This window comes from Gossypium arboreum, chromosome 8 (assembly GCF_025698485.1).
Source record: "Gossypium arboreum isolate Shixiya-1 chromosome 8, ASM2569848v2, whole genome shotgun sequence".
In the NCBI taxonomy this organism is placed as follows: Eukaryota; Viridiplantae; Streptophyta; class Magnoliopsida; order Malvales; family Malvaceae; genus Gossypium; species Gossypium arboreum.
In genome coordinates this window covers 141,316,852-141,422,840 of record NC_069077.1, presented here as the reverse complement: position 1 = coordinate 141,422,840, position 105,989 = coordinate 141,316,852, and the positions used below count along the sequence as shown (strand labels likewise).

General features: G+C 31.3%; 12 protein-coding genes and 1 long non-coding RNA gene across 20 annotated transcripts; 10 read left to right on the top strand and 3 right to left on the bottom strand.

Moving 5' to 3' along the window:
- The first annotated feature begins 5,351 nt into the window (after nt 1–5,351).
- Nucleotides 5,352–6,185, top strand: LOC108469273 (uncharacterized). The gene is made up of 2 exons (XR_001869069.2): nt 5,352–5,470; nt 5,562–6,185. It is a non-coding gene; the product is annotated as an uncharacterized LOC108469273 (long non-coding RNA).
- Nucleotides 6,186–30,328: 24,143 nt separating this feature from the next.
- LOC108468838 (probable CCR4-associated factor 1 homolog 11) lies at nt 30,329–31,494 on the top strand. Its single transcript, XM_017769699.2, has one exon. It carries the CDS (start codon nt 30,581–30,583, stop codon nt 31,421–31,423), a length of 843 nt encoding a protein of 280 aa, XP_017625188.1. The 5' UTR covers nt 30,329–30,580; the 3' UTR covers nt 31,424–31,494.
- Nucleotides 31,495–32,284: 790 nt separating this feature from the next.
- On the bottom strand, nt 32,285–45,274 carry LOC108469579 (serine/threonine-protein phosphatase BSL3). 2 transcript variants are annotated; one of them, XM_053017962.1, is made up of 22 exons: nt 44,857–45,250; nt 44,182–44,655; nt 42,839–42,899; nt 42,678–42,756; nt 42,469–42,548; nt 42,288–42,382; nt 42,094–42,193; nt 41,579–41,648; nt 37,616–37,717; nt 37,433–37,514; nt 36,660–36,839; nt 35,853–36,126; nt 35,514–35,754; nt 35,242–35,412; nt 34,623–34,861; nt 34,370–34,454; nt 34,165–34,263; nt 33,883–34,082; nt 33,714–33,789; nt 33,457–33,592; nt 33,222–33,361; nt 32,285–32,864 (listed from the first exon to the last, which is right to left on the bottom strand). In XM_053017962.1, the coding sequence occupies exons 2-22, from the start codon at nt 44,627–44,629 to the stop codon at nt 32,781–32,783; spliced, it is 3,042 nt and encodes a 1,013-aa protein (XP_052873922.1). In that variant the 5' UTR covers nt 44,630–44,655; nt 44,857–45,250; the 3' UTR covers nt 32,285–32,780. The 2 variants fall into 2 exon arrangements, with proteins under 2 accessions (XP_052873922.1, XP_052873921.1); XM_053017961.1 differs by having other exon boundaries at nt 44,182–45,274.
- Nucleotides 45,275–52,402: 7,128 nt separating this feature from the next.
- On the top strand, nt 52,403–58,651 carry LOC108469952 (outer envelope protein 61-like). Its single transcript, XM_017771085.2, has 12 exons — nt 52,403–52,500; nt 52,723–52,818; nt 53,351–53,581; nt 54,278–54,334; nt 54,559–54,687; nt 54,920–54,997; nt 55,122–55,192; nt 55,458–55,507; nt 55,603–55,801; nt 56,380–56,944; nt 57,404–57,547; nt 58,258–58,651. The coding sequence occupies exons 2-12, from the start codon at nt 52,735–52,737 to the stop codon at nt 58,402–58,404; spliced, it is 1,755 nt and encodes a 584-aa protein (XP_017626574.1). The 5' UTR covers nt 52,403–52,500; nt 52,723–52,734; the 3' UTR covers nt 58,405–58,651.
- A 2,205-nt stretch (nt 58,652–60,856) lies between these two features.
- On the top strand, nt 60,857–65,343 carry LOC108469798 (E3 ubiquitin-protein ligase RHF2A-like). Of its 2 annotated transcripts, none has more exons than XM_017770842.2 (9): nt 60,857–61,048; nt 61,525–61,656; nt 61,745–61,791; nt 62,489–62,551; nt 62,638–62,746; nt 62,834–63,231; nt 63,681–63,773; nt 63,875–64,185; nt 65,062–65,343. In XM_017770842.2, the coding sequence occupies exons 2-8, from the start codon at nt 61,528–61,530 to the stop codon at nt 64,182–64,184; spliced, it is 1,149 nt and encodes a 382-aa protein (XP_017626331.1). In that variant the 5' UTR covers nt 60,857–61,048; nt 61,525–61,527; the 3' UTR covers nt 64,185; nt 65,062–65,343. The 2 variants fall into 2 exon arrangements, with proteins under 2 accessions (XP_017626331.1, XP_052887672.1); XM_053031712.1 differs by having other exon boundaries at nt 61,036–61,126.
- A 201-nt stretch (nt 65,344–65,544) lies between these two features.
- On the bottom strand, nt 65,545–68,433 carry LOC108469799 (succinate dehydrogenase subunit 6, mitochondrial). Its single transcript, XM_017770843.2, has 3 exons — nt 68,102–68,433; nt 67,257–67,359; nt 65,545–65,933 (listed from the first exon to the last, which is right to left on the bottom strand). The coding sequence occupies exons 1-3, from the start codon at nt 68,285–68,287 to the stop codon at nt 65,785–65,787; spliced, it is 438 nt and encodes a 145-aa protein (XP_017626332.1). The 5' UTR covers nt 68,288–68,433; the 3' UTR covers nt 65,545–65,784.
- Nucleotides 68,434–70,750: 2,317 nt separating this feature from the next.
- On the top strand, nt 70,751–73,318 carry LOC108469889 (uncharacterized). Its single transcript, XM_017770991.2, has 2 exons — nt 70,751–70,934; nt 72,755–73,318. Exons 1-2 carry the CDS (start codon nt 70,838–70,840, stop codon nt 73,306–73,308), a joined length of 651 nt encoding a protein of 216 aa, XP_017626480.1. The 5' UTR covers nt 70,751–70,837; the 3' UTR covers nt 73,309–73,318.
- A 3,517-nt stretch (nt 73,319–76,835) lies between these two features.
- On the top strand, nt 76,836–81,019 carry LOC108469890 (calmodulin). Its single transcript, XM_017770992.2, has 3 exons — nt 76,836–77,050; nt 77,919–78,288; nt 80,791–81,019. The coding sequence occupies exons 1-3, from the start codon at nt 76,975–76,977 to the stop codon at nt 80,882–80,884; spliced, it is 540 nt and encodes a 179-aa protein (XP_017626481.2). The 5' UTR covers nt 76,836–76,974; the 3' UTR covers nt 80,885–81,019.
- Nucleotides 81,020–83,869: 2,850 nt separating this feature from the next.
- LOC108467800 (ERAD-associated E3 ubiquitin-protein ligase HRD1B-like) lies at nt 83,870–89,207 on the top strand. Of its 3 annotated transcripts, none has more exons than XM_017768581.2 (8): nt 83,870–84,043; nt 85,110–85,664; nt 85,878–86,054; nt 86,453–86,602; nt 86,704–86,912; nt 87,410–87,560; nt 87,885–88,158; nt 88,967–89,207. In XM_017768581.2, exons 2-8 carry the CDS (start codon nt 85,132–85,134, stop codon nt 89,090–89,092), a joined length of 1,620 nt encoding a protein of 539 aa, XP_017624070.1. In that variant the 5' UTR covers nt 83,870–84,043; nt 85,110–85,131; the 3' UTR covers nt 89,093–89,207. The 3 variants fall into 3 exon arrangements, with proteins under 3 accessions (XP_017624070.1, XP_052874127.1, XP_052874129.1); XM_053018167.1 differs by having other exon boundaries at nt 85,105–85,664; XM_053018169.1 differs by lacking the exon at nt 83,870–84,043 and having other exon boundaries at nt 85,330–85,431; nt 85,586–85,664.
- A 2,292-nt stretch (nt 89,208–91,499) lies between these two features.
- LOC108468580 (uncharacterized) lies at nt 91,500–93,062 on the top strand. The gene is made up of 3 exons (XM_017769463.2): nt 91,500–91,724; nt 91,857–91,984; nt 92,899–93,062. Exons 1-3 carry the CDS (start codon nt 91,642–91,644, stop codon nt 93,030–93,032), a joined length of 345 nt encoding a protein of 114 aa, XP_017624952.1. The 5' UTR covers nt 91,500–91,641; the 3' UTR covers nt 93,033–93,062.
- Nucleotides 93,063–95,045: 1,983 nt separating this feature from the next.
- On the top strand, nt 95,046–100,121 carry LOC108468581 (putative protein NRT1/ PTR FAMILY 2.2). Of its 2 annotated transcripts, XM_053018108.1 has the most exons (4): nt 95,046–95,421; nt 96,479–96,696; nt 98,949–99,487; nt 99,602–100,121. In XM_053018108.1, the coding sequence occupies exons 1-4, from the start codon at nt 95,319–95,321 to the stop codon at nt 99,621–99,623; spliced, it is 882 nt and encodes a 293-aa protein (XP_052874068.1). In that variant the 5' UTR covers nt 95,046–95,318; the 3' UTR covers nt 99,624–100,121. The 2 variants fall into 2 exon arrangements, with proteins under 2 accessions (XP_052874068.1, XP_017624953.2); XM_017769464.2 differs by having other exon boundaries at nt 95,054–95,421; nt 98,949–100,121.
- A 490-nt stretch (nt 100,122–100,611) lies between these two features.
- LOC128279362 (protein NRT1/ PTR FAMILY 2.6-like) lies at nt 100,612–101,424 on the top strand. Its single transcript, XM_053017931.1, has one exon. The coding sequence runs from the start codon at nt 100,612–100,614 to the stop codon at nt 101,422–101,424; it is 813 nt and encodes a 270-aa protein (XP_052873891.1).
- A 90-nt stretch (nt 101,425–101,514) lies between these two features.
- Nucleotides 101,515–105,654, bottom strand: LOC108470268 (uncharacterized). 3 transcript variants are annotated; one of them, XR_001869294.2, is made up of 7 exons: nt 105,465–105,654; nt 105,008–105,259; nt 103,600–103,743; nt 102,823–103,509; nt 102,307–102,523; nt 101,848–102,174; nt 101,515–101,681 (listed from the first exon to the last, which is right to left on the bottom strand). XR_001869294.2 is itself a non-coding variant. In XM_017771564.2 (6 exons), exons 1-6 carry the CDS (start codon nt 105,576–105,578, stop codon nt 102,017–102,019), a joined length of 1,572 nt encoding a protein of 523 aa, XP_017627053.1. In that variant the 5' UTR covers nt 105,579–105,654; the 3' UTR covers nt 101,515–102,016. The 3 variants fall into 3 exon arrangements, 2 of the variants coding, with proteins under 2 accessions (XP_017627053.1, XP_017627054.1); XM_017771564.2 differs by having other exon boundaries at nt 101,515–102,174; XM_017771565.2 differs by lacking the exon at nt 101,515–101,681 and having other exon boundaries at nt 102,037–102,174; nt 102,269–102,523.
- Between the last annotated feature and the right edge of the window lie 335 nt (nt 105,655–105,989).

The window sequence follows — 105,989 nt, the reverse complement described above, 5'->3', positions numbered from 1 at the left end:
CTTGAGGAAGAATAATAAAAGTAATCAACCAAGAAGTAACCAACCAAGAGTTATATACAAAGTAAACGAGTCTTCTAACATGCAACGTAAGTATGATATGTAGAGAATTTACAACTTCTAAAATAGATCACCAGAGTTCATAAAATTACAAAATGAACAAGTATAAAGATAATCATACACCATCAAAGGTGTCTAAATAGATATAATGTTTATACTAAACACAATTCTAATCATTCCTTTTTTTTTTCAGTAACGTTATAAGAAAGGCACTTTCCAAGTACTTTCATCAATGTGAACGGAACTAAAACTTGTGTACAATATATGTATAGTTTGGTGGATGAATTATTTAATGCATAGTTAATAACTAGTAGGACCCTATACATCAATTACGTATATACCCACAGTATCCATAAGTAGTTGTACTATAATAAAGACAAAATATGGGAAATTTTGTTTTTATCCTATATACATAGTAAAATATTTATAATATAAAAGGGTAAACTATACATATTGTCATTCAACTATTAAATATTTTTATTTTAGGCACTTAAAAATAAGAAATTTACAATTTAGGCACTCACGTTACATGGTTCGGTCATTTTGATCACTCTTGTTAAAATCACAAACGGCAAGCTGATGTGACAGTTAAATAAAGTGGTATAATAATAGATTTAGTCCTCCAATTTTACATATTATATCAATTTATTCATAATTTTTAAAAATGAACCCTCAAAATATACAAATGGACTCAATTTACATAATTATTTTCAAAAGTATAACAATAAATTTAAATTTAAATTAATATTAATATTAATATAAAATTGTAAACTTTTTATTTTGGATACCTAAAATAAAAATATTTTATAATTAGATAATTATCTGTGTAGTTTACCCTATAAAAAATAATGAAAAGAGTGAAGTAACTTAATATAAATGTGTGAAAATGTGGGTAAAAATGGGAGACTGGAAAAATATTATTAATATAACATTAATAATATATATTATTTATTTATAATTTGATTTTTATGTACTTTCACTATTGAATTAATATCAAACTCAATAAAACACTTAAAAAAGTTAGATATAAATAAATTTATATATTATATCTAATATTTTAAAGATATTATATTTTAATAATGAAATATTTATATAAAAAATTTTAAGATAATTTTATTTAAATGAATAATAATTATTAATATAACCTTAATTGAACTAAAATCCACCAAATATATAAATTGACTAATTGAGTTGGTGTATGAGTTAACTTGACACTAGTTTAGCTGAGAAATTACTAAAATACATTTACTTTAAAAGAGGTAATTAATATATTTATAAATATATTATTATCTTTTCATATTTTTATTCAATATTCAAATAAAACAACTGAAAAACATTATTTAGGGCCGATTGAATCTTAACTCGATTGGCATGAGTATTATGGTCAATACAGGCGTATATGGGTTTGAGTGTATTGAAGCGCATTAACCCACATCGTGATTATGATAAAATCTAATAATTTATTATAAATATAAAAATATTGGTAAGCCCAAATTATACTTCGAAATACACCAATACTAGTATCTATTGATACAGAGGAAAAACGTAAGTAGACAAGGGAGTAGGCAGTGTGGCCTTGCACCTCAATATTGTAAATTTATCTTTTTAGGTCCTTTAAAAAATATAAAATTATAAATAAATATAATGGTAATATTATACCTTGACCTTTCAAAATTTTCTTATTTAATTTTAACCTCTAAATAACTGCTGCGATCACCAATATGGTCCTCATAAATTTTATTAAATTGCAATAAATTATGAGATTTTTCAACATTTGTGGAAAGTTTTTGTGATAGCAATGTGTTGGGGTTAGAATTATTGCATCCAATTTTGATTTTGCTTCTATGAATTTCAATTCAAATCATATTCTGATTTTGTAATTTAAAACATGATTTTTTTTAATTGAAGAAGTTTCCTTCTTAATTATTTTTTTATTAATTTTTTTTCCTCATGGCAGTGTCACTAAAAAGTTGATTACTGCTCGCCTTTTTCTTTCTCCCATCAATTCTCTTTTTCTTTGTTCTTCTCATTTACTCATGTGCCTTCTCTCTTTTTAATTTGCCGATCTATTTTTTTGGGTAGATTTATTGTATTCACAAGTTCTCTTGAAAAGTGGATGACTCTTCATCGGCTTCTTAATTTATTTTTGTTTTGAGAGTATTTCAGAATAATAAATGATATCACAAGTTAATTTAGACCCGTGCAGTCTTAAGTGTTTTTTGTTTGTTTTTCTTTATTTAATAGGTCTTCACTTCTAGAAGCTTTTATCTACTCTTGTAGCATATTTTTTAGTCTTACTTATGCATGTAGTCTTGATTTTACAAGTGATTTTTAGGGACAATTTTATCACCGTCCTCTCTAGTTTGGTAGATATTCAACTTTTTGCCATTTTTCCCACCACTTTGGTAGAGACTTAGTTCTTTTGCTGATTTTTACCCACTGCTTTGAACCATCCAGCGATGAGTTTCTTATCATATTAAGTGCTTGCAATCACTTAAAATATATAGTGCTTGAGTTGTGACAAAACCAATTGTCAACATGCCATAATGTTCTATTAATACTAAGACTGGAGCATTTGTGTTGAAGGAGTTCCATAATATTCTATTAATGTTGAGACTGGAGCATTTGTGTTGATGGAGTTTATCCTTCATCGCATACGACAAATATTTGTTGTTTTTTATTCCAAGTTGTATGGTCCATTCATGAAATGAATTAATGAATTATCTTTAAAAAAAAGTATTAATTTTAGTTTTTCATAATATAATATGGAATTAATTATTTTATTATTAAATAAATGAAAATAATACTGAAAAATATTTTAAACTTTGAAATAATTGTTAAAGTGAACCAATCTTTAAAAACTAAATATTTCACATTAATGTAATAATTAAAAAAGGATAAATTATATTATTATTCACTAAATTATGGGTAAGTTTCCATTTTAGTCACTTAATTAAAAAAAGTTACACTTTGTTCTCTAAACTATTCAAAAATTTTCATTTAAGTGACTGAACTATTAAAATCAAAGCTATATCGATTTCTCTGTTCACACTACCTGCATCAACTGAAAGCTCGTTTTCCCTTCTCTTCTATAGTTCAACTTTTTTTTCCATGAAACAGTTTTGGACGTCATGTATTTGTGAACCAAAATTCAAACAATTATTTCTCTAATCACTAACACTAATCGTCAGATCAACTTGGATCTAAGATATGTTCTACTAGTCAATAGGTAATAATCCGCCATACTGATCACCGAATTTTTTAAGACAAAACTTAACAGCCCAATGACTAAAATAAAAAATTTTGTATAGTTAAGTGATTTAAATGACATTAATTGCACATCCACATTATGCGGGTCATAAACAGTGTATTACATGGAACACTATTAGTTATTACACAGGTTGATAGAAAATGCTTCATAGCAATTTTTAGTCTACAAAACTCTTAACTAACAAAAATAAATAAATATCAAAATTATACAAAAACTTTAATTTTATCGTGTAATGTCATACATAAAATTTGATTTTAAATGATTTTATACGTGAAAGTTTAATTGATTTAAATTTCACAGGTCACTAACAATATTGTCGAATTAATATCATTTTACGTTGATATATTACATACACAAACAATTATATTGATCCAATATGAAAATAATTGCATCTATTTATTTCTTTAAATATGTATAATTGAATCAAAATCAAAATTTTATGCTTACAAATGAATCACAATTCAAGTTTCAAGTGTATAATTACACCAAATTAAAATTCATATATCGATTACACATTAGACCAAAATTCATATATAAATTTGATATTTATCTCTTAAAATAAATAAATCTATTTATTTTTATGTTGGGTTAATATTATTATTTCATGAGATCCAAATTTATATATAACCATGCTTAAATGTGATATTTAAAAATATTTAAAATACATTTAAAAATATTAAATTTAAATACTTTTTTATTTAAACTAAAATCGGAATTAAAATAGTCAAATTATCAACTCCATTGCCATTATGTTAAGTTGGTTAAAGGAAAACATAATACAATTATTAATTTTTGGTTAAAATATTCTTCAAGCCCTTGTATTGTTCACACATTTGGACTCAATTCATCTACGTTTATTTTCAAGAATTTAGTCTCTATATTTAATATTTCAAAATTCAAATCTAATAGCTAACTCCGGCCAAATTCAATTGAATTCGTAGGTATGGCATTTTGAAATAAAAATAACTCAAATTATAGTCATGTAACAAAAAAAATGAAGTTTTAATGATTTTGAATTAACAAAAGAATTTTAACAATATAACAATTGACGAATATTTTAAATCCGAAAAATAAAGGGATAAATTTCTTAAAATAAAAATAAGGGACTAAATTCTAAATATACAAAGAGTACAAAGACTTAAGCATATTTTAACCTAAATTTTTAATGGGTTTTTTTTAAATTATGAATGTAATGATTTTTAAAAAGATAAAATGAATGATGAAAATAAAACCTATTAATGGGGATGACGAAAATAAGTTACAAATTCTGAATTGAATTTATCTTATATATGAACGTGCCAATTTATAGTAGGGACTTGAGACTTGAAAGTTTAAAACTTACAGTTTACACTTAAATATTGTGCTTTTTTTTGGGTACATAAACGTGGTAAATATTAAAGTCACCAAAAAGTTAAAATTTTAAAATAATTATTGTAAAATCATATTAGAAATTTTATTACACTTGTAAGTGTGTGGAAACCATAAATTTTTTTATATAAAATAAAACAATTACACATTAACCATCGTATCTAAATTTGGATGCAGAGTTCTCTCTTTGTAATTGATTTATTACCATTAAAGGAATATTCTAAAAAACATGTAGACCAACAAGAAATTGCTTCATCAAGCTGGCAAGAGTATGTGCAGTCGTATTAGCTTCCCTCGAGATATATTACATCTCTACCTTCTATTGTCTTCAACACAATTCAATAATTATTATAGCTAAATCTTTACTCAGTTGAACTTGAAATCTACCTTGAATAGATTCAATAGCAAAAACATAATATGTTTCTACGGTAATTATTTTTCTTTTTTACCTTCCATGCATATTGGAAATCATCATAAATAGTGCATAACTCAACTTACTCAATATTACATCTGTTTCTAAGGTGATTATTTTTCTTTTTTACCTTTCATGCATATTGAAGATCATCATAAATAGTGCATAACTCAACTTACTCAATATTACATCTCCCAATATTTCTTCCAACTCCTAAGTCCCCATATATATATATATATATATATATATATATATATATATATATATATGAACATATCTTCTTAGAAACATCTTATTATTATCTTATTTCCCACTTTATACACCTTGAAATTGGGTGCTTTGAAGGCTTGTTTTGCCCAAAGGTGAATTTATTTCTATTTATTATTTTCTCTCCGTTTTTTTTTTGTTTGTTTGTTTAATTTAATTATGATTGTTTCATCACCTATAAAAAAGAGGTTTGAAGCTCAACTCAACAAGTACAACACCAGCTAGAGGGTCACCAAGCATGTCAGTTTCTCCCCTGGAAATATCGCCAGAAAACTCATGCTTGTCTTCGGAACCCGGAGATGAAAAGGAGGAGGAGTTGGAGGAGGAGTCAGTGGTGACGATGCGGTACCGTCCTGAAGTAACGTCAATGCTGCTAGTGGGATGCCCTCGTTGTCTCATATATGTTATGTTATCCAAATTTGAACCTAAATGCCCTCAATGTAAGAGCACTGTCTTGCTTGATTTTCTTGATGAAGAGACTGCTAAATGGGCAAGCAATTGAATGAAGGCAACTCTCTAGGATTTTCGTTCTTTTTCCGGGAATACGGTACGGTAAGGGTTGCAGATATCGAAAGTCAAACTTATTGATTTTATGGAATGTGAAGTTAAGTATGATTACGTGAACTAATTGAAATAAATCCCGGATTCTAGGGCTTTTTTTTTTTTAAGTTTTATCTTAATCTTATATTTTTATTGGTCAAATTGTAGTTATAGTCCCTAGAGCTTTAATTCCATATAATTTAATTTCTGTACTTTATAACCTTATTAGTGTTTTTAATTAATTTAAGTACAACATATTTTCTTTAAAAATATATATTTACGAATAATGTTACTTGTTAATCATGTGATTTATTGAGTGTGATAAATTGAATATAAAAATAAATAAATATAAATAGTATATAGGGATAATGATAACTTTAGCTTCTAACGTTTACATTTTTTTTTCAATTTGACCCTTCTTCTTCTTTTTTTAGCTAAATTTGGTCATTACCCTTTTAAAAATAGTCAAATCACTTTTCTTTAAATTGAAATGTTGAGTAAAACAATTTTTTTTTAACAATGTTGGTCTAGTAAATCGCGTGGTAGTCCATGTATACTTCATGTTGACATGACATTATTTGTCTTATATGTCACATTAACAAATAATTCAAAATTTCATAAAATTTAAAAATTCATAAACTTTTTAAAAAATAGCATGGAGTACACGTGAATTGCCATGCGTACTATCATGTTTAAAATTTTAACATTTAAGTTAGTATTTTCATTAAAAAACAGTAATTCAACTCCTTTTGAAAAATTGATGTTCAAATTCACATCTTTTAAAAAGGTTGAGAGCGAAATTTAGCTTTTAAAAAAAAGAGAAAAAAAAAAGACAAATTGGACAAAAGATATAAATGTTAAGAATTACATTTATTGCCTAGTATATATAATTCGATTGTTTTACCGGCAAATTTTTGTTCCACTTGATAATATGGATGAAAGTTCCTAACATGTCCCTTTATTTTAGAGATTGATTCAAATTAGTCCCTATACTATTAAATGGATTAATATATTTCATGCAATAATAAGGCTAAATCTTAACAGAATGCCATCTATTCTGGAGATGAAGGCATGAAAAAATTTTAGGGTGACCAAAATGGAATGTTAAAATTTTGAAGGTCCAAAATAAAATTTTATCATTATATTAATGTATACTTTTATAATTGCTAGAGGAGTTTAAACACAATTCACCGTTTTTTGGGGGGTCAAGGCCACTACATACCCTCAATTGGATTCGCCTATGAGCTACTATTTAACAAAGTTAATATTTTTAAAACTTTTATGGTTTTACAAATGAATTTTTTGTTCGCAGTTGAATCGCAAATTAAAACTAATAATTTTATGTCATATTTTAATCAATGAATGTTAACTTTATTAAAATTTAGTGTTATTTGATGTTTTTATACAATGATTAAATTGATTCATTTGATTGTATATCTTTTAAACTAGTCCCTAGAATAAGGGACCTAATAAGTAATTTCACCGATAATATGAGTAATTTGATATGTCAAATTGTTGGTTGAACCTAATTAGATATATAGTAAAAATTAAATATAATATATATATATGAGATTTTAATTAAGATTTTAAAATTGAACTTTGAATGAGTAATTACAATTAATCCTTAGAACTTTTAACCATGCTTTGAAATTTGGATTCGAAAAATAAATCAATATTTTTCAACCTATTACTATATTATACTATATAATTGATACTATTTAATAATTAAGATAATATTTAATTATAAATATAAATAACATTAGGTTTAACCTATCATCGGTGCTCGAGTTTGATATTTTGTTCTAATAGGATATCTGTGTTCAATGTAGCATTTCTATTTGACAAAAGTTATATATTTTGGTGCTTGAAGGTACGATGTTAACTTTTTAATGTTTAATTTGAGTTTTAGTGTTGATTTAATGAACGTTAATTGCTAATACCATTATATTTGAATTTTTCATGATTTTGTTAATAGAATAAAATTAGTGTTAATTGTGAATTTGTGTAATTTTGCGTTTAATTTGTCAAATACAGTCCCACGAAAGTGTTGTAATTCGAGTTTTAGGATCGATTTGATGAAAGTTAATTGCTAATTTTATTAGGTAATTATGATTTTTTTATCAAATCAACTCTAAAACCCTAATTAGACACTAAAAACTAACATCGTTAACTCCAAGTACCAAAATGTATAATTTTTGTCAAATACAGGTACTACATTGGACCAAAACATAACACAAGTACCACATTAGAGAAAAAATACCAAATTATGTATTAAGCCATAATAGTATATAAAATCCTTAATTTTCTAAATAATGAAAATGAATCATCAAATTCAAATTCAAAATTATACGTAAACTTTGATCCCCTGTGCAATTTGATACATGAAAAATTTGATTTATTGTAATTATACACATGAAACTTTAATTGTAATTCATATATATATATATGAATTTTTATTTTAATTACATCAAATTATTTTTATATAAATGATGATATATCACTAATTGTGATAATAATTTATGAGGACATGATCAAATCAAATTTTATATATAAAATTACACATTAAATTAAAATTAATGTATAATTTTGAAATTAATCCCAAATAAAAATATTTAAAAGTTGACAAAGTTTATACTAGGAAAAGAACCAAAAAAACAGTCGTTTATCCATTTTATACAAAAGAATTTATGACGTACATACCTATTTCGGGCAACTTGTTTTCGAGGTTTGGGTCATTGTCTCGAGGGTTAGAAATCTAGTTACCATAACTATGCAATAGGCAACTTGTTAACCAATTGGAGATTCATTGTCTCGAGGGATAGAAATCTAGTTACCATCGATTTTGATGCACCCAATCCATGGTAAAGTAGTTGAACAACTTTAATGGGCATTTATTTTATGGTAAATACGAAAATTATATATGAATACATAAATTTATTTTTATATTAGATTAATATAATTATTTGTATATGTAATATATCAATGTAAAATGGTGCCGATTCGATAATGTTGTCAGTGATTTATGGAAATTGAATCAAATAAGAACTTCATGTATAAAATTGCACAAAATCAAAATTCAAGTATGATATTACATATTGGACCAAAGTTTGTATATAGTTTTAGTATTTATCCCTTTAATTTGATAATTTGTGTATTTATGTCATATTCATACATTTTATATTCATTTTATAGTGTTTTTAGATTCGTGGTTGTTTCCTTGAAACTGCATTGTGTCTTAACCATTGCACCCAACATTTGTTGATAAATATTTTACATGAGAAAATATACATTTTGGTATCTGAGTTTGGCTTTGGAATTCAAATTGGTACTTAAGATTATTTTTTTTGGTCCTATTAGGTACTTGAATTTGGCTTTAAGGTTTTTTCTGTTGCATAGGAATTGGAAGGTTCGTATCCGTCACATTGCTAGAGCTCATAACAAAGTTGCAGATTTTATGGCCAAACATGCTGCTATAGGATTCATAAGTATCCAAGTGTTCTCCATACCTCCTCAAGTTGTCTGGGGTTTAATTCAAAAGGATATTTTGGGCATTTGATTTTTTATTTTATTGGAATCGCCTAATATTATTCTTGTTTACCAAAAAAGAAAAATCGAATCAAACATACACATAACATAGGCAAATAACAAGTGCTTAATTGAAACAAAAAAAAACATTTAAAAATCAAATTGAATGATGATGCCAAATTAAATACTAAATTGAAGAAAAATCTAAGTTCTATTATATTTTAACTTTTTTAACACATTTAATATTTACTTCCTTATCAAGTATTGGGAAAAACATTTAGTATTTACATTTGATAATTTTTTCTTAATTTGGTCCCTAAATTTTATTTTGGTCCATATTAATTTCAATTAGAACTGTCAAACAATTTAGTCATTTTTTAAGAAATGATGATGTGTCGCTCTAATATATATATATATATAACGTAAAATTATATTTAAAAATTTTAAAATGCACCAATGAATATAAATAAATAGACATTTGAGTTCATCCACTTGTCTAAATTTATTTTAAATGTAGTCTTTTAAATCATTTTATAATTTCAAAAAGAATCCAAATTTTTTTCTCTTTTTAAAATTTTGATGGGATGAACCTTAACATGCAATTATCCACGTTCATTCAAACATGCATTTAACAACAAAAAACTATTACTAAAAATCACATCTAGAATGAATCTAGATAAATGGATATCTAGATTCAAAAAATTTGGATGGCCATTTATATAGATTCATTATGGATATGTATTTTAGTAAAATATTGTATAATTTTTATATTTTTACTAATTTTCTTAAAAAATAAGTGACGATGGATTATCACATCATCACTTTTTAATAGTGTTAAAATGATTAAATTATTTGATAAAATCCAAGTCTAAGTATTAATGTGAAAAAGATTTCAAGGACTAAATTATTGGAAGTCATGAAATGTAATACATTGGGCCCAGCCTCCTGTTTCCTTGAATTTGTTATTCCCAGCTAATGAAAATTCAATCATGTGCTATCCATACATATAATGTACCTACATACAATGTACAAAGTCTCACTTATACAAATACAAATATAAATGTGTGCCCAAAGCATAATGGTCAAAACGAACAAGAATAGAACAAAATTTTCACGTGATATATGTACAAGGTGAGATTGAAAACCCAAATATGTGCAATTATATAAGGTGGGGCTCGAACATAGATACTTAAGACTCAAAACCTCAATTTTAACAAATAATACCGACACTTCATTAGCTATATATTTAAAGGTTAAATCACTTTTTAGATCTTGAACTAAGCAACTATTTCCATAGTAAGGTCTGAACTTCTTTTTATTCAAATTAGACCGTAAATTTGACAGTTGTTTTAATTTTAGTGTCTGAACTTTTTATTGTCCAAGTTAATCCTTGATTTTTTCAATTTTAAGCCCCAAAATAAAAATAATTGTCAAATTTAAAGACTAACTTAAACAATAAAAGAATTAAAACCTTGATATAAAGACAGGTGACTAATTTAGGTGGAACGTTGTAAACTTAAGTGAAGGTGAAGGTGAGGTACGAACAGCAATGATGTAGCTTTTAGAATGACAAAACCATAAAAATGGATAAACTATAAAAATGTTACTTTTGTTTACTTTAGATTACATTTTAGTTATTTATGTTTGAAATGTTACGTTTTAGTCACTTATGTTATCGTTTTGTTACGAAGTGGTTACTCTACCATTAAACTTCATTACCCCCCTAACAGAAGTCATACGTGGCAATCTAAATGGGTTTTAAATTCCAATTTGGATATCCAGTTGCTGGGATGAAAATAAGTTTTGAATTAAATAAATTTAATCTGGACTGCCATGTAGAACCGCCGTTAGGGAGGTCACGGAGCTTAACGGTAGAGTGACTACTTCGTAACAAAACAATAATATAAATGAATAAAACGTAACATTTTAAACATAAGTGACTAAAATGTAATCTAAGGCAAACAAAAGTGGGCTATTTTTATAGTTTACCGTTGAAAATATAACTCCCGTTGCAGAGTGTTGTATATAATAATTATGAACACAGTCCACGGTACACATGACAGAACGTGGTATTTATTTTCTATTATTAAGAAAAACACCTAATATCGGATTCATGTATCAAATTAAATATTAAAATTAAACTCAAGTACTAAGTAATATATAACGTGAAAGTAATAGGCAGATCCCTCAAATGATCATATCAAATTAGTCCTTTTATTATTAAGGGTAAATTACTTAGTTGGTCACTCAATTTTTAGAATGCTTTAATTTTAATCACTCATCCGTTAAATCTCTATCAGTTGTTAACTATACATGCTACATCATCAAAATAAAAACACTTTATTTTATGTTTCCAAATGAAAATAAACTCAAATAATTCATCTTTAATAATTGTCTATGAAAAATATATTGTAACTATCTGGTTATTTTGTTAGTCATGCCAGTTTTTAATAGTATAAATGAATGAAAATTTTAACAGAAATGACTAATATACTCTTTGATCAAATATTTATCTATTTTTTTAGTAAATGGGACAACACAATCTACAATTGCAATATATGAATCTCCAATCCCGTCATGCATACATCATGTCTAGATTTTTGTCCATGCCATTCAATATATACATTTTACAATTTATAAAAACTAATCATTTTAAAATTCATAATTATTACTCTTCATATCATCACCAAAATTCCCTCCTCAATTCACTAGTCAACATAGGTCACGACAAAATTAACGTGCAGTACCTTGGTCCCCCCCTCTTTTGCTAGTTGTCTGCACACCCTTTTCTCCACCGCTGAAAATTCAATCCAGTTCATTGTGCTAATCTACAATGAGAGTGTATGTACATACGTAACTTAAGTGCAGGTGCTGACATTAGAACAAGAACAGCAGTGACGAATGGCGAACAACCTTTTGGCCTTTTGCATGTAATGACTATTGTAGTGTCGGTTAAAATGGTTAGGTTATAGCATTGAATGAAGAACAGCTTATATTCGAAGTATATCTCTTGTTGTATTTATATGGTTAAAATGTGCTATTAGTCAATGTATTTGTATAGAATCTAGATTTGATCTCTGTAAATGTTAAAATTCATCATCTTATTTTTATTTTCTTTTCAATTTAAAAATCCTAGCAGAATCATTATAGTTATTGGAAATTTCTGTGAAAATTTATCAATTTAACAAGTTTATTTTCTATTTATCATATGTTATATCATATGAAGACAGCCTAATCAAAATTCCAAGTTGACAAATTTTCACAAAAAATATTTATAATTTTAATGTTTAGAATGAGATTTTTTTAAAATGAAAAAGCTAGAAACTTAACGTTTAACTTTTTAAGCAAAGGGACTAAATCTTAATTTTCTTTTTCAAATTACAAAAGACTAATGGCATATTTTAACCTATTTATATAAGAGTAGACTATACCGGTAGTCACCTTACTATTACTTAATTTTTTTAGTCACTCAACTATTCGACTTTTTCTTTTCAATTATTTGATTTTTTTTCTTTTTTAGTCACGAGCCATTAAATTATTAATGAAAAGATAACTTGGCAGATTTTAAAATTGGCATAATAGCAACTTTAATTCTCAACATGTATACATTGTGTCAATTTAATCTTGATTCTGAAAAATGAACCCTCAATATTTACACATTGTGTAATTTGATCTCTCTTTTTTTTTTGCAGTTTTACTTTTTTTTGTAACATTGAGGGTTAATTTTAAAAGAATTAGAAAATATGAAGATTATTATCTCAAATTTTAGGGTATTTCCATTTTTGTTATGTTTTTTTTTATCAAATTTAGTTGATAGTGTAACAGCCTAATTTTCAGTAGTGCCGAAAAATGCGATTTTAGAACCTCATTTCTGTAAATCAGGTCTGTAACTATTGGATTGAAATATTTACGAAGTTGCTATAATAGAATATTAAAGTTTAGTTCTTCAATTTTTCCTATTAATTGCTTAATTAAGGTACAAGAGGTTAAATTGTAAAAGTTTTTATCACTATAAATTTTTAAATAGTTAAAGGTTCCAAATGGTAAATAAATTATTTTGTAGCATTCACTAGTGGAAATTGACGTCATCCAATAATTTTGGTTAATTAAGGTTAAGGTTAATTAATTAAACTAATTAATTAAGGATAATTAAGGTTTAATCTAACTATATAAGTTAACATAAGATAAAAATGTTATTTTCATTCATCTTCTACCTCTTGCCATGAGAAGAAGAAAGAAAACCCTTTTTGAAGTTCAAACTTTCAATCCCTAATTGGTGAGTTTAATTAAGTCATTTTCTTGTAATTTTTATGTTTTAATGTCATGAGAGCTTGATCTTGTTAGCTAGTCCATATACCAATTTACAAAACTATTAAAGTTTTTTAAAGTTTTCATTTTTATTTCTTGAAGAAATTGGTATTAAATTGATAGATTTTTAAGCTTAGGTGTGAAAAAGGACTAAATTGTAAATTTTAATTGTTAGTTTTGTTCATAAGGACTAAAGTGAATAATGTAAATTTGATGTGAATTTTCTATATTAATAGATAGTAGAGGGTCCCTAAAGGATGTATTTAAGACCGATTTTTAAAATCAAGGCTCAAAATTGAAAGATATAGTTATTTTATCTTAGGCACTAAATTGAATAAAATGTAAAACTTTAGGAGTATTGAAAAATAAAATTTCATATGTTCATTCATGTCATGGGATAGTGTATAAATGTTTGGTATTGATAAACTGAATGGAATAATTGTATAGATCGGGAATTGGATCAAACCGAAGATAATCGGAAAAAAGCAAAAATTGTAGATTAGCCCCTGAAGTTTCAACTTGTTTGTTATTTTTTCCAAGTAAGTTCATATGGAACTTATTGTTTTATCGATGTTATGTCGAATTGTGTTTATTTCATTTATATGTTTCGATTAAAGTGAAATTGGTGAAATTGACATGTTTGACTTTAATCAGATTAAATTGTAAATCATGAAAATATTGGCTATTACAAAATGGTACGAAGTACCAATATGAGTATTGAATATTTATAGGACTCGTATGAAATATGTAAAATTATACAAGGTTTGTAACGATACAAATACAACAATGATGCTCGTGTGAACTTAGTAAAAGATTAAGATACATATGGCATGTCATTAGAGTTATATATAACTGATCAGGGATTTACAAGATGATATGAGATCTAGCATTTGTTGTAGATTCTCGAGTTGTATGTATCATTGGTTTAGCCTGAACTGGTAACCTCAATATGATGTTAGCTTGTGTGAGCAACCTTGATCTTTGTCAGCTTGTGTGAGTAAAACATTCTCGTGTATCTAAACTTGTTTTACTAGAGTTCCCTCGGGCGAAATTTCAATCTAATGAAAGTAGAAACTTGAAATAATTTGGAAATGAACTACATATGCATTCAAAATTGAGATATGTTGTATGATTTCTTGCTTAATGTTCTTGATATGCAATTTGACTAACCTATATGGTTGTATATGATGATATGTGTCACATTGGGTTAGAAGAAATTGGGTTAGTGGACCAAGAGTTGTTATGTTGCGACTCTTAGTTAAAAGTTTGTAAACTTATTTCAAGAACGAGTTACTAGCTAAATGGTTAAGCGGAAGTAAGAAGTGAGTATAGTTGGCTTAGAGACTCGAATTTGATTCCATTCCATTGTAAAATACTGAAAATTTGATTAATTTGAATAATTGAAAGATATATCTCAATTATCTATAAGATATTATTAGCTTTTTAAACTGGTATTGCTGTTTTCTTTCTTTTCATTTTCTTTATTTTTTTATCCTTTCTTTTCTCTCCCTTGTCGTCCCTCTCCTCCTTTCCTCCTCCGCCTATGGCCGTAACAAACTTTTCTCCTCCATTGGTGGTGGTATCATCTTGTTTTTTTATTATCATTTTCTTCTCTTTTTGTTGCTTATCCTTCTTCATTTTTCTTCCCTTTTGGCTGTCATTTTTTAGCCCTTAAGCCATCCCCTTGCTATTATTAATTTCAGCACCATTGCTGCCCGTTTTATTGCTTTCCATTGGCGCACATTGCAGCCCCTTTGCTATTGATTTTTCCTCTTGTGTTGTCGTCCATAAAGACTTCACTTTGCATATGTTTTCCTTCTTCGATTTAATATTATTTTCCACCATTTATTCGAGCCTCTTTCTTACTATTTTTGTCACCGAAATCATTCTTTTGGTCATTTGTTTAACCCATTTATTGCCGCTCAAAATAACCCCCTTTCCTATCAACATTTGTGGTGTTGTCACCCCTTTAAATTATCACAAGGGGTTGTTGTTTTGCTTTTCATTTGTTACCCTTCATTGTTGTCTTTTTGTGCACTTTTTCCTTATTAAATAAACCCCTTTATTTTGTTAAATAGTACCATTCAATTTCATCTAGGAAAAGGAAAGCATAAGTGTCAATTTAGGCAAGATCTAGTATTGTTTCTTTCCCAATAATTTTTTTACTTTGATCAAATGCCTCTAAGGCTATGAGTGATTTTCAATTTTTGATTTATGTGTTATTTTGGTCTTAGGAACTAATCTAAACTCCTCATATCAACAGTGACCACGAAATCAATTCACATCTTCAATTAGTGGCAAAAAAGTGTAAATATACTTTCCGAATGTGGATCCGAATTATCATTAGTGATTCATTGGTTGGTCAAACCCTTTTAGGGATGCCTAAGGCTGGTTTTAACTAAGTTTTACGATGTTTAGGTGTAGATCCAATCTAGGTTTGTCAATGTCTAAGTTTTGGAGTTGTGAATTTACAGACTTGTACTTCGAACTTACGGATTAAGGTGTGGGATTTAACAAATAAAATCTGCACGATTAATTATTTAACGTTAATCAATTATGTTTAATATATTAATAATATATGTTCCAAAATGTAATTAAGTGATGATTGGGAAGTACTAAAATGCTTACTGATTCTGAATCTAAGGTAAGTGCTCTGATTCAAATTCTGTGATGTTCGATTTGTTCTATGATAATGAAATATGTTATGTTTTGACACTCATGTTTTGTGATATTATGGCATGATTTTGTTTCTTTTAGTCTAATCTCTTAATACCAGATAAATTTTTGAAATCGCTATATTTGATTGCATGTTATGAATGCACATTGTTCTGATTTTGTTTCTGTATGTCATATCACATAACATGAGGTTGGGACAATATTAAAAAGAGAAAGATTCTAGCAGCTCAATGATCTGCACTTTTTGGTGGTATATCCACAAATTCTGGCAGTATATTTGCAGCTCTGGTGGTTTGTCCACATATTTGACTGTTTTGGCAACTTGTTTGAACTATATGGTGGGTTGTCCACAATTTTGGTGTAACACCCCTCGCCCGTATCCCTCGCCGGAACAGGGTTCGAGGTGTTACCCGACTTAAACTCAGTCAATCACAAAAAAACCGTGCCGAAAAATTTCAATCAATTTAAAACTTTTCTTTTCACATGCAATCTGTCCCATATACGGGCTTACGAGGCCCAAAACATCACTAGCCAACATAGGCCAATTCACATGGCCAAAACACTTTATCAATACAAGCCAACACCTTTGGCTAAATTATAATATCACATACTCAACATTAAAACCCTATACATGCCATAGACTCAAAATACTAGGATTTACTTACACCAATAGCGTGAGCTCGACAATGTGATAATATCTCCAGCGAACTCCAACTCGAGCAAGTAACTGGAGCCAACAATCTATAAAACAGAGAAATGTAACAACGGAGTAAGCTTTCATAAACTTAGTAAGTTTTAAGAAATGCAAACAAATAAACGCAATTATACTTCGATTATTCAATTTCTCAAGAGGCCATATTCTAGGTATATTGCCATCTGGCCAAATACACACAAACACATAATGCACGTTCAGCATTTTTATCACACTTAATCTGAATTCATATAACATAATTAAATCAAATACTTTCACATACTTTCACACCCTGACCCGATGTATCATGCTCATAGATATAGTTATAACATTTATTCACGTATGTATCACATTACACACTTATGATTCATTGCAGATCAAACTCACATATTAGTACATAATGCGTACCTGGCCCACTTAACGTATTGAATGTATTCATTTGTCAATCTAACACGAGGTACCTTAGTCTTAGGCTTTTCTCAATTTACCGATATTTCGCCTGCTAGCCTCGAGGCCCGATATCATTTCACCGGCATTATGACCTGCTAGGCTCGAAAGCCTGAATAGTATCTCACCGACATTATAGCCTACTAGGCTCAAAGGCCCGAATAGTGTCTCACCGGCATAATAGCCTGCTAGGCTCAAAGGCTTGAATAGTGTCTCACCGGCATAATAGCCTGCTAGGCTCAAAGGCCCGAATATAATACCAGACTAGGCTCAGGGATTTATCCGGATATAATACCAAAGACGAAGCTCATGGATTTAACCCGGATATATTACCAGCACGAAGCCTGCGAGATTTAACCCGGATATATTTTCAGCACGAAGCCTGCGGGTCTTTAAGCCCGGATACACATCAAATATCATGCATATTTAATCATATATTAACACATCTCATTCAACATATCACATTAGTAGTCATTTGCTACATTCGGATATAAGCTCCATATGAACACCATCATTTACATTTCGGTTCAAAAGTCATACATAAATATCACATATCCATTTCACCATTCAAACTTAACCCATAGTGACCATTCGACTATAAGTCATATACATAAATTATTTATCGCACAACTTAATTCAAGTAGAACCAAAAGGTCACAATTCATCTAATATATACATATTGCTCACTGATTCGCACACAACCTTTCAAATTAGCAATTATAAGATGGTTCCGCACATAGCCCATCCTTATCGATAATTTACGATAGTTTTACCCTTACTCACATATATGACATAGACATTTTTACCTATGCTTCTCAATTAACATTCATGATTCAATTCCAATCAATTTAACATGCATAAGTACATATCGCATACCTGACCAACTTAATGTATTGAACGAAATCGTTTTTCGATTTAACACAAGGTCTCATAGTTGAACATAAACATGAAACCATTTCTTATATGTTCGATTCACATCAATCATCAAATTCATTTAATTCACATGCACTTAATTAGGTTGTTCGTACCTGAATAATTTACTTTACGGAACGAATCCACATATCGTATTAGCCCATAGTCTTATAACACCACACTTTTAATAGTTTACCTTATCGAAGTTCACATTTAATCACTTTAGTGCCAAGCCATATTCGGCTACCACAAAGGACTAACAATAATAATTTTATACACATCATGGTTTCCTTTGGATATTTAATAATCACAAATCGTGATATCTCTTCCAACACATATACGACATAGTTTATTCATTGTAACACTCATTTAGTGCATCAAATTTCCAAATCCAATTCAACTTAAGCATAATAGCCATAATCGGCTTATAGCCTTAAATCATTACATATTCGGCACATTAACTAAATAAAATTTACATTCTCTCTGCCATATTAATTTAACTCTTAGGCATATAAAAAGGAATCAAGCTTAAACACTTAAGAACTTAGCTTAAACACTTAAGAACTTACCTTGAATGTTGCCGAACGATTACAACGGCTATTCGATTACTTTCTTTTTTCCCTTATCCGAATTTGCCCCTCTATGCTCTTGAGCTTCAATTTTCCTCCCCCTAGTGACCGAATGCTCAAAGGTTTCCTCTCCTATTTGCTCTCTCAATTTCGGCTATGAAGAACAAAGATGGACAAACTTTTCCCTTCCATCATTTTGTTATTTTTAGTCTTTATTTTATGACATAAAATGACACCTATCAATTGGTACCATAACTTCATGTCTTAAATTATTATTATCTAATGCACATGTTGCTTCCCACCAACATCATGGTCGGCCACTACACATAAAATGGGGAGTTTGACATGCAAATCCTCTTATTTTGCACTACCATTTATTTGGCCACTACAAATTAGCCTATAGCATTTTCAAAAATTTTCACATAGGTCCTATTTCATAATTTCACTCACAAATGGCAAAATCAAAGCATGAAATTTTCACACATGCACTTTCACATGTAATAATCACAGAATATAACATTTAATTATTTTTGTGACTCGGTTTCGTGGTCCCAAAACCGCTTTCCGACTAGGGCCAAATTAGGGTTGTCACATTTGGTGTGATATTAGATGGATGATTTCTGGGTAACTCTTTTGTGGTGTGTAGCAGAGTTAGGTAGGAATGTTTTCTAAAAATTATGCATTGATTTCTAAAATTTTGCATTGACATTATCATGCATATCAAGATTCTATGAATTTAAACTACTTATACATTTTCTACTATATTTGGAAATTTGTGTTTTAAATTACAGATTGTTATAAGTCAAGCCAGATCATTTCAGAGCTCACACTATCCTCAGCTGGGTAGTCATTTGGTTATTTTTTAGTCAAAGGTTGTCGTATTTATATAGGTGGTCTAGAGTGTATATATTGATATACATCTAGTGGTAATTGGTACCGATGCAAACGGTGACAAATGACACGATAATGATGGTCATCCTGATCAAGAGGGTGCAAATTTTTGTGACTCCAATTTGGATAAGGTCTCGAATGATATTGACGATGAGGGCGCGGACGAGGGTGAAAATATACTCATCCCTTCTATCGGGAGCCCGAGTCATGGCATTGTCTTACACAATGACCTTAGGGCCCACATGTTGAGCATAGATCCTGCTGTGGCGCATGCATCCAAGTTCCCTGAGTACCTAGATATATAATACCTTCTCACTGGTTGGCAGCGATTCCGAATCGGAAGAGTTGTTTGTAGGCTAACAATTTTGGACAAGGAGGACGGTGTATTTTCCATCAAACGGCATAGCATGAAGGAGTCGGTGGACTACAAAGTCATTAAATCTACATCGACATTATATGTTTGGAAGTGTTAGAGGTCTGCAGAAGGGTGCAACTGGTGGTTACAAGTTGCATTTATCCAAAAGTCACAATTGCAGGAAATTCAAACATTTGAAGGGCTTCATACATGTGGTGCCTGACTCACTAACGGCACTAATTTAAAAAAATATTTTATAAAAATTTATCGGTGTCGCTTGACACACCGGCGACAACCATTAAAAAAATTCCCCTTGACAACCTGCTATCGCTGCCGCCTATCACATCAGTGACACCAATAAAAGAAATTATTTTTTCCTTTCTTTTCACTGACAGAATTTTTTTTAAAAAAAATCAAACAACTGCCACCTGACAGATTGGTAACACCCATTAAAAAAATATTTTTTTCTTAACCGTGAATACTCTTATTTCTTACGGATATTTCGAAACGAGTGTCGCCTAACACAATAACGACACCATTTTTTTAAACTAATGATTGGATCATAATTAGAGAAAAAAGGAGGTGGTGCCGAGATTGGTCATGCAACAACTTCTACTATAACAAAAGAGTTATTTTTGTACATAATTTTTTCTCTAAATTATTTTCGTAATTAATAAATATTTTTAAATTATTTATATAAAAGGACAAATATTTACTTTGCTAAAATTTCACAATATTTAAATCTTTTCAGTATTAGAAAATAATTTAATAAGTTTCCTATAAATTGCAGGTACTTTCGTGTGTACCATTCTTGTTACTGCTAACTTTCGTAAGTTTGACAAAGCCGAAGAGACACTACATAGGCAAATTTATTGCTAACAATAAAGTCTATATTTTAAGTGAAGTTGATGTATTTTTTATAAAACCAAATTTTTGGCCAATTTTTTTCTGAAAATAATTTTTATTAACTTTGGAAATAAAAAACTAATTTTTGAAATTTATTAATAAAACCAATTTAAAGTATGAAATGGATTGATTTATAACTTATAGGTGAAATCTTATAAATATGCATTTTCTTTTTGCATATTTATTTCTCTAATATAATTAATTATTTCTAATTTTACCTTTTAGAATATGTATTTTCAATTTAAATGAAACTTTTCTCTATTATTTCCATCAAATAGTCTTATATAGCTTAATTTTTAAACATGTTATGACCATATTTTTGTACAATTTTTTTTTGAAAAACAAAAACAAAAATTAGTATTTGTTAGGTGTATATTTTACATTATCAATATTTAAAAAATATAAACCACTTGAAATATTTGATAAAATTAACGAAAAATTTAGCCTTAGAACTGAAAATAAAGACCTCGAAAGTTAAGAAATTAAAAATGATTAAATTTTAGTAAAGGGATTAAATCTACTAAAATGCATAGTATAAGGACTTTTTATAAATTTAACCTGAAGCATATGCATGTTGGTGAGCTTGATAGCGTTTTCCGTAAAACACTCCGTCCGGCACCAAGAAGTTGGTGACGTGATGTATTTAAGGAAAACAAAATTATCAAAATCATGTCAAATCAAAGAAGTATATATCTCTTGTCTGAACATGGTAAAAAGGACTAAAACTATAATTTAACTAAAAAAATTACCGATATTAAAAATTGGGTCTAATTATGAATTTCATCCCTCTTAGAATTTAGTCCACACACTTTAAGAAAATTAAGAAGTCAGTCTAATTGTATGACACTATTAAACTTTGTTGTTAAATTGCTTACTTGGGAATTAGTAAATATCAGTAACTCAACAAATTATATGCAATAAATAAGCAAAATAAACGATTCAAGTTTATGTGTTTACAAAAAAAACTAAATTAATTAATTTCTTTTTTTTGTAAAATACAAGTGTTAATTTAAGCCTTCTTGGATAATATGTTTTGATATAATAAATTAAAGTTGTTTTTGAATAAAAGTTGAGCAATTTCATAAAAATTAAGTTGAAATGGTTTGAATTGAGTCAAACATTTTCAAATATGTTTTAACCATTTTCAAACAAGTTAGAAATGTTCCAAGACAAAAAGTATCGATACTTTTTGTCTAAGTATCGATATTTTACAAGATACCGATACCCATCTGGTAATCGATGCTAAATTGACATTCTGTCATTTTCAAACCCTGGTAGGTATCGATACTTTTCTTAAGGTGTCGATATTTTTTCTAATGTATCGATATTTCTACTCCAATGGTCACTAAAATCAACATTAATTACAAAAAAAATATCAATACCCTTTTAGTAGATATTGATACTCATTGCTGCAGGTGAAGTTATTGACCTGGTATTTCATCTCCAACGGCTATATTCACTTTTATAACAACCACAACGGTTGAAAATCAATTAGAGGGTATAAATATCATCTTGAAATCATCAAAAATTTTATTCTAATCATACATATATATATTAGAGGTATCAACATTTATGAGACAAATTAAGGTTTAAACATCATTATTAGATTTAGAATTTTTATAATTATATATGAAAACTTTTAAACAAAAAGCGCCAAGGCGATCCGTCAGAAAAATGACCGGCCAGGCCTATCCAACAAATGACTATTCCCTGCGCGTTCTTATAACTTTATTATTATCCGCCCAAACAGCCCGCCAATTATCCGAAATGAGTTAACATATTCAATTCACGCAATTATTTCTATTTCAAGCGTACTGATTATCTATGCCAACATTGGACAAGCATCTCAAAAGAGTAAAAATACACACACACACACACACACACACACACACGCACACACACACACACACACACACACACACACACACACATATATATATAATGTTCAATACATTAACCTTCGTTTCACATTCATTTTCACAAAATTAACCTTATATACATGCCACTTTACTCAACGTAAAGTTAAAATAATTCTACCGAACCAGAAGCTGGATAGTGTGAGTTGTGGATCAATCCACCTGCCAAGTTCCGCCAAATTTCTATAAGGAAAGGGAAAATTAAACGGAGTAAGAATTAAATATGCTTAGTAAGTTCATAAGTTTAAAAAATTAAACTCACTTCACAAAACATTCAGATATTTAAATATAGCTTAACTAAATTATTTATCCTACCAACACATTTCACATGTATTAGGTAATACATCACATTCAACATATAACGGATCTCAAACATTTAATCACTCAATTATACCTTACTTCAATTCATAAAAATCATTCAGTCAACACATTTATTTTCGAAACAATCAGCCTGATGACTCCACATGAACAGAAAGGAATACATGGGTAACCATCTGATAACACACCAGATTGCTCATAAGAGTTATTCCTATCAATAACATGACATATGCACATAGTGTAAAGCCTGTAGGCTAAGTATTCTCCCCCGATAACACGATAATTTTCTCATAAGAACTCTAATCGATAACACGCAAGAATCTCCGAAGAGATTAAATTGGAAATTCGCAATAAATGCAGGATTTCATAAAATTTCATTAAGCTTCCTTCATCTTCTTCCCATCACCCTTCTTCCCGTGCAGTGCGCAAATACCCCTATTGGCATACCAATTGTATCCTTTGTTCATTCGGGCTCCATAAACATAACAAAACTTTCTTTTTATTGATTAATACCTTTCTCACCTTATCAATACAAGTTTACTAGCATTTTATCATATACATTCTCAAACAAATCTTTCATAAATAAACATAACAATACCATATGAACTTACCTGGTACAATAACAAAAATTGAATGTCAATGATCAATCAGTGATCTTTCATTTTCCTCTATTATCTACTAGTTGACTTGGTTCTTGATCTATACATTAATACATTCAGTTTATCAATGATAACACTTCAGACTTCAACAGTTTTGAGACTAGGCATGTAGGTTAACTAGATCGAGAGACAAGGATCTCAAAAACATGAAACCCATGAAGAACAGGCTTTGAAAATACTTATATGTAAAGCGGACTAATAGAGAAACTTAGAGCTTTTCTTTCTTCTACAGAGAACAACATTTTGCGATGGAGGAAGACGAGAATGAAACTCTTTCTTTCCCTCCACTTCAACCTACAACACTTAACACATTAATTCTCATCGTTAAATGATAATTAACAAGTGTTTCCACTAAATATTGACACCATCGGCACTACTATGCAAAGTGTTTATTTACCACTTTAAACCTTGAACAATTTTTATTAAACTCATTAAACTAGCTTTTTCATTAATTCTTACGATTTAGTCCATGCACTTTCATATCTAAATTGCTGACCGGATTCACCAATTCAAACATCAGTAAAACACTACAACAGGCTGGTAAATATAAATAAATAATATTTACTGACTCCATCATCAGAATTGTGGTCCCTAAACTACTATTTCCGACACCATTGTTGATCGAGCTGTTACATGGGAAGTATTCCCACCTCTGCTAAAGGTCGGGAAGCTGGGGAGAAAACCATGGGCTCTAAAGATGGCTAGAAGATTAATAGAACTATAAAAGGGCCTGAAAGTTGATTTAAAGCACTAGAAAGCTCGTGGTTACCTCTTTTCGAATCATTGATGACGGCAACAGAACTCATCTCTTTCAAGTTGGACAAGCATGTTGGCAAGGGGTCGGTAAAGGTAGCCGAGGAGTAGTCTGATTGTGCAGATTCAGGCCAACAACAATTTTGTTTCTTTTCCCTTTATTTTCGCTATGAATCTTTCTATTATCTTGGAATTATCAAGGGTGTGTGAGTGCAAAATTCCCTTAATTTTTTTGTGAATACAGTATGGAATACAAACCGGATATTATCAGTCTACTTGAGCGAAAAGTTAATGGGGCTAAAACGGATGCTATTATTGCTAAGTTCGAATTGTAGTGTTCTCATCGTGTGGAGGCAATTGGTTTTTCTAGATGTACTTGGCTTGGCTGGAAGGAACCTATTAACGTTAAGTTGGTTGGAAACCATCCTCAATTTATTTTGGTTTAAATATGCTCTATTCTCCTTTCACAGCCAATTTTTATTGCTTTTTTATATGGTAGTCTAGATAGGCCAACAATGAAGCATCTCTGGAAATACTTGAGTCTAACTATTCCCTCGAGGTCTATTCCTTGAATGGCTATTAGGGATTTCAATGCTATACTATCGTCGAGTGAAAAAAAAGGAGGGCAAGTCTGTGGGAAGAGATGTTCGTTTTTTGGTGAGTTTGTGGATATGGCTAAGTTTCAAGATTTGGGATTTAGGGGCCCTCCTTTCACTTGGTAGCATGGTGGCCTTTTTAAGAGGTTGGATCGTGTGCTTAGGAATGATACTTGAGTGGATTCCTTTCCTAATTGTTTGGCGACCCATCTCCCAAAGATGAAATCTAATCACAGGCCTTTTTTCCTTACCCTAGGGCAAGAAATCACATCGCCTAGAGGTAGTCCCTTTCAGTCAACATGTAGGTCCTAGGGTCATTGTGTATGACAATTCCACGAGTCGGGTTCCCAAACGAAAAGGCATATACATTTTCATCATTCCCCGCACCTTTGTTGTTGATATCATCTGGGACCTTATCCAGATCGGGTTCACTAAAATCTTTACCTTCGTGATCAAAACGACCATCATTACTGGGTCCTTCTTAACCATCAGCATCAATACCAATCATCAATGAATGTATCTCTATACGAGAACCGGGATTAGGGTTGTTATACACAATCGGATAATTATGTGGATTCTCGGCCCATGTTGATCTCGCTCCATAATCGCACGATTCTGCCTATCCAACGTTCAGATCATAGTTAAACTCACCTATCGACAGACACTCGGAACCTCCGTACACGTGAACTCCATATTGTTAATTTATGAAGTGACATTTTGAACAAGCTCAACATCCACTAACTTAGTAAATAGCTCAACTAGTTTAGCGTTAACATTCCCAGTCGAGCAATAAAATGTGATTATAGTCTCCACGTCTTCATCATCTACAAGTTCCATCTTCATATATTTGCACGGATTTAACAAAACTGAAAATTTATAGAATAGTCTAGACATCCTCCTCCCACAACATCGAGCAAGTTTTTCACTAATATTTTGTTTCATATCATAGACTTTTACATTCTTATTAAACCTCATTCCTATTTGCTGGCGAGATTCAAATATACACCAACTGCTATTTGTAATCTTACCCCCTCAAAATGAACGTATACGAAGATTTGGTTATTTATCTTCAATACTAAATCTATGAAATTGAAATTGAAATAAAAAAAATATTAGCTCTTATTAAAAAAATATAGCAACAAAAATACTTTTTATCAAACAAATATTACTTGTACTAATTATCAAAATAAAATAAAATAAAATATAATTACATACAAATAATTACAAGCTAACCTTATAAATAGACCTGTGTATGGGTCAGGCCACTTGGCCCGAAAAGCAGGAGGGTTTGGGCAAAAAAATAAAGCTCGTTTAAAAAACGGGTTAGACCTCGGGTAAGGTATTTTTGGCTTGAGCTCAGCCCGAATTCGCAAAAGGACAAAAATATTTGTTGTTTTTTTACTGTTTTAATGCTATTTTATTGTTGTTTTCTCCCTATTTTGCTACCATTTCATTATTATGTTGCTACTATTTTGTTATATTTGTTTAGATGCTGTATAACACTTGTTTTATTGTTAATTTTTTTATTATTTTAAAGGCATTTACTTGTTAAGTTGCATCTATCTTAGTGTTATTTAAGTATACATGTTTTTTAAAATTTATTTTTAATTTGTTAAGAAATATTTATTTTAATGTTTTTAGTATTTTTTATGTATTATATATATTTAAAAATTATATAAAAATTAATATGGGCGGGTCGGGCTGAGCTCGGGTTTTAGCATTTTTATCCTGGTCAGACTTGGGCAAATTTTTAGGCCTATTTTTTGGCTCGATCCTAGAAAACGGGCCTAAAATTTTGGCTGGGCCCGGCCCATAACACCTCTACTTGTAAACTCAAACTTAATTTTTGAAGTCTAAAATAAAAAGCAAATATGTTGATATGTTGATTTCTAACCGCTTTGTTTTTCTTTCCCGATTTCTTAAACCAATTTTTTCTCTCTTGTATTGCTAAACAATTTTTTAGCTCTTTTTCTTTTTTTGTTCTCCTCTTCTACTAAACATAAATCTTTTTTTTTCTCTTCAACAGAAACAAATTTTTAGCTGGGGGAGAGAGGTTTATAAAGTGAGTGGCGTCGCTTGATATTGTCACGAGACCGGTTTTTTAAACTGGTGCAACCTAACATGTTAACGAGACCAAAATTATTTAACTTTTATATTATTTTGATAGAAAAGACATGCATTATCTTAGAAATCTCTTTCATTTTTCTTTTTTTTTTGAGGGTTGGGTTATTTTTATAAAGATTTAGAAGTTTCCTAACATCTTTTTACTTTTGTTCATGAGTTTCCTAAAAGGTATTTTATCAATGCCTTACCTTTGAAATGCAAACTAATTTAATATTTTATAAAAAAATTTAAACTTTATTCAAATTTTATTTATTTATTTATATTTTTATTAAGATATATAGTTTGAAAATCAACAAGAAAGAACAAGTCCAAGATAAACTGAATCAAATTAATTATTAGAAGAGTGAGCTTTTGAGTATTTATTAAGTAAATTAATACAATTTGGAGGTTGCTATTTATCCATAAATAAATAAAATAGTCTAATTTTAGTTTCGAACTTTGTATATAAAGAAAAAATTTATTTTATATTTATAAATTTAATTCAACTCATTTTTCGAATTTAATCTAGATACAATAAAACGATCGAATATTTGGATTTTTTTTTTACATTAATATCATTATAGATTCTTATAATATCGGCTCTTTTTTATATAATACCTAAAATTATTTATAATCTCTCTCTAACCCTTAAACAGGAGAATAATACGTTTGAGTGCACTCGAACTTACAACCTCCTACACTAACAACAGTGTCGATAACAATAGAGCTAAAATTTAATCGAATTTTTGGTTTTTTAAAATATTAAATAAAAGAGTTTTGCAAATTAATGGGCAAACCTCAGCTTCCAGCCATTTTCCATACTTTTGAAACTAACACTTATTTAATTATGTTATATTAGCTCAGTTTCCACGTGCTTTTCTAGCCGTCACGCCGACGTTATTTTATTCATGAATGCTAAAACCAATTTTATATTATTTTTATTATAAAATTTAGGGTAAATTACATTAGTAGTTACTAAATTTTTAATAAATTTTTGATTACCCAATAATAAAAAGTTATAAAATAATTATTTAACTATTTAATTTTATCTATTTTAGTCATTAACGGGCTAACAATGGCAGCTTTTAAAGTTAGTATAATAGTAACTTTTTAACCCTCGATATTTATGCATTGTGTCAATTTAGTCTTAATTCTAGAAAATTTAACTCTCAACGCATTGTGTAATTTAGGTTCTTTTGTAATTTTATTTTTCTTTATGACCCTTTCACCTAATAAGCTAAAAAAGATATTTATCATCTAATTTTGATTGAAAATATACAAAAAAACTAATATAATAATTTTTATATTTGCCCGTTCTTTTAAAATTAACCATTAATGTTACACAAAAAAGAGCAAAACCGTAAAAAAATAGAACAAATTATTATGTAAATGTTGAGGATCTACTTTTTTAGATTCAAGGCTAAATTGACATAATTTATAAATATTAGTAGTTAAAATTGTTATTATACCAATTTAAAAAATTGTCGCTATTAATCCACCGGTGACTAGAAATTGTTATAAAAGTTGTTATTATATTTTTTCCTAATATTTATTTTTTTTTTCTCTTGACTTCTTAACCTCTTCCACAGTGAGTGATTTTTTTTAGTAAACAAGTTCTGTTAGGTGCCACTGACCTATTTTGTGCAAAAGCAGTGGCGATGATAATAGTCCGCTATTCGTAAAAGGGTAGTGATACCAATTGTTGCAGTTTTTAGTGTTTTTCTTAGTTGTTTCTTTTAGTTTTATTTTCGAGAAATTTCAAATGAAGTTGAGTCAACCTTATATCTGTCGATTTAGTCTTACGGACTGATTTTATGCATCACCAATGTTGAAGAGTATTTTGGTTATCTTTAGTATTGTCATTGTTAACCAAACTTTATAGTTGGCGTAATTTTGATGATAACAAGACTATGATGTTATTATTAGTAGTTGATTATGTTGATGCGTCTTTAATAATTTTTTTATATTACCAATTTAATGGTTATTGTTGTGTATATCTCTCCTCCATTGGACTTTTCTAACGAATACGGTATGCAACTTTAAGAATGATGAGAATGGGTGGTTTTAAATGTTATTTTCGATTTGGTTTCTTTGATTCAATATTTTTCCTTATTTGTCCTTAACTATTGTTGTTTAATGAATTCCTTTATCACTCTAATTTGCTATCCCTACTAACTTTTACGTTGCCTTTGGATCACTATTTTTTAAAAAAAAGATTAAACTATTAGTGAGTTTACGTATTAGTCACTCTAAAATGATCACTGAATTGTTTGATATAGCCTTCTCAGTTTGCACCTCCTGCACCAATCGAAAACTCTTTCTCCTCTTCTCTTCTACAACTCAATTTTTATATTATAAAATAGTTTTAAACATCACAATTTATGAAGCAAAATCTAAACAACTCTCTTCTCCAATTTTCAACACTGATTGTCAGATCAACTTGAATCTAAGAAATATTCTTTTACTCATCAACAGATATTAACCCACCGTCCTGATCATCAAATCATCGCTTGAACCGTTTATAAATATTAACCCACAGTGCAGTGACTTAAACAAAAAATTTCAAATATTTCAATAATTATTTATAATATTTTAAAGTTAAATAACTAAAACCTAAGCCTTACACTAACCGGGTATTTATTAAAAATATATGTTGCCCACTTGACATTAAAAAACAAATTTGCTAATTAAAAAAGAAAAAGAAAATTTAAAACACGAGTCAATAAGGATTAAGATCAAGTCCCTATACGTTGTTTCTTTCCACTTGCCCTACTCTTTTAGTCAAAACGATAGAACCCCAAAACGCGTCGAAAATTGAAAAACCCCTCTGTGTTTTTTTTGCTTATGGCGGCAACCACACTCCAACTCTCTCTCTCTAACTTTCACCGCCTTCCAAGCAACATCTTCATATGCTTTCCATAGCTAAATATACGTATATATAACCAACACACCCTCACTCTCTTCAATCACCAAAAATCAATTTTAAAAATCAAAGAAAAAATCTCTTTTTTTTTTGTTGTAATTTCTTGGATTTTCCAATATGGGTTTTGAAGATTCAGATAGGGTATCGAAACCAGTAATGATAAGGGAAGTTTGGTCAGATAATTTGGAATCGGAGTTCGAGTTGATCAGCCAAGTGATCGACGAATACCCATTTATTTCAATGGATACTGAGTTCCCGGGTATAATTTTCCGGCCAAAAGTGGACCCCACAAGGCCGTACAACGGTCAGTTCCGACCGGCCGATCATTACAAGGTACTCAAATCTAACGTTGATGCTTTGAATTTGATCCAAATGGGTCTAACCCTCACCGATTCTTCGGGTAATCTGCCCGGATCCGAAAACGGAACCCGGTTCATCTGGGAATTCAATTTCCGTGATTTCGACGTGGAGCGAGATCCTCACGCGCCGGATTCCATCGAGCTTTTGAGGAGGCAAGGGATTGATTTTGACAAGAATAAGGAAATGGGGATCGACTCGCTTCGGTTCGCTGAGCTGATGATGTCGTCTGGACTCGTGTGTAATGACTCAGTGAGTTGGGTGACATTTCATAGCGCCTATGATTTTGGGTATTTGGTTAAGATCCTGACCCGACGAGATTTGCCCGAGAAATTAGACGAGTTTTTGACGATTCTTAAAGTGTTCTTCGGTGACCGAGTTTATGATTTGAAACACATGATGAAGTTTTGTAACAGCTTGCATGGTGGGTTGGACCGAGTTGCTCGGACTTTAGATGTGAACCGGGCGGTTGGGAAATGTCATCAAGCCGGGTCCGATTCTTTGCTGACGTGGCACGCGTTTCAGAAAATGAAAGACTTGTATTTTGTTAACGATGGACCGGAAAAGCATGCCGGAGTATTATTTGGATTAGAGGTTTATTAATTATTTTTTTTGTTAATTACAATGTAAAATTATTCGAAGTATAATTAATTCTATTCAATTTATTGATTTAATTGCAGTTCATTTATGAATTTCTTTTTTTCCTGTTTTAACAGATGTTTAGAAATTAGTAATTTATTTTAACTTACCACATTTAATTATAATATTTTATAAAAATTAAGAATTAACTTAATAAATATATTTCTTTCTAAAAGGAAAGTCTAGGTTTGCCCTTAAAAGCCAAACATTTAAAAATTATTCAAAATATCATAAATTATGGGAAATTTTAATTTATAGACCTTCTCATCATATTATTTATAATTCCTCTTAATTAAAACAAAACACATCATCTTTAATTTAAAATTTTAACTCAAATATGTATATGTTTTAAAGAAAATGATGGAACCATAAATAATATGATGCAAAAAGTTCATAAAATAATTTGCCAATTATGGGATTACAAAAATGTATGTAAATCCAAACAACCTGAGTGCACGGATCATATATATTTTTAGAAAAAAAAAAAACTCAAGTTTAAACTTTAAAAACGAAATCCAAAAACTGTTCAAAACAATGTTAGTTATGTGGTTTATGACAATGCAAGTCAAGGTCAAAACCATCCGAGTCCATGGACCGTACGTTTAGTCATGGTGAGCAAATCCGAGGCTCACTCTGGACATATCTACACCAGAAAAACAGGCTGCAAGGTGGTTCATTGTAACGAAACCAGAAAATTTTTTTGTAGACCAAAAGTAAATTATAAATGTTTGAAGGGATCAAAATGCAATTATACCAATGTACTAACTTATAATCTTATAATTTTCTAGTGACTTTAGAGTAATTGTACCATTTTTGGGGCTCATGTTAGGAGAAAAAGTTTCTTTTCACACAAATATTACATTGTACAAAAGCTGACATAAATGAAAATTACACCAAACAAAACCTCTCTTATGATACAAAGGACGCCCCACAATGATTTTTAAATATCATCACTCAAAAACATCATTACACCTAAAACAAGTATACATACATATTTATATTGTATATTGAAAATAAATGTAAATAATAATACTCAACATTGCCAACACATTTGAAGAAACCACCCAACTGCTTTTACCTGCCTGTGTCTCAATATACAGGGGGAGAAGAAGCCCAAAATCGAAAGTTCAGCCGCTCGTAACCAACATAAAACTACGGCGCAAGTAATCTGATTCCCGAACTAGCGTATTTCATATATGGAGAGACAGATTTGGGAATACCTGTATGTGGCTGTATGGTCTATACAGAACACCGAGATCATCTCCTCCAGGTGGTTGCATGAACCCAAATGAGTGCAAAGAAACAATTTGGGAAGGGTATACTACACCCAAGCGAGAGAGCCTCGATCATTTGTTACTTGGGGACGACCTCTAGTGGGTGTAGGAGGTCTGTTAGCATTCAGCTCCTGACTCGTAAAAAACAAAGATTAACATGAGTATTAGAAGCAATGCTTGTGATACAATTAGCAAGGTTTTCAGAACTGGACTGGTAGTCGAACTGGTCAGGCCACCAGTCCAGCCAGTTCAATTAAATAAATCATTAAAAATTCATAAAAAATAAAAATAAAAATTAAAAATCCAATTCAACCAGCTTAACAGGTTTTTTGCCCAGTTCAACTGGTCTGTACCAGTTCCTAGGTCAACCAGTCCAAAGCCCTTCTCCAGACCGGTACCCTGGCCAGTTTCTGGTCCAACCGGCCCATCCGGTCCGGTTCAAACAACCTTGACAATTAAACCTTGCCAACAAAGAGAGAGGGTGGCACCTGCATCCATGTATCCTCTATATGACGTTCCGATGATGCTTCTGGGGATGTCATTGCAGGGGGTAAAGGATGAATGAGTTTCGGAACTACCACTAGATCTCTACCCAAAACTAAGATTGCACCAGCATTATTAGCGGTACCTGAAAAAGGCAAGTGTGAAGCAGAATTTAAAGGTTTAAAATTGCCTATCGAACTGAAACAGGATATACATATTAAAGCAGGGTCAGGGACACACCACAATAATTAGTTGCTGAGAAAAGGGTGATTAAATGTCCCTGAGCAAAGCGCTCAAAGCCATCCATAACACACTCATGAGCTCGAACGATCAACTGAAGATCATTGTTATTGCAGAACTCCATGACACGATCAGGCTGCAAAACAGGAAAAACCATTTTCGTAAGATCAACCAGCCACAATTTATGGGTCAACTGCCCATGAAACATGCCGCTACAGAAGACTTCAAACGCTGCAGCTTCAAAGTAACACACTCACCCCGAAAGTAACCAACCCGGGACCTCGAGCGTTCGGTCGCAACCCTTCCACACTATCATTTTCTGTTGGATCGGACCTAGAATAGAAATGGCAGTAAAAGGTAATTGGTAAAACAAAGCAAAGAATCGTATATTTGATGACCAGAACAAAACAGAAACACGAATCAGACCATAATAAATCCATTAGAACAATCGAGCCTGCTTCCATTGTAATAGGACGCTGTAGATTCTCAATCTGCTCCACATGATTTATAGATCGACCAATGCCGCCATGCATACAAATGATTTTCTTTTCAATTAGAGCTGCCAGAGGAAGCCAATTGAATAAACGGTTTATGCGATGCCAAGCCCATATTCCATCTCTCTCACCCTGTTACATAGGCCAATCATATTTGTGAATAAATGTTATAGACAGAATGCAGAACAATTTTCTATCACATCTGAGAGAATACCATGCGCTCGATACACTCAATCCGGAAGCCAAAAAGTGCATTGATATCTGCAGCCTCATGATTCCCCCTAATTAAATGTACATTATTGGGATACTCAATCTGTAATGTAGAACAAAATAAAATGAAAATTTGATTCATAACAACTTCAATGGGAAATAAAAGTAAGCGCGAGAAGATTATCAAAGTATCAAAATTCTAAATTTACCTTCAAAGCAAGCAGAAGAGTAATGGTTTCCAAGCTGTGCTGGCCCCGGTCCACATAATCTCCTAAGAAGAGATAATCTATATATCTGATAGTATTTTATACAAAATCAGTATCAAGTAAATAAAATGTTGAGATTGAGAAGAAGATGCCAAAAAGCAGATTACACACAAGAAAACAGTAATTATAGATATTAAAAAAATGTTAGTTGAAACCCTTTGCCATGTTGTAGATGCACCACCAGCAAAATACTTACGCGATGTCTCCAGCTGTAGAAGGTGACCCATATTCGTCAAAAAGGCGCATAAGATCTCCAAACTGTCCATGTAGATCACCAAAAATCTTAATAGGAGCCTTTAGCTGTAAAACAGTTGGTTCAGCTGCAAATATTCTTTCAGCACTTTCACAAAGATCTGCTATTTCATTACAATCTAAGAAAAACTGTCTACGAACTGGAGGTTTCCAGCCACGGGGCTTCAAAAGGTGTGCAATAACCTGGCATAGACACCATTATGAATTAATGAATTAATTTTTTCAAGATTCTGAAATATCTAACAGGAGCATTGATGCAAAACCAATTCTTGGGAGGAACTTCTATCAGCCATAACTTCATCACCATCTCGGTGACCAATAAGAACTTTTACAACTAGACAATCCGTTGCTTTTCAAACTGCTTCCCCAAAAAAAAAAACACTTCATGAACTTAGGTTGCTGATTAAGAAGCTTAAGGTTGGTATTTTGAGGAGGAAGAAGGGGGGGGGGCAAAGGTCCTGCATTTACCATTCTAACTTTTCTTTTTTTTGCTTCAGATACATTCAATAATTATCCAAAAACACACATTGCTTTGTCATGCAAAAAGTTAGGGCTATTATTACCTTTTTTGGGACACTACTGATTGACATCTGCCTATCTAATAGTTTCCTTGCAGCAGTTGCATTTTCTGGAGTCCCATAGCTAACCCGTCTGCCTTCATTTTCAAATTGGTCAATAGAAAGCTGTCTGACCATTCCACCTAAAGCTCCACCAGTCTCAGCAGCTACAACAACCTGTTGACATAATGAAACATTTGACACACAGTTATAGGTAACAGAAATGCCAATTTTGACTTGAGAACAGTGTTGTGTAGATAAAAATTTCTGATACTAACAGCTCTATGGTGAAGCCGAACTCCAGGTGGAGCAACATCATTTGATCCAGAAGAATCAGGCATCTTAATCAAGGTAGATGTCGGTTTTCCACTAGGTGTAGCCTCCGCCCCTCGATCCCTATCAGGAAGTTCAACTTCTCCATTAACTTGCCGTGCCTTGGCAGCAGCCAGTGTGGCACTAATAGCCTCAGCTTCAGCAGCTGATGCTTCGACCAAATATTCAACACCTTTGCTCATTCTCCTACATCGTAAACCACATTGTAGCAGCTACTAGGATTGATTGATGAAGCTTAACCATTCAATAACCATATAACACAACAAACATAAGTGGTAGTTTACCGGGATCCTTGAACCATGACATTCTCAGTGCTTATGTCAGTATGCATATCCCCGTTTACAGGGGGAGCAACTGGATTTCCCAGCACAACTGCTCCGTCAGGAGCTGCTTCTGGCATTGTTTCCCTTGTTCTTTCATCAACAAATCCATACCTTCCAGCTAAACTCCCTGGATGCACATCAGTGGCTGCAGCTGCAGCAGCAGCATGCGAAGCTGCTGTCGTTGTCTCAGCAGCAGCTAGGTCTTCAGCAACAAGCAAGTCATCAAGCAACACCCCTACAGCATAAATACAAGATATTGTTACACTTAAGATTATCAAGTATCGATTCTCATGATTAGCACAAATACAACAGTGCCTTATCATTAGGCTTCCTCAAAAATGCGTTTGTTCCTTCTACCTTATCAATCTACACCACCAGCCAGAATAATTCACTAACTCAGAAAATAAAAGCAAATAAACTAGGAAGATCATAACTAGGAAGATCATTTTATAAAACAAATGAAGTGAGCCATCCTAAAGGACCAAGTCCAAATCCTATAATGCATCAATCAAATATCACAAATACAATAAGTAATCAGAGATATTAACGATTAAATTATGCATGGGGAAAAACATCTATATTTTTTCAAAATATAAACATCAATGAGCCTTAGTACTTCTAGATTAATCACATAATGAAGTTCTAAAGTGAAACTGTAATTACATATAACAATAAATAGTGGCATATGCATCTAATTGATAAGTAATAACCCTGTGCTCAGGCTAAAAAATTTGGTTATACATATAGTAGAATAAAAGGCTATCTTACCACCACGTAAACCACCATAAATAAATATCAAGTCACCAATAGCTGCAGCAGCATGTCTGCAACGCCTTGTCAACTCAACTGAAGCCTCTCCACCAGCAGCATCAGCACTGTATCTTCCTGTTCTTGGACTTGTAACAACAGATTTTGTATCACACCAAACTCCCGCAGCAGTATCCAACACTACCAACAAGGGAGACAAGTTAGGAAGTTGTAGATATCTATAGTGTTATCTTTGACAACAAATGGCTGAATGCTCAACGCAATGACAATATCAGTTAACATGAATAAACAAATGTAATGAAAAGTTCCTGCTTTTTTACAGAAATTTATACTGCTTGAGTTAAGGTAGTTGAACCATCAAGCAAAAGATGGGTCTTGCAACTTTCTGATAAAGATTATTCAGATAACAAACAACAATGATAATGTCGGTTTGTTACTGATAGATGGGGTATGTTAATGATTTCAGATGTAACTTATCACATGAGAGAGAGAGGAACAGCAAGAAAACTCCAAGTTACATGATTGGAGGATACTGAGATTGGAGAGTGGACAGACAGGTTTAAGAGCTAAGAAAAGTTGCTCCCTACTTTCTACACTAACACTGAGTCATTTTCACATCAAAAAGATTAATCCTTTTGGATAAATTCATAAATTTTGACCAGAAAACTACTTTACACCTAAATATTTTGCAAGCCCATGTTTGACAACAAGCAGCAACATCAAGTGATAAAGAAGTAAAGATACTGGGAAAAAGAAGAATAAAAAATAAGTACCTGCAACACTTGATGAGTCTTCAACCATGCGTCCACCACCAAGTGCCCCACCAGAAACATGGAGCCTTGCATTGACAAAGACCTAGAAACATATCATCTGCATATAATTCATCTAACTAAAGAAGGACTAGATCAATTAATTTATGGGAAAAGGGAAGTGGGCGAAAGAAAAGAAAATCTCACTGCTGCATGTTGATATCTAGGAGATGGTGAGACACCTGGAGCAATTGCCCATTCCCAACGACCATCCCTGTGTTTGGCAAGTCCATATGCACTTGCCAATGGCTGAGAATAGAAGCGAGAAGAAACCATGAAAAGAGAATCTAATGGTGCAAAAGGATATGAACATTTTTAAGAAGACACAATTTACGTGCATCTCAGCTCAAACTTTTAAAATTTCTTCATTGCTATTATTTTCACATTCTTCATGTTGGAATTCCTTAAATTAAGCAGATTTTCTACATTAGTGCTAGGAATTTCCTTGTACTATTAGCCATAATCAAATTACTAATTTTTAGGGATAGGCTAATTTCTAGAGATTATTTCCTTTTTTATTTTTCCTGCTATTCTTTAAAAGGCTGTATTCAGATTAGAAGTAATAAGAGAGAATCATTCTTATTTCAAGAATCATTCTTTAAAAGGCTGTATTCGTAGCTGGTCATCATCCTTCCGAGAACTCTGCTCTTATTTCAAGAGGCCCTCAATCTCAAAGGTTCAAAGATGGAATTGATTCTGGTTCAAAAAGGCCATGGTGTAGCCATTGTAATCAGGTTGGGCATACCAAGGAGAAATGCTTCAAACTCCATGGCTATCCTGAAGAAAAAAAACAGAAAGAAAACAAGGCAGCAATGATATCTACTACTGAAGAAGATGCTCAGATGTTAGGCTAACCAAAACTCAACTTGAGGCTCTTCATAAACTACTCGGGACTCCTACAGCCAGTGGGTCACTAGCTATTCAAGGTACTGCTTTAAATACTACACACGAACCTATCACAACTTCCTGGATACTAGACTCGGGTGCATCCGACCACATGACAGGTAATCTAAGTTTGTTTCACACCTATTTACCTTGTCATGATCACTCTCGGATTCGCATAGCTGATGGATCTTACTCGCCAGTGGATGGAATGGGGACAGTGAGACTTACTGAAAATTTTTCCCTTGATAAAGTTTTACATGTTCCAAATCTTTCCTGTAATTTACTCTCAATTACCAAGCTTACCAAGGATGAAAAAGTACTTGCTGAATTTTCTGCTTTCGGTTGTGTGGTTCAGGAACAGGAATCGGGGAAGATGATTGGCACTGCTAAAGTTAATGATGGCTTATATGTTTGGAACAAAAACAGTTCAAAAGAAGGGATGGCCTTATCTACATCAAAAGACGATTCTATCATGCTATGGGGGGTGAGTATTCGATCGAGTCGAGTCGAATCAAGTCAAAAATTTTCGAGTTAGTTGAGTTGACAAATCCTATTTTAGCAACCGAACTCAATTTGAAATTTTTTCGAATTGAATCGAATCGAGTCAAAAAATTTCTAGTCAAATCGAGTAGAGTTAACGAATCCTATTATTTATACTTAATGTTGTGTTTAGATGGATCAATTATTTAACTAGTAGATGAAGTACAAGATTATTTAAATACATGAACAATATAATGATTTAGTCTTTTAACTTAATGAGTAAACATTTATCAAAACGACGTAGTTTTGCCTTTTAACTTAATTATTTTGAATTTTAACTTTTAATAAAGTAAACATTTATCAAAACTACGTAGATTTGTCTTTTCTTATTAAGATTTTCGGATAACTCGAATTGTGTAATTCATATTCGAGTTAAACCGAAAAACTTAATTTTTTATTCGAGTTGATCCAAATAACTTGATTAACTCAAATAACTCGAACTATTTAATTCAAAATTTGAATTTTTTATCGAGTTTTTCGAATCGAATCGGATTTTGCTCACCCCTATATGGCATCGTAGACTAGGACACCCGAATTTCATGTACTTGAAGAAACTGTTTCCTCTACTATTTCTAAATAAGAAAATTAGTTCATTGAACTGTGAAGTTTGCCAACTGTCTAAACACACTTGTGTCCCTTATCCTTTGAAACCTTATGTTCAATCTCAACCTTTCTCTTTAATTCACAGCGATCTATGGGGAGCCAGTCGAGTAAAAACATCGCAGGGCTAGGTGGTTCATAACTTTCATTGATGACCGCACTAGAGTTTGTTGGGTCTATCTCCTTAAAGAAAATCCAAGTCTCTAGAGTCTTCAAAATTTTCATTCAATGATTCAACTCAGTTCAATTCAAATATTCACACCCTTAGAACTGATAATGGGAGAGAGTACTTTAATTCTATCCTAAGTCCTTATCTTTCGAGCAAGGAATCATACATCAAAGTTCTTGTCCGACACCCTCAACAAAACGGGGTTTCCGAGAGGAAAAACAGACACCTTGTAGCCGTGGCTCGTGCCCTTATGTTTACTATGGGTGTACCAAAGTATTTATGGGGAGAAGCTGTCCTCACTGCTTGTTATCTTATAAACCGACTCCCATCAAAGGTATTAAACTTTCAAACACCTTTACATACTTTTCAAAAAAAATTTCCCTTGTTTCGTGTTCCTAATCTCCCAACCAAAACATTTGGTTGCAAAGCATTTGTCCACAACCATCAACCTAACCGATCTAAACTTGATCCTAGAGCTCACACTTGTGTCTTTATTGGTTACTCACCTGCACAAAAGGGTACAAGTGCTACTCTCAACCTTACACGGATGTTTGTGTCCCTTGATGTTACTTTCTTCGAAAACGAGCCATATTTTTCAGCCTCTCATCTTCAGGGGGAGATACTTAGTGAAGATGAGACCTTAAGCAATCTTCTCATTATACCTCAAGACTCTATCAGCCCTACCACCACTACAAAACCTGCTGAAAATCCTACAGCCACTGTTATTCCTGTTTTGGAACCTGTTTTTCCTATCTCCACTGTTCAGCAACAAGAAACAAGGGTGATTAATCATACTACTGAAGAAAAACAGCCCACTCATTCTGAAAAACAAGAAGGAAAAACTCAGGGACTTCGTGTATACTCTCGGAGACATCAGCTGCCTGAGACCGAAACAGCAGTGCCTATGCCATCTTTACCCGAGGACTGTCCTGAGGAAGAAGTTTCACCTCCTTCATCTTCCATCCATCTTCACTCTCGGAGACATCAGCTGCCTGAGACCGAAACAGCAGTGCCTATGCCATCTTTACCCGAGGACTGTCCTGAGGAAGAAGTTTCACCTCCTTCATCTTCCATCCATCTTCCAATTGCAGTAAGAAAGGGCACTAGGAGCTGCACTCAACATCCCATTTCTCGGTTTGTATCCTATGGAAACTTGTCTAAATCCTACAATGCCTTTGTTTCTAATGTTGACTCTATAGAAACTCCAAAGAACATAGACAAGACTCCTATGGAACCCAACCTTAAATTAGGAACTGATAAGGATGGAGAAGAAGTAGACAGGGGAGATATCAACGGAGAAACATTTGGAAGCTGCCTACAGGATATTGAGATACTTAAAGGGACTCCTGGTAAGGGGTTGCATTTCAAGAAAAATGTTCAAGAAATTATGGGCAAGCTGGGTTTGATTCGCATCTACACTCCAGCTTGAGGGGGAGTGTTGGAATTCCTTAAATTAAGCAGATTTTCTACATTAGTGCTAGGAATTTCCTTGTACTATTAGCCATAATCAAATTACTAATTTTTAGGGATAGGCTAATTTCTAGAGATTATTTCCTTTTTTATTTTTCCTGCTATTCTTTAAAAGGCTGTATTCAGATTAGAAGTAATAAGAGAGAATCATTCTTCTTCCTAAAACTTGTTCACTTCACAATTCTTTAGAATGCCCCAGTCTCCCTACATACACAGATAAAATGTACATGCAAAAGTATGGACATTTATTCAGATTATTTTAACTTCTCCCCAACTGAACAAGGAAAAATTACCCAAAAGCACTAATAATTGACAAGATAAAACTACAGGATATGAAGCCTTCTGCCATATTGTTCAGGAAACTAAAAATTTTAAGGAAAAAGCAAACAAACTATGCACTTATTTACTAAATCTAGACACCACATAATGCGGACTTCAAAACTCACCACACTGTTCGCATCCCTCCCTCCACAGAGCAGAAGAAGACCATCTGAGCGTGCACTTGCAGTGGCATACCTAGTTAAACATAAATGGCCAACAAGGAATTAGCTTACAATCACCTTGCTAAACCATCATAATATATAAAAATATACAACAATAATCAAATAGGAAGCAAACTTGGCACCACCATTTCTGAAAGCATACGCAAGACTGAGCTTTAAGCCTTTAACATAAAATATCATGTAAAAACTATAAAACTCAATAAGCTATGACGGAAGAAATACAAATATATACATTAATAATCATCGCACCCAACCACATGGAGAGTGAAAGGTAGGCATATATTGGATCAAAAAGAAGACAGTAACTTTTGTTCATATCATGCATACTGCTCCTTCTAACAGACCAAAACTAAGAAAATAGAACAGACTGTCTGTGTAATCTAAGATTGGGGTTGACAGAAGAAAAGCAGTCAGTTCTACATGGATGCGTGCATTTGTGCGTGAGAGAGAGAGATTACATGCATGGAGGAGGGCCTTCCCCTTCAGGCTCCAATTTACGCCATTCATAAGGCTTGGCAGCAGTATCCAGGGCCCATACATCAGCCAAAGGTCGTTTTCCTAGAAATGATGCACCAAAAATTTTCAGCAAATAATTCATTAGAAAATTTTCTGATAATCTTGTAAATATAACAGAAACTGAACAGATACTTACCATCATTTCCACCAATCGCCATGAGAAACCTTTGTCCCACCAAAGCCATCACATGTCCATAGCGTGGCCCTGGCCCAGGGCCTTGAACAACAACCCTGAAATATCATTTAAAATTCATATTAATAGACCAATCTTAACAATATAAATAAGGTGAAAGCACAAGCATTGCTCAGGGTCAAACCTATGCCACCGTGGCCGTGGCTGTGTGAGGTCAAGAACGTGAAGATCCTCAGCAGACAAACCAGCTGGACCAATTCCACCCTGAGTTGAAAAGAATAAAGGAAAAAAGATCCATGTCATGAATGACTTACTGCAGGGGGAAGAAGTTCAACAAAATAATATGGTAAACAGAGAAAAGATATACTAAAAATTGTTGCGCGGCGTGCTAACCTGAATAACAACCATAGTTCCCACAGCAGTTGCCACATGCGCTGCCCTTGGTGTAGGTGGCTCCCCAAAGGGTGTGATCCTGTGAAATTAATAAGATGATAAGCCAAGAAGAATTTAGGGGAGGTAAAACAGCAGAAAGGAACCCTTAGTCTTAGGCTTACCTAGACCACTTATTAGTTAACACATCATAACAGTGCACATCAGCAGTGGCACCAGCTAGTCCTGCAAAAAAAAAAAAAACCACATGAACGTCATCCAACAACATAGACAAAGTTCGTAAGAATTAACTGGTTCAAAGGGGAGAGGGGGCAATAACAACAAGCCTTGAAATGCCATATGTTACAAACAGATTTCTAGAGGGTCCTAAAGAAAAAATCAAGCCAAAAAATGTCCTAGTTATGAATTATCACTTGAAACCAATCAAACGTTATTAAGTTTTACACCATAAACGTAAAACAAACAAAGAGACAATGAAAAATGAAACCCGATGTAATCAACTTCAAAACATGAAAGATGCTACCATAGCAAATGCCAATAGCTCATGACTATTTCAATTATAGAAGCATTAATCATAGCAGCAGAAAGACATAGGTTGCTTTTTAATCCAAGAAAACCTTTTTATTTTAAACTAGAACTGTAAGCTGAAAAAAGACATATCTCATATGGGTAGTTTCCACTTTACTACGAAACTAGGTCAGATTAAAAAATTCAATTCAAATTAGCAACATAAAGCATCTTTGAAGAGAACATTTGCTATTTATATCAATTGCACTTCTAGTTCTACCAGAAAAGCCTTCTCTGGAGTCACTGGAGTAAAAAAGGTTTCGGAAGAGGGTTCAAAACTCCAGAATAAACAACTGAATTTAGTAGCACCATAACAAATACTGAAACATCCAAAATTCAAGAAGACAGAAGTTACGTCACTTCTAGTCAGCCACTATGTAAGACAAAATGAAATTCATTTTGCTTGCACCAGGAGAAAAATAAAATCCGTTTTGAATTGAACAAAACCAAGTACACCTAAAGTTAATATGCCACCTCCAAAATTCAAGCTACAGCAGCAATAAAATTCAGTTAACTTAGTATTCAACAAAGAAGAACCTAAAAGACAATTATATTATTTCATCTCTTGTTCCAAAAAAGGTCTGCCTTCTACTTGCATTGGCACACCCTACCTCTTTAGAGTTTTCACTTTTCTAGAAATAACTGATTTACTCTTTAATGTAGTTGTTCCTTAACTAATCCAATTTAAAAAGAAGACAGGTATATACATTAATACAAACAGAAAAGATGCAATTAGGTTGGCCTTCCATTAAGCTATGGTTTCTCATCAAATATATGAACCTTTGAAGCTACAATTTCTGGATTTAAAGAATATGCATCTTAGATTCCCTAGGTTCTCGCACACATATATCAGCATCTATACCCAAAAAAATATTTGGATCTTAAATCACTTAAACGACAGTTAAGCAAAGATCAATTTGAAATGAAAGAAAATAAGTACTGATGCCAGCGCTTCCAGCTGATGATGGAGTCCCGGAAGCAGCAGAATTCCCTTCCAGTGCCGTAGCACCACCAAACAGAATCAACCTAGGCCCAATATAACCAGGCGTCCCTTCTTCCCCTACAGCTGCCACAGCCGTTAGGGTATGCCCACACCTAGGACCAGGGCCATCTTCTTTCTTCTCTATAATAGCATCCACCACTGAATAAGGAGGCGCACACCTCGGCCCCGCCACCGTCGTTTGAGCCTGTCCTTGACCATCAGATGCAGCTGGTACAGCCTGTTGTTGCGCCGGAGAAGACAGAGATCCACCAGGTCCTGACGTCGAATCCTGGTTCTCTAATTGCTGATTTTGCTGTTGTGGCTCCCTCTCCATCGGCGCCGTTAATTGCGACCCTCCACTGTGATTCTGACCAGTCTCCGGCACCATCGACGAGTCCACATCCATTTCCTTTAACGTTCCCTAATTAAGCCCTAAGTTCAAGAAATCGTAAACAAATTTATAAGCAGCTTATCTTTCCTTTTAACGCTAGTGCTCCTTCATTGATCATGCAAGCTTGAGCTCACTGCTTGACTTTTCTACTTAACCTACAGCGCCTTAATTGAATGGCAATGAAGTAGTTTACAAAAGCAATTGAAATTGAAAGCCGAAGAAGAAAAAAAAACAAGCCCTACTTCTTTGAATCTTCGCCAATAGCTTTCGCTGCCGGCTAAAAGAATCCCTAATTAGGGCAAATCGAGATCGGCTCGGCTAAAATCAAATCAAATTCGCATCTCCGATCAACATTTTCTAAAAACCCTAGCTCAGATCGTGAATTAACCACCTCCTAAGAAAATACGATAAAACTTTCCGGGGAAAATTTAATTTTCTTTTCCAAGAACAAAAAAAAAAGAAAGAGAAAAAAAAATAGGGGAAAATTCTCTTTTTTGTTCGTCTTTTTTCCCTTTCCCCTTTATCTCTCTCCCTGTAAATATTGAAGCCGTCAACGAATTAGAAAGGGAAATTTTAACGAAATGGAGACAGTCTCAATGCATTTAAGCAGCAAAATTTTAATAAAAATGAAAAAAATATTTTAAAAATCCTAAACTATTTCATTTTTATAAATAAATTTCTCTTTTATTATGGATAGATAAGTTTTTTAGTAATTTTATATTTTAGTTATTTAATTTTAAAAGTTATAACATCATCATTGAGCTATTTGAAATTTTTGTTTAATTTATTAAATTATTTAAATTTTTTATTTAAGTTAATAGAATTTTTTAAGTCCGGCTAGTGAGTTTGAAGCGGTAATTCAATTATTAGTACAGTAAATTAGTACCCATCGAGTAGAAGAACATATCTTAAATCCAAGTCAATCTAATGCTCAATGTCAGAGATCAAAAAAAAAAGTTATTTGAATATTAATTCGTAAATTTGTCATGTTCAAAGTTATTTTTATGAAATTAATTTTTTAAATAGTAGAAGAGAGGGGAAAAGAGGACTTTCAGTTGATTTAAAAAGTGCGAACAGCAAAGGTAATATAACTGTGATGTGAACAACCTATTGACTTAAATAAAAATTTTCGAATAGTTCCTTACAATTTTATAACTTTACGAAGTTGAGTGATAAATATGTAAATTTATTAATAGTTTAATGACCTTGAGTGTAGTTTACCCAAAAAATTATGATAGAAAAGCTTAATTCTTTTTAATTAAAAATTAAAAATAAAAATATTCATATTTTTTAAAACCATCAAAAAGATTTTTCTCATATTTTTAATAATTTTTAATTATATTTCACTTAACTATAAAAAATTTACTGTGATAATGACTTGTTTAGGCTCTCCTTATCCCAAGCTTAAGAAAGTGACCCTTTTACATTTAAAGTGGCACTAAGAAAAAGCGCGTGGGTCAATGATGTAAAATATTGCATTATCGTGTCAAAATAGGTTTAAATCCAAAATTCACCTTTAAACTATACCACTTTTTCATTTAGGTACTTAACTTTTTTTCAGGGTTAATATCTACAGAGGTGCTTGAACTTGACAACTTATACCTAGTTGGTATTTTTTTGGATCTAATTAGTTCCTAAGCTTGAAAACAGCAAGCCAACTTGGTGCTTCTTTTATCTACCTGAGTAACACTACAAACGTTGATGTGGCATTGATAGCCAATAGCATGATGAGATGTGACAACCTCACATTTTGACACATGATGAAAAATTAAAATATTTAAACTTTATAAAAAGTAATTTTGTCACGTGTCAAGATGTGAGGTTGCTACATGTCACCATGCTATTCGCCAATGCCATATCAGTGTATATTTTACAGTGTTAGTTAGGTATCTAAAAAAGAGTAACAATTTGACTTACCATTTCTAGTTTAGGTATCAGTTAAGTTTTAAAAAATTAGGTACCAAGTAAATATAAATTGTCAAGTTTCGGTACCTCTATATATATTAATATTTTTTTTTACATTTTTTATAATTTTTACTAATTACTAATGTGGCAATATGCCATGTTGACATCAATTAGTGTCAATTTTGTTAATAACATGAGCTAAATTGTGTAAGAAATGATAGTTTAAGTATTAAAATAGACAAAAAAAAATGTTTAGGTGTTAAAATGGAGAGATAAGTATAGCTCGGGAGCCAAAGTGAGCATTAAGCCAAAAATGAATGAAGAAGAAAAAAGAGGTTTATATGTGTAAAAATGAAAAATAGATGATTTAATATTATATACCAACCCCCTTGCATAACTTGTACTCGATTTATTATATGATTTAGGGCCTCTTTGGATGGACGGTGCTATTTTTGACACAATGCCTAAGATTAGGCATAGTCCTTTTCCAACCTATAAATAGGAGAATAATACGTTTTCAGTGCATCTGAACCCACATCTTTCTGTATTGGCAATAATGTCCAGCCAATCAAACTAAGACTCAATTGACATGGTTAACATAGTTAATTATAATGTAATTTGTAAAGTTTAGAGGCATTGATGGGTTGGACTTAAGCATGATACTAACACATTTTACACTTGTCTAAGTTCAGCTTGAGATATAGGCCTATAAATTTATCTAAACCTGTCTATATTTGTAAATGGCTAACTTAAGCTCATTTTAGGCTTGCTCATATGCTTTTTAATTTTTTCAAAAGTATTTATATTTTTAATTAATATTTAATATTTTTATATATTATTCATTTATTAAAATTTTATATATAGTAATCTTAACAATTTTTTAATATTTACATTATATATTACTGTAGATTTTATTTTTATACATTATAAATGAAATATTATATTATAAACATTGAAAATGAGTTAAATCGACTTAAAGTTTAAATATTTAAATTCAAGCTCGCCCATATTTTAAATAAGATTAATTTTTATCCAAGTCCATTTTTCGAGTCCTAATATTTTCGACAAACACTCTTAAATTTTGATTGGGCCTTTGGACTTAGACAGATAACCTAACACATGAATAAATCTAGTAATTTTTAAATTATTTGCTCTATAACATTTATACACATATAACATAATTTATGTAATTAAAATATGTATTGTAACCAGAACTGTGACATAATATGATATAATTAATCATATTGTAAATTTTTAACAATAATATATTTTTACTAATAATAATGTAATAATTAATAAGAAAATTAATATTTACTTGTCAAAACAAATATTGAAAGAATGATGAAAATAACACCCCACTGGATAACTACGTTTTAAAAGCATAGATGAGAGAATATTATTAGAATAATAGCTGAATGTGACTTTCTGAAGCTGAAGGATGTTGATAGAATAGAGATATATGCTAAATTTAAAATAAAATTAGGGATTTAGGTTATTTTTGTTAGGGAAATGGGTTGATTTTGGAGAGAAAAGGTAAAAACATGCCTGTAAGACATGTTTTTAGGTGATGTGGAGGAAAGAGGATGAAAATGCGTCCTACAGAGCACCGTTAGGTTGAAATTTTGAGAGATTAGGATAGAAAATTAAGAATAAAAATATTGAGATAATAGATGAATAAGATTGAATGAAAATTTTGAAAATGAATGGGATATATATAAGAAAAGATAGACATTGTTGGGTTGAAAAAAGTCACAGTTTGTATATATTAAAACCGATTTTGGGATGGGGCAAGGCCACGTGGTGAAAACGCGTCCAGTAGAGCGCATATATCTTTTTATTTATTCTTTCAAGCTCCTATCATATTTTGCTTGCCTTTTCCTGACCTCATTCTTTTGCGACGGTCTCCTTTTCAAGCATTTTGTTTTTAATTTATCTTTTATCGACGTTTTGTATTTTATCCGCCATTCCTTTAATAAAATCATATTTATTAAAAAAAACTCGACTACTAAGTTTTGAAAGATGATTTAGTTAAAAATTTTATTGCAATTATCCACTTTGACACGGTTTAGGATTTTGTTTTATTTGTAAATATATCTACTCATGCGTAGACTCTAGTGTTCTTTGATACCAATGATAAAGATGAGTGCAGAACAGGATTGTAAAATTGTCAAGTTTCAAATTTGACCTAGAGTTCTAGTCGAATGAAGGAAAACTCATTTGACACAACTTGAAACGTAAACAAATCTAAATTAGATTTAAGAATTAAAAGGTAGCAATTAAAATAAATAATTAAGATAAAAAAAAAGAACAGTTAAATAAATCAAAGGTTTGAACAATTTAACAAGAATAATATAGTAGAAAGAATAAAATAAAGAAGATAGGTGAAAAAGATGAAAAGTGACGTGTAAAAGTCCTAAGAAACCCTTGAAACTAGATGAATCAACAACTTCTTTCAAACAGCTCTAATTTTCCTATCAAGAAAGAAAACTTGACAACAAAAAGCTTAAAAACGATCGCACAATCTAAAAAGATTATTAAGACTCTTCTAAAAGAAAATTTAAAAGAATTTCTTAGAATAAAAACTCAAAAGAATTTTATTAACTCAAAGTAAATATTGAATGAATTTATTAAATTGTGTACAACGAAGAGGTATATTGAAATTCTAGTTAATCTAAACAACAAGTAGTTTTAAACCAAATTTTATTATTGACATAAAACGACTAAATAACTTAAAATTTATCCAAAATTCAAAATAAATAAACAATCAAATAATAAAACTTAATAAATATTGTACTCATATATAATAAAAATAAAGTTTAAAAATTGAACCCAATTAAACTCGAATTAAAAAAGCTTGAAACTCATAATTTTCGTAATAATCTCATTCAGAAATTCTGCTCACTCAGTATTCACTAAAATGGTCATAACTTGAGTTCCTGAACTCGAAATCGAGTTATTCAAAGTGCGTTGGGAAACTAAGAAATAGATCTTCAATCAATAATAATACATATTGACCTAGAAATGTCGAGATCCCTTTCAAAAATGCACCGCGAGTCAATTGGCTATAAAATGGCTAAGCATGTGGTCTTAATCAGGGTCGTGTAACGTCTAAGCTTGTCAACATCTTCCACAAGGGCTTGTCATCACGAATTGAGATTTTAAGTCCACAAATAAAATTGGTCATTTCTAATTCATCCTTGCTCCGTATTAAACTTCAAAGTCCATCATCTTAGATCTTCAACTTTTCTTCTCGAAATTTCTTCGTGATATAGTTTTGAACGAAAAGTTGAGTTTTGACTTCAACTGTGTGGATTCGGATCTCGTGTTTTGACCTTAAGAGAAACTAAGCCCGTCGAGTCTAAAGACTCATATCAATTAAAATTTATGGTTTTATATTATTATAATATAATATTTATTATAACAGTGTATGTATAATATATATTTACATAATATGATATTTCAATTTATAATTGAATTAGGTTTTTTATTTATTTATAATTTACATCCTTCAACTACATACAAATAAGAAAGGGTGTCTAATTGTTCATACGCCTAGCCTTTCCATATAACGACTTCAAATAATACAAATGTATTATCGAATCCTTTTCTCTAGAATCATTTACATAAATCTCTTATTCTAGAGTGTTCGAGAACCTTCGGATTGTTATAGTTGGATCTTTATCTCTAGAACCATCTATACAATTATTTTTTATTAAAGAGTGTTCTAGAGCTTCTGGATTGGTTTTACAAACTTTTGTCCCGTTTTGCAGACTTTTGAACTCATTTAGGGCTTTCATACACATTTCGAAACCTCCTACCACATTTGTGAAACTTTCAAACCTTTCTTTCTCGAAAGCATTACATTCTAAGCCTATCACACATAAAAGGTCCTCCCCGTGCCCTTTTGCGTACGTCATCCATCCATGCCCAGTGAGGCCTCTGTCGACATTTGGTTTTAGTCAAACCATTTAATTATTCAACTTTAATTTGACATGATTTAATCTATTTACTTTCATAATATCATTATTTTTGTAGATCATATATATTGCATGTAAATATACGCGATGTTTTATTTCTTTATTTAAAATTTTTAAAATTTTATATTATGGATATAATTAATAATTATTAAGATTGTCAAGATACATATAATATTTTATAAAAGAAAATAAATTATAAATAAAATAATTGTATAATATTAATAATTTGTATATGTAGAATATTTAAACTATGCACATGCGCTCACCTATCTAAAATCGATGTAAATAAATTAGTTACCTTAAATACGATGATATATATAAAACAAAAATATGATATAATTATTTGAATATATATTACATATTTTTAAAAAGTAGACTATATGGTTGATTGACTCTTAGTTTGATTGGCATCGTTATTTTTATTAGTACAGAAGAATGTGAGTTTAAGTGTATTGAAACGCATTATCTTCCAAATCAATTTTTTAACTAATGTACTTTAATCTATTTATTTATTTTTAAAAATTATAAAATTATTAAAAGATATAAATACCATTATAATAAATTTTATTGTTTTTAAAAATTTTGGTTTTTAATCTTTTGCAACTGCATTTTGTATCGGATTAACCCATAACCTCAACCCAATGAGGAACTTTATAAGTAGAATAAGATGATTACAAAATATTTCATGTGTATCCTTTTCCATTCCGACATACAAATAACATTATTATAAAAAGTAGAGTAATTAAACTATGGCTTAATTGATTATTTGATACTTGAATTTGACACTTTTTCTAATTTTTTTTGTCGAATTTAGTATTTAAATGTGACAACAATTATATATTTTGGTATGGAAAGACAACAAATTTTTAGTATTTAATTGGATTTTAGGGTTAATTTAAAGAAAGTTAATTGCTAATATTATTGGGTTTGGTTTTTCAGATTTTGTTAATATAATAAATTTAATGTTAACCATGAATTTGTTTACTTTTGCATATAATTTGTTAAATGCAATCTGATGGATATTATTTAACTCAGGTTATAAGGTTGATTTGATGAAAATTAATTCCTAATATTATTAGCTAATTATGAATTTTTATCAAAGCCACTCTAAAACTTAAATTAAACAGACAAGGTCTTTATATTCTAAAGGAGTGTCTAGAAATTGGGCTTGTAGATCCATGACTAAGGAGTGTCTTATTCATGGAAGGGTTAATGTGAATGTTGATGACTCGATGTTGAATTCTAGACCAAAAGCGGCCATAGGTGGAGTAGTGAAAGGGATGAATGGAAGTTGGATAGGGTTTTTGAAACGGTGGTAGGATTGTCAGATTGAAATTTGAGTATTACTTGAAGGTTTAAAGTATGTTTGGGCATAAGGGTACAGGCAATTGGAAATTGAGAGTGATAATTCTTTGCTAATTGTCGTTACACAAAATTGGTTAGCAGTAACCAATAATTACAACGAAGTCAGGCTTATTCAAGACTAGTGTTTTAAGGATTGAGAAGTAAAATTTTGATAAATCTTAAAAGAAAATAAAAGAGTGGCAGATCATATCGCTAAAGAAGCTCGAGGCGAAATGGAACAATTGATTATTTATAAGGAACCATAGGGTATTGTGAGAGATTTATTGGATGGTGATATCCATTTAGTATGTATCTATTGCTTGAAGGAGATTCGTACATATATAACTTTAGCTTAAGGCCATATCATTTTATTTACCGAAAAAGACCTATTAAAAGTTAACATTGTTATCTTTAAGTACCAAAATATATAACTTTTGTCGCATTAGAAAAGAGTGTGAAACTTAACTATTAAACTATGCATTAAGTCTTAAATTATATCAAAATTAAAATAAAAGATTTAAATTTCAAATATCAACATAATAAAGGGACTAAAACCAAAATTAAACCGAAAATAAATAAAAGAAGCCGACGATGCCTCGGTGTAATTTCATCGAAGCTTAGCAAAATTTCTTTCAATTCCTTGGCCTCTATTCTTGTTTGGTGGGCGACCCTCTCTGTCTTTCTCTTTAAATACACCAAAATCCAGAATAAAACCCAACTTCCCACTTTTAAATTTTTTCTAGAACTTTTAATTATTTAATTTTTTTACTTTTAAAACCAATTCAGACTTGTTTATATATTCTCATATTTGTTTTTTTTAAAGTAATTTATTAAATTTGATCTGATAATTGTTCTGTTTTCTGAAATTAAAAATCGACAAAGCTGTTCAACGGAATGATGGATCCTGAGTTGTTAAGGATCGTTCAGGAACAGATGAGTCGTATCTCACCCGCTGAGTTATCCAGGATCCAACAACAGGTTCAATTTTGTTATTAATTTTTTTAGTTGAATTTTGTTTTGATCAGAATTACAAAACCCCTTGTAGGATTTAGTGAATTTGATGTATTTTTCGATCTGGGTATTTTAGTTTTTTGGAATTTATGTTGGGTTTTGGTTTTGATTTTATTTTTGATTGCTTAGGGATATACAATGTTTATATTTGCACATTTATATGATGTTCTATCTTCGAGCTTAAATTGCACGTTTTTAATGGAATCAATCGTCCTTTTTCTTTTTTTCGGTTTTCTGGTGCAAAATTAACTAATCTGCTATTTTATCTGTATTTCTTGAATTTCTTCAAGAATTGGGATTGGGGAATAAAATTAATTTAGCTCATAATTCGTTAGGTTGAGTAATTAGTAATTGATTTTTAGCTGAACCAGTATAATCATTAGGCCTGTATATTTCACAAATGAAAAGAGCTGAAATTGAAGAAGTAATCAGTTTATACTTTGTACTTGAGTATGCAACATTAATGGTTGCTTTTGTTGTGGATTCAACGGCATTGCAGATGATGTCTAATCCTGACTTGATGAGAATGGCCTCAGAAAGCATGAAGAACATGAGGCCAGAAGACTTGAGACAAGCTGCAGAACAGTTAAAGCACACTCGGCCTGAGGATATGGCGGAGATTGGTGAGAAAATGGCCAATGCATCGCCTGAAGAGATAGCCGCATTGCGAGCACGGGCTGATGCTCAGATCAGTTATGAATTAAGTGCAGCTGAGATGTTGAAGAATCAAGTGAGTTTTTGCCACCCAAAACCACATCATTGGTGCTGGTATTTTCACAAGATCAGATAGATAAAAATATATTTTTTAGTACATAGTTTTTAAAGAATGTGATCAGTTCACCATAGGAGCCTTGGAGCTCATAAAAAGAGCTGCAATACTCAAAGTCTTAAGTTATTGAACACATTATAAAATCTTTGATGAGATATTATCATACTAATCGGTTGTCTTAAACCATTAAGTTGCATAACTTAAACATCAGTCAAAATATGAATACGAGTTGTATGTAAAAAGTACCATATCATTGTGTTAATCTTTAATATGTAACTATGACTCATTTGTGGAGGCAATTCATTGCTAGAGATGTACCACTTGCAATTTGTTGTAGAACAAAACAAGACTGTCAACTGCTATTTAAGTATGTATCTAAATAACATCTGTCATATATATACACATATATAGTGGAATAAAGTAAAACTCTGACTTTCCAGAAACTATAGGTATTATAATTGTTAACTTCCTACATTGAATCTTAAGAGCTTTTCACCATGGAAGTCTTTTCAAATAAGAGTGTCTGTTAATCTTCGTGCCTTAATCAAAACTTTAACCTTAATTATGGTCTGCTCTTGTTACGGTTTTGGTTTTAGTTACCATTAACCCTTATTGACTGGCATCTGACTGAATAAATGTCTATTTCAATTTTTCCAGGGGAATGAGTTTCATAAGCAAGGGAAGTTCAATAACGCCTCTGAGAAATATTTGCTTGTAAGGCAGCGATCTTATATCTTTGGTCTTTTTCTTTCTTTCTTTCTTCTTTTGTCTTTTTGGAAAGAGAAAAATGATTTCAACTTTGCACATAGTGTTTTTTTTTTTTCCTATTATGGGAAAATTTCTTGCTGCTTATTTTTATTTTTTAAATTTTATCACATTTTGTTTGTATTTTCTTCTCATATTAGTTAAAATAATCATTTCCTCTTTCACAATCTCAGGCAAAGAAAAACCTGAAAGGAATTCCATCTGCAAAAGGAAAAACACTTTTGCTGGCATGCTCACTTAATCTCATGTCATGTTATTTGAAAACAAGGCAATATGACGAGTGCGTAAAAGAAGGTTCTGAGGTATGAAGACTCAATGTTCTTCTTTATTGTCAATTTTTTTGGTACAATAGCTTTTGTCATAAATTATATCCTCGACTTGTCCCCCATCCCAAGATAATGACATAAAATTATTTAATACCAATAGACTAGGCTACTAATTTAATAAACAAATATATCAATAGTTTTCTAATTAGCGTTTGATTCTTTGTGATCTTGTATCTTCTTCTGGCTAAAATTATATTTTTATTTACAGGTTTTGTCTTATGATGCAAAGAACGTTAAAGCTCTTTACCGAAGAGGTCAAGCTTATAAAGAACTAGGTCAATTTGATGTGAGTTCTGTATGCATAACGGTTTTGCCAATGGTTGATGAATTGCATTTCTAGCATGTGTTCATATTCTCAATATCTGCTTGTGTTCTTTTGCTTTTGCTGATAACCTTTCTGAAATTAATAGGATGCTGTCTCGGACTTGAGAAATGCACATGAAGTTTCACCTGATGATGAAACAATCGCAGATGTCTTGAGGTATGAAATATTTTTTACTTAAGATTGTGGAAACATGGCATAAGTTTTTGTCAGCTGTTTTCATATTTGATGTTAGTTTATGCACCAACATCAGCCCGTCATGACCATCCTTGGTTAGGATGTGATAGATGCATTGTGTTGACACTTGGTGTTTAGATACTCCTGGTATGCTGCTTAGTTATTAACCATTATTGATAAAATTGATGAGAACACACTTTTTTCTTGAATGCTTCATGGTAATTAGTGGTATCAATTGTTGATGCAGAGATGCTGAGGAAAGATTGGCTAGAGAAGGCAGTCATCAAGCACCCCGGGGTAAGTTCATTGTCGTTAGTTGCATTTTTTGGTGGCTACTATCTCTCTTATATCTCTTTGATGTTTACACTTCTGTTTTTCTCCTTATTTCACAGGAGTGGTAATTGAAGAAATAACTGAAGAAACTGTAAGCACCTCTCCTGCTACTCTTCAAAGTTCATCTACTGAACATTCATCGAAACAGCCACGAGAAAGTACTGGAATCGCTAAGAGTGAGAATGAGAAAAAAGTTGCGGACTTGAGAACCAATTCTGAGTGTTTACAGGCTTTAAAGGAGGATCCAGAGGCACTCAGGTTTGTTCCATTATCACAAAATCACCTGTTAGGTGATATTCATTTGCTTAGTCTGGTAATATCATATTCTATCTTCCATGAGTGGATTATGTTGAATATATAAAAACGACTTCAATGGTGACTTAATGAACTGGACATTCAGAAACTTAAAGATCATTTATATGGAGCTTTACTCACATTGACATCGGGGCTATATATCAGTTATAAGTGTAGAAAGATATGTTTTCCTGCAAAAGCTTATCGGGTCTCTCTCTCTTAATTCCTCCTTTTTTTCGGTAATGAAATCTGTGCAGTATATGTTTATTGTAGTCACAATGATACTTGTGCACATAAATACGATTCTCTTTGATGTCCATATGTGGTGGATTGACGAGATTATGAACTTAAAGTTGAAATGGTTATTGCTGCCAGAAGCAAAACTCGGAGGGTTAAAAGGAAACAAGTGTGATATGTTTCACCCACAGAGCCAAACTCGCATCTCCACTTTTTCGAGTTCATTCATTTATGAAAGTTCATGGTTTATGTAGCAATTTTTTGTGCTCTGTTTCAATTCTCTAATTCCCCATTTTGATTAGCAGGTCATTTCAGAATTTCATTTCAAGGGCCAATCCCGACACTCTTGCTGCAATGAGTGGCGGTCAAGTTGGAGAGGTGTCACCCGACATGTTTAAAACTGCATCAAATATGATCAGCAAGATGTCACCTGAAGAGCTACAAAAAATGGTTCAATTAGCTTCTTCATTTCCTGGGGAAAACCCATATACAGGTGGATTTGGAACTGGACCTGTTCCTCCGAATGTGACTCCTGACATGCTTAAAACCGCAACTGATACGATGACCAAGATGCCAACAGAAGAGCTCCAAAAAATGTTTGAAATAGCAGCTTCTATTAAAGGAAAAGATTCTATCCCAGCATCAACAACTGTAAACAGTAGCAGGCTCGATTCAGATGCTGAGGTAACATATCCCACATCTCAAACATCATCCATCACCAGTGAAAATGTTGGTTTAGGTGAAACTGCCTCTTCTAGTTCTAGTCGTTTCCCAAATTCAATGAATGCTCAGTCAAGCTTTCCACCAACATCAACTGCTGATCTACAAGAACAGATGAGAAATCAAATGAAAGATCCAGCCATGCGGCAGGTGCAGCAAATATATTTTACATGATAGTCTTTGGTTTTATTGTTATTTGGGTTTACAATAGAGGTTATTTAATTATGATTTTTTTTTTGTTTTTTGGTCACCTAACTAATTGTAAATTTCTTTTTTCATCACTCAACTATAAAAAGTTACAAAATGGTCACCCAATTATGCAAGTTTGTCTTTTTTAGTCACTAGCTGGCTGTTGTAAAAATGGAAACACCAAAAAATCCAAGATAGTTGGGTGACCACAAAAGACAAAATTGAATAGTTAAGTGACCATTTTGTAACTTTTCATAGTTAGGTTACTACTAATGTAGTTTACCCTTTATTATTTCTATTTTGCTAGCATGAATTTTTACTTTTTAATGTTGAAACTTATTTAGGCGATAGCTGATGGAATGTTATTGCATAAGCCCTCCTTTGCCTCCATTAATTGTTTGTTACTTATGAATTAACCAGGTGTTTGCATCAATGATGAAAAACATGAGTCCGGAAACGATGGCAAACATGAGCGAGCAATTTGGAATGAAGCTTTCTCGGGAAGATGCTGCAAAAGCTCAACAAGCTATGTCATCCTTATCACCTGATGACTTGGATAGAATGGTACATTTATTAACCTCTTTTTACATTTTATTTTCTATTTAGGATTTGGTAAGACGTAAATCATAGAACATTTATCATCATATTTTAATTGGAAGTTTAATGGGTCTGACATGTTCTGTTCATTGAATTGTTGTCGAAGTTTTGCTGAGATTCTCTCCCAGGGTTCTCATCCTACACTTAGGAACCTTATTTTTCTTGAAGTACCACCGCGTCCTTTAGAGTTTGGGGTTTATCCGTATCCTTCTTCATAACGTTAAAATTTTGAACCTACCCGTGTCAGAAACATATCTGTATCTGCAAGGGTGGAGGAGGGGGTGCTGGCAGTGGTCTCCCCCCCCCCCCCCAAAACAAAATGAAAACTTTTTCTATTTAGTTCCTTTAGTTTTTAGGAAATCACAAGTTAGTATAATGGTAAAATTGCACATTGGTCCCCTAAACCAATTTCCTGGCTTTGCCGTTGCGTATCTTGCTTGTATGGTAGTAGCCCTTCTTAATGGAATTGGTAAATAAGCCTACACTTCGGAGAGGTTTACCTTATAAACGCGTCTAAGATGTTCATGGCTTACCTTTTGACCATTCATCATTATTATCGTCCTTTATTAGAGAGGTTCACTGCTTTAGTCGACTATGGGGAATTTTTCTTTGTGCTAACGGTTTACATCTTTGCCTCAAAACACTAAACTTTTTTCCCCATCGGCGAATTATGGCAGATGCGTTGGGTTGATAGGATCCAAAGAGGAGCCGAAGGTGCGAAGAAAGCAAAGAACTGGTTGCTCGGGAAACCCGGTATGATCCTCGCAATATGCATGCTCATCTTAGCAGTGATTCTTCATAGGTTGGGCTTCATTGGTAGCTAGGAAGAAAAAATGGAACCAATCTCCATTTTTTTATTCTTAACAAACACCCTGGGAAATTCTACCTCTAATCAAAGTTTGTGTTGGAAACTAGGCATGTTTCTTGGGTTACAAGTAAGACTTGACAATTCTCGTATCGTCTCGTGTTTACGGTTCTTTCTCTCGTATCGAAAAATTATGTTTAAAGATTTATATATATTTATATAAATTTTGACACATTATTATATAGACTTCAACTTGTTTCCGTGTATTCGAATCATGTTTTAGTTATTTTCGGTTTAGGGTTTAAATTATCAAAGGTTTAGTTTCTTAGATGTTAATACAGTACTTTCAAGAAGTTAGGGCTCCAAAAATCATTATATAATTTTTATCATTATTTTTCAATATATTTATCATTATTTTCTGTGTATGGTTAATTTTACAAATATAGATACAATTATGTTGGAATAATTATAATTACAATTAAAAAATTGAAATTCAAATTTTATTATAAATCATTCAATTATAAATTAAAATTGCACATTCTGACTTCTTCAAAAATGAAAAAAAATTGTTTAATTCTTTTAAAATGATTTCTCAAATTTATAATTTAATTTCATCTCTTTTGAATTTTTTTCCAGATTTATCTTTACAAATCAGTACAAAAATAATGGAAATTAAAATTGAAATATATTCGAAAAAGTTACATATATTAATTAATTAATATTTCAAAATTAGTACTAAAATAAATCGTGACTTAATTCTAATTTGATTAATTTATTTGTAAAAATTTAAAAATTAAGATTAAATTCGTAAAAAATTAGTTACTTATAAATAATAAAATAATATTTTAGTTACAATTTATTTAGTTTGACAATTTACACCAAATAAAATTATAAAAAATAATAATAAATCGACCTAATAATTGTCTCTGAAAAACAAAGTCAACTACTATTGTCATGGACTGCCACTTGCTGCTGTCATTTGGGCCGGCCAATTAAGAAAAAATATATTTGTGAAATATGCCACAACTTCCTTGTAAATTTATAATTTAGTCATTATACTTTTATTTTAAAAATTAAATTTAAATCCAATTGGTAATGCTGTTAAAATTATTTTATTAAATTTAGATTCATTAAATGCCATTTTTATACATACATTTCTATTAAGTAAATATTTTTTATTTTAAAATGTTACACCAATAAATTTAACAGTTTAATAAAGAGTAAAAGATTAAATTCTTAAAAATAAAACTATATGGATTAAATTTTAATTTTGTAAAGATTATAGGGACCTATGATAAATTTTAACCTTTTGAAAGTTCCAAGGTTACAAGATCGGTCAAAAATAATCTTATCAAATATATACTCGTGTGAAGCGAGTCGAATATAAAATATATAAATTAAATTATTTTTAAAAATATAAATGGATTTAAATTTAAATTTAAATTTAATTTGATTTGAAGATTTATTTTAATTATTTATAGATTTTATAATATATAAATAATTATAATAAATTTTAACTCGAGCTAATCCGAATCAACTCTAATTTGGAATAAAAATTATTTAAATTTCTTTTTTATTTAGTTTTAATTATGCTATTAACTTTAAAATTAAAAATTTGGTGTAAACAAAAAATTCAAAATTTATATTATTTTTTATCTTTATAAGTAAATTTTAATAATATTAAAATTAAAAAATTAATTTCACTTATTTTGATTATATTTATATTACAATGATTAATTCTTAAAAAACTTTAAAAAATAAATGATAAAAAACGAATGGTCAAAAATATTACACTCAAGCTGCCACGCTTCGTATCACAGACTCCACAGGACCCGACCCAGCTTTGTTTTTTTCTTATTGGTTTTATTATAAATTAACCCCTTAACTGTATCCTAATTTTGATATTAGTCCTTGAAGTTATTTTTGGTAAAAAATAGACCTAAGATATCAAATTTATCTCATTTTACCAAAATTTCTAAAAAAAAAACTTATTTTACTAAAACAAAATGTACTGCATCTAATAAAATATCACTTTTTAATGGATGGTGTTATTTTTTGGGACTAAATTGATGGACTAGATACAGGGTTATTAGAATCGGACTAAATTGATTGGTTGAATTGAAAATCGATTGATTTATCAAATTGGATAAAGGGTTGAATCGAATTTAGAGTGAACCGTTGGAACCAAGCTAAAATATCAGTTGAACTGATGATTGAACCAATTTTCTCTATTTAATATATTTCAATTTTTATAATATTTTTTAATAATTTATTTAATAAAATCAAATCAACAGGATAAATCAATTGAACCAATCAAACCGAAAGTCAGTACTTTGACCTATTCAACCATCAGTCTGATTTCAAAAATATTGGTTATATACCATTTACTTTAAGGACTAATTTAGAAATTAAGATGTAATTTAAGAGTAATTCACTAATAAAACCTTTTTCTTTTTCACTTACCCCATATCTTAAACCCCACACTCTTCATTAAAATTAATCAAAAAGTCATCACTTTCATCCATTCTTCCAAAAAGAAAAAAAAATTCACTAAAGAAAAAAAAAGCCCCAAATTCAAAGTCTTCCACTTTGCCCAAATCTATACTCTTTTAGCTCCTTATTTTATTAATCGATCTGCTGGGTTGTTTTTTCTGCTTGGAGAGGTAAAGTAAATTCTGGGTATTTCTTTGATTTAATTTTCTGGGTTTCTTTTTGGTGTTTGTTTGGTGAAAAAAATGGAGGTAAAGTAAATTCTGGTTGTTTCTTTGATTTTGCTTTCTGGATTTCTTTTTGGTGTTTGTTTGATGAGAAAATGAAGGTAAAGTTTAACAATTTATGGGGGAAAAGTTTGTTCTTTTAAATTTTTATGGATTATTTTTACCTCTATTATGAATTTAATGAAGTCTTTTTTTTTAATTTTAAAGTTTTTTAAGGCTTAATTTATTATCTTTTTTTGTTAAAATTGAGTTGATCAGTGTGATGTATGTATATTGAGTGTTGATTGTATATAATGAATCGTTTGGTTCCATTTTTGTCCTCAAAAGCATGTTTTAGTTTAATTTTATATATATTTTCAATTATAGAAAATTGGGAATTGAGATTGAAAAATTATATGCTTTGGTGTTTTTGGCCTTTATAGGTGATGGAAGATACCAAATCCGAGGCGCATTTAACCTCAGCCGCCGCTTTTGTTGAAGGTGGAATCCAGGATGCTTGTGATGATGCTTGTAGTATATGTCTAGAAGCATTCTGTGAAAGTGATCCATCCACGGTATACAGATCTTTAGAATAACTATTCTCGTTTATTCGATATTTGAATGTACATTTCTTTGATCTTTGTTTGTTTTCGAGACTTACAGGTGACTGGCTGCAAGCACGAGTTCCATCTTCAATGCATTCTTGAATGGTAGTATAATCTGTTCCCGTTTTATTTTAGTTTCATGAATAGTCAATGGCTGAATTGTATGTTTTCTAGCTTGAATATGGCCCTATTTGCTTTTTGTTATAAACCAGTCGGGGACATGACTTGGGTTATTACTGAGTAAAATACCTGAATCTTGCATTCTTGAATGGTAGTATAATCCATTCTCATTTTATCCTAGTTTCGTGATGTAATTCTTATCAGCATATGTGAATAGTAAATGGCTGAATTGTATGTTTTCGAGCTTGAAGGTGGCCCTATCTGCGGTAAAAGTACCATGAAGGTCTTTGTACTAGGTGTCAAATTGCATTTTGCCCCCTCGATTCAAAAAATGGGCAAATTAGCTCCTGTATGTTAAATCAAAGCCCAAACTGATCATTATATTAAACATTTCATCATTTTTTACCGTTAAAAACTGGTTCTTGTACGTCAATATAAGGTGCAAATGGTATACTATGTGTAATTGTTTGGTTATTGTCAACCATACCAGTTTTTAACGGGATGGAATTTTTGACAGAAAGAACCAGTTTACTCTTTGATCTAACGTATAGGGATAAAGCTATACATTTTTTTAAAAGGGCCAAAATGCAATCTGACTCCTAAAAGTATTATCAAGTAAAATACCTGAATCTACCTGACTTTTAAATCTGGGATATGTTGTTTTACTATTTTGATCTTGCAGGTGTCAAAGGAGTTCTCAATGCCCCATGTGTTGGCAGCCAATTAGCCTGAAAGATCCTACCAGGTCGGTATTTCATCGATTTATTAATGTTTGAGATTTATTTTTTCCATGTATATTACATGCGAATGATTTTCTCTTTGCTTTGGCAGCCAGGAACTGCTCGAGGCTGTGGAACGGGAAAGGAGTTTTAGGTTCAATCCCTCTAGAAATGCAACCATATTTCGTCATCCAACTCTGGGGGATTTTGAACTACAGCATGTTTGTATTTCTTAGCATCATCATTTTATGATCGATAAATTGAATCGAACCCTAACCATTCTCATAGAGGGTTGGTTTTAATTGCAGTTGCCGGTCGGGGTCAATGATGCTGAGCTCGAGGAGCGCATAATTCAGCACTTGGCTGCTGCTGCTGCAATGGGGCGAGCACACCATATTTCGAGAAGGGAAGCTCTGAGGAATAGGTCATCAGCTCAAGGTCGTCGTCCACAGTACTTGGTCTTTTCTCATTCGAATGATGAACCCTCCTCGACTGGTCCCATATCTTCATTATCTCCAACTCAAAGTGAAGGAGAACCGGCCTCTCCGATCACCGTTGGATCACCCTCTTTTCCTGCAAGAACAGCTGGGGAAGAATCTCCGGCATCAATTACTCTACCCTCTGTCCAAGCCGATCAGCAGCCTGCCTCGGCATCTAGCTCCAGCATTCTTTTGGTCAATGATCGAGGGAATTCCTCGAACACTAGGTACTTGCTATTCTCTAACTCGATTCTCCTTGCTTTTTCGTTTATTAGGCAGTTAGAACACATTTTCAGCCTTTTTTTTGGCAAAAGTATCATGGAGGCCCTTGTACTAGGATTCACATTGAATTTTGCCCCCTCTACTCAAAAAAAGGGCAAATTAGTCCCTATTTGTTAAATCAAAGAGTAAATTTGTCATCTTGTTAAAAATTTCATTCACTTCTACTATTAAAAACTGGTTCTTGTACGTCGGCATGAAGTACATGTGACACGTCACTTGTAATAGAAATGGATGAAAGTTTTAGCAGAAATGACCAGTTTGCTCTTTGATCCAATGTATAGGGATTAAGTTGCCCTTTTTTGGGTAAAGAAGCAAAATGCAATATGATACCTAGTACAAGGGTCTCTATGATATTTTTACCTTCTTTATTACAATAACATCTTCTATTTTACAGGACGTCGCCTAATAGTCAAGATAGCGCCGGGCCTTCAGAATTCCAATCATTTTCCGAGTCGCTAAAGTCACGGTTCAATGCCGTTTCAACGAGGTATCTGTCATACGGGGACATTCAAGGTTTTAACTAGTGTGATGATATTTTGAATTTTTTTTTTCTTTGCATGATTTATTATAAATGCGCATTCTTTTTAGATACAAAGAGTCAATTTCGAGGAGTACGAGGGGGTGGAAGGAGAGATTCTTCTCTCGCAACACTTCCATGGCAGATATTGGTTCCGAAGTAAGGAGAGAGGTTAATGCCGGCATTGCAACAGTCTCTCGCATGATGGAACGTCTAGAAACCCGAGACAATGGAACCAACCCTCCTACCGTAACAACTAGTTTGGAGAACAGTTCTAATCAGGAACCAAATCGCTGTCAGATATCAGACACGAGTGAAGAAGCTCCTTTGCCCGACATCAGTGCCGAAGCTTCACGTGCTTCAAGTTCAGCTTCCAAATAAGGTGTTGAAATTTTGCTTTAGATTTCAATATTTGCATATAGATTGATCTTTTATGTGGTATACCTTTCTATCTAAAGATGCTAGAAATTGACAATTGCTATGATATTGGTTCATGTGCTTATCATTTTCTCTGTAAAAGTAGAAGTATTATGGAGGCTCCTGTACTAGGAGTTATGTTGCATTTTGGCTCCTATACTCAAAAAATGGGTAAATTTGTCCCTGTACATTAAATCACATAGCAAATTGGTCTTTATGTTAAAAATTCTATCCATTTTTACTATTAAAAGTTGGTCATTGTACGTCAACATAAGATACACATGACATGTCACTTGTCATTTTTAGGTTATTTTGTCAGTCATGTCAGTTTCTAATAGAAAGAACCGATTTGATTCTGGATTTAACATGGAATGACTAATTTGCTATTTTTTTCTAGTAGAGGGGGCAAAATGCACGCCGACTTCTAGTACAGGGCTTTCATGGTTCTTTTACCTTATTTTCTCTTATAATATATACTCTTAAATATTTAGTATTTCATATATGGTTATTTGATTTTGATCTCTTAGTCTTATCATACAAAGATGCTTTGCTTTGTATTGTTGTCTCATATAAAGGATTTATTGGCAAATTGGTTTGTTTAACTATGCCCCAATTTCCAGAGAGGTAATTAAAAAGTTTTTTTTTTTTGTCAATTTACCCCTTCCCTTCCGAATTGAGACATGACCTTTCAAGAAATACGGTATTTCGTTGTTGTATATATGTTTTCGAACATATATATTTTATCCGACATCTGCACTCGAGTCTAAATAACATAGGTGATTGTTTCTTGATGTTGCATCTGTGATTCTTAATGAACCAAATGTTTCCTTTTTCTTTTCAGATATGTTTTTGAAGGATGTATTCCGAATACATGGAATAGAAACAGTTGGTGACTGGGAACTTATTCAGAATAAAAAGATGCTGAATAAAAGTAAATAAAGTTATAATTATTCAGAAGTTAGGGAATCAGCAGGTTTATGTAAATGTATAATTTTGACTGTTTATTTTATAATTTATAAGCCCTTTACTGTTAGTTGCTCCATACTGTTGAAGATAATGACAAATTCTGAATACTTGAATGAGCTTTTACAAAAGATTATAACATTTTGAACTATGATCTGAATTTGACAATATCTTTTATACTTTTATCTCTGAATTTGACAATTATTTTTCATACAAAGTTATGAATGAAATTTAATTGATTAGTGCTTGCCGTATGGCAAAGAAATAAACAAATGGTGACCTGCCAAGAATACTGAAACTATTTTCAATAATTGCCTTATCAAAATGGACACAAATGAAAGCTTGAAAACATTGCAAACAATGATAGAACTGCATCAACTTTATTCAAAGCACTGTAATGTAAACAACTGGTTCCATCAAGTTGCTTCCAAAAGGGCAAAAAAAGTAAACTCCAAATCCTTCAAACTCAGATGCGAAAGTTTATAACAAAAGCCAAAGCATTGGACCAAACGTTATGTTTTCGACATGCCGCCATTATTTAACCAAATGGAAAGCGAGTCCAGGTGCTGCTTTCGACATCACAAAAAGTTCTTTTTAAAGATCACCTCCGGCACTTGTTTTCCCACCAATCCATAAATTTGGCTTGTGCAGCCATTGTGTCCAACCTGTAGAGTTGATAAGCGTGATTTGCGATTTCTTGTCCAAATGTCCAACCAAAAACGGCTCCTCCTACGAAAGACAGTCCAGCACCTAACAGAAAAATAAGGGTTGAGAAAGCCTAAAGTAACTTCCATTTGTATTATGACATTAGTCGAACTAAGTTCTATTACCAACTTATAACAGCAGAAAACTTGCAACCTAAAAGTTATTTTGTTTCGTGTTCTTGTCTCCAGAAAATCCATGTTGAGAAGCTTAAAATAACTTCCCCTTGTCTCCAGATAGGCCAAGAAGACACACAAAAACATACAACAAACTAAAGAGATTCAGTTAACGTGGAGAATACTGAAAACACGAGAGATCATGAGTGCTGTCAAGGCCAGCACATTAACACTAGATAACAGAAGTGCCTCAGACCCTTCCGGGTGAGGCCTATTCGATCAGGCACATGACTGGTGAACCAACATGTGCTTACCTGTAAGGCAATAGGCATAAAAAAAAGGCCCACCTGATTGAAATTCTCCTTCATTCTTTTATTTTCACTTTTTCGTTGGAAATCTACCTTTATTCATCCTAGTACTAGTCTCGATATTTGAGTGTTCAACTATAAACATGGACCATAAGGAAATCATGCATATTGACTAGTAAAAAAAATGCATATTACGTAGATAAAGTAGACCACACTTCAGAGTTTATTATATGTCTTAAAGCTTATAATAAGCACATATAGACACGTGCATATATTGCACTTTTTTTTTGTGCCTTACGCCATTGACAACACTGGGGATCACGAATCATTGTGAATGGTAAAACGGTTGGGCACTTACCGTTGCCTTATGAACTTCCTTGACTACCTATCGGGAAGCATAACTGAATTCCTTGTACTGTAATATATTCATATCAGTAGTAAAAGTACCATGGAGGCCTCTAGTAGCCAGATTGCTTTTTGCTCCTTCTACTAAAAGAGGGCAAATTAGTTCCTGTATGTTAGATCAAAGAACAAATTGGTCCTTTCTTTTAAAAATTTCATCCATTTGTATTGTTAAAACTGGTGTGACTGACAAAATAACAAAACAATGACATGCGACATGCCACGTGTAACTCATGCTGATGTACAAGTACCAGTTTTAAAAGTAGAAATGGATGAAATGTTTAACACAAAGACCAATTTGCCTTTTGATCTAGCGTACATGGACTAATTTGTTCATTTTTTGAGTAGAGAGGGCAAAATGCAATCCAACTTCTACCACAAGGGCCTCCATGGTACTTTTATCTCATACCAGCTTAATTATGACACACTCCCCTAACTATTAAAGGAACCGAGACTTTGATATTCAGACCAAACCAGATTTCGACAATTTCATCGTTATGAAACAAAAACACATATGCAAACAAAGAGAATAAGCAGTATACTACCATGTAAACTCTTCGAGTATTTCCAGGCAAAACCTGCAGTTGTGATAGCTCCGATTGCACTTCCGTATAAGGCGATGTTTGCTGCTTCCCTGGCAGTCTTCAACTGAAACAATAACCGGCATATGGTTATACCTTATGGAGATAATATTCAATATTTTAACAATAACCTCTAAATCCCCCTAATAAACTTTAAAATCAATTAACAAAAAACTCCCATTTTCACTATTAGTTTCAAGATTCAACATCTTAAGATAAATAAGATAAAATCACAAAGGGTAATACTGTGTTCATATCGAAATAATGAAATTTACAAGCTTCGCAAATTAGGAAAAACCCATTAGTTCTAATATATAAACTCCCATGATGATAAAACCATTCAACAAGAACAAGAACAGTCAAAACAATAATAAAATTTGAATTTCTCCCAATATGCTTAATACATCATTTGGTCCCTGAATTAAAAATAATAAAAATTCAAACCTAATATATTAGCAATTAAATTTAATCAAATCAACCCTAAACCAGAATTAAACACTAAAAACCAACAGGAAAAAACAATCAAAAACGAAAAAGGAAGCAGTAAAAAAGGACTAATTTTGCTACAATCTAAACTAAATCAAAGAAACCCAATGCGAAAAAACAGTAGGAAAAATAAACTAATTCGACACGAAAATAAAATCGCATAGGGTACCAGTAAAAACTATTAAAATAGATGAAAAAACCTAAACTTGAATTAAAGGAACTGTAACACGAAAAAAGAAATATGAACTAAACAAAGAAACCCAGTACAGAAAACCCATAAAAAAAACACAAAAATTAACAGAGAAGGGGAGGAAATGATTTACGATGGGTCCATGCACCGGATCAGAAGCGATGAACTCGTTAACATCGGATTCAGACCATGAAGGAAGGGACTGTTCACGGCCGATGTATCTTGAATAGACATTAGTGAACGGAAATCGATCGGCCCAGAATTCTTTGTATTCATTCCATTGCTTTCTCAAGAACGACTTTGATGATGAATCTTCCATTTTTTTCCCTCACCTCTTAAAAAAATCGAATTAATTGAACTCTCGCTTTCTCTCAGTCGAGATTATTTCCCTCTGCCTTTTTACCTTAAAATGGATGTTTGAGGGTTTGGGTAGGGTACAATGGCGGCTTGGGCCGTTTTGGTGCACTCACCAATCCTATTTTTACGTGTCAATTTTTTCTCTAACCATAAAATTGTGTTTATTGAGTTTTTTTTTTTCGAGAAAATAAAAATAATTAATTAATTATTGGAATAATATAATTTTCTTGTCAAAATAATATGAGAGGTGCGTGAAAACTATAAATTAATATGGCAAATTGATGAGTTAGGTTTTAAAATGTTGCATCTAGTATGTCTGAAATGGATAGAAAATTTCGAGATTTCCAAATCAGTAACTGACATGTCGATTTGTGATTCTCGTGGCATGTCATATTTGTGTAAAGGGGTAGAGAAGATTTTGCATTAAAGTGAAAAAGAAAAATCCGAGTGTTATGGTGAAAAAAAATTGAGAGTGAAGAGAAGGACAAAAGGAGAGGAAATTAATAGAGTTAAGATAATTTTACCTAGAGGAGGAGGAATCATATTTTTATAAGTTCTGAATCATATCTAATCCTTTTAAGATAATACATAAAATTACTTATAATCCCTCCCCAACTCATAAATAAGAGGATAATGTGCTTTAGCGCATTCGAATCCACATCCTCCTTCATTGACAACAATACTCATGTCATTCGAGCTAAGACTCAATTGGCAAAAAAATTATAAACTTTATACTTAATTAATGGGTTATCATTGTATTAATTGGTGAAACTAAGGGCTTTTTTTTTCTTTTCTTGTGATCGAAGTTAGAATAGGCAAGTTCCAAGAAAAAAGTTAATAAAACTTTATAACGCAATTATATTATGGTTTTATAGTTTACGAATAAAATAAAATGACATTATGAGAATTTAGATAGCAAGGTTTGAATTTATGAAATATGATTGGTTTGAAATGGTTGTATGGTTTAAGGTTAAGGTACATATTAATACAATGCTTTATACATGTTTTGTGCAGAGAAAAATGGTCACGATTATTCAAACTATGAAAAAGATAAGAACTAAACAACAATGGGAGGTTGTTAACATTTTGGTAAAAAAATTAAGAAATTATATGAACGATTATATTGTTGCCCACATAATTGTTGTGAACATCATTATGCAAGAGTTAATTTGGTCATATTATATTGGTTTCAGGTGAGAAATTCAAAAATATTGTCATATTAGAGAAACATTTATATACATCGAACATAAAATTAGGTTGGATAGTCTATGGTTGATGGTATCTTCTAACAAAAGAAAAAGAAGAAAATGGTATGAGATCTTAATAGAAGAATTTGTAAAGGTCATCGTAAAAAAAATGCAAAGAGAACTTTCCAATTGATTACATATAACCATATCTGTAGTAGAAATCCAAATCCTCCTTATTGTTCATGGAAGAGGAATTTATATATAGATGTCGACTCTATTCCTAAATTTTGTAAGGAGATTAATCCAAATGATGGAGGTGCATAAGATTACGGGTTTATATAATTAAGGGAAGGAAATCATGGTGTAAGGTTTGAAAAATATATTAGCTTGTATTGAAAAATCTGATTTTGTTATTATATGAAGTTGGTGCTTTTATTATATTATTATTTTGTATTGATGCGAAATTCGAATTTATTTTTTGAAATATTATTATTTTGGGTTGCTATCGTTCAAGTTGATTTTTAGTTCAAGTCAATTTTGTGTTTGGATAATTTTTAGTCCAAATCATTTTGGGTTCATACCATTTGGATTAGGCTCGGGTCATTAAAAGTTCAAATCATTTTGGGTTCTAGACATTTCTATATCTAGATCTTTTTAAGCTACCATTTTAGTTTTTAACCATTCTTGATTTAACTCGTTTTGATTTCAATTCTATTTAAATTCGAGTTTACATTGTTGACATTTTATTATCAAATCTAGTTACTATAATTGAAGTCCTAGTTCAACAAATCAAAATTTCAAATTTGGGTCAAAATCCACGAGTCACAAGCATTATGTGAAGGCAAGTGAGGTGATGCAGTGGCATTGGTGTCCCTAAAAAATGATAGATTTATCATTTAGCCTCTTAAAATTTTATAAAATTATATATTAGTATAATAATAAAATTACACTTTTAACCCCTAAATTTTTAATTAATCTATTTTAACTCCCCTAAAACAACTTTTTGCCTTCCCCAAAATCACAAGTAGAAGTTGCTTCTCATACATCAAGGGATGGAAATGCCAACGAAACGAATAGAATCTTATTTCCCAACCTTTGAAGAAATAATTGCCCAATAAAAAAGTATATTATTAGGATAAAATTAAAGAAACAAGAAAAATAAAGAATAATTCTATTGAAAGAAAACAAAAGATGAAGAAATCTCCTGTCTGATTGTTTTGTGTGTATATATAACAACCAACAAAAATATAGATTTTTATAAGATATTGATTTTAAAAAATAGATTTAAAACCCAAAGGGATTAAATTGAATAATAATAAGACATCATGGACTCGAAGCCAAATGTTGTGTTCGAAGAGTTTCAGGTGCCGACTGATTGGGTTCGTGAGGTTGCAGACGACACCTTAATTGCATATCTACCAGGTCTTGTTTCTTTTCCCAATTTTTCATGATTTATTTAGTTTTATTGTTATTATTATGATAAAAGTATAGTAGAGAGGTTTTTATTAGGAGTTGTATTGTATACTATCTCTTAATTGAAAAATGGATAAATTAATTTCTTCTTGTTCGTTAGATTAAATAATAAATTAATCAGGGGCAAATGTAGAAATTTTTTGGGGGTAATATTGAATTATAAATTTTGAGATGTAAAATATAAATTTATGATTTTATAATTTTTTAAAGGATTAAATAGAATTTATTTTTTATTTGTTAGGGGCTAAAATGTAATTTTCCTTATATTAATTTTTAGTTTGATAATTGATAGGGGGAATTTTCAATTCTAAGGGTGACCAGGGCTCTTACTTGCCTCTTGTTTCTGCCATTGAAATTGATATTTTTATTAATAATTTCATTCATTTTTATTGTTAAAATTTTATTCATGTACGACAGTATGAGATACACATGGCACACCACGGGTCATTGTTTGGTTATTCTATTAGTCGTGCTAATTTTTAACAATGGAAATGGATAAAATTTTTAACAAGAAAGACCTATTTGTAGTTTGATTTAATGTACAGGGACTAATTTGCCTATTTTTTAGCAGAAGGGACAAAATATAATTTGACACCTAGTATAAGGGCCCCACAGTATTTTTACTCTTATTATTACATATATTTTCCAAAAATAATTACTTTTTATTATTTAAAATGTTTTTTTATGTACTTTCTAATTTTTAAAATTTTAGTATTGACCAAAATAATAGCAATAAAACTGTTTGATTAGATTCAATTACTAGTCTTACATTATGCTTATAGTTGTAGTTGTAGATTTGATCCATATTTTTCAATTGGATTATTCAATTACCTATACTTTTTAGAAAATTAAAAATTCAGTCTTCACACAAATAATTGTAGTTAATCCTTAAGCTAGATTTTGAAAATAACATAACTTAATGAATTTCACAAAAATTATATATGCTTAACACAGGAACTAATAGCTTAATTTAACCTAATCCCGAAACATTCCACAAAAACCATACTTTTAAAAGAAATGGATTTACCGATGAGGCATTAACATCATTAGCGTAGGTTGAGACTTTGAGTCTTTAAATATTCAAGTTCAAGTCCCACCATATATAATTATTATGTATGACTCTCGAGTCCCATTATATGTAGTTACTATAGTTTAATTATGCTCGATTATATTCTAATTCGTCATCTGTTTACTTTTGTATTAATTTGATTTTACTTCATAGTTATTTTAAATGGAATCATTTTGTCATGGTTATCTAAACTAGGGTTAGACTGGAAACTAGTTGGGGCAATAGGCTAGAGAAAGATTTTAGATCGGTTGAATCGAGAATTAGTATGAATTGATTCAACCAAGCTAAAAAATCTGTTAAATCGATGATTGAACTGGTTAAATCAATTTTTAATAATATTATTTTTAATAATTTATTTAATTAAACTGATTGGACTAAATGGAATGACGAATTGATAGTTTCATTGAATAAAAAAGCAATCCTAAAAAGCTTCATTTCAAACAAAATGTACATTTAAAAAAAATTAATTTCAGCCGATTGAGCCTTAACTCGATTGGTATGAATATTGTTGTTAACGCAAGAAGACATAGATTCGAGTGTGCCATCATCATATTTATGGGTTAAAAAAAGACTATAGATAATTTTGAATATTGTCTTAAAAATAATAGTTATGATCAAAAACTATAAAAATATTATTAAAAGAAATTCAATCCAAAAAAGTTAAATTTATCAAGAGGAAATTTTTTTTCTCATTGAACAGGGTTTAAGAAGGAGCAAGTTAAAGTTCACATAACAAGTGGAGGATTGTTGAGAATATATGGAGAACGTTCAGTCGGTGGCAACAAAATCAGCCGATTTTCTAAAGAATTCTCATTACCATCAAACTGTGATTTATCCAAAGTCAGAGCTAATTTCAATGACGGCATGCTCCGCGTTAAATTCCCCAAATCCACCATCCAAGCCGATCAAAGTCAACAAGCAAAAACATCTCCAGATCCAGATCCAGAAGCTCCACCGTCGATGGCGGCTCCACCACCTGCAGGTTATGCTGATGCCGCATTTAAACAAAACGACGCCGTTCAGCAACCTCCTCCCACGGCGGATCTAAAGCCACACGCAGGTGATGATGATATTGATACTTCAATGAAACGAAAAGATGCCGTTGAACAACAAGTTCCTCCTAGAACGGGGATTGAAACGGCGGCTAAGGGACTGACTCGTTCGAGAAAAATTGTTTTGGCTGTTTTATCGGTTGTGGTAATTGCTGTTTATGTTAAAAATGTTTTTAGGTCTATGAAGAACGAGTATAATTAATTAACCCCAATCTAAATCTGAACCTTGAAGTCAAATATTCAACTTTATACCTAAATCTTGAATTTGATCTTTTGATTTAGAATTCAAGGTTTAAATTGAAGTTTGAAGTTCAGATTAAAAAAAATTTATTAAAATTATATATTGATTATATAAAAAAATTTATTTAAATATCATTAAATAATTAGAAATAAATATAAGATGACATGCTGTCATTATTTCGTACTATCATTTCTCTTTAAAAATTATTACAATATATATTAGATCAAGGATAGATATGTTGAAAGTTACTTTCAAGTTAGACTAACACGTAAGTATTTTTGTTACCTTCTCGAAAGATATGCTTAAATGAATTAAAAGTAATAATTTATGACAGTTATAGATTTTAGTTTATATACTTTGATTTGATCAATTTTAGTTTATATACTTTTGAATTAGTCAATTTTAGTATTTGTCAAAATAATAGCGGTTAAATTCATTAGTTAAATTCAATTATTAGTTTTATACTATATGTACGGTTATAGATTTAGTCCATATTCTCCAATTGGATCATTGTTAGACGATATACTTTTAAAATTTAAAATTTAGTCTTAACACAAATGACAATCATTAATCCATTAACGATTTATTTTGCAATTAATATAAGAAAATAACAAACGATATAGCATTACACTTATGATAACATGTTTGTTGCATCGTATTTAGAAATAACGAATTTAATTTAATGAATTCATCAATTATTGTTTGATCAGAATTTAGACTTAAATAATATTAAAGACTATATCAATAGGCATAAATCGAATAATTGTAGTAATATTCTATTCCAAGATTTCCAAATCTAAAAGCCCAAAATTGAAATTCAAACTGAATTTTAATTTGAAAAATCTTATTATAACTTTTGATCATATCTGCTCATTTTGACATAATGTCTAAAATTATCAATAGTTCCTTCCCAACCTATAAATAAGAGGATAGTACGTTTCAGCGCACTCGAACCCATATCCTTTTATATTAGCAATAATACCCATATCAATAAAATTAAGAGTGAATCGAAAAAATAAATCTTTTAACTGTATTAAATATATATTATTGTGGCATATGTTGTTCAACATTAAATTTGACTAAACAGAATGATTGAATTTAAAATTTAATAAGAAAATAAGAATATTTAATTTACATTTCAAAACTTTATGAAAAATTTGACCGCATATTTTGACATAAAATTATTGGGTATAAAGGGAATTAATTAATTAAATTATTCTTAAATTCATGCTATCTTTTGTCAGCTATTATTCCTTATCCGTTATAGAACTCCTTTATCAAAAATGCTTCGCAACGTGTTTTTCCTTTCTTTGGTTCCTTTTGTTAATACAGTGTACATAAGAGAGGACATCAATGAGGAGATTAAGGTGGAGTGAAATTCAGTCGAGTTCGAAAGTCGGAATAACGATACGAGAATAAATTAATTGAAAAATATTTAATTATAGTTAAAAAATTCGGTAAAGAAACAAGGGTTAATATATGTAGAGGTATTTGGATTTGGTAATTTATACTTATTTGGTACTTAAATATTTTTTTCGACTTAACTGGTACCTAAATTTGGAGACTGTAAGGGCCCATTTGGATAAATGGTGCATTTATCTACGGTTAGTGTAAAAAAATAACAGCAGTGAGATTAAATATTATAGCGTAAAGCAAAAGAAAAAAAAACTAAACACACCGCATCAAAGATAATGTACATTCAAAGTGGCCCTAAGTCAACTTAGTACTTTCTTTTAGGTGCTTGACTAATAACGTTAGAATAAGTTGGCGTTGCACTAATAACCAATAGCATGATGACATACAACCATTACTATTGGTCGTCAGTGTCATATCAACACCAAATCAACGTATTTTAAAACTATTAGTCAGGTGCTTAAAAAACACTAAGTTGACTTATAATTTCCAAATTTAGTTACCGGTTAGGTAAAAAAACAATTTAAATACTAAATAGATATAAATTACCAAATATTTGATATCTTTATATATATTAACCCAAAAATAAATTTATCGAAAACACATTTATACAACTTCATCATAATTTCTTAAAAGAATATATTACATAATATTTTCATCCAATACAATAAAAACAACTAAAAGTATCAATTATTCCATTTATATAAACTAAATAATTTATATTAAAAACTTTATCTTTAATTACTTTTGGCATTTCTAAGTTGAAAAGTGCTAAGATTTCCTTTCATCAAATATTCTATGGTAGCGTTGTTCTTCTCTAATTGTCTAGAAACTTCACAAATTGGAGAATATTTAGATGCTAAATTGTGCACATGTGTTACTTCTTTATATTCTTTGCCTATTTCCTTAGGTTTCAAATCATCCAACAAACCCAATAATTAATTCTCTGCATTCTGTAGGTCTGTCCATTAAGAGATAAATATTGATCATAAATTTTAAAACTATTTTATATCCAAAATGAGGATCGAAACCATATTTTAAAAAAATATATCCTAAACTAAAATTATAACTATTATATATATACTAAACTCGAAACTTTATATATATATATATATATATATACATAAGGATATCCAAACTATATTTAAAAAATAACTCACAACTATTTATTTGACGGAGTTCACAAAAAAATTGTTTAGAGTGAAAATACATATTTTCAAAAGTAAAGAAATTTAAAAAAAAAAAGAAGAAAGAGGCTAATATGGTATACTAAGTATTTGAGTTTGACTTCAATATTTAAATTGACACATGAATTTTCTCAAATTGATACTTGAGGTTTTTTTTTTTTTTGTTCCAATTAACCAACTAAGTTTGGTTTAAATGTTCAGATTGGTATATAAGTACGGTTAGATCCAATCTCTTGATCCCCATGGAAAGGAAAAAGAATTACACATTCTTCTTTTTGAGAAGGGAGCATTAAGAAAATCCTATTGATTGTATCTTTCTTCGAACCTTCGAAAAAAGAATGAAAAAAAAGAAGCTCGAATGGTACAATCCCTCCATACCCCAAAATAAAAGGAGAGATCTCGTAGTTATTAATCTATGAAGATACGTTGTTAGGTGCTTCATTTTATTTTATCATTAAGGCCAAACCTAAACATGTGTTCAAGAGATCGCTACCCATACATTGATAAGGAATGTACGGATTATCGAGATTAGAGGAGAGGTGATGATCCCCCTTGAGACCATCCAAATCGCATAAAGGAATAGAAAATTAGATATACATTACATCGAGTCAAATATTCACTAGGTCACATTTCTTTGGCTGGGTATTAAATTCAATTTTGAAGCTAAACTCATGTGCCAAATAATATAATAATCCAATTAAAATTGGTCAAATTAAAATATAGGGACTAATCCACCAAAATGTATACCACAAGGACCTTTCTTAAATTTTACCAAAAAGGAAAAGTAAGTAAACATTTGCCAGCGAATGAGAGAGAATCAGATGCCTTACTGTATTGGGCCCAACTTTGGGCCTTTATATACACTTACTACCCTTTTCTATATTTTCCATATTCAATGCATCACACTCTTTCTCATCATTTTTCTACGCGATCTTTTCTCTCCCTAAACACCTCATTTTCCTGAGGAAAAAAAAAACAAAAAACAAAAAAGAAGCGTAAGTGAAGAAGGAGAAGAAGAAAAAAGAAAATGGCGGACCAGCTTACCGATGAGCAGATCTCTGAGTTCAAGGAGGCCTTTAGCCTCTTTGACAAGGATGGCGATGGTCCCTTCCTTCATCTCTCTCTTTCCTCACTTTTATTTTGTTCTTGATTTTTTTAAAAATTATGCTGGAATAATGTTCTTCGTTTGGTTCAGCTCTGGTTTGCGGATCTGAGTGTTATTTTTCGTTTTTTATGCTTTTTTTTTGTTTAATTTTTGAATTTTGCGATCGTTTTCTTTCGTGATTTGAGTGGTGTGACGGATCTAGGATTGCGAATTATGAATTTATGATCTTGATTGATCTTCTTTTATGTATTTTCTTGCTTTTGATGGCTTATCGCTGTATTTTTTTCCCTTTCATTTTCGTTCTCGTTGACCTTTCTCGGTCGTGATGTTGATTGCATTTATGACTTATCTTTGATGCTAAAGAGACTTAACTAGATCGCTATTTCGTTTATTGATTTGCTCCATAGTTTTATGTTTGAGATTTGATTTTTGATTTAATCATGATTGAAGGTTGCAGTTCTTTTATGTGAATGTTTAATCTCATTAGCTAAGCTTCTTTGGATTCTGTACTTGAGTTCGTTGGATTGAACCTCTAGCAAATTTCTTTTGATCTATAATCCCAAACATGGTACTTGGTAGTTAAATATTTGAAGGCTCTTGAATCAGTTGATTTCTATAAATCAATATACTTTGTTACATGTGTTAGTTGATCCATCAGTTGTTAAACTTTGAATTCTCGATGTTTTGCTCTATAAATTTGATCAATTACATTTCTGCCTCCATATCCGTGTCGTTTTTGCACATTGGAAAAATGTTACGATCCGCATCCGTACTTGTTCGGCTATGCATTTGTGTCTGCTTTTATTGTTTCATAGCTGAAACCATAGTCTTATTTCCTTCATTTGTTTCCAATACTCGCTATATAGGTTGCATTACTACCAAGGAACTGGGTACTGTAATGCGGTCACTCGGACAGAACCCTACTGAGGCAGAACTCCAAGATATGATTAATGAAGTTGACGCTGACGGAAATGGGACCATCGATTTCCCTGAATTTCTCAACCTTATGGCAAGGAAAATGAAAGATACCGATTCTGAGGAGGAACTTAAAGAAGCTTTCAGGGTGTTCGATAAGGATCAGAACGGTTTCATATCTGCTGCCGAGCTTCGTCACGTTATGACAAATCTTGGCGAGAAGCTTACCGATGAGGAAGTCGATGAGATGATCCGTGAAGCCGATGTTGATGGTGACGGCCAGATCAACTACGACGAATTCGTCAAAGTCATGATGGCCAAGTAAGGATCTCTCCAACCAAAAAAAAAAAAAAAGAACAGAGTAGATAAGTCTGCAAAGATTTCAATCTCGTAATTGGTTCTTGGGTCGTTCGTTTATCGTTTGCATTATTTCGTCGACCGGCTTGTTTGCTCTGTTTTTTCCTTTTTAGTAGTCTGGGTTTTTATTTTTCTTATATTTGGTTTTTGTTTTTTTTTGCTTTCTATTCTTGGCTCCTTTGAAACCTTTAGAACAATTTGCAACCAATGTTTTTTTTTTTTTTGCATATGGGTGACTAATTTTACTATATTTTAAAATTTTAAAAGTGCTTTATTTTCAATGGTTTGTCTGATTTGCCTTTTCGAATGAGACTCGAATTCACGTCTTTTTAATTGTAGCAACAACAACAATGATATCAATAATGATATCAGTAGAGTTTAAGTTTAAAAATTTAAAAGTACTTTATTTTCAATGGTTTGTCTGATTTGTCTTTTCCGAATGGCACTCGAATCCTAGTCTTTTTACTTATTGCAACAACAATTATATCAATAGAGTTAAGGCTCAATCATCTTTTGCAAGTGTTTCTTTCTCGTATTTATCCATCCGATATTCCGGCAGTTGTTCAGTTTCATATTTTCTCTTCTGCGTCTTCCTTTCGTTTACCTAAGGCTCTAGTTTACGTGGTTTGAAACACAAAATGATGATTTGAGCCTCAATGATTTGAACTTCAAATAATCCAAATTCCAACCTTCGACTTCAACGGGAAGAAATCAAAGCTTTAAACCTTTTTAAAAAACAATAAGGGTAAATATACATTATGGTACCTGAACTTTTTTTTTTCAATTAGGTATTTAAACTTGGTCTCAAGGTTTAATTTAGTATTTGAACCTTTTTTTGTTCGATTAGGTACTTGAGTTGGTTTTTCAGTTCAAATCGGTATATGAATTTGGCTTCATGGTTCAAATTGATTTAAATAAATACTAATTTGTATAATTAAATAAAAGCCTGGTTCAAGTATAAATTTGAACAAAGAAACTAAGTTTAAGTATTTAATTGTAAGTTCAAGTACTTAATTAGATAAAATTATGAATGTTTTTAAAGTAGTAATATTTTTCTATGTAAAAGTTTTGCTAAATATTTCTCTTTCAAATTCTTTTCCTCCCCAATAAACACAATTCAAATAGGTTAAAATGTATATTTCAAAAATAATTATAATTCTAATTCGCCAAATTAATTGATATGTAATTTTTTTTTTTTAACATGTAATGGCATGATACACCTTAACATTTTTTCTCCGATTGCACAATTTTTTTTGCATATATAAAATTAAAAGACAAAATGAAAAACAAATCATATTATATCAAATTGCATCATTATATTTTTCTTTTATTTTAAAAATTTTAAATTGCCGCTAATATAATAGGACATGGGTTGGAGTGCACTGAGATGCATTATCTTCTTTATTATGAGTTGGAGTGGGATTATAAGTAATTTTAAGTATCGTGTCAAAAGTCTTATTAACACTAAGAATCAAACCTGCATTTAAAGTTAACCACTCGTCTATTCTAATAATTTTTGAAATTATAGTTTAAGCTATTAATTTTAAAAGATAAAATTATTGTATGACATACATACCTTTATAATAAAAATTATAATTTTTACTCATTTTTTAACTATATCAATATATAAGAAATTAACTCAATTAAAATCTTAAATATAATTAAATTATGATACACTTTTACTCTGAGTGTAAAATATCATATTTAAAAACAAAATAAAACTTTGACTAAAATAATAAAATTATATACAATAAATTTCTAGATTTATTTCAGAAAAAGATAAAAAAGGCTTTATAATTATAAATATTTTTGGTACAATATAATTATCTTTATTATTTTATTAAAGAAAATTCATCGAATCATTTTGCAACTTAAATATGGTATTAAAATATTTCAAAAATATTTTTTTGAAAGAAAAATACAGATTAAGACCATAGAAGATATTTAATTTTTTCAAAGAATATAGAATAGAATATATAAATAGGACATTTTCATTTAAAATGGACTCTTCAAATATATTCCACACCCTAAATGGAAGGACTATATTTTAAAGTTGGAATCCTACCATACCCACTAGTGTCCCTATCAATAAAAGCATATAATTTCATATTTAGAAATCAAAATAAAAATATTTTATTTTCCTTCAAATATTTATAAAATATTTATAAAATTTCAATTTATTTTGATTCTAAATTAATTTGGATTGGGTCGATTTGAGTTTTAAATTTTATTAAACTACTTTCTTTAAGTTATTTTCGGTCTAAATTTATTCAAGTTTAAATTAATGCAATACAGATGACAACTAATTCAAGTTACCATAAGTTAAAGTAATTTCAAATTATTTTAAATTTTGAGTTTAAATTGAACAGATTTAAACCATTGATTTTTTTATGAACAAATCAAAGTGGACCAAATTGAATATTTGAATCCAATATTCATTTTATTTTATTTTATTTTATTTAACAGAAGGAGAGAGAAGGCAACATCACATGTGAACTCCACCACCAAGCGTGGTAAAAAATCTAAAGGAAAACAGTCTTGTAAATGCATTTTCCTTTAAAGTTATTTTCTTTCCTTTATTTATTTATTTATCCATTTTGTATGTTGTAACTCTATTGTTCCAATCAACCTAATAAATTTATATATATATATATATATATATATAGAATGTGTTTAATGATTTTGAAAATGAAAATTAATTTAGTGTGCGATTTTATTTTATCCCGAATGATGGTAGTGAAAGATAAGAGCTTTAATTGTTTGGAATTTAATCTATACATGTAATTACATATAATGAGTTCAATGTAGTTTTAATTCGACCTCATTTATCTCACATCATGATCCCATAAAGATAACAATCTATTTTACTAAACTCGTAATTTTTGCATGAATAAAACTACAAACTTTTCACACGAATAAATTTATGCATTCATTGTAAAAACATCTAGACTGCATCATTTTTTGTTGGGGATTGACTCGTATAAACAATGAAATAGAAAATGGAAAGAAGATCGAACACAAGTTTTAAGTGGAAAACTCCTTCGAATAAGATAAAAACCATAGGTAAATGAGACTTTGACTTTTTATTAAATGGGTAAACAAATGATGGTACAATATGGAGAAGATAAACCTAAATGTACTAAACAAATATTATCCAAAACCCTGAGTACAAGGCACTAACTCTCGTAGAGCAAACTTGAAAACAAAACCCTAACTCTCATAGAGTTCTCTCAAAAGGAGTACAAAATTTTCTCCATAGTTTCCACAAAAATTCTCATCAAAACTCATCTGCGATTATATCTTGTCGCCTCCAAAAGAAAAGCCTTGTAGTACTACATTTTTAATTGCCTCCTTAATTTGGCTCGCAAAATAGATATACAAGACCCCTTTGTATAAGCTAAGATTAGAGGTCTAATTATAGTAAAATATCATTGGAGTAATCAAAGTTTAACTGGGAGAAGAAACTCAATTTATGTGGGGAACACTTTGCCACATTGTAACGTTTCCATTCGAGTTGTACGACGTCGTCAATTGTCATAACGTTGGGAAACTTCTCATCATAACGTCGCCATCTATTCAGCCGAGAATACGAGACACACCCCACATAATCACATTTCTTTACTTGATTGTAAAAGTTAAATCTTACTCCATCTTAATATATCGTCTTTACATATAAGAACTATTTTCATTACTCTAATAATTAAAAATAAAAGAAAATTTTAATATATTCATATCGGATCAAGAAAATATATCAAAATTAAATACGGAATGATATATTAAAATTTTAATATCCAGTCAAATTTAAGAGAAAACCTTTAACTATTTTTTATTTATTAATAAATAAATTTATTTAGTTTTAGAAAATAATTAAAAGATAAAACTTAGTGAGAATTAATGATTAAATTTAATATAAACTTTAATTTAACTAACCTCTCTTAATCAAATGAAATTTCTTACTTACAAGATAATAAAAGTATTTACAATAAAGTGTAATAAACAATTGAGGTTAAACGACGTCGTAAAGCCCTTCACTATACCTTTAATCCTCGTACTTTAATTTGTGGTAGGTTAATTTGATATTAAATTATCAGAATTTAAATTTCAAATTTTGACAATTATTAAGATTAAAAATAATTAATTTAAAAAATATACGGGCTGAATTTAACTAAAATAAAGTATAATGACTAAATTTACGATTTATATATGATATAAAAATTAATAACAAAATTTAAGGTAAAAATACGATAGAGGCACCTTTATTAGGAGTTAGATTGCATTTTGCTCTCTCTACCAAAAAATGAGCAAATTAGTTTCTGTACTTTAGATCAAAGAGCAAATTGATCATTATTTTCCATTTATACCGTTAAAAAATGATCTTTATAAGTTAATATGAGGTACACGTGACACGCAATATGTTATTATCTGATTATTCCACCTGTTTAATAGGAAAATGGATAGATTTTTTAATATAAATGATCAATTTTCTATTTTATTTATCATACAATAATTAATTAATTTATTTTTTGAATAGAGGGCAAACTGCAATACGAGTCCTAGAATTTCATTCTACTTTTACTCTTGATTTTGCCTAAAATCAAACATTGACAGAAAAGAAGGTCGTAGAGTATTTATGGTTTAAATTTTCACAAAATTTTGCTAATATTAGTATTATTTTTTATAAAATAAAATAAAATTCAGCTTTTAACTTTTATTTTTTAACATTAATAGCAGGAAATTCCACGTGGGCTATGCTGATTGGTTTCGTCGACTGCAATTACGTGAATAAATAATAGCATGGGATAAATATTGGTCTAATGTTGTTTCTAGTCCCTATACTCTTTACATATTTAGAATTTAATCTCTATTTTAATCCGAGAATTTAATTATTACTTTTTAACAATAGAAGTTTATTTGAAATAAATGTGAAAAGAATTGTAAATATATAAAAAAAAATTGGTCAAGTAGAGAAAGTCATACCCGAACAAAAACTCTAACTCTTAAGCTAATTCTCGAAACAATATTGAAAATTTTTAAGACTGAATCGTAACCTTACATTTATAAATCTAATATTCTTTTGTCTTATTTGATTCTTCACGCATGTAATATTGTATACATAACTAGTTTTAATAAATAAAAAAATATAATCAATACTATATATTAAACATTTAATTGAGTCGGTATTACGAGTTAATAAAATAATGAAAATACTCTTACTTTACAAAGTAAATTGTATTATTTCGAGGTATTTTAACACTTTCTATATTTAATATAGAAAAATAAAAAATACACATATAATTGGATTCGAACTCTTATTTTTATTGTTAATTATATCGATTTTTAATAAATATATTTTTCATCCCATAATCTAGTTTAATTTATTAGAATTCCAAATAGACTTCAATTATAAAATCAAAAGGACTAAATTGATGAGATTAAAGCTAGAAAGACCAAATTTCAAACATGAGAAGAATACAGAGACTAGCATCATAATTAGACCTAAATATTTTTCTAAATTCCAAAAAAAAAAAAATCGTAGATTGAATAAATAGCCATCGTTTTTTTTTGTCGATTTGTTGCTCTGATAAATTTGTTAAATTTATTTAGCTATAAAAAACTTATAATTTCTCCCGCAAAAAGCGAAGAAGATCGAAGGCAAAAAAAGGTCTCTCATTGTCGGTTCTCTCAGAAAAAAAATAATATTTGCACAAGTTTCTTTCAGGTCAATTCTAATCTCTTCTTCTTTTTTTTTTTTTGATTTTCTTTTCGCTTAAATTTCTCCAATTAATTGATAGAAAATTTTCGATTTGGAAGTTCTTTGATTTGATTCTTTGGTGGCGGGAGAAAATAATGTCGGAGGAAAATTTGATTTTTTTTTTGTTTTATTTTGTTCGAATTAGTAAAGTTCAATACATTTGGATGCATAATTTAGATTTTTTTTTATAATTAAGTTGATCTCAATGCTTATGTTATTGTTTCGCAACGAATTAAATGGTTTGAAAAGAGTAAGGTTAATGATTAGGAGGATTTAGTGTTTTATGTTTGATTCTAGATTTTGATTTTCAGGGAAAATTTGAATTTTTTGTTTTGTTTTGTTCGAATTAATACATTTGGATACAGAATTTAGATTTTTTTTTATAAATTAAGTTGATCTCAATGCTTATATTATTGTTTCGTAAAGAGTTAAATGGTTCGAAGGAGTAAGGTTAATCGATTAAGAGGATTTAGTGTTTTATGTTTGATTCTAGATTTTGATTTTCAGGGAAAATTTGAATTTTTGGTTTTGTTTTGTTCGAATTAGATGCTTGAATTAGTAAAGTTCAATACATTGGGATACAGAATTTGGATTTTTTTTTTTAATTAAGTTGATCTCAATGCTTATATTATTGTTTCGTAACGAGTTAGATGGTTTGAAGGAGTAAGGTTAATTGATTAGGAGGATTTAGTGTTTTATGGTTGATATTAGATTTTGATTTTCAGGGAAAATTTGAATTTTTTTTTTGGTTGAAATAGATGTTTGAATTAGTAAGCTCTATGCATTTGGATTACAGAATGCGCAAAATTTAAAAAGAAAAAAAAAACAGTTTATCTAAGTGCTTATGTTATTGTTTCATAATGAATTAAATGGTTTGAAAGGGTAAGGTTAATTGATTTGGATTACAGAATAGGAGAAATTTTTGAACGTTTACATTTTTTTGTTTTTAATAATTTCGGTTTATATTAAAAGGTTGGAAAGAGTAAGGTTTGATTCTAGATTTTGATTTTCCTCTTCTGGTTGAATAGTGCAGTGTGGTAATTAGGTAGAGTGAAATGATGAGGCTGCAAACCTATGCTGGTCTCAGTTTAGTCGCGATGCTAGCTGTTATTTACCATGCATTCAACAGTAGAGGCCAGTTTTATCCTGCTATGGTGTATTTATCAACCTCTAAGATCAGCTTGGTGCTGCTTCTCAACATGGGGCTTGTATTTATGTGCATCTTATGGCAAATAACCAAAAAGATATTCCTCGGGTCCCTTCGTGAAGCTGAGGTTGAACGGTTGAATGAGCAGTCGTGGAGAGAGGTTATGGAGATCCTCTTTGCGATCACTATTTTCCGTCAGGACTTCTCGGTTACGTTTCTTGCTATGGTTACTGCTCTGTTGTTAATCAAGGCTTTGCATTGGTTGGCACAGAAAAGGGTTGAGTACATTGAGACGACCCCTTCTGTTCCTATGTTGTCTCACATTCGGATTGTTTCTTTTCTGGGTTTCCTTCTTCTTCTAGATTGTCTGTTTTTGTCAAGTTCTATCAAGTTTCTGATCGAAACACGGCAAGCTTCAGTTTCCCTATTCTTTGCGTTTGAGTAAGTTTTTTAACTTGGCACATTTTATTTGTTTCTTGATTAATGATAACATGTATCATTGTTCTTTGTCTGTGTTAAAACATGTATTAACTACTACTTGTGAGTTTTCAAAGTTACTAAAAATACCTTATCAGCTGCACAAGGGAGTGGTGGATCTGTATTTTCCAGTTTATCTATTTTCACTCTGACTAATGTTGAATTCCTTGGGTCTAGGTACATGATTCTGGCTACGACAATAGTGTCAACTTTTATAAAATATGTTTTCTATGTGAGTGACATGCTTATGGAAGGACAATGGGAGAAGAAGGCTGTCTATACCTTCTACTTGGAGCTCATTCGGGACTTGCTTCACTTGTCTATGTATTTATGCTTCTTTCTTGCGATTTTCATGTAAGTAAACTATTTATTTTTACTTTCTGCATGATCACAAGTTATTTATTCTGCTTTTCCATTGTGAAGTTTCTGAAATGTGAATGGCATGGTACTAAAACTTGGTTTCTATTACATTTTGCTGTAATGACACAGAAATCAGCTTCTACTCCTAAAAGGAGTATAATTTGGTTGTCATGAGGGCTTAGTCTTGTTTGGCTCTGTTGCCAACTTGATAAAGGAAGGCTGTGCTGCTAGGTCTTTATAAGATAAGTTATAATAGAGAATGGATATAGTATGATAAGTTTAATGAACTTTTTCTTCACCAGCCTCGGTATCTTAATTTGCTTGTGTGTATGTATATATATCCTACAGATTAATCAATGATATGGTTGTTAATTTTTAATTTGTTTATGCAGGAACTATGGTGTACCTCTGCACTTAATACGGGAGCTATATGAAACCTTTAGGAATTTCAAAATTCGTGTTGCTGATTACATGCGTTATAGGAAGATCGCTTCAAATATGAATGACAGATTCCCAGATGCAACCCCTGAAGAGCTCGCTGCGTGAGTCAAATATTTGATTGTGAACTCAGTTTTATATATTTTTAGCTATATTTTAATTTCAATTTGACTCATTTTTAATTGCTTACTGATTGGATGAACAGAAATGATGCAACATGTATTATATGCCGTGAAGAGATGACCACAGCAAAGAAGTTGATATGTGGACATCTTTTTCATGTGCACTGTCTTCGATCATGGCTGGAGAGACAGCATACCTGCCCTACATGTAGAGCTCTCGTTGTACCACCTGAAAACGGAACAAGTTCATCTGGAGGGCAACATGGACCTTGGTCAGATGCTCAAGGACAAGGTAACCTCATTGTAACATAATCTACAACATCCCTTGAGGATTTTGATTTTCTTGATAAATTTGAATGGTTGTATGCCACTTGTTAGCAGACTTATTTTGTTTTTGAGATAATAAAGTTCATGCATCTTTTGATGCCTTGTCGAACTGCATGTGAGCTAGTTAAGGCCTGTGCCTTTATAAGGTGCGGAAATGTAAAATGACCACAGGTTTTACTCGTGCTTCAAGGGGCGCGCCTTAGTATCGTGTATATTACTTGAAGGCTTTTTCACTCCAACCCCATCTAAAGATGTTGTCCATGGATAACCTGTTCCATATCCCAGTTATCTTATACCACTTTGAAGCTGTTAAGCTCATTCAGGTTGCAAAGAACTGGGATGTGGAAATTAAATAATTGCTTTACTTTGATATTGCTTTGCTTCTAACTTCTATAACTTTATACTTATTAAATTGACATTACTGTTTTAAAAAAATCATCTAATTGTTTGAAGTGGGAACAGGGTCTGGCACAGGCTCGGCTCGACAAGGTTCTGATGGTGACATGGCTGCTGATAATTTGACCCAGCATCAGGCCAGGCTTCAGGCTGCTGCCACTGCAGCATCAATATATGAGAAATCCTATGTCTATCCATCTGCAAACACTCTAGTTTGGTAAGTAGTTTTATGCTTATAATACTTCATGTCAATTAAATTTGCAGTTTCCTCATTTTGCTGGCTGTTTTTCCCTGCGATTATTTTAACTGCCAATTGCACTGCTCTAATTATCAATTATTTCATTTTGCATTGAAATGATAGCTTCAAAAGCTGATAAGCTGTTCATTGCTTTAGAGGCTTTTCTAGATCATCAAGGTTTCTAATTGTGCTATTGATGTCGGTTCCTATACATGATCTGATCTGGCTCCAAATGCATTATTTTTGCCAATCCTGACTGGTACAGCCATTTACGTGTTACAATCTTGTGCATTTTAAATGCAGGTCTCCTGGATATGCTGTACTTCCCAAGGCTTATTGGCAACCGGATGACTCCACGAAGGGCGAATCTAGTGGGGAGACCACATCCACCGGAGAACAATTTGTCATTCCTGGTGGACAATTCAACTTGTCCTTTCCACGGTTCCCACATTGTGCTTTTGTTCCTTTCCAATTGCCTCGTGTTACTGGAAACATGGGAGAGGCATCGAGTAGTAATCTGCACATTCCAGATTCTCAGTTGGAAGCTCAGAAGAAGATCATTCAGCAACAGATTGAGGTATCATTTATGTGTCATAAGGTTGCTATTCTCCATCTAATTATGCGTTTCAAATTTTTTCTTTTTAAAAAGAACAACCGTCTTCTATATCTTGTCCCCTACCGTGGGATATACGTACTTTTTCTTGCTCAAGACAACGACAACTGGTATATACCCCTCCCTTCCCCACCACACACATACATAAAATTGTGGGATCTGCTGCATGGCATGAGATTACCAATGTCATAGTCATGACCTTTTTTAGGACAGCCTCCTAATAGCATTAGCATTTAGAGCTTCCATACATATGTACATGCATCATGTATGCATGCATGCATACAATACATACATGGTAAAAGTACCAGGAGGCCCTTATATTGCACTTTGCCCCCTTTACTAAATTTCGGGCAAATTAGTTCTTGTACGATAAATCAAAGAGCAAGCTGATCCTTCTTTTAACAATTCCATCTATTTTTACGGTTAAAAACTGATCTCTGTAAATCAGCATAAGGTACATGTCCACGCCATGTGTAACTGTTTGATTATTTCGTCAGGTGTGATAATTTTTAATTGTAGAAATGAATGAAATTTTAACATAAATGATCAGTTTGTTCACTGATCTAATGTATAGGGACTAATTTACCCATTTTTTGAGTATAGGGCAAAATTTAACCTGACTCCTAGTATAGGGACTTCTATAGTACTTTTCCCATAGACGTATAATTCTGCAATTTGCTGCATGGCATGAGAAATTGTCAAATGATCTCACACATTTCCAAATTGCTTTATTTGTTTTTCAACATTTTTCTTTGTTCTCAAAATTGAGTAGGTGCTACAAAATCAGCTCCAACTCCTGCAGATGCAGAAGCCGAAAACTGAAGAAAGTGTGGACACTGGTCCCACAGCCTCGTCGGACAGAAAAGGGAAGACAATTTCTTCTTCTTCAGGAGATTGAAGAAAGTACGTACCCTTTTGGCAACTGTAATATTTTTTGTTTTTGTTTTTACATTACATCGGAACACCGCATTACTAACATTCTTGCCACTAGGCGAAGATATTTTACGTCCTTACATGGGGAACTAGTGAATGAATGAATAGGCATATAAGAAAGAGAAAAAAAAGAAAAGAGGGTGGGGGGTGGGGCGGGGTTGAAGTTTAGGCTAAAAATTGTAGCATTGCTTCATTGAGGGGGAAAAATTGTTTTAAGCAACGATATTACATTTTGAAATTTAATTTTAATGAAAAAAAATTCAATTATCAAAATGTTTAGTAGTAAGGAAAAAAATTTATATGTTATAGGTATTAACTTTTCATTTTACGTGTTTCCTTTTTTTTTTTTTTTTTTTTTTTTTCTCTTTATTATCTTTTTCAAAATGTTGTGAAAAGTGGGGGAAATTGGAAAAGAAATATTTAAGCTAGAGGTGTTTGGGTTGAGGTTGGGTTGGGCTTATGCATTTTATCAATGTTTATGTCATACATGATTTTCTAGCTGGCGGCCGGGTTTGAAATATGGGTATTAAATTTTGCTTGAATTTATTTAAATTCATTCATATTTTTTAATTTTAAAATATAAATATTATAACTAATATTTATTACTTATATATACATATATCTTTTACTAGCATTATATGCTTTTTTTAATTAAAATTTTAAGTATAAACAACTTAATAATTTTTAATATTTTCATTATAATTTTACTATATTTAAATTTTTACGGATAAATTATATAATACATGAAATAAAAGGAAAAAATAAAAATGGTTTAAGTTGAGTTTGAATTTTTATATTAAAATTCAAACTTGACTCATAATTTAAATAGGATATATAATTTAACCTCCCTTAACTTTCTTTATTGTCTTCTCTATTTCATATGTATTTCATAATTCACCATCTATACTAGGTTAGTGCAATATATAATCAAACTCCTTTATGATTAACTTAAATAAAAATTATTTTTAAAAATCAATTAGAAATTGATTAAAAATCAATATATTAACATTAAAAACCCAATATATTCTGAGTTAAATGTTAATAAAATAGATGTAGTTGTCTCTTTACTTTTTTTTCCTCATATAATGTAGATATATATATATATATATATTCAAAATTATTCGTCTTAAAAGGAACTGAATGTACATATATTTCTTCATTGAAAAGATGTTTTTCCACCCGCTAGTTATAGTGATTTTCCTCGAAAAGATGTATGTTTTCTATTTAGTTGTAGCAAAACTCGATTTTCCTTTAACAATTTTAAATTTTAAGTTAATTGGTTGAGTTATTTAAATTATTTGATTTTTTGAGTTAATTTGAATAAATAATTCGAGTTTCAAGTTTAAGTCTAATTAAATTTTAGAATTTGAATAACTTGGATAATTAAAACAATAGATTAAATGTAAATATCCTTTTGTTCCTCGTTAATTTTAAAAGTGAGTAAATTGACTTTTATCTCAACAAAAATTAAAAATTCTAAACAAAATATGAAAAATTTAAAATTTTAAAAATTTTAAAAATAATTTTATAGACCTAAATAAGTAAACTAACTATTTAACTTTATTATACTAAAGTATTTTTTCTACTATTTTGCTTTGAAAAAGTTCTCAAATATATTTGGTTTCAAATTTATGTCATTTAATATGAAATTAGTTATATTGTAACAAGATTTGAATTTGGCATGTTTAATTTAACTATAACAATTTCACTCGATTCAATTTGACTTGATTATAATTTAATTTCACTTTACTTGATTCAAAAACATTTCAAATAAAGTTAGAATGATAAAATAATACTAATCAACTCAATTAACTCAAACTTTCTCACTCGATGTTCACTCCTATTTTTGCTCACTAATTCTAAAAAGTGTGCAATTTTATTCACTCAAGAAGAAAAATATTTTTAAATATTATAAATAATAAATTAATATTATATCTATTTTATATTAATAATAATAAAAAGCTTGGTGTCACGTTAATTCGATACCTATCAGTCAATTTTTTTCAAAAGCACTGAAATTAAGGTTATTATTGTAATTAATTTATAAAAACTAATTTTAAAATTCACCTATTTTTTGAGAAAAAAATTATCCACTACAAATAACTTGTTTACTCAAAAGAAAAATCCATTATATTTAGTAAATATTTTTAGAATAATTTGTTAACTATTTTAATTTATAAATATTTTTAAAATATAATTTCTAGAAAAACCCACAACATTTAGTAAATAGAAATTTTGGGCAATCGAGAAATTTTAGTATATTAATTTTCTGATTGTAAAAATAAAATATTTATTAAAAATATTATTATTATTATTTTTTTTTTTTTTTGGGGTCAAATAGTGAATTCTTTTCACCCACGTAAAGCACACTAATGCTGAATAAACCGACTTTAAGCCATCACTTATTCCACTATTTAATTAAAAAAACCCCCTCTTCAAGTCAATAACCGATAGCAAATTTCCAATTTCTTTTGTTTTTTTTTTGTTTTTTTTTTCACTATTATTTAAACGGCGATGACGATGAAGATGACAATCGCTTACGTTTACTGTTCTCACTGTCTCCACTATTCCAAAGCAGCCATTGAAGCTAACTTCTTGTGAGCACTCTCTTAAATTCTTGATTTTCATAATAAATCTTCTAAAATTTCAATATTTTTTTTCATTCTTTTCTATGAATTTAATATTTGATTTTATATATGGTGATGAATGTGCGATCGATCGGAGCGTAGTTCTTGTTCTAGTTGTGGAAAATTGGTGAACGAGGTCAATGTAAAGGGAAATCCAGATTCGGTTGTAAAGAAGAAATCCAAATTTCCAAGGTTTAAAAGAACCAAAAAGAACTCCATGAAAATTAAAGGTGAGTTTCTTCTTGGATCAGATGAGAAAAAGATTGAAGAAGAAAAAAAAAACTCAGTTCTTTAGGTTATTAATTTTTGGGAGAATATTGGTTTGTTTATTTTAATAATAATAATAATATTATTATTATTATTGTTCTTTAAGTTGTTATTATTATTAATAATATTAATTTTAAACAATTAATATAAAATTAAACTTTGGTTTTAAAATTATTTGTATTAAAATTTTAATCTATATTATTTTAGATAAAATTATATCAAATATGATTTTAGAAAATAATAAAAGCAATTAAAAATTTCAACAATTTTATTGTAAATTTTGTATTAATTAAATATATACTATCATTATCAAACAAATTTAAAAATCTAAACAATGATTTTTTCTTTATAAAAAAACCATAACGTTTGTAAAGCATGAAGATTGATAAATTGCCATAAATATACATTTTCCGATATTTATAAAAAATAAATATTAAAATTGTATATAAACTTTGATTAAATACACTTTATCCGTAAAATTTTTATTTAATTTAATTTCATTTCATCAATAATTGATAATATTTTGTGTATAAATATTAATATTATACAATTATATTAAATTAATAAGAAAATAATATGTACATATAAACTGTAATTCAAGTTATATATATAATTATAACAACTTAAAATTTATGTATTAAATTGTACATTAGATAAAAATTTGATAATTACCTATTTTTAATTAAAATCTAATTATAATATTAAAATCCAAGGCTATACATTCAATTAGAAACATTTTGTGTATAAATTTTGTCATAAAAGGGGAAGAATAATATGTTAAATAAGCTTTAGAGGCATAAAATATTAAGCATATATATACACATATATCAGATATTATGCCTTCACCTTTGAGTCTATGCTGCGTTTACTATGCCAGACACTATTCCGATCACCGTTCACCAGATCCTTCTAGGCAACGACCGACATCAATCAGTTCATCCACTCTTACTATTCATCTCGATACAATTGATACTATTTTGTTCTTATATTATGCTTGAATGTTTATTTTGATATTTGAGTTTATTTTTCTGTTTCGTACAAGTATTTAAGTTTTTTTTTTATCCCAAAATTTAATCAAGTAGAAATTATTCTAATATCATACAATAGCTCAATCCAAGCTTAATTTAAACCTGACCGAGCCTAATCCATTAACACCTATGGTCAAATTTTCATTAATATTCTTTTCAATGGAAAAAGGAAATGGATAATTATGTAATTTTGGTATTGTCCTAATTTCTCTCTTTTCATCTTTTTGGGTGGCACAAGTCTTTGATCTTCATTATTTCTATTTCAGCATTATAAACAGTAGTATTTTGGGAGACATGGTCACATGTAGTGCCAAAATTTGAGGCCAACATTTTTTTACTATGAAAAATCAACCAATTCATGAGTGACCACCATATCAGATTTCATCAAATTCCATGATCTAAGTAAATGGTACATGTGGCAACAAATAGTGTTCCTGCAAATTGGTTTTGGATCTTTTCGTTATTCAGTCCGTAGGTATGGGCTTTCCGTAGAATCGAGGTACTATCAATTAGCTTAAGTGATAATAACTTCCTTTATTAATGATTTATATGTAATCGTCGAGTTAAATCGAGTTAAATTATGTACAAATTCTTTTATTTATTATAATTTCATTTAATATAACGAATTCCGACTTAATCAGAGCTGATAGGAACAGATTTTTTTTTATTTCGAAATTGAGTTTAGGTAGGTCAAAAATGGTATTTTTTAATAGTTATTAAACCGGGTTAAGTTCAGATTTAGAGAAAAACCCACCCTGCCTTGGTTAATTACAAAATTCACCTTTTATATAATATATTAATATTGGATTCTCATTTCCATTATTTGTGCAGCTCACCTTTGTGTTGTTATCCCATGAAAGCCTTTTTCCTTATTTTTTTATTTCCATAATTTCTTCGTGTTGCATAAATAAAATATAGGACAAAAATAATAGGAAATAATAAAAATTATTTTATTTTTGGGTTTTTTTTTTTAAAGTCGGGGTCAGGCCATATGTGTCGTACATCGGGTTGAGACATGCAAAAATTTGACCCATCTTGTCCTATTGTCATCCTTAAAGTTTCACTTATTCAAACACTTCAAAAATACTCTCATTCTAGAAATCCGAATAAAAGGATAAAATCAAACTAGCTATTTATAAGTCTCAAAATATTATTTTTAAATGATAAACTAAATAATTTATATATTGATTTGGTTAAAAGAAATTATAAATATTATTTACTTAACAACAATGAGACTACGAACATGTGAGGTAAAAGTGATCATAAAAGAGGTTTAGATCGGGTTTATGTATGATATTAATATTATATATAAATCTTAAGTTTAGCTTAACTCAAAATATGAACTTCAAATTTGCTTAAATTTATTAATATTTATAAATAGTTAACTCAAACTCATTTAAGTCAGTCGTTATATATACATTTTTATTAAATCTAGACATATTCAACATTTTTTTTGAGAAAGAACTTAACCTTTTTAATATTATAAACTTAAAAATTGAGACGGACTTGGGTTTTGAATATTGAAGTCTAAGTTTAATTTATATTTTAAACGTTCTAATTTTTCTCTAGATTTATTTTTCAGATATAATATTTTTATTTAAATCCTTTCAAATTAAAGGGCGAATGAAATCCAACAGGGATGTGCAACATAAACAGTGTTTTCATACATACAAAATGTGCACTACTGTCTGATTGCAAAGCTTACTAATAAAGCATGTCTGCTTAATGTTTTTTTATTCTCTTTTCAAAAAAATAACATAAAATTAATTAAATCCCTTAATCCAAAGGAAATTGTCATTTGTTTATTTACTTATTTCATTTTATAATATATTTATTGACTGAATTTTTGAATTAAACATTATTAAAACGTTTTTAATTTGTGAAAAAATTCAAAGAGAATAAAGAAAAACCATTTTACAGTCCAATGCATCTTATTCTATAAGTTGTAATGGCATCTCTTTTGATATCATCATCACTATGGATAATATCTATGTATGAGTTTTCAAAAATAAAAGAGAGTATATATATATATATGTGTGTGTGTGTGTGTGTGAGTCATCATAATTCTTTTGATTTTTGATGCTCTATATCTTGCACTTTTTTTTGTTCATCTTTTTGGATGACAATGAGTGAAGCTTGAGACAACTGGTGGAGAGAATATGTAACAGCAAAGCTTTATTGGCCATTCTATAAAAATGGCTTCCATTGTGTAGATCATTAATTAAAACTCAAAAGTATTAGCTAAATATCTTGTTTCATCGGAGTGACTATGGATGGTGGTGGTGAAGAAGTTTCCAGTGACGGAGAAGGTCAAATGTTGCCGGATTCCGCTCGTAAACGTGGTGGCTGGGCTACTTTCCCCTTCATTGCTGGTCTTTCTCTCTTTCTCCCTCCCTTTTCCTCACTTTTTTTTTAAAATTTTGGTTACGTTGCTGAACTCTTTATTTTTTTATTTTTCAAAAATGTGTTTTCTATGTGCAATAAAATATGTGTTTTTGATTATTTTTAAGTAGGTATTAGATACTTGCTCGAGTTCCGCTAATGTAAGAAGTGTATAATGAATTCTCAAAATTATACTTACCTTATTCGAACTCTTTTTTTACTCTAAAATACCCATGTTTAAAACTTGTTTTTGACACGTATTCAATCATAGGTTTTAATTGTTTTTAGACATACATATTAAACACTTACTCGAGTTTGGCTAATGCAAAAAGCGTCATGAATTCTCCGAACTATGCTTACTTTACTTAAACTTTTCATTTTCTCTAAAACACCCGTGCTCGATATTTGTTTTTGATATGCATGCCAACATGGGTTTTTGGTTAGTTTTTAGACATGTATACTTGTATAACACATTTATTTGAGTTCAGCTAAAGTAAGAGATGTGTCATGAATTCTCCGAATTATGTTCAAACTCTTCATTTTCTTTAAAATACGCATGCTTGATATTTGTTTTTGACATGCATGCAAATATGGGTTTTTGATTGTTTTTAGACATATGTATACTCATATCACACATTTACTCGAGTTTGGCTAAAGTAAGAAGTGTGTCATGAATTATACGAACTATGCTTACTTTACTCAAACTCTTCATTTTCTCTAAAATACCAATGCTTGATATTTGTTTTTGACACATATACAAACACGAGTTTTGATTATCATTAGACATGTACACTTGTATCACGAACTCGAGTTTGGCTAAAGTAAGAAGTGTGTCATGAATTCTTCGAATCATGCTTATTTTACCCAAACCCTTCATTTTCTCTAAAATACTCATATTTGAAACTTGTTATTGTCAGATACTCTCAAACATGGGTTTCGATCGTTTTTAGACATATACTCGTATTGGATACTTACCCTAATTCGGCACCGAAAGAAATGTGTCATAAATTTTCGGACTAACAAGCAAATGAAAAAAAAAAAAAACAGGGGCACTAATAGGATCAAGCATAGCAGTATCAGGATGGGCAAACAACTTGATTGTGTACATGATTGAAAAATTCCATGTGAGAAGCATTGATGCAACCCAAACATTCAACATTGTAGCTGCTTCTACAAGTTTACTTCCTATGGTTGCTGCAATCCTTGCCGATTCTTTCCTCGGTTGCTTTTCTGTCATCTGGATCTCATCTCTTATCTCGATCCTGGTAACCATTTACTTTTATTTTCATTATGAAACGACCTCAAATTATGAACCTAGATTCTAAATTGATTATGTTGAAGGGAGGTTGACTCTTTCTAGAGAAGTATTTAAAGTGTCGTTCGTCTGGAGCCAAAGGAGTCCTCAACGGGTTGGTATTGTCCCTGGGTAAAGCTGAGGTTTTGTCTCTTGACTTTGTTAAGAGCCCAAGTGTCAAAGGAGGCAGGATTCACAAGGTGGGAGCACCTTGTTGGATCACGCACTTGGTAGGATTTGAACCCTTGCTCCTTATATAGCATCTAAGGGCCTAATCCAACAAGGTGTTCTTGCTCTATAAACCCTATCTCCGACACTCGAACTCTTGACAAAGTGTCGTCCATTTGGTTAACGCAATCTCAACGGCTCGATATCGTCTCTAGGTTGAGCCAGGGTTTTATCTCCTAACTTCGTTAAGTGCCCAAGTGCTGAAAATGAGGTTCACAAAGTGGAAGCACCTTGTTGGATTAGGCTCTTAGATGCCATATACGGAGCATGAGTTCAAACCCTACCAAGCGCTCAGCTCAATTCAACAAGGCGCTCATGCTCTATGAACCTTGCCTCCAGTACTTGCGCTCTTGACAAAGTTGGGAGACAAAATTCCAACTTAACCCGGTGATAATACCAACTCGTTAAGGGGTCCATTGGTCCCAGACGAACGACACTTCAAAGACTTCTCCAAAAGCAGTTGGTTCCCCTCAACAAGTCCGAAACTTCAAAATGTTTTAATTGAACCTTTAAAGTATCAGCAATGTATGAATCACTATCGACCTAATCATTAATTCAAACATATTTAAAACATGTGGATCAAATTGTAAACATATATGCACATGGACAACTTGAATCTGACATTTCTGAAAAAGACAATGCTTAATAAAATTTAGAAGTATTATTTCTTTTCTTTAATTTGTTGAATCCAAGCGGCCCATATAATATTTACACATGTATTTACAATTTGATCTAATGTTTTAAAGCCCAAACTAATTTGGATACTCAATTAAAATATTTTTAACACGGACCATAGTTTAAGAATGTCGTGTTTAATATTTATATTTTAATATATATTCAGATATAGCATACAAATATGATTAATATATTCGTGCTCAAAACCCGAAACCCAAAAAAAAAAAGCATTTGAGTATTTAAAAATTTCTTCTATCCTGGAATATTGGATGAAAAAGGAGTTAGCTAATGTTTGACTAACTTTAGTATTGTTCTTTACTGTTGGCATATTAGGGCTTTATCAATGTTGCCATTAAGAATGAAATGTTTGATGCCTATCCAAATATATTTCTTAATTATTTGGTTTATTCGATTCGATTTTTTTAACGCTCGTTAAAATTTTAAGAATATACTTAAATAGTTAATAATTTTTTTTTTAAATTAAACAATTTTTTTCGGAATAAGTTGTGTGAGCACAATCATTCCGATTCTTCATTTTTATTGAAAGTACTTGTGTTTAATATCAGTATTCGATACATATTCATATATGAATATAAATCCTCTAAGTATTTAAAATTTTGAAATAAAATTTTATAAAATACAAATCCTTCAAATATTAAAAAAAAAAAAGTAAATGTAATTCTTGTTTTAGTCCCTCTATTATGTTGAAATTTGAAATTTAATTTCATTTCTTTAATTTGACATAATTTAGTCCTCTACTATGCTAAAAAAGTGATGACTGAGAAATTTCTTTCAGAACTACCCTAAGTATTTGGTTTTCATATAAATTTATTATTTGCTAATCATGATCAGACTTGTCCATAAGATGGGCCAAGTCACGGCCTGGCTCAGAAAAATTTAAGCCTAGGACTGTTTTCGGCATGGCCCGCAAAAAAACCCATTTCATTTTTTAAACGATATTAAAATATGTTTTTATATTAATTTTTCATATATTTTATAATTAAATTTAAATTTAAAAATATTTTTATTATTTAAATTTTATTCAGGTTGGGCTAGACATAAGAACCTTGTTTAATCCTGGCCCATGAACAAGCTGTTGACTGAATTTTTGCATAGCCCTACCTGTGTAACCATAGTGACAAAAATCGATAAATTAATCTAATTAAGTGAATACTATTAAATTTTGCTGTTAAATCACTTAGCTGAAAATTAATATTCAATAATTTATATATGACGAATTATGATAAATTAAGGGTAATTAACTAGACCAGCATATATTTATTTATGGATACGAGAATTGATTTACCCCCGCATTTGCAGGGTATTATCCTAATAGCTTTAACGGCTATGCTTGATCCCTTAAGGGCTCAACCATGTCAACACGGATCAGCATCGTGCCCGACACCATCAAAAGTTCAATTCTGTATACTTTACTCAGGCATAGCATTAGCCGCGGTAGGTGTGGCGGGCACACGTTTCACCATCGCAGCCATCGGAGCCAACCAATTCGACAATTCGAAGGATCAAAGGGTGTTCTTCAATTGGTTCGCCGTCACTTTGTACGCATCGATGGTGTTAGGTGCGACGGTGATTGTGTACATTGAGGAAAATGTGAGTTGGGTGTTCGGGTACTGGTTGTGTGTTGCGGTGAATGTTATCGGGTTAGTCGTTTTTTTATCGGGGAAACGTTATTATCGACACATAAAGCCTCAGGGAAGCCCATTCTTGAGCCTTGCACATGTTGTTGTTGCCACAATTGTTAAGAGAAAAGTGTCTCTTTCATCTAGAGCTGAAGATTATTACCATAAAGAAGATGGTCCTAGGGAGAAACCAGTTTCATTGCCTTCTAGAAGCTTCAGGTATTTGATCTATTTATTTCAAAATTTGATATTCTCGTGATTAGATTTGTTTAAGGATCATATTATTTATTATTTGATTAAATGCTAATTCAATTGGTACGGTTGTTGTTATAGCAACTTGGAAGTCATATGTTAGAATGTGTTTAAACTAAGGTTGTTTAAACAAGATCACTTGTCAGACCGATTGGACTAGGAACCAGCCGAGGTATCAATCTAGTAGAGGCATTGAACCAATTGACCCAGGAATTGATACTTATCAGTTGAACCAAATTTTTAATATTTTATTATTATTATTAATTTTTTAATGATTTACGATAGGCCGGCGAATCGGTGGCTTGACCAGTTCGACCACTGGCTGAGTTCTGAAAAGTTTGGTGAAACACATAATATCCTCCACTTTAAGGGTTTTGGAGAGTTTTATGGGTAGTTTATAAATTGTCTCAAAAAGAAAATCAAGTTATTCAAAGTCTGAAAGATCAACTTGATATTGGACAAAAATAATATGCTCAGAAAATGAGTTTGGACAAAAACTCGTCTAAAATATGGGGTGGGTTTAGACACTAATACGCAAGGCTCGAGCCTAGGCTATTTTTCAATTTTTTTATTATGTTAGTTTACTTTTCTTTTTTGAAAATTAATATGTTTTTTTTCATATGTTATGTATTTTATATTATATTAAATTAAATATATATATATAATATTATAATGTAAATAAAACTCTCTAAAGGGCAAAGCTATTCGCTCGAATGTTTGTCGAAGATTGAGACAAAAATATTATGTCTGAAATTTTAATTTGGACAAAAAAAATAAACGTGTTTAAGATACATATCAAACTTTTTCACCAATATTCGAAACCCATTTTGGACAATATTATTTAAGTTGCTTATATGTAAATATTAAATAAAAAATATCATTCGAAAAATACATGAGCTGACTAAAATAACTATTTTAGTCTTTTACAATTAAGATTCATAATTCGTGTTTGGTCGACTTATGGTGTAAATACCATACATTGACTCGATCTGTCAACATATTTACTCATATTTTTACAATTTAGTCTTTTTTACGATATTAATGGCATTAACCAATCAAGCAAGTGCAGGTTTCTAAACCATGCTGCTGCAATGGAAACCGAGGAGGACAGCAAGGTAAATTCATGGAGACTATGCTCCGTACAACAAGTTGAGGATTTTAAAAACCTGTTGCGAATTTTCCCGTTACTGTCGAGTGGCGTATTAATGTGCACGACACTGCCGGTTATAAGCACCTTAACAATCCTCCAAACTCTAACCCTCGATCGCCGTCTCGGGCCAGATATGAAAGTCCCAGCAGGGTCAATGATAGTGTTCATATTAACCTCAACAGCTATCAACCTCACATTGATTGATCGGTTCCTTTTTCCGCTATGGCAGAAGATGACCTTAAGATCGCCGATGCCCCTTCACCGTATTGGACTCGGTCACTTATTTAACATGACAGGTATGGCTGTTGCTTCCTTGGTGGAATCAAGAAGGCTAAAACTGGCTCAAACCCATAGTGTTTTGGACCATCCAGGGTCCGTTGTCCCTATGTTTGTACTATGGTTAGTGCCCCAACTAATCTTGGTTGGACTCGGTGAAGCATTTCATTATCCAGGACAAGTCACGTTGTATTACCAAGAATTTCCGAAGCCGTTGAAAAGCACCGCAGCAGCAATGATTTCAGTTGTCGTTGGATTCGCCTACTATCTAAGCACCACCGTGATTGATTTGGTTCGAAGGGTCACGACGTGGCTGCCAGATGATATAAACAACGGGAGACTCGGGAATGTGTATTTGATGTTTGCAATGATGCAGATGTTGAACTTCTTTTATTTCCTGTTTTGTGCAAAGTGTTATAAGTATCATAGTGTGGAGGGAGGAAATAAAAACAGTGATGATGAGAGTTCTAAAAGCTGATGTTTAAACCGTGAACTCGGTTTTCGGTGGAATTCAAGAAGCATTTCGAATTTTCTAGGGAAACAAACAGTTAAAGGAGGGGAATGATGATTTGTGGAAGAAAATTCAATTAGAAAATGGTGTAATGATAGCCATATTCAAATATACAGAAAGCATATTGTTTACAAAGTTACTCGAACTTGATTGTGAGTGTCGTACTGACATTTATTGTCTCTACAACTACGGCAAATGCCGCACAACTGAGAATATGGACCGGACTGAAAAAAAAATGAATGTAAACCCTTAGATATATGTGCAACACACTCACCCGAGTCTGAATAACATAGTGATATATAATATAACTAACGAAGTAACGGGATATTTTAACATGGTATATCTAAGAAACACTGAAACATTCGCTTGTTTCAACGTTGGGGAACTTACTTTTGCTTTTCTTCGTGCTCCATGCCAACCAACAACCGAGATGATCTGCCACACACCAAGACTTCATGAATAAATCTTGATAGAAAGATGATCCTTGTATGACAATGTCGCGAATCCAATCAATGCGCTCTGTTTCAACTTTTGTGAAGCCTTGTATGACTGAAAATTCTCATCTGACAATGGAGAATTGTTTGTAGATCGTGGCACTATCAAGATGGAAGAAATAATATTTGGAATACCCGTAAGCATTCATTCTGTATGCAAACACTAGTTTCCCGAGCTGACTCCGTTCTGGGAGAGAAAAATCATTCACCGCTGTTAGCTCCCCTACAAGAGATCATCCAAGAGTTTTGATATTATCAGAACTTTTTATGATAAATAAAACCGGAAGAACTTGAAATTTCCATACTTTCAAACTTACAAGACATTAGCTGATCTTGCAATCTCCTAAGTTCTCACCAGGATACTCTTCCGAAAATGTGATGTCATTTGTGAGCCCTGAAATATAATCTTCATCCCCATCTTCTTCATCACTTTCAAGATCAGGTCTACTATACCTTCTTTCAACATATTCAAACATCTGCCGCCTCTGTAGGCGGACAACATGCATTATAACATCAGGGGCAAGTGTTGCCGGGGACTGGTCCTCTCTATTCTGTCTATTAGATTCCGTAATCTGTTCGTAGAGAATACAAGTAAATACACATTCATAAATCATCTTAGGGTAAACTACACTAGTAGTCACCCAACTATTAGTAAATTTTTTTTTTCATCACCCAACTATGAAAAGTTACAAAATGGTCACTCAACTATTCAATTTTGTTTTTTTTGGTCACCAAACTATCTTGGATTTTTAGGTGTTCCCATTTTTACGTTAGCCAAATAGTGACCAAAAAAGACGAAATTGAATAGTTGGATGACTACTAGTGTAGTTTATCCATCATCTTATTAACACTACTGGATACGAGATGATACCTTCTTCAAGTTTTCAGGAAGTGCAGGAGCATCACCAGCCATAGGAGCCCAAAGCTTTACATCTTTATCAAATCCACATGTAGCTAAAAATGGCATGCACGGATGAGGCTCAAGATGATTTACTATACGCCGATCACCTACCATTACTCGAACAAGCTTAGCACCCTTCTTCCTCCAAATAAATATATGCCCACAATCAGAACCACTCATCACATATTCATCTTTGGGACCAAAAAAACTCACTCCTTTGACGGTTCGTGAGTTTCTATGACCCGCATAAACTTGCGGTTCCTCATTTCTCAACTGAGTTTCAGACTCAAGAGATAACGGAGAAGGTCCGAGCCCCATGTTCTCTTGGAATAAATAAATCAGCTCATCATTATAAGAAACAAGTAGTTCACTTGCTTTAGAATAAGCTAATCCTGTAATATGAACATGGTTAGAGTGAAACAGATGGCGAGGGCAAAATAAGTTCACATGTTCATCCGAAACATTAGATCCATCCGACTGATATCTTCTGATATCATAGACGCGTGCATATTCATCGGAACCTCCAATAGCAAAGTAATTTGGATTCCTTGGATCAATTATAATGGCGTTTAACCTTATGTTTAAAGGCGGACTGTTAGTTTCTTTGAATGAGAAGCAATGGAATAGCTTCAAAGCTGAACCACATCGCAGATCATACTGTAACACACAAAAGAGTAAAGAATAATGACAAAACCAAAAATTGATCGAAGCTAAAATAAAGTTGCACTTTCCATTAAATTAACTAACATGTTGAACTAAGCCGTCTTCACCACAACTAAAAAATATGTGCGGACTTCCTGGCTCGACAGCAAGGCTGTGTACACGACCTTGGTGCTTTCCCAACCTTCCTGTCTTAACTTGACCATTGTCCAAAATCTCTCCAAGCCTCACCTGATATAAAAAGAAAACCATTTAGAAGGTCAGAAGTAAGAAATTATCAGTCTCATTAGTAGATTCTTTAGTTATGTTTCAAGAAGTTTCTTTGAATGAGCAAAAATAACCTATTAGTAGCTTCTATATTGCTCCGACTCTTCATTTTTATTTTGAAGTACACATGTTCAACACTCGTGTTAGATGCACTTTTGTGTAATGGTTATGGGGATATGAGACTTAAAGTCCCTCCAAATACACTAAGAAATTAAAAAAATTAGAGCATCATGCTAATAACGAGACGATATTAGTTTATCCTCTTTAGGGGCCATGAGCAGCACACCCTCAAGTGGCGCCATCCAAGCATACATGGCCTCTATATCCTAGAGGACACGAGTTCAAGTCTCCCAATACGCAAAGCTTTTTAACGATCATGGTTTCGTTTGACACCAGAGATAAGACCTTGAAGGTGCCCTACTCAAGGCCCAAGGGCATCCCAAAGATACCAATACATTTGGACTATCAGTAAGAAGCTCTAACAATAACAACATCAAATGCATACCTGGCACTCACATCTAAATCCGACTAACATAGACTAGCATTAAGGATCAAAGCAAGGATAAGCAAAAAGCATAAACACCACGACCTGGCCATCAGCAGTAGAAGTGACTATTCTCTTATCATCAAGGATCAAAGTAGGGATATGATGCTTAAAGTCCCTCCAAATACGCAAAAAACTTCAAAAAAATTAGAGCATCGTGCTAATAATTAGAAGATATTATCCTCTTTAAGTGCCATGAGCCATGCACCCTCAAGTGGGGCCATCCTAGCACACATGACCACTATATCCTAAACAACACGGGTTCAAGTCTCCCAATCACTAAGCTCTTTAACTATCATGGTTCCAACAAAACCTTGAAGGCACACCACTCAATGGAATCCAAAGAGAAGAATACATTCGGACCATCAGCACAAAGCTCTAACAATACCAATATCAAACACATTCCCGACACTCAGGGACAAAGACAAAGGGGGGTAGGCGGTGGCCTTGCCCCCTCCCCCCCCCCCCAAATGGTTGATCTCCCATTAGCCCTTAAATTTTTATGAAATTATATATTAATATGATGGTAAAATTGCACTTTGGCCCCAATAATTTATGATTCATCTCTGACCGCTCCTAAAGCACTTTTCTGGCTTTGTCCCTAGGACACTCGTATCCAAATCCGACTAACATAGACAAGCATCAAAGCAAAGGATAAACAAAAAGCATAGAACATTCATTTACCTGACCATCAGCAGAAGAAGTGATTATCCTCTTATCATCAGTTAAAGGCATAATTCTAGCTTGAAATATATTGTCTAAGTGACCAGAAGCATAACAAAGTGTTTTGGTTTTAGTTGCCCAATTCCATAACATAACATGCTTATCATCAGAACCTGAAACCAAGATATCACCATTAAAGTTGAATTCCACAGTGTTTACACATCCTTCATGGCCATTTAGTTTCCCATAAAGATCGATTTTTTCTACTATAACCTGTACCAAAAAAACACACGGAAAAAATAATTAAAAATTAAAATCATATCAAAAACAGAATAGAAATTAACTGAATCTTAAATACCCAGCTTTTCTAAGAACAAGAATTGAACATTAGATAGATGACTTATTGTTTATAATTTCATTTGATGGTGTGATCACAGTGGGGGACTAAAAGAAAGAGCAAAGAATAAAAGTATGGAACCTGTGAAGAAGAGAAATGGCGAGAAAAAGTTTGTGGGGAAGAAATTCTCATTTCACGGTTGACGATTTCTGGGAAAAAACCATGTTTGATTCTCTTGAAATTTGTCGTCTCCATTGTTTCAAATTTTCGAAACGGAATTTTCTTTTTCACAGTTCAGTTCTTGTTATTTGCTTGGTGACTCATGCTTTGTGCATATGGTGCAAGTAACACGTGTTTTTCGCAAGCTATTCGAGGTAAAATTACAATGAGACCCTGTGCATTTTATCAAATCAAATTAATCACTATTTGTTAAATCAAGGAGCAAATGAATCCTAACTATTAAAATATCATAAACTTTTGTGTCTAACAGAATAATTAAACAGTAACAAATAACGCGAAATGTGTACCACATTTTAATATGTAGAGACTAATTTTAACTATAAAAATAAATAAAAATCTTAACAAAAATTTAAATAAGATTACAATTTATCAATTTACTTTTTAATCTATTGTACATGAACTAATTTACATATTTTTAATAGAAAG

What these genes read in the sequence shown, in the direction of transcription:
- LOC108469889 (XM_017770991.2), top strand. Translation starts at nt 70,838, where the DNA reads ATGGACTCGAAGCCAAATGTTGTGTTCGAAGAGTTTCAGGTGCCGACT. An exon ending in CTTAATTGCATATCTACCAG is followed by an intron (nt 70,935 to 72,754) that starts GTCTTGTTTCTT and finishes CTCATTGAACAG; the next exon opens with GGTTTAAGAAGGAGCAAGTT.
- LOC108470268 (XM_017771564.2), bottom strand. Translation starts at nt 105,578, where the DNA reads ATGGAGACGACAAATTTCAAGAGAATCAAACATGGTTTTTTCCCAGAA. An exon ending in GCCATTTCTCTTCTTCACAG is followed by an intron (nt 105,260 to 105,464) that starts GTTCCATACTTT and finishes TTTTTGGTACAG; the next exon opens with GTTATAGTAGAAAAAATCGA. An exon ending in TTCCTGAAAACTTGAAGAAG is followed by an intron (nt 102,524 to 102,822) that starts GTATCATCTCGT and finishes CTCTACGAACAG; the next exon opens with ATTACGGAATCTAATAGACA.
- LOC108469579 (XM_053017961.1), bottom strand. Translation starts at nt 44,629, where the DNA reads ATGGATGTGGACTCGTCGATGGTGCCGGAGACTGGTCAGAATCACAGT. An exon ending in AGACTCATCAAGTGTTGCAG is followed by an intron (nt 36,840 to 37,432) that starts GTACTTATTTTT and finishes CCTTGTTGGTAG; the next exon opens with TGTTGGATACTGCTGCGGGA. An exon ending in CTCTTCTGCTTGCTTTGAAG is followed by an intron (nt 34,264 to 34,369) that starts GTAAATTTAGAA and finishes TCTACATTACAG; the next exon opens with ATTGAGTATCCCAATAATGT.
- LOC108467800 (XM_017768581.2), top strand. Translation starts at nt 85,132, where the DNA reads ATGATGAGGCTGCAAACCTATGCTGGTCTCAGTTTAGTCGCGATGCTA. An exon ending in TTCTTTCTTGCGATTTTCAT is followed by an intron (nt 86,055 to 86,452) that starts GTAAGTAAACTA and finishes TTGTTTATGCAG; the next exon opens with GAACTATGGTGTACCTCTGC. An exon ending in ACCCCTGAAGAGCTCGCTGC is followed by an intron (nt 86,603 to 86,703) that starts GTGAGTCAAATA and finishes TTGGATGAACAG; the next exon opens with AAATGATGCAACATGTATTA.
- LOC108469890 (XM_017770992.2), top strand. Translation starts at nt 76,975, where the DNA reads ATGGCGGACCAGCTTACCGATGAGCAGATCTCTGAGTTCAAGGAGGCC. An exon ending in CTTTGACAAGGATGGCGATG is followed by an intron (nt 77,051 to 77,918) that starts GTCCCTTCCTTC and finishes CTCGCTATATAG; the next exon opens with GTTGCATTACTACCAAGGAA. An exon ending in GTCAAAGTCATGATGGCCAA is followed by an intron (nt 78,289 to 80,790) that starts GTAAGGATCTCT and finishes TTTATTTAACAG; the next exon opens with AAGGAGAGAGAAGGCAACAT.
- LOC108468581 (XM_017769464.2), top strand. Translation starts at nt 95,319, where the DNA reads ATGGATGGTGGTGGTGAAGAAGTTTCCAGTGACGGAGAAGGTCAAATG. An exon ending in TACTTTCCCCTTCATTGCTG is followed by an intron (nt 95,422 to 96,478) that starts GTCTTTCTCTCT and finishes AAAAAAAAACAG; the next exon opens with GGGCACTAATAGGATCAAGC. An exon ending in CATCTCTTATCTCGATCCTG is followed by an intron (nt 96,697 to 98,948) that starts GTAACCATTTAC and finishes CCGCATTTGCAG; the next exon opens with GGTATTATCCTAATAGCTTT.
- LOC108469798 (XM_053031712.1), top strand. An exon ending in CTTCAATGCATTCTTGAATG is followed by an intron (nt 61,792 to 62,488) that starts GTAGTATAATCT and finishes TTGATCTTGCAG; the next exon opens with GTGTCAAAGGAGTTCTCAAT. An exon ending in TTCAATGCCGTTTCAACGAG is followed by an intron (nt 63,774 to 63,874) that starts GTATCTGTCATA and finishes CATTCTTTTTAG; the next exon opens with ATACAAAGAGTCAATTTCGA.
- LOC108469952 (XM_017771085.2), top strand. Translation starts at nt 52,735, where the DNA reads ATGATGGATCCTGAGTTGTTAAGGATCGTTCAGGAACAGATGAGTCGT. An exon ending in GAGGATCCAGAGGCACTCAG is followed by an intron (nt 55,802 to 56,379) that starts GTTTGTTCCATT and finishes TTTGATTAGCAG; the next exon opens with GTCATTTCAGAATTTCATTT. An exon ending in AAGATCCAGCCATGCGGCAG is followed by an intron (nt 56,945 to 57,403) that starts GTGCAGCAAATA and finishes TGAATTAACCAG; the next exon opens with GTGTTTGCATCAATGATGAA.
- LOC108468838 (XM_017769699.2), top strand. Translation starts at nt 30,581, where the DNA reads ATGGGTTTTGAAGATTCAGATAGGGTATCGAAACCAGTAATGATAAGG.
- LOC128279362 (XM_053017931.1), top strand. Translation starts at nt 100,612, where the DNA reads ATGGAAACCGAGGAGGACAGCAAGGTAAATTCATGGAGACTATGCTCC.
- LOC108468580 (XM_017769463.2), top strand. Translation starts at nt 91,642, where the DNA reads ATGACGATGAAGATGACAATCGCTTACGTTTACTGTTCTCACTGTCTC. An exon ending in GCCATTGAAGCTAACTTCTT is followed by an intron (nt 91,725 to 91,856) that starts GTGAGCACTCTC and finishes ATCGGAGCGTAG; the next exon opens with TTCTTGTTCTAGTTGTGGAA. An exon ending in GAACTCCATGAAAATTAAAG is followed by an intron (nt 91,985 to 92,898) that starts GTGAGTTTCTTC and finishes TTACTATGCCAG; the next exon opens with ACACTATTCCGATCACCGTT.
- LOC108469799 (XM_017770843.2), bottom strand. Translation starts at nt 68,287, where the DNA reads ATGGAAGATTCATCATCAAAGTCGTTCTTGAGAAAGCAATGGAATGAA. An exon ending in ATCCGGTGCATGGACCCATC is followed by an intron (nt 67,360 to 68,101) that starts GTAAATCATTTC and finishes TTATTGTTTCAG; the next exon opens with TTGAAGACTGCCAGGGAAGC. An exon ending in ATACTCGAAGAGTTTACATG is followed by an intron (nt 65,934 to 67,256) that starts GTAGTATACTGC and finishes TTTTTCTGTTAG; the next exon opens with GTGCTGGACTGTCTTTCGTA.